This window comes from Solea senegalensis, linkage group LG3, assembly GCF_019176455.1.
Source record: "Solea senegalensis isolate Sse05_10M linkage group LG3, IFAPA_SoseM_1, whole genome shotgun sequence".
Taxonomy (NCBI): Eukaryota; Metazoa; Chordata; class Actinopteri; order Pleuronectiformes; family Soleidae; genus Solea; species Solea senegalensis.
In genome coordinates, this window is record NC_058023.1 from 21329109 (window position 1) to 21451141 (window position 122033).

General features: G+C 41.5%; 7 protein-coding genes and 4 long non-coding RNA genes across 12 annotated transcripts in view; all 11 read left to right on the forward strand.

Annotated features, from left to right (window-relative positions):
- LOC122767055 (extracellular calcium-sensing receptor-like) overlaps positions 1-5113 on the forward strand; it is a 9141-nt gene extending 4028 nt beyond the window's left edge. The window contains exons 8-9 of the mRNA XM_044022397.1: positions 3905-4028; positions 4107-5113. Coding sequence (XP_043878332.1) covers positions 3905-4028; positions 4107-5017 — 1035 coding nt within the window. The 3' untranslated portion in view covers positions 5018-5113. The remainder of the gene's footprint in view (positions 1-3904; positions 4029-4106) is intronic.
- Positions 5114-16568: 11455 nt separating this feature from the next.
- Positions 16569-24223, forward strand: LOC122767049 (extracellular calcium-sensing receptor-like). Its single transcript, XM_044022390.1, has 9 exons — positions 16569-17985; positions 18085-18379; positions 18528-18614; positions 18772-19041; positions 19267-19461; positions 19536-19811; positions 20355-20582; positions 23015-23138; positions 23217-24223. The coding sequence occupies exons 1-9, from the start codon at positions 17735-17737 to the stop codon at positions 24125-24127; spliced, it is 2637 nt and encodes an 878-aa protein (XP_043878325.1). The 5' UTR covers positions 16569-17734; the 3' UTR covers positions 24128-24223.
- Positions 24224-44986: 20763 nt separating this feature from the next.
- Positions 44987-51843, forward strand: LOC122767063 (extracellular calcium-sensing receptor-like). The gene is made up of 9 exons (XM_044022407.1): positions 44987-45597; positions 45689-45983; positions 46143-46229; positions 46426-46695; positions 46847-47053; positions 47129-47404; positions 49698-49910; positions 50345-50468; positions 50544-51843. The coding sequence occupies exons 1-9, from the start codon at positions 45365-45367 to the stop codon at positions 51452-51454; spliced, it is 2616 nt and encodes an 871-aa protein (XP_043878342.1). The 5' UTR covers positions 44987-45364; the 3' UTR covers positions 51455-51843.
- Positions 51844-51925: 82 nt separating this feature from the next.
- On the forward strand, positions 51926-57183 carry LOC122767058 (extracellular calcium-sensing receptor-like). The gene is made up of 9 exons (XM_044022401.1): positions 51926-52507; positions 52761-53055; positions 53219-53305; positions 53476-53745; positions 53985-54188; positions 54258-54533; positions 55414-55641; positions 55979-56102; positions 56181-57183. The coding sequence occupies exons 1-9, from the start codon at positions 52275-52277 to the stop codon at positions 57089-57091; spliced, it is 2628 nt and encodes an 875-aa protein (XP_043878336.1). The 5' UTR covers positions 51926-52274; the 3' UTR covers positions 57092-57183.
- A 1496-nt stretch (positions 57184-58679) lies between these two features.
- On the forward strand, positions 58680-61373 carry LOC122767089. Of its 2 annotated transcripts, none has more exons than XR_006360161.1 (5): positions 58680-58958; positions 59541-59643; positions 59927-60008; positions 60396-60462; positions 60925-61373. It is a non-coding gene; the product is annotated as an uncharacterized LOC122767089 (long non-coding RNA). The 2 variants fall into 2 exon arrangements; XR_006360162.1 differs by lacking the exon at positions 58680-58958 and adding an exon at positions 59155-59205.
- Positions 61374-63021: 1648 nt separating this feature from the next.
- LOC122767065 (extracellular calcium-sensing receptor-like) lies at positions 63022-70458 on the forward strand. Its single transcript, XM_044022409.1, is given in 11 exon segments — positions 63022-63348; positions 63435-63729; positions 63893-63979; positions 64133-64402; positions 64531-64737; positions 64818-65093; positions 66918-67145; positions 67256-67379; positions 67449-67909; positions 67911-68380; positions 68527-70458. Coding segments are annotated over 10 exon segments (2649 nt in total). The 5' UTR covers positions 63022-63097; the 3' UTR covers positions 68361-68380; positions 68527-70458.
- A 1576-nt stretch (positions 70459-72034) lies between these two features.
- Positions 72035-89674, forward strand: LOC122767044 (extracellular calcium-sensing receptor-like). The gene is made up of 12 exons (XM_044022385.1): positions 72035-72283; positions 72534-72808; positions 73981-74201; positions 82856-82992; positions 83184-83478; positions 83693-83779; positions 84200-84469; positions 86551-86757; positions 86830-87105; positions 87873-88100; positions 88180-88303; positions 88378-89674. Exons 1-12 carry the CDS (start codon positions 72057-72059, stop codon positions 89286-89288), a joined length of 3258 nt encoding a protein of 1085 aa, XP_043878320.1. The 5' UTR covers positions 72035-72056; the 3' UTR covers positions 89289-89674.
- Positions 89675-90473: 799 nt separating this feature from the next.
- Positions 90474-98607, forward strand: LOC122767048 (extracellular calcium-sensing receptor-like). The gene is made up of 9 exons (XM_044022389.1): positions 90474-92075; positions 92272-92566; positions 92735-92821; positions 93373-93642; positions 94223-94429; positions 94512-94787; positions 96710-96937; positions 97023-97146; positions 97225-98607. Exons 1-9 carry the CDS (start codon positions 91828-91830, stop codon positions 98133-98135), a joined length of 2646 nt encoding a protein of 881 aa, XP_043878324.1. The 5' UTR covers positions 90474-91827; the 3' UTR covers positions 98136-98607.
- Positions 98608-100357: 1750 nt separating this feature from the next.
- On the forward strand, positions 100358-100962 carry LOC122767093. The gene is made up of 3 exons (XR_006360166.1): positions 100358-100387; positions 100511-100597; positions 100945-100962. It is a non-coding gene; the product is annotated as an uncharacterized LOC122767093 (long non-coding RNA).
- A 9405-nt stretch (positions 100963-110367) lies between these two features.
- LOC122767086 lies at positions 110368-110965 on the forward strand. The gene is made up of 3 exons (XR_006360158.1): positions 110368-110398; positions 110523-110609; positions 110950-110965. It is a non-coding gene; the product is annotated as an uncharacterized LOC122767086 (long non-coding RNA).
- An 8835-nt stretch (positions 110966-119800) lies between these two features.
- LOC122767088 lies at positions 119801-120399 on the forward strand. Its single transcript, XR_006360160.1, has 3 exons — positions 119801-119831; positions 119956-120042; positions 120384-120399. It is a non-coding gene; the product is annotated as an uncharacterized LOC122767088 (long non-coding RNA).
- Positions 120400-122033: the final 1634 nt, after the last annotated feature.

Below are 122033 nucleotides of genomic sequence, written 5' to 3' on the forward strand. Positions count from 1 at the left end.
TGGAAAAGGGCCTTTTTACATTTTATCCCTGTGGGTTTTCTCACATGTCATTTCCTCCCATTATCCAAAAACATGCAGATTTGGGCAAATGAACACTCTCAAAAATTTATCGTAGATGTGAGAGGCATAAATGTGCAATGACAATAGTAAGGAAAGATTAAAAAGTAGTTGTAAAAGTAGTTTTGTTTTGGAGTTGTTCAGCTGAAGAGGGTTTTGCACTATCCAGCAGTTGATACAGCAGCTAGGCTTCTAGGGTCAACAGGTCTCAGCAGAAGGCATATCATTGTGTCATCTGACTTGGCTCAGAGGGAGCATATAAATACAAAATAAGATTGGACCCCAGATAGAACCCTGCACTACACCCCAGTTGATACGAGTTGTGGAGGATTTGTAATTATCTATGGTGACCATGTGGGTTCTGCCTGACGGTATGAATAAAACCAAGTACAGTGTCCCTAATGCCACCTATAGGTTTTAAGATGAGCAATTAAAATGTGCCCAGCCATGGAAAAAACAAGTACATGTAGGCTAAGGGGCATTTCAAGTTTTCTCAAGTTCTGTCTTTACAAGTACAGCCAAAGTTTTGCGCTGCGTTTTTCCGTGTCTATCGTCTTTGGTCTCGTGGCTGGTCACAAATGGTGTGGTGTACCTTACCTTGAGGATGGAGGACAGATTTTGTGCAGTGAAAAGCTGTAAAACCTGACTTACTACAATCTCTCCTTCTTGGATAGAATCATTCATCCTGGGCTTTTTTTCTTGCCTTTGTAGGCAGCAACAGAATCAAGAATAGTCTGACAGATGGTTAAAACAGGACACCAGATTCTCTGTAGTAAAATTCAACTCTAGGATAGAAGCTGTTTTGCATTGTATATGTTTTGGTTCTGAAACGCCTTCATTACATTACATTACATTACATGTCATTTAGCAGATGCTTTTATCCAAAGCGACTTACAATAAGTGCATTTAAACATTTGGGTACAAATAAGAGCTTCAAGTAAACCAAACTATGAAGTGCTAGTCATAAGTGCGATGTATACGTTTTTTTTTGTTTGTTTGTTTTTTGTCGTTGTCTTAGTCGAGGTAGCGTCGGAAGAAATGTGTTTTTAGTCAGCGGCGGAAGATGTGGAGGCTTTCCGCTGTCCGGATGTCGATGGGGAGCTTGTTCCACCATTTGGGAGCGAGGACAGTGAACAGTCTCGAGTTCTGCGAATGCCTCTGCGATCCTCTCAGTGAGGGGGCAGCGAGCCGTTTTGCCGATGCAGAGCGAAGTGGGCGGGCTGGGGTGTAGGTTTTGATCATGTCCTGGATGTAGGCTGGACCGGATCCGTTTGTAGCATGGAACGCAAGCACTAGAGTCTTGAAGCGGATGCGAGCAGCTACAGGAAGCCAGTGAAGGGAGCGGAGGAGCGGTGTAGTGTGGGAGAATCTTGGTAGGTTGAAGACCAGTCCAACTGCTGCTGCATTCTGGATGAGTTGCAGAGGTCGTATGGCACACGCAGGGAGACCAGCCAGGAGGGAGTTGCAGTAATCCAAGCGTGAGATGACAAGAGCCTGGACCAGAACCTGTGCCGCCTTCTGGGTTAGCAGAGGCCGTATCCTTCTGATGTTGTGCAACATGTATCTGCAAGATCGAGCTGTTGCAGCAATGTTGGCAGTGAGGGAGAGACGGTTGTCAAGTGTCACACCCAGGTTCCTTGCGGTATGAGAAGGAGTTACCACAGAGATTTTGATAGTGATGGTGAGGTCTGTGATGGAAGAGCCCTTTCCTGGGAGAAAAAGAAACTCAGTCTTGTCGAGATTGAGTTTCAGGTGATGGTCAGACATCCACTGAGAGATGTCGGTCAGACAAGCGGAGATCCGTTCTGCTACATGTGTGTCGGAGCTGGGAATAGAGAGAATGAGTTGGGTGTCATCTGTGTAGCTGTGATAGGAAAAACCATGAGAGAGAATAACAGAACCAAGAGAGTTGGTGTATAGAGAGAAGAGGAGAGGGCCCAAGACAGAACCCTGAGGGACCCCAGTAGCTAGAGGACAGCGTTCCGACACAGATCCTCTCCAGGTTACTCTGTATGTTCGGTTTTGAAGATAGTTCTGTTCCTGAGGGCAACAGTTCAAATGGGCGATGACCGGGGTGAGATGAGGATGCTGTGGGTTCTCTTGAGGCAGCATGATCTGTAGATGTCCTTGACCTTCTGAAGTGCCTGTCTGTCTGCTGGCAGACCAAGCTCTTTTGTCAGGTTGTCCTCAGGAAGTGCAGCCTCTGTTGTGCCTTCTTGAAAAGTGCTATGGTGTTTCTTGTCCAGTTTAGGTGGTAGGCTTGCTGGACATTTGGACAACTGATTTGGACCGGTGAAGACACCAGCCAGCTGGTCTAAGGTCCCTCAGCACCCACCCAGTCACATTGTCTGATCCAGCAGCTTTCCTTGGTTTCCCTACAGAATGTGCCTCACCTCCTGTGACTGCACTGTGAGGGGCTGGTGAATGGGGAACCTTGAAACGGGTGAAGAAGTGGTTCAGATTCTCAGCCAGTGAGGTGTCACCTTTGGCTATAGTTAACATTGGCTGCCAGCGTGTAACTGCCAAGTGTATTACAGCAATTCGACGGATTTTCCAAGACCCACAAAACAGTATGTTCTATGACCGAAACTACCTAAAGAAAGAATAGACTCTCTTTTTTTGTCAGACGTCATTGGCAGTTAACGGCTGTATTTGAATTTCTGTCAATAGACGTCATTGGCAGCCAATGAGTTGCTAGAGCTGCAGTTGTCAACCTGCCTGATGTATCTCATTAGGTTGGCAATGGGTAGCTGGGCCTTGTAACCATTTTGGACATTGAAGTAGGCTTTGTCCAGAGTGTTTGCTCCTCTGGTACCACATATTGTGTCCTGATGGAACTTAAGCAGCACTACCTTCAAATCAGCATGGTTAAAGTCACCTGTTAAAATGTGTACTGCTTCTGGATAGGTGTTCTGTTGAAGACTGACGGCATTGTTTAAGTGGCTACATCGGCTACATTTGAACACAGACCGGGTCTTTTTAAGGGCTACATTAGCATTAGCATCCGGTGGTATATATACTTTAGTCACCATGACAACAGCAAACTCCCAAGATATGTGGCTCTGAATTTAATAGTCAAAAACTCCAGGTCTACAGAGCAGTGGCTGTCGATGGTTGTGGTGTGAGTACCCTTCTTTTCTCTTATCAGAGTTACTGTTCCTTTAATGATGGTAGGCTGAGTGGCCTGCTAACCCAGGAGCCCAAGTGTCTGGGATGGATGAGTGGAGCCAGGTCTCTGTAATCAGCAGAATGCAACGGTCCTGTACGTGCATTCAGTCCTAGTTTCAGCTTATTATTTTATTTGCAATGGAGCTAGCATTTGGAGGGTGGAGCTCAGAGCCGCTGTGCCTGTGCACACTGCCATGTTTATTACCTATTTTCTCCTGTCTGTGGGGATATAGGCAAATCCTGTGAAAACAATTTTCCCCAAGCAGACAATAAACTAACTTACTAACTAACTAAACCCCATGTCAAGACCTCCATTTTATGATTGTCGACCATACTCAAATGCTTAAACTCCATGAAACACATCACATTCCAGGCCATAAGGTGAAACTTTCAACGACAACAACCCTGAATTGCTTGTTTGAGTTTATGTGAGGTTTGTGGGTATCACCATATGTGCAACGCGTCACTCAAATAATGCTCTGACATACAAATGGGAGGAAACATCTGGTGAGAAATTGCCACTATTGGAAATGGGACGTCACAGGCCCTCATTTTATTATGAGTGGAACTGCAGTCATGTACATGTGGGTGGACATGATTAGTGACTCTCTGCAGACATGGAAGATGGAAAGTATTAAGAGTATCTAGGAGTAGAATAACAGATATTTTCTCCACACAGCCTCCTCGATCAATGTGTAGTGAGAGCTGTCCTCCAGGTACCCGCATGGCCAGAAAGAAGGGGGAACCTGAGTGTTGTTTTGACTGTGTCTCTTGTTCTGAGGGAAAAATCAGCAATACAACTGGTGAGTGTAAACTTTAAACATCACGGTTCAGATATGTTGTATGAACATGAATCTCATGATTTTCCCTCTTTTTCACAGACTCCATGGAGTGCACCAGTTGTCCAGAAGATTTCTGGTCCAGCCCCCAGCGTGACCACTGTGTTCCTAAGAAAACAGAGTTCCTCTCCTACCATGAGCCTCTGGGTATCTGCTTGACAACCACCTCACTGTTGGGCACATTTATCTGTGTTGTTGTTCTGGGCATCTTCATACATCATCACAGCACACCTATAGTTCGTGCCAACAATTCAGAACTCAGTTTTCTTCTCTTGGTGTCACTCAAATTGTGTTTCTTGTGTTCATTGCTCTTCATTGGACGACCCATATTATGGACTTGCCAACTAAGACATGCAGCATTTGGCATCAGCTTTGTGCTTTGTGTCTCATGTATCCTGGTGAAAACCATGGTGGTTCTGGCTGTGTTCAGGGCCTCCAAACCAGGAGGTGAGTCCAGTCTCAAGTGGTTTGGTGCTGTGCAGCAAAGAGGGACAGTTCTGGTTCTGACTTCTGTTCAAGCAGCAATCTGCACTGTCTGGCTTGTCTCTGCTTCACCAGTGCCTCATAAAAACACCCAGTATCACAGTGACAAGATAGTTTATGAGTGTATAGTCGGGTCCACCATTGGTTTTGCAGTTTTACTTGGTTATATTGGTTTACTGGCTGTCCTCAGTTGTTTGTTAGCTTTTCTCGCAAAAAATCTTCCAGACAATTTCAATGAGGCCAAACTCATCACTTTCAGCATGCTGATTTTCTGTGCAGTGTGGGTGGCCTTTGTCCCTGCTTACATCAGCTCACCAGGCAAATATGCAGATGCAGTGGAGGTATTTGCCATCCTGGCCTCCAGTTTTGGCCTGTTGGTGGCGCTGTTTGGACCCAAATGTTATATTATCCTTTTGAGACCAGAGAGAAACACAAAGAAAGCCATCATGGGTCGTGGTAACACAAGGTAACATTGTGAGCACAGCAGTCTCTTAATCTGATCCTATCTATTTTTAAGTTGTAATTACCAGGTAACAATACAAGCAATAAAGATTTTGTGAAAAATATTTAAATGATTCTATGTAATCTTTCTTTAACCACGTATTATGCCACGGTTGAAAAGCATTCCAACTTTGCATGTTTACTTCTGGTAAAAACAAGGATAACATTTGGGTGGAGTGGCTCAGTGGTAAGACCGGTACCCTGTGTGCGAAAGACATCATGGTCGCAATGGTCACAAGTTTGACTCCACCCCTGGCTGATTGTACTCAATTCCATTGTAAGTCGCTTTGGATAAAAGCGTCTGCTAAATGACTTGTAATGTAAAATTATTTCATCTTTATGTAGCCAGGCAATCTCAGTGAGATCAACAAAAAAGAACTGCAAAATGTGGGTCCACAAATGGTTTTGGCCTCAAATATTGGTACAACATATTGTCACACATTTTCGCAACACCATGCTATCAGTCGCTCCACCTCCTCCCTCTAGGCGGACTCATCCTCCCAAGAGATGAGCCCCACTACTGTTGTGTCATCAGCGAACTTGATGATGGTATTACTGTGGTGGGTCGGGGTGCAGTCGTGGGTGTAGAGTGCGTAAAGGAGGGGGCTCAGCACACAGCCCTGTGGTGAGCCAGTGCCGAGGCTGATGGCTGTGGAGAGGTTGGGGCCTACTCTGACCCTCTGTATTTGCTCTGTCAGAAAGTCCTAAATCCAGAAGCAGGTGAAGTGTGGTGGACCAATGTCTGACAGCTTGGTCACCAGTCTGTGGGGGAGGATGGTGTTAAAGACAGAGCTAAAGTCTATACAGAGCATCCGTGCATAGCTCCCCTGATGTTCTCGGTGGGACAGGGCAGCATGGAGATCAGTGATCACAGTGTCCTCTGGAGACCTGTCAGCTCTGTAGGCAAACTGGTGTGTGTCGAACAAGGGGGGGTTGAAAGTCATGATGTGGTTCCTGATGAGCTTCTCAAAGCACTTCATAATGCTACTGGCCTGTAGTCATTGAGGCTGTCAATAGTCTGTTTTCATAGGGACTATGATGGATGATTTAAGACAGAACGGGACGGTGGACTGGCACAAGGACTGGTTAAAAATCCTGGTGAGGACCCCAGCCAGCTGATCAGCACTTCAGTACACGCCCTGAGATGCCATGGGTCTGACTGCTTTCCGTGGGTTGACGGACCGCAGTGTTCGCCTCACCTCATGCTCCTCCACTACAGGACCCAGGTTGGTCCTGTAGTTAGTGATGTAGTTAGTGATGTGCTGGACGCCCAACCGCACCTGCCTGCTGTGTTGCTCTGCAGGTCGTCCTCAATCTTCCTCTTATAGTCCAACTTGGCCTCTCGGATGCCCCTCTTCAGGTTGGTGCGGGCTGAGCTGTAGAGAGCCACATTGCCAGACCTAAAGGCTGTATTTTTCTCCTTCAGCAGCTTCTGGACCTCACTGGTCATCCAGGGTTTCCGGTTGGGATCTCAACTGTAACAGTGTCTGTGCAGTGTTTAATATAGCTCAGCACACTGTCACTGAACAACTCCCGGTCCGGTTCAAAAATACCCCAGTCGGTCCTCTTGCTCCTGTCCTGTAGCTGCTGGGTGGCTCCCTCTGGCCAGGTTTTTACTGTCTTTGTAGTGGTGGGAGCAGTTTTCCTGAGTGGGGTGTATGCCGGGATCAGGAAGAGTGATACATCGTCAGACTGGCCCAGGTGCGGTAATGGCTTAGCTCTGTAGCCGTGCTTAATGTTCGTGAAGACTTTATCCAGTGTGTTGGCTCCTCTGGTGGCACACTTCACGTGCTGGTGGACTTTGGGGAGCACTTGTATTAAATCTACAAGATTAAAGTCGCCCGTGACGATGTGCACGGCGTCCGGGTGTCTGACAATATTATTGACAATATTGTTGGTCGCCACCTGTAGCCTCAGTTCGTCGATTTTGTTGGAATAGGGATCTGGCGTTGGTGAGGAAAGCACTAGGAAGTGGTGGTTTAACAGGCTGCCTCCGTAGCCTCGCTTGCGTGCCGGCCCTGCAGCCTCGCTGCCGCTTCCGTCGCCTGCCTGTGGGGGTGATGATCCATGGGGAGCCGGGACTCCTCGCTAAGTCTGCCAGAATGTCGTGAAAACGGAGAAACTCTGTTGTAACGCTTCTCTCGTTGCTGTAACCGATCCTAGGAAGTTCAGGCCGGTTGTAGATGTTGTTCGACCAGCTAAATGTAGATGTCACGGTATACAAAACTAACACACACTTTCATACAAAGCAATGAAATGAGGAGCACCGAGCCGCTGTGTCCATGCGTGCCGCCAACTTCCTACTTGATTTATATTGAGGAGACAATAGCAGGTCTCTGCCGTCTATGTTTTTGAATGTTTTTGAATATTCTCAAACTAATGTAGTGATTAGCTGTAACTTGTAAAACTATTAAATTAATGGATCAATATGGCTCATTGAGAAATTCAGATATATTGCATGAGCATACGTGTGCACATACACACACAAGCATTCACAAAAAATATATTTGTCCCTGCCCATAAAACTTCCTACTCCGTCCCGATAGGTGGTGAGCAAGAATAAACAATACAGCAAGTCAATAAAATGGGTGATGTATGATGGAACTGAACTCAGAAAATAAATGAACCAGAGCAAAGTCATGAGGGGATTTTTAGACACTGGCCTTCTCTTGCTAATGTTGTTCTCTTACATTTCCTCTGCTGTGTCCTCTTCTCATTATTCCCCCTCTTGTCAGTCACATGAACAGTTTCACCTCAATGGAATGCACAAGAATGGAGATGTGATTTTAGGTGGACTTTTTAAAATACACTTTTTTTCCACTGATCCTGATCTGTCCTTTACCTCACAGCCACAACTGCCTACCTGCTATGGGTGAGTCTGTGAGAGATCCAGATGTTATTGCACAAGTATTTGCAGTATCTGAAGTTTAGCTTTATTTTTGAATCAATAAGACTTACATGCTTGTGTTAGTTTTAATATTATAGGATTCAGAGAGGCTCAGACCATGGCCTTCGCTATTGATGAGATCAACAGAAACTCCAACCTGCTGCCTAATGTGACTCTGGGATACAGTCTGTATGATAACTGTCTTGAACTAGGGATTGCATTCCGTGCAGCACTGACCTTAGTCAGTGGTCAAGAAGAGCAAGTTACATTAGAGGAGAACTGTGTAGGAACTCCTCCAGTCCTAGGGATTGTGGGTGATTCTTCCTCTACACGTTCTATTGCCATATCCACAGTCATAGGATTGTACAGAGTGCCTCTGGTAAGTTTCTCTGCCTTCTCTGTGAATCATTGTTGGATGTAATTTCAATGCAAATTTTAAGTTATAAACATGAAAAAGTCAGCAATCAATGACTCTTTCCAGCATACGTGATCTGTTTATTTTTGCAGGTGAGTTATTATGCATCATGTTCCTGCCTGAGTGATCAACAAAAGTTCCCATCTTTCTTTAGAACGATTCCAAGTGATGCTTTTCAGGTGAAAAATAGTCAAATTATGTGTTTTGTTTAGAGAGTTGTGTGATGTCAGATATACAACTTAAAGACAGTGATTAAACATGAATCTGTGTAGCAGCATTTCTAGTGAAAGATGATTCCAGACTGTACACTAATCCCTCTGCTCTGTGTCCACACAGGTGAATGCTATGATTCAGATACTAAAACGCTTTGGTTGGACTTGGACAGGTCTGCTCATCAGTGATGATGATTATGGAGTCCACGCTGCCCGATCCTTTCACTCTGATCTGGGTCCAGCTGGTGGAGGTTGTCTGGCTTACACAGAGATCTTGCCCTGGGGTGACGACCCTGCTGAACTAAGGAGAATAGTGGATGTGATGAGGAAATCTACAGCTCGAGTGGTGATTGCGTTTTCAAATAAGGCTCGCATGATCAACCTCATGAAAGAGGTAAGTCTGACAAGAACCTTTAGCCTGTATACAATAGACTTTAATGTTGCACCTGTTTTTTATGTTGCCTGTAACTGTGGGTTTAAAACTTATATACTAATATTTATATATATATATATACATATATATGTATACACTTATATACATACTGTATATATACATATATATATATATACATATATGTATATGTGTGTATATATATATACATATATATATATATATATACATATACACATATTCTTGTTACAATGCAATGAACAGGTGGTGAGGCAGAATGTGACAGGCCTGCAGTGGATTGCCAGTGAAGCCTGGACATCAGCTGATGTCCTCCAGACTCCTCACCTCATGCCATACTTGGGTGGAACACTGGGCATCGCTGTCCGTCGAGGAGAAATACCAGGACTCAGAGACTTCCTGTTACAAATACGTCCTGACAACACAGGTGGAAATAGCATGGTGAGTTTCCCTCTGAATTGGTATCAGTGACAATAATTTCCTGGCATTAATTAAGAAATATATTGTCTTTCAGGTGAATCAATTTTGGGAACACACATTTCAGTGTAGATTTGCACCACCTCCAGCAAGTTGGGTGGAAGCTGGAGGAGGATTATGCACTGGACAGGAAGTTATACAGAATGTGGAGAATGAATTGGTAGATGTTTCAGACCTCAGAGCAGAGTATAATGTGTATAAGGCTGTGTATGCTGTGGTATATGCTCTTGATGACATGCTGCAGTGTGAGCCAGGGAGAGGACCTTTCAGCAACAACACCTGTGCTCATTTACAAAGACTGGAGCCATGGCAGGTGAGATATCAGTTTACACTCAGTCTTAATTTAACTGAATCCTTTGTATTTCTTGAAGACTTAAATTAAATAGATTAATAAATGAAAGCATCTCACTTTCCCTACACAGTGAGGTAATAGTGTTATATCAGGTGAAAGTAAGTGCATTTTAGCAATGGGATGTTACCTAAAAGGAAATGATTTGGTGAAAATTATAGTAAGGTAACATGTTTATTCCTGCATCTGTCATCTGATGTAAGTCATCTGTCCTCTTTCATTCTATTGTCATGCCTCAACATAACTGCTGAGGCCGGAGGCATTGCTTTGAAGATGTCCATATGCACATCGGTCTTCCCCATTTTTGTAAACGTCATATCTTAGTAAAATCCTGACACATTTGCCCCAAATTCTTATTCTGGCACACACTCGACTCAATTCCTTTTAAGTAAACATTTACATGATATTGGAGAAAATTGTGAATCTGTAGGTTAGCTGAGGCAAACTTGGCAGTGATTGAAGTTTTTTTTCTTTTTCCTTCTATATCTGTCTCTAATCCCCACAAAGCTTGTGTATTACTTGGCAAAAGTCAACTTCACCACAGCATTTGGCGATGAAGTGTCATTTGATGAGAATGGTGATACCTTGCCAATATATGACATCATGAACTGGGTGTGGCTCCCTGATGGAAGAACTATAGTTCAGAGTGTGGGAGAGGTCAAGAGGTCAGCCTTCAAAGGAGACAAATTTACACTGGATGAAGACAAAATCTTCTGGAACTTTGAACCCAAACAGGTGGCTTTTTATTTTTTTCAAGCTATATTTCTACTTTAACCAATTCTGTGAGCCGAGGTTCACTATTATCCATCAGACTTACATGTTGTCATCTAGAATCTATCTCTATCCAGCAGTTGATACATCAGCTAGGCTTCTAGGGTCAACAGGTCTCAGCAGAAGGCATATCATTGTGTCATCTGACTTGGCTCAGAGGGAGCATATAAATACAAAATAAGATTGGACCCCTGATAGAACCCTGCACTACACCCCAGTTGATACGAGTTGTGGAGGATTTGTAATTATCTATGGTGACCATGTGGGTTCTGCCTGACGATATAAGTAAACTAAGTACAGTGTCCCTAATGCCACCTATAGGTTTTAAGATGAGCAATTAAAATGTGCCCAGCCATGGAAAAGACAAGTACATGTAGGCTAAGGGGCATTTCAAGTTTTCTCAAGTTCTGTCTTTGTTAAGAAGTACAGCCAAAGTTTTGCGCTGCGTTTTTCCTTGTCTATCTTCTTTGGACTTGTGGCTGGTCACAAATGGTGTGGTCTACCTTACCTTGAGGATGGAGGACAGATTTTGTGCAGTGGAAAGCTGTAAAACCTGACTTACTACAATCTCTCCTTCCTGGATAGAATCATTCATCCTGGGCTTTTTTTCTTGCCTTTGTAGACAGCAACAGAATCAAGAATAGTCTGACAGATGGTTAAAACAGGACACCAGATTCTCTGTAGTAAAATTCAACTCTAGGATAGAAGCTGTTTTGCATTGTATATGTTTTGGTTCTGAAAAGCCTTCCTGAGGGCAACAGTTCAAATGGGCGATGACCAGGGTGAAATGAGTCTCTGAGGATGCTGTGGGTTCTCTTGAGGCAGCATGATCTGTAGATGTCCTTGACCTTCTGAAGTGCCTGTCTGTCTGCTGGCAGACCAAGCTCTTTTGTCAGGTTGTCCTCAGGAAGTGCAGCCTCTGTTGTGCCTTCTTGAAAAGTGCCATGGTGTTTCTTGTCCAGTTTAGGTGGTAGGCTTGCTGGACATTTGGACAACTTCAGGCAGGGTGGGATTGAGGATTGGGATAGGGATCCGTGAAGACACCAGCCAGCTGGTCTGCAGTCCCTCAGCACCCACCCAGTCACATTGTCTGATCCAGCAGCTTTCCTTGGTTTCCCTGCAGAATGTGCCTCACCTCGTGTGACTGCACTGTGAGGGGCTGGTGAATGGGGAACCTTGAAGCATGTGAAGAAATGGTTCAGATCCTCAGCCAATGAGTTGCTCGAGCTGCAGTTGTCAACCTGTCTGATGTATCTCATTAGGTTGGCAATGGGTAGCTGTGCCTTTCAACCATTTTTGACATTGAAGTAGGCTTTGTCCAGAATGTTTGCTCCTCTGGTACCACATATTGTGTCCTGATGGAACTTAAGCAGCACTACCTTCAAATCAGCATGGTTAAAGTCACCTGTTAAAATGTGTACTGCCTCTGGATAGGTGTTCTGTTGAAGACTGATGGCATTGTTCAAGTGGCTACATTGGCTACGTTTGAACACAGACCAGGTCTTTTTAAGGTCTACATTAGCATTAGCATCCGGTGGTATATACTGTAGTCACCTTGACAACAGCAAACTCCCAAGATATGTGGCTCTGAATTTAATAGTCAAAAACTCCAGGTCTACAGAGCAGCGGCTGTTGATGGTTGTGGTGTGAGTACCCTTCTTTTCTCTTATCAGAGTTACTGTTCCTTTAATGACGGTAGGCTGAGTGGCCTGCTAACCCAAGAGCCCAAGTGTCTGGGATGGATGAATGGAGCCAGGTCTCTGTAATCAGCAGAATGCAACGGTCCTGTACGTGAATTCAGTCCTAGTTTCAGCTTATTATTTTATTTGCAATGGATCTGGCATTTGGAGGGTGGAGCTCAGAGCCGTCATGCCTGTGCACACTGCCATCTTTATTACCTATCTTCTCCTGTCTGTGGGGATATAGGCAAACCCTGTGAAAACAAATTTCCCCAAGCAGACAATAAACTAACTAACTATCTAAACCCCATGTCCAGACCTCCATTTTATGATTGTCGACCATACTCAAATGCTTAAGCTCCATGAAACACATCACATTCCAGGCCATAAGGTAAAACTTTCAACGACAACAACCCTGAATTGCTTGTTTGAGTTTATGTGAGGTTTGTAGGTATCACCATCTGTGCAACACGTCACTCAAAGAATGCTCTGACATACAAATGGGAGGAAACATCTGGTGAGAAATTGCCACTATGAGAAATGGGATGTCACAGGCCCTCCTTTTATTATGAGTGGAACTGCAGTCATGTACATGTGGGTGGACATGAGTAGTGACTCTCTGCAGACATGGAAGATGGAAAGTATTAAGAGTATCTAGGAGTAGAATAACAGATATTTTCTCCACACAGCCTCCTCGGTCAATGTGCAGTGAGAGCTGTCCTCCAGGTACCCGCATGGCCAGAAAGAAGGGGGAACCTGAGTGTTGTTTTGACTGTGTCTCTTGTTCTGAGGGAAAAATCAGCAATACAACTGGTGAGTGTAAACTTTAAACATCACGGTTCAGATATGTTGTATGAACATGAATCTCATGATTTTCCCTCTTTTTCACAGACTCCATGGAGTGCACCAGTTGTCCAGAAGATTTCTGGTCCAGCCCCCAGCGTGACCACTGTATTCCTAAGAAAACAGAATTCCTCTCCTACCATGAGCCTCTGGGTATCTGCTTGACAACCACCTCACTGTTGGGCACATTTATCTGTGTTGTTGTTCTGGGCATCTTCATCCATCATCACAGCACACCTATAGTTCGTGCCAACAATTCAGAACTCAGTTTTCTTCTCTTGGTGTCACTCAAATTGTGTTTCTTGTGTTCATTGCTCTTCATTGGACGACCCATATTATGGACTTGCCAACTAAGACATGCAGCATTTGGCATCAGCTTTGTGCTTTGTGTCTCATGTATCCTGGTGAAAACCATGGTGGTTCTGGCTGTGTTCAGGGCCTCCAAACCAGGAGGTGAGTCCAGTCTCAAGTGGTTTGGTGCTGTGCAGCAAAGAGGGACAGTTCTGGTTCTGACTTCTGTTCAAGCAGCAATCTGCACTGTCTGGCTTGTCTCTGCTTCACCAGTGCCTCATAAAAACACCCAGTATCACAGTGACAAGATAGTTTATGAGTGTATAGTCGGGTCCACCATTGGTTTTGCAGTTTTACTTGGTTATATTGGTTTACTGGCTGTCCTCAGTTGTTTGTTAGCTTTTCTCGCAAAAAATCTTCCAGACAGTTTCAATGAGGCCAAACTCATCACTTTCAGCATGCTGATCTTCTGTGCAGTGTGGGTGGCCTTTGTCCCTGCTTACATCAGCTCACCAGGCAAATATGCAGATGCAGTGGAGGTATTTGCCATCCTGGCCTCCAGTTTTGGCCTGTTGGTGGCGCTGTTTGGACCCAAATGTTATATTATCCTTTTGAGACCAGAGAGAAACACAAAGAAAGCCATCATGGGTCGTGGTAACACAAAGTAACATTGTGAACACAGCAGTCTCTTAATCTGATCCTATCTATTTTTAAGTTGTAATTACCAGGTTACAATACAAGCAATAAAGATTTTGTGAAAAATATTTAAATTATTCTATGTAATCTTTCTTTAACCACCTATTATGCCACGGTTGAAAAGCATTCCAACTTTGCATGTTTACTTCTGGTAAAAACAAGGATAACATTTGGGTGGAGTGGCTCAGTGGTAAGACCGGTACCCTGTGTGCGAAAGACATCATGGTCGCAATGGTCACAAGTTTGACTCCACCCCTGGCTGATTGTACTCAATTCCATTGTAAGTCGCTTTGGATAAAAGCGTCTGCTAAATGACATGTAATGTAAAACTATTTCATCTTTATGTAGCCAGGCAATCTCAGTGAGATCAACAAAAAAGAACTGCAAAATGTGGGTCCACAAATGGTTTTGGCCTCAAATATTGGTACAACTTATTGTCACACCACGCTATCAGTCGCTCCACCTCCTCCCTCTAGGCGGACTCATCCTCCCCAGAGATGAGCCCCACTACTGTTGTGTCATCAGCGAACTTGATGATGGTATTACTGTGGTGGGTCGGGGTGCAGTCGTGGGTGTCGAGTGTGTAAAGGAGGGGGCTCAGCACACAGCCCTGTGGTGAGCCAGTCCTGAGGCTGATGGCTGTGGAGAGGTGGGGGCCCTCTCTCACCCTATCAGAAAGTCCTAAATCCAGAGGCAGGTGAAGTGTGGTGGTCCAATGTCTGACAGCTTGGTCACCAGTCTGTGGGGGAGGATGGTGTTAAAGGCAGAGCTAAAGTCTATAAAGAGCATCCGTGCATAGCTCCCCTGATGTTCTCGGTGGGACAGGGCAGCATGGAGAGCAGTGATCACAGCGTCCTCTGCAGACCTGTTAGCTCTGTAGGCAAACTGGTGTGTGTCGAACGAGAGGGGGTTGAAAGTCAAGATGTGGTTCCTGATGATGATACAGCTAATTATTTCTTTTATTATCTTGTTTTTAAAATGTAGCACTTTGAGATTTGTTGTTCAAATGTAAAGTGCAATACAAATAAAATCTATTATTATTATTATTATTATTATTATTATTATTATGAGCTTCTCGAAGCACTTCATTACCACGGGAGTCAATGCTACTGGCCTGTAGTCATTGAGGCTGTCAATCGTCTGTTTTCATAGGGACTATGATGGATGATTTAAGACAGGACGGGACGGTGGACTGGCACAAGGACTGGTTAAAAATCCTGGTGAGGACCCCGGCCAGCTGATCAGCACAGTCCTTCAGTACACGCCCTGAGATGCCATCGGGTCTGACTGCTTTCTATGGGTTGACGGAGCGCATTGTTCGCCTCACCTCATGCTCCTCCACCCTTAAGGTGGAGTTGACGTTTCCACCTCGAACTAGGGGGAAGTCGTAGTTAAGCTCCTCTGTCCCCAGGTTGGTCCTGTAGTTAGTGATGTGCTGGACGCCCAACCACACCTGCCTGCTGTGTTGCTCTGCAGGTGGTCCTCAATCTTCCTTTTATAGTCCAACTTGGCCTCTCGGATGTCCCTCTTCAGGTTGGTGCGGGCTGAGCTGTAGAGAGCCACATCACCAGACCTAAAGGCTGTATTTTTCTCCTTCAGCAGCTTCTGGACCTCACTGGTCATCCAGGGTTTCCGGTTGGGATAGACCTGGATGCGTTTCTCAACTGTAACAGTGTCTGTGCAGTGTTTAATACAGCTCAGCACACTGAACAACTCCAGGTCTGGGTGTTCAAAAATACCCCAGTCGGTCCTCTTGAAACATTCCTGGAGCTGCTGGGTGGCTCCCTCTGGCCAGGTTTTAACTGTCTTTGTAGTGGTGGGAGCAGTTTTCCTGAGTGGGGTGTATGCCGGGATCAGGAAGAGTGATACATCATCAGACTGGCCCAGGTGCGGTAATGGCTTAAAGGCGACATCGAATGCTTGTATCACACATATATGTTAGTTATGGAGGTCTACTTACATATATTAACTTGTTTTCATGGTTATAAACCTACTCGTCACTGCAAACGAGCCGATCAAAGTATCTCCTCACTGACACTCTTGTCAGCCGTGCTGTTTCAGACCAAAATCACACCCCCAGAACATGGACTGTGTTGTGATTGGCCAGCCAACGAGAGCTTTCTCACTTTCCTGTGATTGGAAGTGACGTAATAAATAGGCCAGTTCTCAGATACACAGCTCCCCCTCTGGCACGGGGGATGCTCTGCATCTCAGCAGCTACAACGAGAGTAGTTCTTCTTCTTCCACAGTTGAATGTACGCAACCGGAAGTGCCCGGACTAGTACCACACCAGGAGGCGCTACGGTGGTGAGAGGAGTGGTGAGGATTTCTGATGACGACATCAAATTAAGGAAGTGCCGATCCGCTTCGCAGAGCCCAGGAAAACAATAAAACCCTATTTTCTCAGCAGTGGCTGAACTGTTGTTCTGAAATTTTAGGGTTTCATAAACGAGGTAATGACGCAGATACACACACACAAACGCAGTGTTAATTGGAGCTTCCGGTCTATGTTGCCTTTAATGTTCGTGAAGACTTTATCCAGTGTGTTGTCTCCTCTGGTAGCACACTTCACGTGCTGGTGGAATTTGGGGAGCACTGGTTTTAAATCCACATGATTAATGTCCCCCGTGACGATCTGCACGGCGTCCGGGTGTCTGGTCTGCTGGATGCTAATGACGCGGTAAAGCAATCTGGTGGCTGTGCTGGCGTTAGCATCTGGTGCTTTGTAACAACAATGATCAAGATCGCTATAAACTCTCTAGGGAAATATATGGGTCTGCATTTTACAGTCACATACTCTAAGTCCGGGGAGCAGTGACTGTCTACAGTCGCTGTGTTTGTACACCAGTTGTTCACATACAAACACAGTCCCCCACCTCTGCTTTTCGCGGAGTCGCTGGTCATGTCGTGGCGCTTTACCGTGTAGCCTTTTAGCTCGATAGTGGAATCCGGAATCGACGAGTGGAGCCAGGATTCTGTGATAAGAACAGCAGCTATTCTTGACGATGTTGTTGGTCGCCACCTGAAGCAGTGGTTTAACAGGCTGCCTCCGTAGCCTCGTTTGCGTGCCAGCCCTGCAGCCTCGCTGCCGCTTCCGTCGCCTGCCCGTGGGGGTGATGATCCATAGGGAGCCGGGACTCCTTGCTATGTCTGCCGGAATGTCGTGGAAATGGAGAAACTCTGTTGTAACGCTTCTCTCGTTGCTGTAACCAATCCTAGGAAGTTCAGGCCGGTTGTAGATATTGTTCGACCAGCTAAATGTAGATGTATGACAAAACTAACACACACTTCCATACAAAGCACTGAAATGAGGAGCACCGAGCCACTGTGTCCAAAAATAGCAGACAATAGCAGGTCTCTGCCGTCTATGTTTTTGAATGTTTTTGAATATTTTACACTTCCTGAGAAGAAACTAATGTAGTGATTAGCTGTAACTTGTAAAACTATTCAATGAATGGATCAATATGGCTTATTGAGAAATTCAGATATATTGCATGAGCATGCGTGTGCACACACACACACAAGCATTCACAAATAATATTTTTGTCCCTGCCCATAAAACTTCCTACTCCATCCCGATAGGTGGTGAGCAAGAATAAACAATACAGCAAGTCAATAAAATGGGTGATGTATGATGGAACTGAACTCAGAAAATAAATGAACCAGAGCAAAGTCATGAGGGGATTTTTAGACACTGGCCTTCTCTTGCTAATGTTGTTCTCTTACATTTCCTCTGCTGTGTCCTCTTCTCATTATTCCCCCTCTTGTCAGTCACATGAACAGTTTCACCTCAATGGAATGCACAAGAATGGAGATGTGATTTTAGGTGGACTTTTTAAAGTACACTTTTTTTCCACTGATCCTGATCTGTCCTTTACCTCAGAGCGACAACTGCCTACCTGCTATGGGTGAGTCTGTGAGAGATCCAGATGTTATTGCACAAGTATTTGCAGTATCTGAAATTTAGCTATATTTTTGAATCAATAAGACTTACATGTTTGTGTTAGTTTTAATATTATAGGATTCAGAGAGGCTCAGACCATGGCCTTCGCTATTGATGAGATCAACAGAAACTCCAACCTGCTGCTTAATGTGACTCTGGGATACAGTCTGTATGATAACTGTCTTGAACTAGGGATTGCATTCCGTGCAGCACTGACCTTAGTCAGTGGTCAAGAGGAGCAAGTTACATTAGAGGACAACTGTGTAGGAACTCCTCCAGTCCTAGGTATTGTGGGTGATCCTTCGTCTACACTTTCTATTGCCATATCCACAGTCATAGGATTGTACAGAGTGCCTCTGGTAAGTTTATCTGCCTCTCAAGTGAATCATTATTGGGTATCATTTCAATGCAAATTTTAAGTTATAAACATGAAATAGTCTACAGTTAAACATAGAAATCAGGAATCAATGACTGTTTCCAGCATACATGATCTGTTTATTTTTGCAGGTGAGTTATTATGCATCATGTTCCTGCCTGAGTGATCAACAAAAGTTCCCATCTTTCTTTAGAACGATCCCAAGTGATGCTTTTCAGGTGAAAAATAGTCATGTTCTGTGTTTCGTTTACAGAGTTGTGTGGTGTCAGATATACAACTTAAAGACAGTGATTAAACATGAATCTGTGTAGCAGCATTTCTAGTGAAAGATGATTCCAGACTGTACACTAATCCCTCTGCTCTGTGTCCACACAGGTGAATGCTATGATTCAGATACTAAAACGCTTTGGTTGGACTTGGACAGGTCTGCTCATCAGTGATGATGATTATGGAGTCCACGCTGCCCGATCCTTTCACTCTGATCTGGGTCCAGCTGGTGGAGGTTGTCTGGCTTACACAGAGATCTTGCCCTGGGGTGACGACCCTGCTGAACTAAGGAGAATAGTGGATGTGATGAGGAAATCTACAGCTCGAGTGGTGATTGCGTTTTCAAATAAGGCTCGCATGATCAACCTCATGAAAGAGGTAAGTCTGACAAGAACCTTTAGCCTGTATACAATAAACTTTAATGTAGCACCAGTTTTTTATGTTGCCTGTAACTGCGGGTTTAAAACTTGTATACTAACATACTAATATATTTATATATATATGTACAGTATATATATATATATACATAAATATAAATACTCACATATATACATATATATTTGTATGTGTATATATATATACTTGTTACAATGCAATGTACAGGTGGTGAGGCAGAATGTGACAGGCCTGCAGTGGATTGCCAGTGAAGCCTGGACATCAGCTGATGTCCTCCAGACTCCTCACCTCATGCCATACCTGGGTGGAACACTGGGCATCGCTGTCCGTCGAGGAGAAATACCAGGACTCAGAGACTTCCTGTTACAAATACGTCCTGACAACACAGATGGAAATAGCATGGTGAGTTTCCCTCTGAATTTGGTATCCGTGACAATAATTTCCTGGCATTAATTAAGAAATATATTGTCTTTCAGGTGAATCAATTTTGGGAACACACATTTCAGTGTAGATTTGCACCACCTCCAGCAAGTTGGGTGGAAGCTGGAGGAGGATTATGCACTGGACAGGAAGTTATACAGATTGTGGAGAATGAATTGTTAGATGTTTCAGACCTCAGAGCAGAGTATAATGTGTATAAGGCTGTGTACGCTCTGGCATATGCTCTTGATGACATGCTGCAGTGTGAGCCAGGGAGAGGACCTTTCAGCAACAACACCTGTGCTGATTTACAAAGACTGGAGCCATGGCAGGTGAGATATCAGTTTACACTAAGTCTTAATTCAACTGAATCCTTTGTATTTCTTGAAGACTTAAATTAAATAGATTAATAAATGAAAGCATCTCACTTTCCCTACACAGTGAGGTAATAGTGTTATATCAGGTGAAAGTAAGTGCATTTTAGCAATGATGTTACCTAAAAGGAAATGATTTGGTGAAAATTATAATAAGGTAACATGTTTATTCCTGCATCTGTCATCTGATGTAAGTCATCTGTCCTCTTTCATTTTATTGTCATGCCTCAGCAGAACTGCTGAGGCCAGAGGCATTGCTTTGAAGATATCCATATGCACATCGGTCTTCCCCCCATTTTTGTAAACGTCATATTTTAGTAAAATCCTGACACATTTGCCCCAAATTCTTATTCTGGCACACACTTGACTCAATTTCTTTTAAGTAAACATTTACATGATATTGGAGAAAATTGTGAATCTGTAGGTTAGCTGAGGCAAACTTGGCAGTGATTGAAGTTTTTTTTCTTTTTCCTTCTATATCTGTCTCTAATCCCCACAAAGCTTGTGTATTACTTGGCAAAAGTCAACTTCACCACAGCATTTGGCGATGCAGTGTCATTTGATGAGAATGGTGATACCTTGCCAATATATGACATCATGAACTGGGTGTGGCTCCCTGATGGAAGAACTATAGTTCAGAGTGTGGGAGAGGTCAAGAGGTCAGCCTTCAAAGGAGACAAATTTACACTGAATGAAGACAAAATCTTCTGGAACTTTGAACCCAAACAGGTGGCTTTTTTTTTTTTTCAAACTATATTTCTACTTTAACCAATTCTGTGAGCCGAGGTTCACTATTATCCATCAGACTTACATGTTGTCATCTAGAATATATCTCTATCCAGCAGTTGATACAGCAGCTAGGCTTCTAGGGTCAACAGGTCTCAGCAGAAGGCATATCATTGTGTCATCTGACTTGGCTCAGAGGGAGCATATAAATACAAAATAAGATTGGACCCCTGATAGAACCCTGCACTACACCCCAGTTGATACGAGTTGTGGAGGATTTGTAATTATCTATGGTGACCATGTGGGTTCTGCCTGACGGTATGAATAAAACCAAGTACAGTGTCCCTAATGCCACCTATAGGTTTTAAGATGAGCAATTAGAATGTGCCCAGCCATGGAAAAAACAAGTACATGTAGGCTAAGGGGCATTTCAAGTTTTCTCAAGTTCTGTCTTTGTTAAGAAGTACAGCCAAAGTTTTGCGCTGTGTTTTTCCTTGTCTATCTTCTTTGGACTTATGGCTGGTCACAAATGGTGTGGTCTACCTTACCTTGAGGATGGAGGACAGATTTTGTGCAGTGGAAAGCTGTAAAACCTGACTTACTACAACCTCTCCTTCCTGGATAGAATCATTCATCCTGGGCTTTTTTTCTTGCCTTTGTAGGCAGCAACAGAATCAAGAATAGTCTGACAGATGGTTAAAACAGGACACCAGATTCTCTGTAGTAAAATTCAACTCTAGGATAGAAGCTGTTTTGCATTGTATATGTTTTGGTTCTGAAAAGCCTTCCTGAGGGCAACAGTTCAAATGGGCGATGACCAGGGTGAGATGAGTCTCTGAGGATGCTGTGGGTTCTCTTGAGGCAGCATGATCTGTAGATGTCCTTGACCTTCTGAAGTGCCTGTCTGTCTGCTGGCAGACCAAGCTCTTTTGTCAGGTTGTCCTCAGGAAGTGTAGCCTCTGTTGTGCCTTCTTGAAAAGTGCCATGGTGTTTCTTGTCCAGTTTAGGTGGTAGGCTTGCTGGACATTTGGACAACTTCAGGCAGGGTGGGATTGAGGATTGGGATAGGGACCGGTGAAGACACCAGCCAGCTGGTCTGCAGTCCCTCAGCTCCCACCCAGTCACATTGTCTGATCCAGCAGCTTTCCTTGGTTTCCCTGCAGAATGTGCCTCACCTCGTGTGACTGCACTGTGAGGGGCTGGTGAATGGGGAACCTTGAAGCGGGTGAAGAAGTGGTTCAGATCCTCAGCCAGTGAGGTATCACCTTTGGCTATAGTTAACATTGGCTGCCAGCCATTTTCAGCGTGTAACTGCCAAGCGTTTTACAGCATTTCGACGGATTTTCCAAGACCCACAAAACAGTATGTTCTATGACTATGTAAACACCAAAACTACCAAAAGAAAGAATAGACTCTCTTCTTTTGTCAGACGTCATTGGCAGTTAACGGCTGTATTTGAATTTCTGTCAATAGACGTCATTGGCAGCCAATGAGTTGCAAGAGCTGCAGTCAACCTGCCTGATGTATCTCATTAGGTTGGCAATGGGTAGCTGTGCCTTGTAACCATTTTGGACATTGAAGTAGGCTTGTCCAGAGTGTTTGCTCCTACAACATATTGTGTCCTGATGGAACTTAAGCGGCACTACCTTCAAATCAGCATGGTTAAAGTCACCTGTTAAAATGTGTACTGCCTCTGGATAGGTGTTCTGTTGAAGACTGATGGCATTGTTCAAGTGGCTACATTGGCTACGTTTGAACACAGACCAGGTCTTTTTAAGGTCTACATTAGCATTAGCATCCGGTGGTATGTATACTGTAGTCACCATGACAACATCAAACTCCCAAGATATGTGGTCCTGTACGTGCATTCAGTCCTAGTTTCAGTTTATTATTTTATTTGCAATGGATCTGGCATTTGGAGGGTGGAGCTCAGAGCCGTTGTGCCTGTGCACACTGCCATCTTTATTACCTATCTTCTCCTGTCTGTGGGGATATAGGCAAACCCTGTGAAAACAAATTTCCCCAAGCAGACAATAAACTAACTAACTAACTAAACCCCATGTCCAGACCTCCATTTTATGATTGTCGACCATACTCAAATGCTTAAGATCCATGAAACACATCACATTCCAGGCCATAAGGTGAAACTATCAACAACTACAACCCTTGCTTGTTTGAGTTTATATGAGGTTTGTGGGTATCACCATATGTGCAACACGTCACTCAAAGAATGCTCTGACATACAAATGGGAGGAAACATCTGGTGAGAAATTGCCACTATGGGAAATGGGATGTCACAGGCCCTCATTTTATTATGAGTGGAACTGCAGTCATGTACATGTGGGTGGACATGAGTAGTGACTCTCTGCAAACATGGAAGATGGAAAGTATTAAGAGTATCTAGGAGTAGAATAACAGATATTTTCTCCACACAGCCTCCTCGATCAATGTGTAGTGAGAGCTGTCCTCCAGGTACCCGCATGGCCAGAAAGAAGGGGGAACCTGAGTGTTGTTTTGACTGTGTCTCTTGTTCTGAGGGAAAAATCAGCAATACAACTGGTGAGTGTAAACTTTAAACATCACGGTTCAGATATGTTGTATGAACATGAATCTCATGATTTTCCCTCTTTTTCACAGACTCCATGGAGTGCACCAGTTGTCCAGAAGATTTCTGGTCCAGCCCCCAGCGTGACCACTGTGTTCCTAAGAAAACAGAGTTCCTCTCCTACCATGAGCCTCTGGGTATCTGCTTGACAACCACCTCACTGTTGGGCACATTTATCTGTGTTGTTGTTCTGGGCATCTTCATACATCATCACAGCACACCTATAGTTCGTGCCAACAATTCAGAACTCAGTTTTCTTCTCTTGGTGTCACTCAAATTGTGTTTCTTGTGTTCATTGCTCTTCATTGGACGACCCATATTATGGACTTGCCAACTAAGACATGCAGCATTTGGCATCAGCTTTGTGCTTTGTGTCTCATGTATCCTGGTGAAAACCATGGTGGTTCTGGCTGTGTTCAGGGCCTCCAAACCAGGAGGTGAGTCCAGTCTCAAGTGGTTTGGTGCTGTGCAGCAAAGAGGGACAGTTCTGGTTCTGACTTCTGTTCAAGCAGCAATCTGCACTGTCTGGCTTGTCTCTGCTTCACCAGTGCCTCATAAAAACACCCAGTATCACAGTGACAAGATAGTTTATGAGTGTATAGTCGGGTCCACCATTGGTTTTGCAGTTTTACTTGGTTATATTGGTTTACTGGCTGTCCTCAGTTGTTTGTTAGCTTTTCTCGCAAAAAATCTTCCAGACAATTTCAATGAGGCCAAACTCATCACTTTCAGCATGCTGATTTTCTGTGCAGTGTGGGTGGCCTTTGTCCCTGCTTACATCAGCTCACCAGGCAAATATGCAGATGCAGTGGAGGTATTTGCCATCCTGGCCTCCAGTTTTGGCCTGTTGGTGGCGCTGTTTGGACCCAAATGTTATATTATCCTTTTGAGACCAGAGAGAAACACAAAGAAAGCCATCATGGGTCGTGGTAACACAAGGTAACATTGTGAGCACAGCAGTCTCTTAATCTGATCCTATCTATTTTTAAGTTGTAATTACCAGGTAACAATACAAGCAATAAAGATTTTGTGAAAAATATTTAAATGATTCTATGTAATCTTTCTTTAACCACGTATTATGCCACGGTTGAAAAGCATTCCAACTTTGCATGTTTACTTCTGGTAAAAACAAGGATAACATTTGGGTGGAGTGGCTCAGTGGTAAGACCGGTACCCTGTGTGCGAAAGACATCATGGTCGCAATGGTCACAAGTTTGACTCCACCCCTGGCTGATTGTACTCAATTCCATTGTAAGTCACTTTGGATAAAAGCGTCTGCTAAATGACTTGTAATGTAAAATTATTTCATCTTTATGTAGCCAGGCAATCTCAGTGAGATCAACAAAAAAGAACTGCAAAATGTGGGTCCACAAATGGTTTTGGCCTCAAATATTGGTACAACATATTGTCACACATTTTCGCAACACCATGCTATCAGTCGCTCCACCTCCTCCCTCTAGGCGGACTCATCCTCCCAAGAGATGAGCCCCACTACTGTTGTGTCATCAGCGAACTTGATGATGGTATTACTGTGGTGGGTCGGGGTGCAGTCGTGGGTGTAGAGTGCGTAAAGGAGGGGGCTCAGCACACAGCCCTGTGGTGAGCCAGTGCCGAGGCTGATGGCTGTGGAGAGGTTGGGGCCTACTCTGACCCTCTGTATTTGCTCTGTCAGAAAGTCCTAAATCCAGAGGCAGGTGAAGTGTGGTGGACCAATGTCTGACAGCTTGGTCACCAGTCTGTGGGGGAGGATGGTGTTAAAGACAGAGCTAAAGTCTATACAGAGCATCCGTGCATAGCTCCCCTGATGTTCTCGGTGGGACAGGGCAGCATGGAGATCAGTGATCACAGTGTCCTCTGGAGACCTGTCAGCTCTGTAGGCAAACTGGTGTGTGTCGAACAAGGGGGGGTTGAAAGTCATGATGTGGTTCCTGATGAGCTTCTCAAAGCACTTCATAATGCTACTGGCCTGTAGTCATTGAGGCTGTCAATAGTCTGTTTTCATAGGGACTATGATGGATGATTTAAGACAGAACGGGACGGTGGACTGGCACAAGGACTGGTTAAAAATCCTGGTGAGGACCCCGGCCAGCTGATCAGCACTTCAGTACACGCCCTGAGATGCCATGGGTCTGACTGCTTTCCGTGGGTTGACGGACCGCAGTGTTCGCCTCACCTCATGCTCCTCCACTACAGGACCCAGGTTGGTCCTGTAGTTAGTGATGTAGTTAGTGATGTGCTGGACGCCCAACCGCACCTGCCTGCTGTGTTGCTCTGCAGGTCGTCCTCAATCTTCCTCTTATAGTCCAACTTGGCCTCTCGGATGCCCCTCTTCAGGTTGGTGCGGGCTGAGCTGTAGAGAGCCACATTGCCAGACCTAAAGGCTGTATTTTTCTCCTTCAGCAGCTTCTGGACCTCACTGGTCATCCAGGGTTTCCGATTGGGATCTCAACTGTAACAGTGTCTGTGCAGTGTTTAATATAGCTCAGCACACTGTCACTGAACAACTCCCGGTCCGGTTCAAAAATACCCCAGTCGGTCCTCTTGCTCCTGTCCTGTAGCTGCTGGGTGGCTCCCTCTGGCCAGGTTTTTACTGTCTTTGTAGTGGTGGGAGCAGTTTTCCTGAGTGGGGTGTATGCCGGGATCAGGAAGAGTGATACATCGTCAGACTGGCCCAGGTGCGGTAATGGCTTAGCTCTGTAGCCGTGCTTAATGTTCGTGAAGACTTTATCCAGTGTGTTGGCTCCTCTGGTGGCACACTTCACGTGCTGGTGGACTTTGGGGAGCACTTGTATTAAATCTACAAGATTAAAGTCGCCCGTGACGATGTGCACGGCGTCCGGGTGTCTGACAATATTATTGACAATATTGTTGGTCGCCACCTGTAGCCTCAGTTCGTCGATTTTGTTGGAATAGGGATCTGGCATTGGTGAGGAAAGCACTAGGAAGTGGTGGTTTAACAGGCTGCCTCCGTAGCCTCGCTTGCGTGCCGGCCCTGCAGCCTTGCTGCCGCTTCCGTCGCCTGCCTGTGGGGGTGATGATCCATGGGGAGCCGGGACTCCTCGCTAAGTCTGCCAGAATGTCGTGAAAACGGAGAAACTCTGTTGTAACGCTTCTCTCGTTGCTGTAACCGATCCTAGGAAGTTCAGGCCGGTTGTAGATGTTGTTCGACCAGCTAAATGTAGATGTCACGGTATACAAAACTAACACACACTTTCATACAAAGCAATGAAATGAGGAGCACCGAGCCGCTGTGTCCATGCGTGCCGCCAACTTCCTACTTGATTTATATTGAGGAGACAATAGCAGGTCTCTGCCGTCTATGTTTTTGAATGTTTTTGAATATTCTCAAACTAATGTAGTGATTAGCTGTAACTTGTAAAACTATTAAATGAATGGATCAATATGGCTCATTGAGAAATTCAGATATATTGCATGAGCATACGTGTGCACATACACACACAAGCATTCACAAAAAATATATTTGTCCCTGCCCATAAAACATCCTACTCCGTCCCGATAGGTGGTGAGCAAGAATAAACAATACAGCAAGTCAATAAAATGGGTGATGTATGATGGAACTGAACTCAGAAAATAAATGAACCAGAGCAAAGTCATGAGGGGATTTTTAGACACCGGCCTTCTCTTGCTAATGTTGTTCTCTTACATTTCCTCTGCTGTGTCCTCTTCTCATTATTCCTACTCTTGTCAGTCACATGAACAGTTTCACCTCAATGGAATGCACAAGAATGGAGATGTGATTTTAGGTGGACTTTTTAAAATACACTTTTTTTCCACTGATCCTGATCTGTCCTTTACCTCACAGCCACAACTGCCTACCTGCTATGGGTGAGTCTGTGATAGATCCAGATGTTATTATTTGAAGTATCTGAACTTTAGCTTTGCTGGTGTTTAATGCATTACAAATATTGAAAAATGTTTTGCTTGCGTTTCTGTAAGTGTTGATATTATAGGATTCAGAATGGCTCAGACCATGGCCTTTGCTATTGATGAGATCAACAGAAACTCCAACCTGCTGCTTAATGTGACTCTGGGATACAGTCTGTATGATAACTGTCTTGACCTAGGGATTGCATATCGTGCAGCACTGACTTTAGTTAGTGGTCAAGAGGAGCAAGTTACATTAAAGGAGAACTGTGTAGGAACTCCTCCAGTCCTAGGGATTGTGGGTGAATCTTCCTCTGGACGTTCTATTGCCATATCAACAGTCTTAGGATTGTACAGAGTGCCTCTGGTAAGTTTATCTGCCTTCTCTGTGAATCATTGTTGGATATAATTTCAATGCAAATGTTAAGTTATAAAGATGAAATAGTCTACATTAAAATAATAAAAAAAAGAAGTCAGCAATCAATGACCGGCATACGTGATCTCTTTTTTTGCAGGTGAGTTATTTTGCCACATGTTCCTGCCTGAGTGATCCACAAAAGTTCCCATCTTTCTTTAGAACGATCCCAAGTGATGCTTTTCAGGTGAAAAATAGTCATGTTCTGTGTTTCGTTTACAGAGTTGTGTGGTGTCAGATATACAACTTAAAAACAGTGATTAAACATGAACCTGTTTAGCAGCATTTCTAGTGAAAGATGATTCCAGCCTGTGCACTAATCCCTCTGCTGTGTCCACATAGGTGAATGCTATAATTCAGATTCTAAAACGCTTTGGTTGGACTTGGGTAGGTCTGCTCATCAGTGATGAGGATTATGGAGTCCACGCTGCCCGATCCTTTCACTCTGATCTGGGTCCAGCTGGTGGAGGTTGTCTGGCTTACACAGAGATCTTGCCCTGGGGTGACGACCCTGCTGAACTCAGGAGAATAGTGGATGTGATGAGGAAATCTACAGCTCGAGTGGTGATTGTATTTTCAAATAAGAGTCACATGATTAAACTCATGAAAGAGGTCAGTCTGACAAAAAACCTTTAGCCTGTATACAATAGACTTTAATGTTGCACCTGTTTTTAATGTTTTAATGTCTGTATTTGCGGGTTAAAAACGTATATAATATATAAGTATAAATATAATATTATATAAATGTACTAATATTTAAACGTATATACATACACATATGTATATGTGTATACATATATGTATGCATATATATATATGTATATACATACAAATATTTATATATATATATACTTGTGATAATACAATGAACAGGTGGTGAGGCAGAATGTGACAGGCCTGCAGTGGATTGCCAGTGAATCCTGGACAACAGCTGATGTGCTCCAGACTCCTCACCTCATGCCGTACCTGGGTGGAACACTGGGCATTGCCATTCGTCGCGGAGAAATACCAGGACTCAGAGACTTCCTGTTACAAATACATCCTGTCCTACATCACAACAACACATTTGGAAACAGCATGGTGAGTTTCCCACTGAATTGGTACATGTGATAACTACTTGGATTAATTTAAAAATAAATTATATTTCATTAAAAAATTATTAACAAATTAATTATCTTCCAGGTGAATCAGTTCTGGGAACACATATTTCAGTGTAGATTTGCACCACCTCCAGCAGGTTGGGTGGAAGCTGGAGGAGAATTATGCACTGGACAGGAAGTTATAGAGAATGTGGAGACTGAGTTCTTGGATGATTCAAACCTCAGGCCAGAGTATAATGTGTATAAGGCTGTGTACGCTCTGGCGTATGCTCTTGATGACATGCTGCAGTGTGAGCCAGGGAGAGGACCTTTCAGCAACAACACCTGCGCTCATTTACAAAGACTGGAGCCATGGCAGGTGAGATATCAGTTTACACTCAACTCTTAATTTAACTTAATCCTTTGTATTTCTTAAAGACTTAAATTAAATAGATGAATAAATGAAAGCATCTCACTTTCCCTACACAGTGAGATGATACTGGATTGTTATATCAGTTCAAAGTAGGTGTATTTTAGCAATGCGATGTTACCTAAAAGGAAATGACTTGGTGAAAATTATAATGCAGTAACATGTTTATTCCTGCAATAATAAGTTTGATGTTTCATTTTGGTGCCGCTGTCCCTACAAATATACAGTGATTAGTAATAGTTTCATTTCATTTTCATGCCTCAGCATTGGTTACAGCTGAGGCCAGAGGCATTGCTTTGAAAATGTCCATATGCACATCAGTCTTCCCCATTTTTGTAAACATCATATCTCTGGAAAATCCTGTCAACTTTGCCCCATATTCTTACTTTGTCACACACTTGACTCAAAATTTTGAATCTGTCGGTTAGCTGAGGCAAACTTGGCAGTGATTGAAGTTTTGTTTCTTTTTCCTTCTACATTTGTTTCTAATCCCCACACAGCTTTTGTATTATTTGGCAAAAGTCAACTTCACCACAACATTTGGTGATGAAGTGTCATTTGATGAGAATGGTGATACCTTGCCAATATATGACATCATGAACTGGGTGTGGCTCCCTGATGGAAGAACTATGGTTCAGAGAGTGGGAGAGGTTAAGAGGTCAGCCTTCAAAGGAGACAAACTTACACTGGATGAAGATCAAATCTTCTGGAACTTTGAACCCAAACAGGTTGCTTTTTAATTTGTTCAGACTATATTTCTACTTTAACCAACTCTGTGAGCCGAGGTTCACAATTATCCATCAGACTTTCATGTTGTCATCTAGAATCAGAATCTCTTTACTGTCATTGCACAAGTACGTTAAAATTTAGATAGCAACTCTCAGTCTCAGTGCAATCTCATGCATAACATTTAAAAAACATGTATGTTTTCCTCGTGGGTTTTCTCCATTGTCCCCAGTTTACATGTCATTTCCACCCATTGTCCAAAAACATGCAGATTTATGCAAATTGAACACTCTCAAAAATGTATCGTAGATGTGAGAGTGGATGGTTGTTTGTCTCTATGTGGCACTGTGATGGATTGGTGACTTGTCCATGGTGTACCTCGCCATTCATCCCCTAACTAACTAAACCCCCTGTCCAGACCTCCATTTTATGACTGTTGACCATACTCAAATGCTTAAGCTCCATGAAACGCATCACATTTCAGGCCATAAGATAAATCTTTCAACGACAACATCCCTGAATTGCCTGTTTGAGGTTATGTGAGGTTTGTGGGTATCACCACCTGGGCAACACATCACTCAAAGAATGCTCTGACATTCAAATGGGAGGAAACATCTTGTGAGAAATTGCCACTATGGGAAATGTCACAGGCCCTCATTTTATTATGAGTGGAACTGCAGCCATGTACATGTGGGTGGACATGATTAGTGACTCTCTGCAGAGATGGAAGATGGAAAGTATTAATAGGTCCTCGGAGTAGAATAACAGATATTTTCTCCACACAGCCTCCTCGGTCAATGTGCAGTGAGAGCTGTCCTCCAGGTACCCGCATGGCCAGAAAGAAGGGGGAACCTGAGTGTTGTTTTGACTGTCTCCCTTGTTCTGAGGGAAAGATCAGCAATACAACTGGTGGGTGTTAAAGGAATACTTTACTGTCTTCATCCTGTTTTTTTTGTTACGCGCTCCCACCACTGACACTTGGTCCGAGGCTTGAAACTGCAACGCTAATTCTGCACCTTTTAGACCCACTCGTAGAAGGACAGGACCTCATTCCTAGAATGTGAGCAGTGTCCACCATCTTTGCTAACAGTTACCTGAACAGGACCAAGTCCTGGAAAATAAGCACTAGAAAAACAATACACTATTAAATGGCGGTGCCTGCTGGAGCTATTAAAAAAAACAGTAGGCCTGGCCAACGACAGTGGACGGAGTCGAGGACGGCCGAATAATTACTCCTACGGAGTTGTCAGGAGTGGCATCACGGCTGTACAAAGCCGCGTCATCCACAGGTGGCTTCACCTCCACTCGAAGTGACACAATCTTAATCAAAACAGTCTAACCAAAAACAGCAGTTCTGTTCCGGACGTGGCGGCCAATGACCGGCAAAACCCTGGGCACAGAAGTGGCGAACAGAGGTGCAGCCTCTAAGACAGCGGGAAACATGATCGCAAAGCCCACCGCTTTTCTCACAGAGAGTACACACCGTCACACAGGCAACCCCTGACGTGAAGTGCTCCGCTCTCCCAGCCCGCAGCCAGTTACGCTGATATTAACGGAGACAGGACACAGGACAACAATTCCCCACACCAACATGAACCGGATGTCACTCAGCGGAAGCATAAGGGGGCACACGATCTCATCCTAGCCGTATTTGTACGCCACTCTGCATGTCAATCACTGCCAGTGAGGCGGAGGAACCTATTCGGCCACACCTCCCCCCTACTTTTGCATTGGTGCCCCAACAATGGGCCAAAAAAATAATAACCAACAACACGAAAAACTAGTGCCATGGTCTAAAAAGGGCAGACTGCGCATTGGACACCGGGCCTGGCAACTCATTCGCAGCATTGTCCATGTTACTAGCAGGCCGCGGCAGACGATGAACGTTTGAGTGCTGGCCCGCTGTGGGGGGTTCTGTCCGACGCAGAGTTTGCGGACTAGTAATGGGTTGGTACGTTGATTGCAACAGAGGTGCAGGTCGTACTGCACCTTTCAGAGCCACAGTTGGAGCTAGGTGGGGCCCAACTTCCACTGGAGGCTCAACAGAAGGGCCTGTGGGGCCAAATGAGCTATGAGATACTGGGATAGATGGTACAGACACCTCGGGAAGTAGCACCCACAGATCACCATCAGTTGATAGGTTCCCATCAGTCACCACAGCAGGTGGGGCTGGCACCCTAGAAGGGGAAACAGGCGTAGTTCGGACTACAGCCTTCAGCGTGTCACGATGCACAGTCCGCACCCTGACCAGGTCATTCACAGGGGCTATGGTATAAACTACTCCTTCACCAGGAGGAGCCTTGGTTCCTGATAGACCACCGGCGGCCCCTAACACTGTGGTCCCGCAGGTACACAAACTGGCCTACCAGCAAAGGCGATTCCCAGATTTGCTGATCATGCCGTTCGTTCCCGCAACCAGCAGCAGCCAGCAACCGTAAGCGCCACAGCTGACCTGGAAATCTGCCACCTTTCTGCTGGGGAAGGCCGAATTCCTCTCCTCCAAAACACCAGGACATCCTTCAGGAGGGGATCAGTCTCCTGCAAGGATCCAATGTCCAAAGCAGAACGCCCCGGAAGGATGGAGACCACAGACTGGGTTGCAGAGGTCACAGGATCACAAACTGGAACCCGACATATGCTTACGGGATAGCGCATCAGCATTCCTGACCGGTATTTGATGTTGAAATCAAAGGCAGCAAGCTGGGCGGCCCATCTCTGCTCTGTTGCCCCCAGTTTGGCAGAGTGAAGGTAACTCAATGGGTTGTTGTCGGTGAAAATCACACACTTTTGTCCCAGCAGATACTCTCGAAATTTTTCAGTCATGGCCCACTTGAGCGCTAAAAATTCTAATTTCATGGAGCTGTAATTATCCATGTTACGCTCTGTGGGTCGGAGGCCTCGGCTGGCATATGCCACTGGTCTAACACCACCGTCAGTTTCTTGAGAGAGAACAGCACCAAGGCCGCTATGGCTGGCATCAATCTCTAAAATGAATGGGCATGAGAAGTCTGCATAAGTCAGCACTGGGGAGGAGACCAGCCTGGACTTCAAGGCTTCAAAACTTTCCTCACACTGCGGTGTCCATGCTGCACCAATAACTTGTCCCGATCCTTTCTTGGACTTTGTACCTGCAAGATCTGCCACCAACTTGTGTAGAGGGCTAGCCAGTTTGTCAAACTCCTCCACAAAGGGTCGGACACCTGATGGGGACACTACCACTTCGCCACAGTTGCAATTTTTGCAGGGTCTGTGGAGACACCAGTGCTGGAGATAACATGGCCCAAGTAATTCACTCTCTCTCGGAAAAAGGCACATTTCTCCAACTTGGCTTTCAAGCCTTGATCTTGGAGCCGACCGAGGACTAATTCCAGCCGCTGCAGGTGCTGTACGACGGAGGACGAGAACACGATAAAGCAACAATTACTGGCCTTGCTGATGCATCAACCGCTGGAACGTGCTTGGGGCGTTACACAACCCAAAAGGCATTCAGTTGAATTCAAAAAGCCCAAACGGTGTGCAGAAGGCAGTTTTAGGTTTATCTGCTTCGGAGGCCGGTACCTGGTTGTACCAGCTGGCCAAGTCTATAACCAGCGGGCCCCAGAGCGTGCATCTAGACTCTCCGTGATCTGAGGTAAGGGGAAAGAATCATTTCTAGTTTTACTATTTAGCAGTGGGTAGTCCACACACAACCGCAGACTGCCGTCCTTTTTCCGGACCAAGACAATGGGTGAGGCATATGGACTACTGCTCTCCCTAATAATTCTGGCCTCAAGAAGCTGGTTGATGTGAGTTTTACTTCCTCATACTTTGAAGGAGGGATGCGCCGGTATCTCTGCTGGACTGGAGCATCATCAAGAAAGGCTATATCATGCGAGATGAGGTCAGTACAGCCCAAGTCACCATCATGGACTGAAAAGATGGACCTGTATTTGCGCAGTAAAGACCTCACTTCCACTGCTGCTGCTCAGCCAATGCTGACAGGTCTATCGACTCAACCTTATCAGGTGCAGAACTGCCAGCCCCTTGGGAGGAAACGCTAGCTGCGATGGACCTAACCTCTGTAACCCCTGTGGGTAAACTAACCACCTGGGCACCACTCAATGCACCAAGGCAAGTCCGCGGATGAAGAAGAATTTCGGTCGTACCAACATTGTCGTACCAACATCCCCAAGATCCCAGGAACAGATGACAGCGCCCCTGGGGGATCTTTAACTACCAGCACCCCACAATGGGGCATGACCTTACCGTATAAGGCCACATCCAGCTCCAGGTAGCCTTTGTAAGGAATAGTGAGGCCATTAGCGGCCCGCAGCTCTAGCCAATTACAAGACAGGAGGCAATCATGACCCCAGTGTGCAAACTGTTCAAGGAAAAAGCTTTCCGTAATGGTGGACACCATGGACCCAGTGTCCACTAAGCAAGAAACAGTGACTCCACTGAAGGAAACATTGATATACGGGCAAGACGACATTAACCCTGCAATCCCGCCATCCTTTGAGCCTGTAAGCTCCCCATCTGAGCGGTGGCTCGGAAGCTCAGTAGGTATCAGTTTTCCGACGGAGGAAAGGAATGGACAGCATGAGCAGTGGAACCAGTGACAGAGTTTGCACTAGCCCAAGGGGAAGCCCACTTTGCCCCACACATTACATTACATGTCATTTAGCAGACGCTTTTTATCCAAAGCGACTTACAATGGAATCAAGTACAATTAGCCAGGGGTGGAATCGAACTTGCGACCATGATGTCTTTGGTACACAAGGTAGGGTCTTAACCACTGAGCCACTCCACTACCACTCCACTCCACTACCACACTCACAAGCAAAATGGCCTGGCTTCTGACATCTTTGGCAAATCACTGGGCCATTGCGAAAGGCGTTTCTGGATGGTTGAGGAGCTGGCAAAGAGGCTACAGTTCGAGTGAGCTGGTCAACCTGCTCCTGTTGACACTTCAAGAGTTGCATTAATTCACCCAAATCTGGCTGTGTTGGAGTTACACAAGGAGCTGGCAGCGAACTGCCCAGGACTCCATACTGGAGACCATAAGCTGTGGGGAGAGTATGACTTTGTCCCCTAGAACCCCCAGGAAGCCCCCCTCCCACCTGATGGCCTCACAACGCACATCCAGCAGAGTAGCAGTAGGCTGGTGTCGGACCAGTTGCTTAAGCTCCCGGCGGAGGGCACTGTCAAGGACATGCTCTATAAACTGGTCACGAAGCAGGACACCTGTATTGGGAAGATGGTCAGGGGCACACTGCTGTACCTGTTCCATTAAAGCCATCAGGGCTAAGGAAAACTCCTGCAGAGTCTCGTCCTCAAGCTGCTTCCTGGAAAAGAAGGCTTGTTGCAGAGTGACATACGACTGAGAACAATCATATATCTCCCTTAGAATAACCAAAATCTGAGCTGGGTTCCCTCGCTCTGTGCTAGGACATAACTATGAAAAAATACTTTGACCAAAACAGTTGAAACTGCAACGCTAATTCTGCACCTTTTAGACCCACTCGTAGAGGGACAGGACCTCATTCCTAGAATGTGAACAGTGTCTGCCATCTTTGCTAAGAGTTATGTGAACAGGACCAAGTGTCACTGGTGGACATGTAACTAAGAAAAAAATTAAGATATTTCTCAACTTGGAAGCACAGGTTGGGAAGCACAATTTTTCAAAAATACTACCCTTATTCGAGGAATACAAAGCTAAATGCAAATCAGTGAAGTGTTCCATTAAGTATTAAACACCACAGTTCAGAGATGTTGTATAAACATGTATCTCATCACTTCTCCTCTTTTCTCAGACTCCATGGAGTGCACCAGCTGTCCAGAAGATTTCTGGTCCAGCCCCCAGCATGACCACTGTGTTCCTAAGAAAACAGAGTTCCTCTCCTACCATGAGCCTCTGGGTATTTGCTTGACATCTATCTCACTGTTGGGCACATTTATCTGTGTTGTTGTTCTTGGTATCTTCATCCATCATCACAACACACCTATAGTTCGTGCCAACAATTCAGAACTCAGTTTTCTTCTCTTGGTGTCACTCAAACTGTGTTTCTTGTGTTCATTGCTCTTCATTGGACGACCCAGATCATGGACTTGCCAACTAAGACATGCAGCATTTGGCATCAGCTTTGTGCTTTGTGTCTCATGTATCCTGGTGAAAACCATGGTGGTTCTGGCTGTGTTCAGGGCCTCCAAACCAGGAGGTGAATCCAGTCTGAAGTGGTTTGGTGCTGTGCAGCAGAGAGGGACAGTTCTGGTTCTGACTTCTATTCAAGCAGCAATCTGCACTGTCTGGCTTGTCTCTGCTTCACCAGTGCCTCATAAAAACACCCAGTATCACAGTGACAAGATAGTTTATGAGTGTATAGTCGGGTCCACGGTTGGTTTTGCAGTTTTACTTGGTTATATTGGTTTACTGGCTGTCCTCAGTTGTTTGTTAGCTTTTCTCGCAAAAAATCTTCCAGACAGTTTCAATGAGGCCAAACTCATCACTTTCAGCATGCTGATCTTCTGTGCAGTGTGGGTGGCCTTTGTCCCTGCTTACATCAGCTCACCAGGCAAATATGCAGATGCAGTGGAGGTATTTGCCATCCTGGCCTCCAGTTTTGGCCTGTTGGTGGCGCTGTTTGGACCCAAATGTTATATTATCCTTTTGAGACCAGAGAGAAACACAAAGAAAGCCATCATGGGTCGTGGTAACACAAAGTAACATTGTTAACACTGCAGTCTCTTAATCTATCTATTTTTAAGTAATAATTACCAGGTCACAATACAAGCAATAAAGATTTTGTGAAAAATATATTATTCTATGTAATCTTTCTTTAACCACCTATTATGCCACAGTTGAAAAGCATTGCAATTTTATATCTTTACTTCTCGTAATAACAAGAATAACATTTGTATTATTTCATCTTTATGTAGCCATGCAATCTCAGTGAGATCAACAAAAAAAAATGTGGGTCCACAAATTGATATAGGAGTGTAGCTATGGTTCATAGGGTCTGGTTCACTACTGGTGTGTAACAAGGATGGGCTAGATGCAGAGCTGAAATTCACTATCACTAATTTGTATGTACAAAATAACACATTTTAATTCTTCTAATTCAATTAGAATTACTAAAATGGTCTCCTGCAGGCATCACTAGACTTTACAGGGTGACAGCAAAGTGAATAAAAAAAAAAAAACAGTTGTTTCAATTAACACAACAGAGTATTTGTCACTGTCAATTTCAAGGCCTGTTGAGGCTGAATAATGTACAACAAGACACAGGAACCCAATGAAACTCGGACTTAAAATGGTCCAGCACAAACATCCTCACTGACCGACTTCCATAAAGCACATATTAACACCCTATTCTACATAACCTTATTCTACCTCTATCACAACATGAATTAAGGTTTTTCCTGATTAAGGTGTTAATATGTGCTTAATAATTACTAATAAAGGTCTGGTATGCTACTTACACGCATGTTAGTAAGCACCTAGTTAATGGTGAATATGTGTTCCCTAATCTAAAGTGTTACCAAGTACCGTTACTTTAATATAATAATTACTCAAGTAGAAGTAAAAGTACTCGTGAAAATAATTACTTGAGTAAGAGTAAAAAAGTATGCAGTGAAAAGACTGCTCAAATACTCAAGATTACAAGTACTGAATTTCTCCGGATATATTTTTGAAATATTCAGAGCAACACAAATGGTACAAAATAGACACAACGTAATATAAAACAGCAAAGTTCAAATTATGATATGTTAAATAATAATATTTTAAATAAAACAGTCTTTATGATAAAATAAATAACCCTTGAACTACTGCAATAATACATTAATTCTTTGGGAAATGAAATACATCACCCTTTAACTAAAAGTACAGTAGATTAGGATTATCCAATTCAGACACATCGGCAGCTGAGAGCTGAAACAACTGACAGTTGAAACCTGGCATCCAGAGTGTACAACAGAAACCCAAAGACACAGTAAATAACGCGCCACTGGTGTGTTTTAAGTCCACTTGAAGCCAAAATCTGCGGCTAACAGCTGGTGCCGTGGCACGGCGTCACATCACAAGTGTTGTCATGTGACTCCGTGCCAATCAAATGCAACTGGCTGCATTTGATTGGCACGATTTTGTCATCAATAGCCAACAGAGAGATAAATAGATTGTGCATCTAATAAAAAAAAAGAGTAACGACTGTTACTTAGCCAAATGGAACGACATAAAAGTATGTTGCAATAAAACTACTCCTAAAATTACAATTTATCCAAAAAGTTACTCAAGTATTTGTAATGGAGTAAATGTGGCACATTACTACCCACCTCTGCACAGGGTATTAATGATTCTTGAGCTGTGTTCAGGAGGAATGACAAACTACACTGGAGATACTTTCAGAGTTTATGGTAAATAATGTGATGTCTTATAGTTTACATTACATAGATGACTAGTGACTGGGACTAATATACTAGTAAATGTTTAAACAAAGGAGCCACTGATGACTGTGACTCATCACAAAAACACCTATGAAAAGTGAAACAGGAAGTGTAAAAGCTCAATTTCGTGTCTGCAGGTGGACCGTTGAACTTTTATTGTAGCAGTGCTCTTTTTTTCCTCTCTCCCTTTTCTCTCTGTTGAACTGTGTTGTGCTATTTTTCTTCCAGTAGGTTCACACAAACACTAAGATGTGCAATGCCGCCCTCCACAGTTCACAATCACATTTTCACCCCCATCCTGGTCTCAACTCATCAATTGCCCAATCTTATTTCTGGAGATGAGATCAATATCTGTGACATATTGAGGAGACAATGGCAGGTCTCTGCTGTCTATGTTTTTGAATATTTTACACTTACTGAGAACAAATGAATTAGGAGTGATTAGCTGTAACTATTCAATTAATGCATCAATAAGAGACATTTGGATATATTGCATGAGCATGCGTGTACACACATACACACAGGCGTTCACAAATAATATTTTTGTCCCTGCCCATAAAACTTCCCACTGTGCCCTGATAGGTGGTGAGCAAGAATAAACAACACAGCAAGTCAATAAAATGGGTGATATATGATGGAACTGAACTCAGAAAGTAAATGTACCAGAGCAAAGTCATGAGGGGATTTTTAGACACTGGTCTCTTGCTAATGTTGTTCTCTTACATTTCCTCTGCTGTGTCCTCCTCTTGTCAGTCACATGAACAGTTTCACCTCAATGGGATGCACAAAAATGGAGATGTGATTTTAGGTGGACTTTTTAAAATACACTTTTTTTCCACTGATCCTGATCTGTCCTTTACCTCACAGCCACAACTGCCTACCTGCTATGGGTGAGTCTGTGAGAGATCCAGATGTTATCATTTGCAGTATCTGAACTTTAGCTTTGCTGGTGTTTAATGCATTACAAATATTGAAAAATGTTTTGTTCGCGTTTCTGTTAGTGTTGATATTATAGGATTCAGACAGGCTCAGACCATGGCCTTTGCTATTGATGAGATCAACAGAAACTCCAACCTGCTGCTTAATGTGACTCTGGGATACAGTCTGTATGATAACTGTCTTGACCTAGGGATTGCATTCCGTGCAGCACTGACTTTAGTCAGTGGTCAAGAGGAGCAAGTTACATTAGAGGAGAACTGTGTAGGAACTCCTCCAGTCCTAGGGATTGTGGGTGATTCTTCCTCTACACGTTCTATTGCCATATCCACAGTCATAGGATTGTACAGAGTGCCTCTGGTAAGTTTATCTGCTTTCTCTGTGAATCATTGTTGGATGCAAATGTTAACTTATAAAAATGAAATTGTCTACTTTAAAATGTAAAAAAAAGAAGTCAGCAATCAATGACCAGCATACGTGATCTGTTTCTTTTTTTTGCAGGTGAGTTATTTTGCCACATGTTCCTGCCTGAGTGATCCACAAAAGTTCCCATCTTTCTTTAGAACGATCCCAAGTGATGCTTTTCAGGTGAAAAATAGTCATGTTCTGTGTTTCGTTTACAGAGTTGTGTGGTGTCAGATATACAACTTAAAGACAGTGATTAAACATGAACCTGTTAAACAGGATTGCTTGTGAAAGATGACTCCAGTCTGTGAGCTAATCCCTGTGCTCTGTGTCCACATAGGTGAATGCTATGATTCAGATACTAAAACGCTTTGGTTGGACTTGGGCAGGTCTGCTCATCAGTGATGATGATTATGGAGTCCACGCTGCCCGATCCTTTCACACAGATCTGGGTCCAGCTGGTGGAGGTTGTCTGGCTTACACAGAGATCTTGCCCTGGGGTGACGACCCTGCTGAACTAAGGAGAATAGTGGATGTGATGAGGAAATCTACAGCTCGAGTGGTGATTGTGTTTTCAAATAAGAGTCGCATGATTAAACTCATGAAAGAGGTCAGTCTGACAAAAACCTTTAGCCTGTCTACAATAGTCTTTAATGTTGCACCTGTTATTTATGTTGTCTGTAATTGCGGGTTAAAAACGTGTATGTATATATATATGTGTTTACATATATATGTATGCATATATATATATACATATATACATACATATACACATATATGTATATGTATGTATATATATATACATACATATACACATATATATATATATATATGTGACAATACAATGAACAGGTGGTGAGGCAGAATGTGACAGGCCTGCAGTGGATTGCCAGTGAATCCTGGACAACAGCTGATGTGCTCCAGACTCCTCACCTCATGCCGTACCTGGGTGGAACACTGGGCATTGCCATTCGTCGCGGAGAAATACCAGGACTCAGAGACTTCCTGTTACAAATTCATCCTGCCCTTCATCACAACAACACATTTGGAAACAGCATGGTGAGTTTCCCACTGAATTGGTACATGTGATAACTACTGGGATTAATTAAAAAATAAATTATATTTGATTAACAAATGATTAACAAATTTATTATCTTCCAGGTGAATCAGTTCTGGGAACACACATTTCAGTGTAGATTTGCACCACCTCCAGCAGGTTGGGTGGAAGCTGGAGGAGAATTATGCACTGGACAGGAAGTTATAGAGAATGTGGAGACTGAGTTCTTGGATGTTTCAAATATCAGAGCAGAGTATAATGTGTATAAGGCTGTGTACGCTCTGGCATATGCTCTTGATGACATGCTGCAGTGTGAGCCAGGGAGAGGACCTTTCAGCAACAACACGTGTGCTCATTTACAAAGAATGGAGCCATGGCAGGTGAGATATCAGTTTACACTCAACTCTTAATTTAACTTAATCCTTTGTATTTCTTGAAGACCTAAATTAAATAGATGAATAAATGAAAGCATCTCACTTTCCCTACACAGTGAGATGATACTGGATTGTTATATCAGTTCAAAGTAGGTGCTTTTTAGCAATGCGATGTTACCTACAAGGAAATGATTTGGTGAAAATTATAATTCGGTAACATGTTTATTCCTGCAATAATTAGATAGATTTTTTATCTTAGGTACCGCTGTCTCAACAAATATACAGTGATTAGTAATAGTTTCATTTTATTTTCATGCCTCAGCGTTGGTAACAGCAGAGGGCAGAGGCATTGCTTTGAAGATGTCCATATGCACATCGGTCTTCCCCATTTTTGTAAACGTCATATCTCTGGAAAATCCTGTCAACTTTGCCTCATATTCTTACTTTGTCACACACGACTCAAAATTTTGAATCTGTCGGTTAGCTGAGGCAAACTTGGCAGTGATTGAAGTTTTGTTTCTTTTTCTTTCTACATATGTTTCTAATCCCCACAAAGCTTGTTTATTACTTGGCAAAAGTCAACTTCACCACAACATTTGGTGATGAAGTGTCATTTGATGAGAATGGTGATACCTTACCGATATATGACATCATGAACTGGGTGTGGCTCCCTGATGGAAGAACTATAGTTCAGAGAGTGGGAGAGGTCAAGAGGTCAGCCTTCAAAGGAGACAAACTTACACTGGATGAAGATAAAATCTTCTGGAACTTTGAACCCAAACAGGTGGCTTTTTAATTTTTTCAGACTATATTTCTACTTTAACCAACTCTGTGAGCCGAGGTTCACAATTATCCATCAGACTTACATGTTGTCATCTCGAATCAGAATCTCTTTACTGTCATTGCACAAGTACATTAAAATTTAGATAGCAGCTCTCAGTCTCAGTACAATCTCATGTATAACATTTAAAAACTCTATATTAGCAAGAAAACCGGGTTTTAGGACCTGGTAGGAACAAGGGCCTTTCTGCACAAAGTTTGCATGTTATCCCCGTGGGTTTTCTCCATTGTCCCCAGTTTACATGTCATTTCCACCCGTCCAAAAACATGCAGATTTAGGCAAATTGAACACTCTCAAAAATGTATCGTAGATGTAAGAGTGGATGGTTGTTTGTCTCTATGTGGCACTGTGATGAATAGGTGACTTGTCCATGGTGTACCTCGCCATTCATCCCCTAACTAACTAAACCCCATGTCCAGACCTCCATTTTATGACTGTTGACCATACTCAAATGCTTAAGCTCCATGAAACACATCACATTTCAGGCCATAAGATAAATCTTTCAACTACAACAACCCTGAATTGCCTGTTTGAGGTTATGTGAGGTTTGTGGGTATCACCACCTGTGCAACACGTCACTCAAAGAATGCTCTGACATTCAAATGGGAGGAAACATCTTGTGAGAAATTGCCACTATGGGAAATGTCACAGGCCCTCATTTTATTATGAGTGGAACTGCAGCCATGTTCATATGGGTGGACATGATTAGTGACTCTCTGCAGACATGGAAGATGGTAAGTATTAAGAGGTCCTCAAGGAGTAGAATAACATGTATTTTCTCCACACAGCCTCCTCGGTCAGTGTGCAGTGAGAGCTGTCCTCCAGGTACCCGCATGGTCAGAAAGAAGGGGGAACCTGAGTGTTGTTTTGACTGTGTCCCTTGTTCTGAGGGAAAGATCAGCAATACAACTGGTGAGTGTTAAAGGAATACTTTAATGTCTTCATCCTTTTTTCTTTGTTACGCACCCACCAGTGACTCTTGGTCTGAGGCTTGAAACTGCAACGCTAATTCTGCACCTTTTAGACCCACTCGTAGAGGGACAGGACCTCATTCCTAGAATGTGAACAGTGTCCGCCATCTTTGCTAACAGTTACGTGAACAGGACCAAGTGTCACTGGTGGACATGTAACTAAGAAAAAAATGAAGATATTTCTCAACTTGGAAGCACAGGTTGGGAAGCACAATTTTATTATTCTAGGAATACAAAGCTAAATGCAAATCAGTGAAGAATTCCTATAAGTATTAAACACCACAGTTCAGAGATGATGTATAAACATGAATCTCATCACTTTCTCTCTTTTCTCAGACTCCATGGAGTGCACCAGTTGTCCAGAAGATTTCTGGTCCAGCCCCCAGCGTGACCATTGTGTTCCTAAGAAAACGGAGTTCCTCTCCTACCATGAGCCTCTGGGTATCTGCTTGACAACCACCTCACTGTTGGGCACATGTATCTGTGTTGTTGTTCTGGGCATCTTCATCCATCATCACAGCACACCTATAGTTCGTGCCAACAATTCAGAACTCAGTTTTCTTCTCTTGGTGTCACTCAAACTGTGTTTCTTGTGTTCGTTGCTCTTCATTGGACGACCCAGATTATGGACTTGCCAACTAAGACATGCAGCATTTGGCATCAGCTTTGTGCTTTGTGTCTCATGTATCCTGGTGAAAACCATGGTGGTTCTGGCTGTGTTCAGGGCCTCCAAACCAGGAGGTGAGTCTAGTCTCAAGTGGTTTGGTGCTGTACAGCAGAGAGGGACAGTTCTGATTCTGACTTCTGTTCCAGCAGCAATCTGCACTGCCTGGCTTGTCTCTGCTTCACCAATGCCTCATAAAAACACCCAGTATCACAATGACAAGATAGTTTATGAGTGTATAGTTGGGTCCACAGTTGGTTTTGCAGTTTTACTTGGTTATATTGGTTTACTGGCTGTCCTCAGTTGTTTGTTAGCTTTTCTAGCAAGGAATCTTCCAGACAGTTTCAATGAGGCCAAACTCATCACTTTCAGCATGCTGATCTTCTGTGCAGTGTGGGTGGCCTTTGTCCCTGCTTACGTCAGCTCACCAGGCAAATATGCAAATGCAGTGGAGGTATTTGCCATCCTGGCCTCCAGTTTTGGCCTCTTGGTGGCACTGTTTGGACCCAAATGTTACATAATCCTTTTGAGACCAGATAGAAACACAAAGAAAGCCATCATGGGGAGAGGCACCATAAAGTAACACTATTAACTCTGCTGTCTTTCTGTCTGATCCACTCTGTATTTTGAATTTAGTGGTGATTACCAGGTTACAAAAGAGGCATTAAATATGTGTTGATTAAAAAGACTTTAATGTTGTTATTTTTCCATAGCCACCTCTTTATCCAGTAATAGGAGTTGATAAAATTGTGCTTGGTCATTTAGTTACATGGGGAACTTGTTTGTTCCATCTTTATAGTGACCCAAGAACAATGACCAATCATTACACACAAACAACAATGCAGAAGTAACAATTATAATAAGTAAAATTGACTACTGTAAAAATCACTTGACTTCACTGTGTAACAAAAAGTGAACAAATGAATCCACATCTAATCTCTTGATATAATAACCCACAAAATGCACAGTTTGCAGAACAGATGCGCTGCACAACTAGTGTACTTTGACACATTGATATATATATATGTATGTATATATATATATATATATATATATATATATATATATATATACATACATATATACATATATATGTATACATATGTTTTTGCTCGTAAGTAAGTACATTTTCAGTCACTATCATAACCTAATTACGACTCATAGTAGTAATTACTACTTATTACTACTACAACAGGAAATACCTTTTAGAGGATACAGGGAAGACATGGTTCTGAAATCATAGCAGATGTAAACAACTTCCACTCCTGCAGTTAAGCAGAGGTGAGGGGGAGGGATACCACAGGCTGAGCGACATTTGAAAACAGGTGAGACTGTACATATCTTTTCCATCACAGTATTAACATTAATGTTATATTCAAATTCCCACTAGTCCAGGGTGTTTAATGATTCAATATAACATAATTGTTCATAGCATCACACCATATTTGCTCCTGCGAGCTTGCTTAACTGACAACTGACTGATGTCCTCTCTACATTTCAAAACCCATTTTTAAGCATAACATAAACACAAGATAATAACAAGATAATAAAACCCTTGACGGTTCGCCACACAAAACAAACTGTTCCAAACCACCAGAAAGTGATCATTATTGTTTTTCAAGAAACAATTGTAATTTCTGAGGTGCTCCTGGTCTCTTTCTTCAGTCTCTACCTTGCATCCCTCTTTCCTTTTCTCTCCAACTTTTCAGTCCCCCACTTCTGTTCTGTCAAGAGATTTCTTCTCCTGACACCTAGTGTTTGCTGTTTGTATTTATTTATTCAGTCATTGACAAAACATCATTTTGTGACAAATAACAAGAACTGGAAATGACATGTGACGTTGCTGAGGACCTGCCCCTCCGGCTTATTATTCAGTCCTGATAGGTTATGTGCAAGAATAAACATTGTCATAAGTCTATAAAATAAGTCATGTAGTGATAAGACTGAACTGAAAAGGGTTGAACAAGATTCAAGTCATGAGGGTATTTTTAGGCAACAGGTGGCTCTTTGAAATGTTGTATTTCTGCTTCTCCTCTACTGTGTCCTCCTCTCTTTATTCCTCCTCTTGTCAGTTACAGGAACAGTTTATTCTTAATGGGATGCACAAAACGGGAGATGTGATTCTTGGTGGACTTTTTGCAATCAACTTCTTTTCTACTGATCCTGACCTGACTTTTATCTCAGAGCCGCAGCTTCCTACCTGCTATGGGTGAGTCTGAAAGGTTGTGAAACATGTGTAACTTCGCAAAGTTACAATATAAAGTATTTTTGAATAGATAACACTTACATGTTTGTGTTAGTTTTAATATTATAGGATTCAGACAGGCTCAGACCATGGCCTTTGCTGTTGATGAGATCAACAAAAACTCCAACCTGCTGCCTAATGTGACTCTGGGATACAGTCTGTATGATAACTGCAACCGACTAGGAATTGGATTTCGTGCAGCACTGGCCTTAGTCAGTGGTCAAGAAGAGCAAGTTACATCAGAGGAGAACTGTGTAGGAACTCCTCCAGTCCTAGGGATTGTGGGTGATTCTTCCTCTAGACGTTCAATTGCCATATCCACAGTCTTGGGGTTGTACAGAGTCCCTATGGTAAGTTTATCTGTTTCTGAAAACAATCATATTTTTAAGTAATTTAACTTAACTAAAGTGCTCATTTAAATGAAGTTGTAAACATGAAGGGTTCAATATTATTAGTTGGAAGAGTCAGTGGAGTATGACTTTTTTGGATACATGGTCTGTGTTTTGCAGGTGAGTTATTTTGCCACATGTTCCTGCCTGAGTGACAGACACAAGTTTCCATCTTTCTTTAGGACGATCCCGAGTGATGCTTTTCAGGTGAAATTCCATATTTAAATAAAAGGTGTCTCACTAGTCATGTTATGTATTTCATTTACAAAGTTGTGTGGTGTCAGCTATACAACACTGAAAGACAGGGATTAAACATGAGTCTTTGATGAACCTGTTTAGCAGGATTTCTAGTGAAAGATGATTCCAGCCTGTGCACTAATCCCTCTGCTCTGTGTCCACACAGGTGAATGCTATGATTCAGATTCTAAAACACTTTGGTTGGACATGGGCAGGTCTGCTCATCAGTGATGATGATTATGGAGTCCACGCTGCCCGATCCTTTCACTCTGATCTGGGTCCAGCTGGTGGAGGTTGTCTGGCTTACACAGAGATTTTGCCCTGGGGTGACGACCCTGCTGAACTCAGGAGAATAGTGGATGTGATGAGGAAATCTACAGCTCGAGTGGTGATTGTGTTTGCATATGAGAGTCACATGATTAACCTCATGAAAGAGGTCAGTCCTTATTAGGTTGGGTTATGTTGGAAAAAGATTTAAACCTGTGAAAAAGAGATTATATTTATGTTGTATGCTGTCTGTGATGGTAAATGTAATTTGTTAAAACTTAGAGTGGTTTGTGAATGACATGAAGGCATGCAATGCACAGGTAGTGAGACAGAATGTGACAGGCCTGCAGTGGATTGCTAGTGAAGCCTGGTCATCAGTTGATGTGCTCCAGACACCTCACCTCATGCCGTATTTGGGTGGAACACTGGGAATCGCCATCCGTCGCGGAGAAATACCAGGACTCAGAGACTTCCTGTTACAAACACGTCCTGACCTACATCACAACAACAAAGAAGGAAACAGCATGGTGAGAGTTTCCCTCTGACTTGGTATTTGTAAGAATAACATACTGGCATTAATTCTAAAATAAACGTCATTACAGGTGAATCAGTTTTGGGAACACACATTTCAGTGTAGATTTGCACCACCTCCAGCAGGTTGGGTGGAATCTGGAAGAGAATTTTGCACTGGACAGGAAGTTATAGAGAATGTGGAGACTGAGTTCTTGGATGTTTCAAACCTCAGGCCAGAGTATAATGTGTATAAGGCTGTGTACGCTCTGGCATATGCTCTTGATGACATGCTGCAGTGTGAGCCAGGGAGAGGACCTTTCATCAACAACACCTGTGCTCAATTACAAAGACTGGAGCCATGGCAGGTGAGATATCAGTTTACACTCAACTCTTAATGTCACATCCCTTGCATTTCTTTAAAACTTCAAATGAAGTGTATAGAATTAATGCATCAAAAAATGTTAGTATTTCACTTTGCCTACACAGATGGATTGTAATATCAGGTCAAAGATTGATAAAACAATGGCAATGTGATGTGACCTAAAATAAATGTGCAATTGATGTTTATTCCTGCAATAATCTTTACCTCAAAACTAAATTCCTTTGAAGAAAATGAGAAAATTGTGAATCTGTTGGTCAGCTGACGCAAACAGCTGCTGGAAAGTCATTTATGTTCTATTTCATCCTTATATCCTTCCCACGGGGTATTCCGTCTCGCTCATGCGTAGGTTGAGTACCTCATACCAACAAACGTCAAGGTGGAACGGTAAGAAGGCTAATCTTCTGGTGTCACGTGAGGATCAGTTTGTTTTCGTCTTCTCGCAGAGTAGGTGTAATGCTTGGAGAGCATTTTTTTCATTAAACTTTGTTACCCTTGTCAAGAGAAGCCTCTTTGTCAATTGGTCAGAGCTGTGGACTCTCGGCCTCCGAGAGGCTGTGACAGGATTAACCCTTCCTGTCTCACTAGGTAACACGGCAGGCCACCACTCAGGGCTGGACTGGGACGAAAAAACGCCATGATTATTTATACAATATGTGGAGGCACATGACATACCAGAGGATATATGTGAACATTGTGTTGTTTCAAAAATTAAAATCAAGCACAGTAGCCTACATGGAAGAGAGCAACCATGTTAAAAAAAATTGGTACGCTCTTTCAGTACTCACAGAGACTTTCATCTTGGGAGAGATGGCCACAGTGACAACCACTTTCACTGCAAGATGGAAATTGTGGCAAATTGTTAGAGATGTCTTTTTAGTGTTTAAGGAAATATAGACTAGTAGTAAACTAGCTGCCATTGCTGCAGTGGCGTCTCCGTCCAGTATAAGCGCGATTGAATTGGAGCTGTCTTAAGAAGTGTACATTTCTACTATTACCTGTACTTTTTATGCAGCATTAGACAACGATATCTAGGAAGTCGGGAAGAACCTGTGCAATTCTCAGTGGCTCCAACAGCAGTGGGAAACTTTTGATTAAAATTTTGATAAAAACTGAATCAATTCCCTGGGCATGCAGATTAATTGTTAAGAAACCCTCTAAAACTGATGAATCGATTATCAAAATAGTTGACGATTAATTTAGTTATTGATTATCAATCGAGCCCACTGCTGAGGTGCAACTTGTGGCGACAAAGAAATCTCTAATTTTGGAGCATTTTGCTGCGTTCACTTGTAGACCTTTGACCCTTTTTACTCTAAATTTTGCTGCACCCCCTTGCACTTTTTTATCCAATTCCATCAGACACTCACTTCTCTCCAACTCCGGTCAAACTCAAATGGCGAAATTTGATAACCTGGGGAGGGGAGGGGCAGGCCGAGGAGGGAGGGGAGGACTGAGATCTTTCATTGGACTATTTTTGTGAGTTATTGCATGAGGATTGATAATCATGCTCGCTACTCATTATAGTGCAACCTCTTCAGCCAGAAGAGGGTCATGGTCTCTGTCCCTCTTGCCTTGGTCTCGAGCATCTTAAAGAGTGCCTTTCACACCCCTGCATGAACTGCAGCTTCATGCCTTGGGCATTACGAGCTGCTAGACTGGCAGAGGTAGAACAGTCAGCTAATGCAGACAACCCCTCCACAGTGGATCTGTTGCCCCCAGCTCAGCACGCCCACTCACAGCATAGGCAGTCTGGGACAGCTGCTGCCCCCGTAGATCTGGTATCGTAACACCCATTGCCTTAAACTGTACGTGCGACCCCTAAAGTTGCAAATAGTTGCCTGGATGCAGTCAGGAATGCTATTTTAAATGCCAGGGCACCCTCCACAAGGTTACAGTATGACAACTGATGGAAGCTCTTTTCTCATTAGTGTCTCAGCCAAGGTGAAGACCCAGTACACCTCACCATTGCCACCATTTTAAACTTCCTGCAATTTCTCTTGGATGAGGGCAGGTCTCCCTCTACATTAGGGGTTTACATAGTTGCACCTGGTCACGAGAAGATTCTGAAGGAACTGATCCCTTCTCACCAGTCCACCGTGGTCACATGTGACGTTTGTTGGTATAAGGTACTTGACCGACTACATGTGCAAGATGAAATATCCAGTGCTTAAATCACCACCTATGGCGGAGAGTATGGATTCATTGAACCGTCATTACATGCATGACATATGTTTTATTTGTGGTTGTCCTTTTACATCTGATTCTATTATCCAAAGCTTGTGCATTACTTGGAAAAGGTCAACTTCACCACAACATTTGGTGATCTAGTGTCATTTGATGAGAATGGTGATACATTACCAATATATGACATCATGAACTGGGTGTGGCTCCCTGATGGAAGAACTAAAGTTCAGCGAGTGGGTGAGGTTAAGAGGTCAGAACTCACACTGGATGAAGACAAAATCTTCTGGAACTTTGAATCCAAACAGGTTATTTCTTACATTTTAGTTACCATCTATTTTCCATTTTATTTGGCCTGGAGTTATACTTTTCCTCCATGAATCTGCAGAAGTTTCCTATAGTATGCTGACATCTACACATGTATGGTTTGTCTGTACTACCACAGACATGTATATTAATGTACGAATGGAACCCCACGTCTCATGATGACAGACCGTTTACTTCACATGCTCCATGTAACACATCACTTTCTATTGCAATTGGTAGAACCAATTTATTTTAGTTAAAGAAGAGACACCATGGAAGACAATAACCATGAGGCTTTTCACTATCAACACCTGTCCTACCCATCATTCAACGAATACATGGACGTACAAATGGGGCTCTGCAGACATGGAATGCAGAAAGTATAAATACACCCTCATAGAATAGAATAACATATACATGTTTTTTCTCCACACAGCCTCCTCGGTCAGTGTGCAGTGAGAGCTGTCCTCCAGGTACCCGCATGGCCAGAAAGAAGGGGGAACCTGAGTGTTGTTTTGACTGTGTCCCTTGTTCTGAGGGAAAGATCAGCAATACGACTGGTGAGTGTAATGTTTTGATCATCACAGTTCAGAGATGTATAAACATGTGTCTCATCACTTTCCCTCTTTTCTCAGACTCCATGGAGTGTACCAGTTGTCCAGAAGATTTCTGGTCCAGCCCCCAGCGTGACCACTGTGTTCCTAAGAAAACAGAGTTCCTCTCCTACCATGAGCCTCTGGGTATCTGCTTGACAACCACCTCACTGTTGGGCACATTTATCTGTGTTGTTGTTCTGGGCCTCTTCATCCATCATCACAGCACACCTATAGTTCGTGCCAACAATTCAGAACTCAGTTTTCTTCTCTTGGTGTCACTCAAACTGTGCTTCCTGTGTTCATTGCTCTTCATTGGACGACCCAGATTATGGACTTGCCAACTAAGACATGCAGCATTTGGCATCAGCTTTGTGCTTTGTGTCTCATGTATCCTGGTGAAAACCATGGTGGTTCTGGCTGTGTTCAGGGCCTCCAAACCAGGAGGTGAGTCCAGTCTGAAGTGGTTTGGTGCTTTGCAGCAGAGAGGGACAGTTCTGGTTCTGACTTCTGTTCAAGCAGCAATCTGCACTGCCTGGCTTGTCTCTGCTTCACCAGTGCCTCATAAAAACACCCAGTATCACAATGACAAGATAGTTTATGAGTGTATAGTCGGGTCCGTCATTGGTTTTGCAGTTTTACTTGGTTATATTGGTTTACTGGCCGTCCTCAGTTTCTTGTTAGCTTTTTTAGCAAGGAATCTTCCAGACAGTTTCAATGAGGCCAAACTCATCACTTTCAGCATGTTGATCTTCTGTGCAGTGTGGGTGGCCTTTGTCCCTGCTTACATCAGCTCACCAGGCAAATATGCAGATGCAGTGGAGGTATTTGCCATCCTGGCCTCCAGTTTTGGCCTGTTGGTGGCGCTGTTTGGACCCAAATGTTATATAATCCTGTTGAGACCAGAGAGAAACACAAAGAAAGCCATTATGGGTCGAGGCACCACAAAGTAGCACTATCAAGACAGCTGTCTTTCTGTCTATCCTCTGTATTTTTGAATTGAGTCATAATTCCTGGGTCACAATACAGGCAATAAAGATGTGTTGATAGAAAAACAACGACATGTTAATCTATGTATTTATCCTCTAACCACTTTTTTTGACACACAAGCTATATATAACATAAACACCAGTGTGTGTGTATGGGTGAGTGCGTGTGTGCGCGTGTGAGTGTGACAGGTAAGAAAGTTGAGTGACACGGTTGGTCGAGCTAAGCCACTCCCACTTCTGACTCTAATGTGGTGGAGGCATGCGCAGTAGCAGTGACTGTAGGCGCATGCTTCCACCTAAGATTAATCTGAGGTCGCAGATCTTGGGCCGAACACGCATGAAGAGAGGGGTTCAAATAGTGTTCATATGGTTATGATAGTGACTGAAAATGAACTAAAATGATGTTTTAACATAGAAAAAGTAGTTCTAATACATTTTAAATTATAATGATAACACAATTACATTGTGATTTATGTACTAAAAATGACAGCTTTAAAAATGGCCAGGCCTGCAGAAAAGGTGTGGAATAGTAAGTCTGAAATTGTTTTTGTGGCAATGACAATAGATTATCTTATATTAAGAGGAGCCACTGACTACTGTCTTGTCAACAAAAAACGTGACACAGGAAGGGATAAACAAAACCAGGTATTTTAGGCCCTGCCCATACAAACTCCCATTCTGCCCTGATAGGTGGTGGGCAGGAATAAATAATATAACAAGTCAATAAAATGGGTGATGTAGTGATGGAACTGAACTCAGAAAAGGGACGAACCAGAGCAAAGTCATGAGGGTATTTTTGGACACTAGTCTCCTCTTACTATGGCTGTTCTCCTGGTTTTCATCTGATGTGTCCTCCTCTCTTTATTCAACCTCTTGTCAGTTACAGGGACAGTTTAATCTCAGTGGGATGCACCAGAATGGTGATGTGATTTTAGGTGGACTTTTTGAAATACACTTCTTTTCTGCTGACCCTGACCTGTCTTTTACCTCAGAGCCACAACAGCCTACCTGCTATGGGTCAGTCCGAGAGAAAAACAGAAAAACAAAGACGCTGTTAGAAATTCAGCAAATTGAAAATGTATATGATTTATATGATGTGTGAATATGATTTATTTCCCCTTTATCTTGTTATTCATGTGAAGCAATAGCTTTAAGTTTTATTGTGGGTGTAAATGCAGATTTCATTATTTGCAGTATCTGTAGTTGTCAAATATGAAGATTTGCTGGTGTGTAATGCGTTTCAAATATTGAACACTATTGCTTCTGTCAGATTTGATGTTATAGGATTCAGACAGGCTCAGACCATGGCCTTTGCTATTGATGAAATCAACAGAAAATCCAACCTGCTGCCTAATGTGACTCTGGGATACAGTCTGTATGATAACTGTCTTCAAGTAGGAATTGGATTTCGTGCAGCACTGACCTTAGTTAGTGGTCAAGAAGAGGAAGTTACATTAGAGGAGAACTGTGTAGGAACTCCTCCAGTCCTAGGGATTGTGGGTGATTCTTCTTCTACACGTTCTATTGCCATATCCACAGTCTTAGGTTTGTACAGAGTGCCAATGGTAAGTTTGTCTGCTTCTCAAGTCAATCATTGTTGAATATAATTTCCATTCAGTGTTGATGCAAGTATAAATTATGTTGTAAACATGAAGTACTCAACATTGGAAGGTTTAAAGAGTCAGCATATGACAAATGTTTTCACAATTTTTAATCTGATTTTTGCAGGTCAGTTATTTTGCCACATGTTCCTGCCTGAGTGACCGACAAAAGTTTCCATCTTTCTTTAGGACAATCCCGAGTGATGCTTTTCAGGTGAAAAGCACTGATGTTATGTGTTTCATTTACTGAGTTGTGTTGTGTCAGATATAGAGCCCTTAAAGGCAGTGATTAAAAATGGGTCTTTGATGAACCTGTTTAGCAGGATTTCTAGTGAAAGATGATTCCAGCCTGTGCAATAATCCCTCTGCTCTGTGTCCACATAGGTGAATGCAATGATTCAGATTCTTAAACACTTTGGTTGGACTTGGGCAGGTCTGCTCATCAGTGATGATGATTATGGAGTCCACGCTGCCCGATCCTTTCACTCTAATCTGGGTCCAGCTGGTGCAGGTTGTCTGGCTTACACAGAGATTTTGCCCTGGGGTGACGACCCTGCTGAACTAAGGAGAATAGTGGATGTGATGAGGAAATCTACAGCTCGAGTGGTGATTGTGTTTTCAAATAAGAGTCGCATGATTAATCTCATGAAAGAGGTGAGTGCTTTAAGATATATGTGACAAAAACATTGTAGCCTGTAAAAAAAGATTAAATTCATAATATTGCTTTTAATTTGGTCAAGCTTACAGTAATACTGCTTACTACGACAAATTGTATTTTTCTTGTGAGACTCTGTAAACAAAGGTTTGTGTATGACATCAACTGTGGAAACTAAGTTATAATTTATTGGTAAAAAAAAAAAAAATCTATATACTTGTTATAATTCAATGTACAGGTGGTGAGGCAGAATGTGACAGGCCTGCAGTGGATTGCCAGTGAATCCTGGACAACAGCTGATGTACTCCAGACTCCTCACCTCATGCCTTACCTGGGTGGAACACTGGGCATCTCTGTCCGTCGAGGAGAAATACCAGGACTCAGAGAATTCCTTTCACAAATGCATCCTGATCTGCACACAGACGGAAACATCATGGTGAGCGTTTCCCTCTGATTTGTTGTTTGTACGAATAATACACTGGTATTCATTCAAACATTAACTGGCTTTCAGGTGAACCAGTTTTGGGAACACACGTTTCAGTGTAGATTTGCACCACCTCCAGCAGGTTGGGTGGAAGCTGGAGGAGAATTATGCACTGGACAGGAAGTTATAGAGAATGTGGAGACTGAGTTCTTGGATGTTTCAAACCTCAGGCCAGAGTATAATGTGTATAAGGCTGTGTACGCTCTGGCATATGCTCTTGATGACATGTTGCAGTGTGAGCCAGGGAGAGGACCTTTCAGCAACAACACCTGTGCTCATTTACAAAGACTGGAGCTATGGCAGGTGTGATATAACTATAAAAGTAAATCATTAAAAATATGCCGGAGGTACAAGTTGAAGCTCCTTCTAACAGGGGACTTCCAGATGCTCCCAGCAGGCCCCCACAATATGTTTGGGCCTGCCAGGACTGACTGGCAGGAGCCTCCGCAGTGGTCCCAGCCTGCAGTCAGAGCAGAGAGGAGAACCTCACCACTCTGTGTCCAGGCTACCAATGAATCGTGCATATATGGCCAGTAATAGTCAGCAGGCATTTTGTCAGCAGGTCAACAGCATTTTGAATCGAAACTTTAAAAAAACATACTGTATGCCGTGACAAGTGTGTAGAAAAAGTGGCCCCTCTCCCAGCTGCATTTCAGCAGCAGACAGTCATAATCCGGTAGTCTGAGTAATCCAAAATTATCTTTGAGATTTGAAATGTTGAATATCAGTTCAGTGAAGCATTTTAAGCACAAGCACCTTTATTTTTTGAAATGTTTTATTTTGCGTAATGTTTTAGTTTGAAATGTTCTATTTCAGCTCAGTGAAGCACTTTAAACACTTTATTTTTCTTTTTATATATAATTGTGCCTCAAATAAAGACAAGCATTTCTCTACACCTTATTCTTGTTTAAAAATCATTCGCATTATATGAAAGTTATGGAGAGAGATAACAAGGGGGTGCACCTAAAAAAAAAGTTAGGCACACCAGTCCAACCAATGCAAAAAGTTAGTCTGGAGCCCTGTGTATTATTGGGCAATAAACTCACTGACTGAAAGAAAAGTTAACATGCACGTGTTATATGAGAAAAGTATGAATCTGTTGGTCATCTGAGGGACACAAACTGGGCAGTAATTGAAGTTTGTGTTCTTATTTTCCTTCTATATCTAATTCTATTATCCACAGCTTGTACATTACTTGGAAAAGGTCAACTTCACCACGACATTTGGTGATCAAGTATCATTTGATGAGAATGGTGATACCATACCATTATATGACATCATGAACTGGGTGTGGCTCCCTAGTGGAAGAACTAATGTTCAGAGAGTGGGTGAGGTTAAGAGGTCAGCCTTTAAAGGTGAAGAAGTCACACTGGATGAGGACAACATTTTCTGGAACTTTGAATCCAAACAGGTTTCTCTTATATTTTTTTAAAACTACTATCTCTTTTCCCCACTAATTGGGCCAAATTCCTACTTTTTATTAGTGAACATATATTGAACACAAGACTAACACAGACTTTTTTACTATGACTATGACATTTTACTACGAATGGACCTGTAGCCATGTATATGTGAGCAGCATGAATAGTGACTCTCTGTAGACATGGAAAATGAAATGTGTGAATTGGCTCTCATAGGATATAATAACAGGTATTAATTTTTATATAAATTAATACCTGTTATATAAACCAAACAGGTTTATATAAGAGAAACCTGTTTGGATTCGTAATTTTTTTTTCTCCACACAGCCTCCTCAGTCAGTGTGCAGTGAGAGCTGTCCACCAGGTACCCGCATGGCCAGAAAGAAGGGGGAACCTGAGTGTTGTTTTGACTGTGTCTCTTGTCCGGAAGGAAAGATCAGCAATACAACTGGTGAGTGTAAACTTTTAAACACCACAGTTCAGAGATGTTGTATAAACATGTAACTATTTACTTTCCCTCTTTTCTCAGACACCATGGAGTGCACCAGTTGTCCAGAAGATTTCTGGTCTAGCCCCCAGCGTGACCACTGTGTTCCTAAGAAAACAGAGTTCCTCTCCTACCATGAGCCTCTGGGTATCTGCTTGACAACCACCTCACTGTTGGGCACATGTATCTGTGTTGTTGTTCTGGGCATCTTCATCCATCATCACAACACACCTATAGTTCGTGCCAACAATTCAGAACTCAGTTTTCTTCTCTTGGTGTCACTCAAATTGTGTTTCTTGTGTTCGTTGCTCTTCATTGGACGACCCAGATCATGGACTTGCCAACTAAGACATGCAGCATTTGGCATCAGCTTTGTGCTTTGTGTCTCATGTATCCTGGTGAAAACCATGGTGGTTCTGGCTGTGTTCAGGGCCTCCAAACCAGGAGGGGAGTCCAGTCTGAAGTGGTTTGGTGCTGTGCAGCAGAGAGGGACAGTTCTGGTTCTGACTTCTGTTCAAGCAGCAATCTGCACTGCCTGGCTTGTCTCTGCTTCACCAGTGCCTCATAAAAACACCCAGTATCACAGTGACAAGATAGTTTATGAGTGTGTAGTTGGGTCCACAGTTGGTTTTGCAGTTTTACTTGGTTATATTGGTTTACTGGCTGTCCTTAGTTTTTTGTTAGCATTTCTAGCAAGGAATCTTCCAGACAGTTTCAATGAGGCCAAACTCATCACTTTCAGCATGCTGATCTTCTGTGCAGTGTGGGTGGCCTTTGTCCCGTCTTACATTAGCTCACCAGGCAAATATGCAGATGCGGTGGAGGTATTTGCCATCCTGGCCTCCAGTTTTGGCCTCTTGGTGGCACTGTTTGGACCCAAATGTTACATAATCCTGTTGAGACCAGAGAGAAACACAAAGAAAGCCATCATGGGTCGAGGCACCACAAAGTAACACTATTAACTATGATCCGCTCCATATTTTAGAATTGAGTTGTAATTAACAGGTCACAATAGAGGCAATAAAGATGTGTTAACACACCTTAATTGTTTTTTTATTTTTTTCTATAACCACTTATTATTCTAGTGTTGGAAGTTAATGTAATTATAATTATAATTGTACATTTATGCTAGTAAAAAGGGTAACTAGTCATGTCATCTCATTGAGATCAATGTATGGACCCGAGAACAAAGACCAATTATTACAAACCATATAGAGTTGAGCCATGCCATGCCGTGCTATGCCGAGGCGAGCCTTGCCAGGACTATGTAGTGGAAAAGCACCAAAAAAAGGCCAAGGCAGCCTATAAGAGGAGGATAGAGGGCAATTTCAACAACTCAGACCCTCTACAGGCTTGTCAAGGGATATGCCACATCATAAACTAAAACAAAAACTTAAATCAACCCACCAATAACACTGCTGCTCTGGCTAAAGAGCTCAACTAGTTATTCAGATGCCACAGAGAGATCAGTGCCATCCTGGTTATCAGACAAGTACAAATAAGGAAAGCTGTGCCCATAATGGGTGTTCAGAGACTGTATGAACGAACTGGCCGATGTCTTCACCAACATTTATAATATCTGTCCCCACCTGAAATAGTGACACTACCAAAAGAGACTATAGTAATGGGCCTAAACGACTACAGACCAGTGGCCCTAACACCAGTAGTGATGAAGTGCCTGGAGTGACTGCTGCTGAAACACATTAAGGCGGCTCTTCCCAAACACACTGCACCCCCATCAATTTGCCTACAGACCAGACAGATGATGTTGTTACCACCACCCCACACAGTATACTCCTCCACCTAGAAAAAGCAGGAACATATGCAAGGATGTTATTTGTAGATAAGAGTTCCAAATTCAAGACTCATTCAAAAGATTACATACAAATTCACGTAAATTTACAATGATTAACTATAATTAAATATGTAGCCTGGTATTTTAAAGTTTATGTCCATACTAATACTATTACATACTATTTTAAGGTAAATCTTATTATTTTTATATTTGCATGTAATTATACATTCAACCTGTAATTAAATATGTAGCTTGTTATGCAGCTTTAAATCCATACTAACTATCTAATGTTTTTCTCTGTCATTTAAAGGTAAATCTTATTAGATTTAGATTAATGTGTACTTTTACATTCAAACTCTGTAATTAAATATGTAGCTTTTTATATAAAGGTGAATAAATGTCCATACCAGCAAGCTACTGTTTTTTTTTTATTTACAGTATAAAGTCAAAAACTGGGCAGTTGCACGTTCACGTACAATCAGTAAATCTTAAATTCGGATTAAGTAAAAAAGATTATTGCAAAATAAAAAAGTTATGAGTGGATTAGCATTTGTAAATTCCAAGGTAAATTAAAATAATGTCTATCTATTGTATTAAATTAAATTGGAATAGGCCTTCATCTGCTATTCAGCAAATTGAAAATGACAGTATCATGAAAACCTAAATGATGACCAGATTCTGGAATGCAAGTAAAAATATTGATGCTTTTGATATTTTGCTTAATTCAAGTGAAGTCCCTCACCTTTGTTTATATAGTGTTTTACACATAATACACTAGATTGTGTGTGACAAGAGGATACAATTGCTATTGGCTATCTCGCCATGTTGCTTTGAACGTGATTGGTTGATGTCATCAAGAAAACTGGCCAATGACAATGTGCCTTCTTTTTTTGAAACTGTGTCAGTTTGAATGGGTATGGTGCAAGGCATCAGTGGGCTATCTGACACTAATGGATTACCTGGATTATTGCCTGGATAATTTTACTGTGGATTTCAGGGTAATAACTGTTCTCCTGTTATATCAGGTAAGAAAATATTTCTCAGTTATTTTCTGTAAATTCATAACCTAACGCAATGTTTGTGTTCAGTCCCTAATTTACAGTGATGGTGTTTTCTGACAGAGAGAAGGTGTAACGGAGTTAGTATAGTTAATCATCTCACTTGCCATTTCTACCTGTCTCTATTATTTTGTATCATGCCAATGAGATTTACTACGGTATTTGAACGCCACACTCAGACGGGTCCTTGCAGACTTCACATGTGCACACTGTGGTATGTTGTGTTGTACAGATCTCTGCCAAAATACTATTAATTTTACGGTCAAAAGTGCGTTTTATTAGCTGTACATGTAGCGATAAGTTTCCCGACGACAACAACTCGTGTTTGTGGTGACGTTAGATCATTGAAATGTATGAAGAGCAAGTTGTTCACTCTGTTAGCTTGATGTTGTCATTAACTTTGTTAGCTTAAAGGCTAATCCTTGTGGTGTAACTTTTGTTTGAGCAGCAAGATTAATTAATTTCATGTCGTTATATTTTTGTGTTGCTGTATTGAACTGTGCTGAGAGATGGCTGTGGAGAACTATATTTGTCTGTGTTTCTCGTCAGCATTAAATGTGGGTGGAGCTGGACAGTGGCTGTATGCGCGCCATTATTTCAACTACACAAGGCAACATAAGAGTACTAACCCCCTACAAAGGCAAGGTGAAAGGTAGGTAATTTATTTATTTATATATATATATATACACACACAGTCTATACTACAGGTCATTCTAAGACAATAAAAGACGTGAATGTTCAAAAGTTATTTACACAAATCATACTATTTGCCCCATTAAAAAATCCTGATCAGTCCAAGATCACACATGACTGTGCCTGCTTAGCATAAATACCACCCTCAACTCTCATTTGGTGTTGTTCAAGTAGTTGGGAAATTAGTAGAAGAAAGACAAACGTGACCTATCCTGTCTCTGTCCTCTCTTTCTTTGCAAAAGAGAAAATGCAGCATGAGCTCCAGAAGTTCCCGGGGAGTTGTGATGTACTGTGGGGTTGCTAGTTTCAACAACTTCACTGCAGGTAATACTCTTCTTACACACATTCAAACACATATTGACACACGATATGATGCACTTACTCAATGGTGTGAAATATTTTCGATTCTTAAACTAAGTGCCCGTATTATACACAAATAGGGCTGCACAATATGGTTAAAAAAAATCGTATAGAAACCTTTTTGGACAGATATTATGATCGTGGGAATGATAATTTTTGAAGATTCTTACATCAGCTCCCCCGTAATTACACAGAGATACAGTATATGATAAGGCATATGCTTGTCTTGGAGTGATGTTACAGAGATGTTGTATTTGGCCTTATGTGTGTACATAACTGCCTGTTTATTTATTCTCTTTTCCAACACTGATAACTGCTAATGATGAGAAATTTGCTTTTATTTTGTTGTAGATCAAGCAACAAGGGAACAAGGTTTACGGCTTAAACAGGCACTCAATGAGAGACAAGTCTACCATTAGTAAGTATCAACTGCAATATATAAGACAATATATTGGTCAATGTTATCCACTGTCCCTTACATTAAGATGGAGATCTGCAAGTGTTGGCAGAAATGACTTTTGACACACTTCTGCTGCGGTAGATTCTGCTGTGTGGTGATTTGTGTGATCCTTTTTCACATTTAGAATCTGATTACACACACGGATTGAGATACAGACACAACTCTCCTCACATATTTGTAAATAATTTTACTACAATAATAGAGAGCCAAAGTCACGCTACTTCCAGTTTGCCCCATGGGACCTTATTTCAGAAAAGGTTTGTCAATGGTGAGACAAAATATTTCTTGAGCCTGTTTGAATTGAGCCACACCCCAAAATAGCAAACAGCAAACTCCTCATGGTTGAGGAGTTCCTACTTCTCATAGTAAAGACTTTTCAGTGGATCTTACTTTGTCCTTTTTCCCTCCCCCCACCCCCAGATGCACCAGAAATCCAGCTGATTACTGGCAATTTGGAGGAGGATTCTTCTTTATCTGCTATGTTTCATTGTCACTTCTGGTACAGATTCATTGGCCTTTTGTGGTATGTTTTGATTTTACTTAATAGTACACTGTAATATTCAGGGTTCTAAATCAATAATGTGATACTTGTCCACAAATACTACACATATTATCAGAACTACAGTACACAGACCCCCATAGGGTCAGGAGAATATTGTGGAAAACAAAACTGAATTGGAATATACAAGCTAAAAAAAGCTCTCCACCTGTTTCAAAATCATGACATCATCATGATAGTACTGTTAACAGACAAGATACACATATGGGGAAATGGAATTTTTAGTTTTTTCAGTTCCTCCTGGGGTGCTCTGAAGAAATGTTTGTGAATAATTGGTTGTTATTGTAAATTTACAACTCAATACATTAAATAAAGGGGTTTTAGAATCAATGTTGGTGTGTATTTTTTTTCTAATTAAGTTCCCCACCCAACTTTATTTGAAAGAGTGAAAGTATTTATTTAGAGTTTTTGTTTGGCAATCAAAGCAGAACTTTTAACATTGTAACTTTATTAAAGGTGTGTGATTGTGAAAAATAATTAGGAAAAATCTGTAGAACAGCAGTATTTTTCTGTAAATAACTTTATTTAAAGTGTTTCATTGTAATAATTTGGGATAAATCTATAAAATAATGGTATTTCTCTGCAGAACTCTTAGCATTGTCACTTAAAAGTGTTTTGATTGTAATCTTCTTCTTTTCCTTTTGGCTGCTCCCTTCAGGAGTCACTACAGCAAATCAACCTCCTCCAACTAACCCTGTTCTCTGTATCCCCCTCTCTCACACCAACTAACTTCATGTCCTCTTTCACTACATCCATAAACCTTCTCTTTAGTCTTCCTCTAGACCTCCTGCCTGGCAGTTCCAACCCCAGCATCCTTCTACCAATAAACTCACTATTCCTCCTCTGTACATGACCAAACCATCTCATTCTGGCCTCTCTGACCTTAATCTCCAAAACAAATCTAACGTGCTGTTCCTCTGATTGAGTCATTCCTGATCCTTCGTCACTCCCAAAGAGAACCTCAACATCTTCATCTCTGCTACCTCCAGCTCTGCTTCCTGTCTTTTCCTCAGTGCCACTGTCTCTAGACCATACATCATCGCTGGTCTCACCACTGTCTTGTATATCTTTCCTTTCATTCTGGCTGATACTCTTTTATCACACACGTGAAAGAAAAAGACTGATCACCAATTCATGGACATAAATGGGGAAAGGGAGAGTGTGTCATTGTACACATTTCTGAGCGTACACATTTCTCAGGACCTCACATGGAAACAACAACAACAATGACCTGGTCAGGAGGACAGAAAGACTACAGAATCCCAGGAAGGTCAATCTGCCCTAACACCAGCTGCAGATGTGTCCTGACCAATGGCATTCTAGTGCCATTTTGAACACCAAAATACATACAGTGAGACTGTCAGTATAACTGCTACAGTATATATCTGTGCAGTATTGGTCATAATACACATCACATTTAATTTTAAATGTTGTCATTCAAGTGCACTAGATAACAAATCAAATATTTCTATTTAATATTTAAATGTGGAGATGCCCCCTACTGTGCGAACCTAATTCCGGTGTTTTCACCTACGATGACAAATAAAGAAATCTGAATCCGAATTCCAGTGGGTAAGGAAAATGTTAACCAGTTTAATGCAGTTCCTTTGATCCCAATAACATGTCCCAGCCTCAGTAATAAATTGTAATAATATGGCCTCCAGTTATTCAGATCTAAATCCGACCAAATGTCTGTGGGATGTACTGGAAGAAGAAGTAAGATCCATGGAGGCCCCACCTCGCAACTGTCATTGCAAAACATCACTAAAACTCATGTGAGAACTGATAGAGGGAGTGATCCACAAAACCAGGTTTAACTTATAGCTCAGTTTCATGTCAACAGGTTGACTGTAGAACTTCTCTTGTTGCAGTGCTGTCTGATCTGTCAGGTCATTATCAAAGGTATACACACATGCACACACATGCACACACACATAGTTTAGACCTGCCCCCCACAGCTTCTTATTCTGCCCCGATAGTACAATACAATAAAATGGGTGATGTAGAGGTGGAACTGAAGAACTTAGTAAAGGGATGACCCAGAGCAAAGTCATGAGAGTATTTTTAGACACCAGCCTTCTCTTGCTAATGTTGGACTGCTGCTTTTCCTCTGCTGTGTCCTCCTCTCTTTATTCCTCCTCTTGTCAGTTACAGAGACAGTTTCATCTAAATGGGATGCACAAAACTGGAGATGTGATTCTAGGTGGACTGTTTGAAATACACTTCTTTTCTGCTGATCCTGACCTGACTTTTACTTCTGAGCCACAGCAGCCTCACTGCTATGGGTGAGTCTGTAGTTGTGAAATGTGTAGCTCTGCACTGTTACTGTATAATGGATTTGAAATATTAAAACACTTTGTGTTTCTGTTAGTTTTGATATTATAGGATTCAGACAGGCTCAGACCATGGCCTTTGCTATTGATGAGATCAACAGAAACTCCAACCTGCTGCCTAACGTGACTCTGGGATACAGTCTGTATGATAACTGCATCCAGCTAGGAATTGGATTTCGTGCAGCACTGAACTTAGTGAGTGGTCAAGAAGAGCAAGTCACATTAGAGGAGAACTGTGTCGGAACTCCTCCAGTCCTAGGGATTGTGGGTGATTCTTCGTCCACACGTTCTATTGCCATATCCACAGTGATAGGTTTGTACAGAGTCCCTCTGGTAAGTTTACTTGCCTCTCAAGTCAATCATTGCCTCTATTGTTTTCATTTAATATTAATGCTAATTTAAAGTATGTTGTAAACATGAAATACTCCACATTAAAAAGTTTAGAGTCAGCAGATGATGACTGTTTCTAGAATATGTGATCTGATTTTTTCTGCAGGTGAGTTATTTTGCCACATGTTCCTGCCTGAGTGACAGACAAAAGTTCCCATCTTTCTTTAGGACGATCCCAAGTGATGCTTTTCAGGTGAAATGTTATGTTTTTTGTTTCATTTACAGAGTTGTGGGGTGTCAGATATACTTAAAGATAGTGATTAAACATGAGTAGCTGTTTAGCAGGAATTCTAGTAAACGATGATTCCAACCTGTGCACTAATCCCTCTGCTCTGTGTCCACATAGGTGAATGCTATGATTCAGATTCTAAAACACTTTGGTTGGACTTGGGCAGGTCTGCTTATCAGTGATGATGATTATGGAGTCCACGCTGCCCGATCCTTTCACTCTGATCTGGGTCCAGCTGGTGGAGGTTGTCTGGCTTACACAGAGATTTTGCCCTGGGGTGACGACCCTGCTGAACTCAGGAGAATAGTGGATGTGATGAGGAAATCTACAGCTCGAGTGGTGATTGTGTTTGCTCATGAGAGTCACATGATTAACCTCATGAAAGAGGTAAGTCCTGAAAGAGATATATGACCAAAACATGTTAGTTTTTTTAAAGGTGCTACTCAGGATTTAGAGTACAGACAAATTATATTAGCCTGTAATAATGTATAAAACACATTAAATTGCATGTACAGGTGGTGAGGCAGAATGTGACAGGCCTGCAGTGGATGGCCAGTGAAGCCTGGTCAGCAGCTGCTGTGCTCCAGACTCCTCACCTCATGCTGTACCTGGGTGGAACACTGGGCATATCCATCCGTCGAGGAGAAATACCAGGACTCAGGGACTTCCTGTTACAAATACGTCCTGACCTACGTCACAACAACACAGACGGAAACAACATGGTGAGAAGTAAACATTTTTATCAGATTTGATATTCGCAAGAATAATACCAACAAATTATCAAATCGTTGATATCTTCCAGGTGAATCAGTTTTGGGAACACACATTTCATTGTAGATTTGCACCACCTCCAGCAGGTTGGGTGGAAGCTGGAGAAAGATTATGCACTGGACAGGAAGTTATTCAGAATGTGGAGAATGAGTTCTTTGATGTTTCAGACCTCAGGCCAGAATATAATGTGTATAAGGCTGTGTACGCTCTGGCATATGCTCTTGATGAAATGCTGCAGTGTGAGCCAGGGAGAGGACCTTTCAGCAACAACACCTGTGCTCATTTACAAAGACTGGAGCCATGGCAGGTGAGATATCAGTTTATGCCCAACTCTTAATTTTACATATACTTTGTATTTGTTTTAAGTGTTTAATAGTGTATGGATTTAAGGTCATCATAAAATAATAAATAAAAGCATCTAATTTTCCGAATATAGTTGGGTGAAAGTGGATTCTAATGTCAGGTCAAAGAGTAAGTTGATAAGTTAATGTGATGTGACTTGCTACATTGTAAATTCTGAGGAATTACCAAAAGTAAATACTTTCACTGTTGTTCTATTCAGCCAAAAACAAGATAGAATGCGGAATAACAAAACAAACTAAAACAACAAATCAAAATGCATATCAGCAGTCACAGCCATTTTGGTTCATATCACGTCTTTCAAAAATAGTCACTCTGCCATTTTTCAGCCCCCTTTCTCAAAATCCATCACCATTCCTCCTTCTGACTAGTGACCAGTCTTTTATGAACCCATCTCCTCAGTAAATTTAATAATCCATCCAGTGGCAAAATGGCCATGAGCTTTTCATGCCATGGCAAGTTATGTGGTTGTCCTGACATTTTTGCGATACTGTAACTCTTGCTGCACACAGAGCTTAAGACCACTCCTTGCCTGTGGTCATTGTTAGAATACAAACCTAGTACAAGGTTATTGGGCTTTAAATGAAATTCTGTCTTGAATATAAAGTTCACTTAAGTGACTCACTGCCAAAAATATTTTAGTTATGATACATATAAGATGATGATATACTGTATATATTGAAGCTGCTTCTCCTCTCTTATACGTAGAGCTGAAACGAATAATGGATGAATTGATTATTAATCGTTTACTAAATTAATCGACAACTATTTTGATAATCGATTGATCGGTTTGAAGCTTTTTTCATGATTAAAACAAGATTTCCGATTGTTTAAGCTTCTTAAATGTGAATATTTTCTTAATTTATTTGCTCTGGATAACAAAAATCATTAAAAGTGAATCATTTTGGTTTGTGGACAAAACAAGACTTTTGAGGAAAATCATCATTTCCAGGTTTGACGAACAGCGATCAACATTTTTTAAGGTTTTCTGGTATTTAGTGGACCAAAAAATTCATCGAGAAAATAATCGACAGATTATTCGATTATGAAAATAATCGTTAGTTGTAGCTCTACTTATATGTACATTTCAAACCTAATGAATGGCTGTGGGTACATGTAGCCTTTAAATAATCTTGTGCTGGGTTTCATGAAAATGTTTTAAAGCATTGGATTTTCTTTGCATTTAAAACACAACATAAACTCTCACTAATTGATACAATTATGATTATACATTATTTTGAGAAAACCTCAAGATGATCTTTTAAAATTCTGCACTAACTCACACCGACTAACTGCCCAGATTTTGGTGTCTAAGTTGTCTCAGAAAAGATATTTTTCATCTGTTTGAATGTCCACATGGCCATGTTATTAGAGAAAACTGTGAATCTAGATGAATGGATAGATAAATATTTATCGTCATTGTAAGAATGAACAACAAAATTCAGGTGCACTGTCAGGTGGCAGACTCATAAATTGATAAGTAATAAATATATCCATTAACACGATCCAACATACATTAATTTAACCCCAAAATCATTCAGTCACTACTGACGTGTGCATTGGACGAAGGTAATTAAGTTAAAATACAAAATATCGATTTCACTTTAAAATAACAACATATTGCACAATAACACTGTAGTATAAAAGACAAATAAACATGGAGGTGTTGTATTGAGTCATGTTGGGAGGTTTTTGAATCTGTCAGCTGAGGCAAACAACAGCTGGGCAGTAATTCAATTAAATGTTTTCTGTCTAATTTTAATATCCAAAGCTTGTGCATTACTTGGAGAAAATCATCTTCACCACAACATTTGGTGATCAAGTGTCATTTGATGTGAATGGTGATGCCATACCAATATATGACACCATGAACTGGGTGTGGCTCCCTGATGGAGGAACTAAAGTTCAGAGAGTGGGTGAGGTTAAGAGGTCAGCCTTAAAAGGTGAAGAACTCACACTGGATGAAGACAAAATCTTCTGGAACTTTGAATCCAAACAGGTAACTTCTGATTTCTAGACTACTATTACTTTGCCTGTGAACAAGTCATTATAGAATAGTGGAACACATTTCTCCGCTGTCTCTTTAATGGGAAACACTATTCCACACAGCCTCCTCGGTCAGTGTGCAGTGAGAGTTGTCCTCCAGGTACCCGCATGGCCAAAAAGAAGGGGGAACCTGAGTGTTGTTTTGACTGTGTCCCTTGTTCTGACGGAAAGATCAGCAATACGACTGGTGAGTGTAATCTTTTAAACACCACAGAGATGTTAAACATGTATCTCATCACTTTCCCTCGTTTCACAGACTCCATGGAGTGCACCAGTTGTCCAGAAGATTTCTGGTCCAGCCCCCAGCGTGACCACTGTGTTCCTAAGAAAACAGAGTTCCTCTCCTACCATGAGCCTCTGGGTATCTGCTTGACAACCACCTCACTGTTGGGCACATTTATCTGTGTTGTTGTTCTGGGCATCTTCATCCATTACCACAGCACACCTATAGTTCGTGCCAACAATTCAGAACTCAGTTTTCTTCTCTTGGTGTCACTCAAATTGTGTTTCTTGTGTTCATTGCTCTTCATTGGACGACCCAGATTATGGACTTGCCAACTAAGACATGCAGCATTTGGCATCAGCTTTGTGCTTTGTGTCTCATGTATCCTGGTGAAAACCATGGTGGTTCTGGCTGTGTTCAGGGCCTCCAAACCAGGAGGTGAGTCCAGTCTGAAGTGGTTTGGTGCTGTACAGCAGAGAGGGACAGTTCTGGTTTCTGACTTCTGTTCAAGCAGCAATCTGCACTGCCTGGCTTGTCTCTGCTTCACCAGTGCCTCATAAAAACACCCAGTATCACAGTGACAAGATAGTTTATGAGTGTGTAGTTGGGTCCACAGTTGGTTTTGCAGTTTTACTTGGTTATATTGGTTTACTGGCTGTCCTCAGTTTTCTGTTAGCTTTTCTAGCAAGGAATCTTCCAGACAGTTTCAATGAGGCCAAACTCATCACTTTCAGCATGCTGATCTTCTGTGCAGTGTGGGTGGCCTTTGTCCCTGCTTACATCAGCTCACCAGGCAAATATGCAGATGCAGTGGAGGTATTTGCCATACTAGCCTCCAGTTTTGGCCTCTTGGTGGCGCTGTTTGGACCTAAATGTTATATAATCCTGTTGAGACCAGAGAGAAACACAAAGAAAGCCATCATGGGTCGAGGCACTGAGTTATGAAAACAGAATGGCAACAACATTTTGGAGTGGCTCAGTGGTTAAGACCCTACCTTGTGTACCAAAGACATCATGGTCGCAAGTTCGATTCCACCCCTGGCTAATTGTACTTGATTCCATTGTAAGTCGCTTTGGATAAAAGCGTCTGCTAAATGACATGTAATGTAATTTTATTTATATTATTTCCACAGTTTCCCACAGGATTTTAGACTGGTGGCAGGGTCTCTGACCCTTGGGGGTCGGGGTGTGTGTACAGTTTCAAGCCTGATGTATCTCTTTGGTGCATTTTGAGACCACTGAATGTAATGTAAATTGCTGTACACAAACATAACAGCTTGGTAACATCCATAACAACTTTTAAAGGCATATCAGGAATATTTAAAATTTAATCTTGAAAAAAAAACAATGACAATTAATTAATTCATTCATTCATTCACTTGTTCATTCATTTTGAGCATATAAAACTTAACATCGATGATGTGAACAATCTTTAAACTGACTACTGACACACTCGTGTCAGTGGACACTAATTTTACTAGGCTTGGTGGAAAATCTTGAATAATCATTCTGACATTTGTGACAAAAGAGCATCACATTTTGGGGAAAAACTAACCTGAAAAACATGCACAAATCTAAAAAAAATTACTTTAATGCCACAAAGCCATCACTTTATCATTTATCATCATTTTAACATTGGTTCAACTAACCAGTTACAAATTCAAAAACGTCTTCACTCAGCTGGTTTTCCTGACTGTTAGCTCTTTTATAAACCAATATAAGTCATTGATAAATACTAATAAAATAAGCTTCACATCAAGAGCAAAAAAAAGGTGTAACCAAAAGGTCCAAAAAGTCAGGTTAAACAATTTGTAAAACAATAAAATAAAGTATATAGTATTTTTTCATATTTAGTTTGAAAGTCAGACACAATTGAAAAGTAAGTTAGCATAAATCTAGGAATAAATAACAATTAATTTAAAAACTGCCTGGGTGCAGCAGCCACAGTGGGTGCTTTTGCACATACTGGTGGTATACAGTGATATGTCGTTTTGTTTTTCAGCTCGTATACACATTTGTTTTCACTCTGGTCCAAATGCTGCAGCCCTGGCAGAGCTTCTTGTTTCTATGACGACTGACTGGGAAGTTTACATGACTCCCAGTTGTTAAAATGAGTCTCTAAAGTAACACTAAACTTTAAAAACAGAGGCACACATACGCAGTACACAGGTACACTGATTATTTGTAGCGCTGCTCTTTTCAATTAATAAACGGACCCCTCCAGTTCGACTGTAGGCACACTAATGCAGCTAACAGCGCTAACTGGTAAACGGTGCCTGGTCTCCAGTACTCACTGATTTGGTATCGAATTGGAACAACAATGGTTTGGGTTTCCCTTTGCCAGCTCTACCTATAAATTTTATCAAAAACTACATTTTTAAGTCTAACTTTAAATACAGAGAGAGTGTCCTCCTCCTGAACTGTCACTGGGAGCTGGTTCCACTGGAGAGGAGCCTAATGCTTGCATTTTGGGACTGAAGTGATGGTATTAGGATGATAAGGTAAAACAATTTTTTTAAAGTGTGATGGGGCCTGATCATTAAGTACTTTGTAGGTGAGGAGAAGGATTTTTAAATTGAATTCTTAACTGTACAGGGAGCCATTGTAGAGAGGCTAACACTGGAGTGATACGGTCTCTCTTTCTAGTTCCTGGCAGAATTTGTGCTGCAACATTTTGAATTAACTAGAGGGTTTTGACACATACTCACTCAAAAATGACTCCATCTCAAATGACAATGTAGTCAGAGACGTATTTCTCTAAGGTGTTTAAGGCCAAATATAATGACCTCAGTTTTGTCTGAGTTTAAAAGTAGAAAGTTACAGGTCATCCATGACTTAATGTCAATGAGACATTCCTGCAGTTTAACAACCTGATTTGTTTCATCTGGCCTCTTTGATAAATATAGCTGTGTCATCTGCATAACAATGGAAGTGTATGTTGTGCTTTCAAATAATGTTGCCTACAGTAAACATGTATAAGGTAAAGAAGTATCGGCCCAAGCACTGAGCTCTGTGGAACTCCACAATTATTTTTTTTGTGCAATGAGGCATTAAATTAACATGAACAAACTGGAATCTATCAGAGAAGGATGATTTGAACCAGCAGAGGGCAGTACCACCAATCCCAAGAATTGTCTCCAGTCTCTGTAATAGAATGTTAAAACAAACAGGCTGTTACTGTGCAGATATTCACACAACTGGTTTGCATCTGACTTTTCTAGGATATGTGATGTGGTATGTGATTAAGGAGGAAGTTTGATCAGTAAAATGTACTTCCAAAATCCAAAAGAGCATGCACAATACAGACAGATGGAGCAAGGGTGACTATTGTCTTTGGTTTGAGTCCTGAGGACTGATTAAGGTTTAAGGTCTTAATAAAGTTATTTATATCATCTATTTATTTTCTTTCTGTCTTTTCCAGTGGGGATATGGAGTAAGTTGAACCTGAAACAGACAACAAATTTGTTCATATGATGTCTGCAAATGTACTCGGGCATCTATGAGGTGCTGTTTGTAAAGTGTTTTAGGCTGAAAATAACATCAACATTTTGCCACATTATCCTCCAAACAATGTTTAAAAAGGTGTTTTCTAATGATTACCTTTTCCACATTTACACCAATATTTGTTAACTTATGAATATAATAAATAGTTAAATACAAATATTAAATGTGGAATATAAATGTTAAATTTAAATCTAAGTCCATCCATCCTTTTTCTACTGCTTTATCTTTCACAGAAGGGTTGCAGAGGGTTGCTGTGCCAATCTCAGCTGACCATAGCATAGGGTGATAGACGGGGTACACCCTGGATCAGTGGTCACCAACATGATGCCAGCGAGCAGTCAATAAGGTGCTATAATGGCTGATGAAAATTTGACCTGACAGGCACAGTATGTGTGTGTTTGGATGTGAAAGACTGACAGAGAGATACAGTTTAATAAAACAGAAAATGTGCATGTTTTGTTTTCATAGGATAATTACATGTTGTATGAAATCACTAAAATATCTTTGAAAAACTGATAATCATTAGGAGTAAGCACTGGAATTAACGTATATGCAATTGAATGCATAATATTCATCATTTAAATGGTAAATTGCATAAAATGTTAATATGGTAGCCCTCCATATTATTCTCTGCTCTTCAGGTAGCTCTCGGTCTCAAAAAGGTTTGTGACCCCTGCCATGGACAGGTCGCCAGTCTATCGCAGAGCCACATATAGAGACCAACAACCGTTCAACCATTCACTCTCACACCTAGGGTCAATTTAGAGTGTCCAATTTACCTAATCCCCATATTGCATGTTTTTGTGAGAGGAAGACGGAGAACCTGGAGAAAACCCACGCGTGTTTTGTGGAGAAGCTGTTCCCAATTTTCACAATTCCATTCTACTTCATGGCATCAAACTAGGTGTTTTGTTTTGTTTTGATTCAGCGACCCCTTTTGGCAGAAATAACATGCCGTGTGTTCAAATAAAGTTTCCATAAATATCTAACAAATCACAGATGAGATATGTTTAAGGCCATGCCCCTACAGCTACCTCCTCTGCACTGATGGGTGGTGTGCAAAAATAAATAACACTGAAAATACATAAAATGCTGTGACATTGGAATGAGCCTGCACTTGGATGAACCAGAGCAGTCATGAGATTACTTGTAGTCACCAGCCTCCTCTTGCTTATGTTCTCCTGTTTTTCCTCTGCTGTGTCCTCCTCTCTGTATTCCTCTTGTCAGTTACGGGGACAGTTTGATCTAAATGGGATGCACAAACCTGGCGATGTGGTCCTAGGTGGAATTTTCAGAATTCACTTCTTTCCAGCTTATCCTGACCTGTCTTTTACCTCAGAGCCACAACAGCCTGACTGCTATGGGTGAGTTGTGATGAAAACAGCACAAAGCTAATGAAGATAAATCACATTGATAGAATGTACTTTTGATTTTGTATAGTTGTACATTTATTACATTATATGTTAAATTTTTTTTCCTTTCCCGTTTAATTCAGGTTGCTTATATTTACATGACTTCATTGTTTTTGCTGAATCTGTTGTCGTGTTTAATGATGTATTTTAAATACTAAAATAGTAAACACAGACATTTCACTTCTACAATGTTTTGTATTAGTTTTGATGTTATAGGATTCAGGCTGGCTCAGTCCATGGCCTTTGCTATTGATGAGATCAACAGAAACTCCAACCTGCTGCCTAATGTGACTCTGGGATACAGTCTGTATGATAACTGCGTTCAACTAGGAACTGGATTTCGTGCGGCACTGACTTTAGTCAGCGGTCAAGAAGAGCAAGTTACAATGGAGGAGAGATGTTTAGGAACTCCTCCAGTCCTGGGGATTGTGGGTGATTCTGCCTCTTCAAATTCTATAGCAATTTCTACAGTTTTAGGTTTGTACAGAGTACCTATGGTAAGTCTTTCAAATCAATCATTGTGACAGAATTTTACATTTTATTCAAATTAAGTTAAATTAAATTATTAGTATTTCTTTTACCTGCATTTAATGTAGGTCTGACAGTTGAATATTCAACCTTAAAATATTGGAAAAACATTGTTTGCAGGTGAGTTATTTTTCCACATGTTCCTGCCTGAGTGACAGACAAAAGTTCCCATCTTTCTTTAGGACGATCCCGAGTGATGCTTTTCAGGTAAGAATCAATTTGCAAAATCAAAGTGGATAAAATAAATCACATGTTGAAAATGTCCATATATACGACAGTGAAAAATACACGATAGTGTATGTTTAGTGTGTTTATGTATTTGGGGCAGTTATGTAGTAGGGGAAAGGTGGATAAAAACTTTAAAGTTCACAAGGGGCAATTTGATTTGCAGTAAGTTACATAAATTATGGAAGTGAAAGCAAAACAGAATGTCAAATGCTCACTGCTTATTAGGTGCATCAACAGCAGAGGGAACAAAAAATCCCATTGGTGCCACATTTGTGGAGGCTTTACCTTTGCTCCGATGGGAACTGAGCATAAAGTGGAAGAGTAGTCACAGCATTTGATATTAGGCTTTTTTTTAAGGTTCAAGGTTGAGAAGGCAAACACCAGTAACATTGCAACACAGCTTGAGCAGTTTTGTTTTGTTTCTGACAGTGAGATGTCCAAACTAGCAAATAATATTAGAACTTCATCTATGTTTTATTTTTTGGTATTGTTGTTTATCTGTCTACCTGATTTGCAGACTGCTAAGATACCATTTGTCATATATGATCGATTCTTGATTAATGTCTTACTTGAGGTGTGTAAATACTGTATGTGTATATGTGATTGTATGGAGTGGGGGGGTGTTTATGTAAAGGGTAAAAACCACATTGTTCCTCTTGCCCTGTGCTGCTCTATAGCCCTATGTCTCATTTACAGAGTTGTGTAGTTGTGTGGTGTCAGGTATACAACACTTAAAGACGGTGATTAAACATGAGTCCTTGATGAATCTGTTTAGCAGGATTTTTAGTGAAAGATGATTCTAGCCTGTGCACTAATCCCTCTGCTTTGTGTCCACATACTGTAGGTGAATGCTATGATTCAGATTCTAAAACACTTTGGTTGGACTTGGGCAGGTCTGATTGTCAGTGGTGATGAATATGGAGTCCACGTTGCTCGATCCTTTCGCTCTGATCTGGGTCCAGCTGATGGAGTTTGTCTAGCTTACACAGAGAGTTTGCCCTGGGGTGACGACCCTGCTCAACTAAGGAGAATAGTGAATGTTGTGAAGAAATCTACAGCTCGAGTGGTGATTGTGTTTGCACATGAGAGTCGTTTGGTCACCCTCATGAAAGAGGTAGGTGCTGATACAGTACTTTTAATAGATAACTTGGCATACAACTAAAGTAAAACTGAAATGTATTTTTATGTAACTATTAGTTGGCATGAAATAGATGTAAATGATGATGTTACACCTCTGACTTGAACTGAAGGTTCTGCCAGTAGTATTTTAGGGCAAGACAAGAACTCCCCACTCGACCACTTGGGCAGTCTCGATTTCCCTTCCCTGAGACCTGGGAGCCTGAGCTTTCTGCACAGTATCGTAGTTGTTCCTCGGACTGCAATTCTCTGGACAGAGATCTTGGATATTGTTCCTGGAATCTGTTGGAGCCACTCTCACAATGTGAGGGTTATAGTTCCTAGTGTTCCTATCAACACTGGGACCACAGTTGCCTTTACTCTCCACATCTTCTCAAGCTCCTCACTCAGCCTTTGATATTTCTCAGACTTCTCATGTTCCTTCTTCCTGATTTTGCTGTTGCTTGCCACATCTATCACCACTGCCCTTTTCTTCTGGTTAGTCTGTCTGGATATGGAAGCCCGTAGGATCTTAGCCCTGTCTTTGAAAAACACATTCGCAGGTGTCTTCCATCTTGATCCTCTGACCTCCAGTCCATACACAGAGCAGACGTTCGTATGCCTTCCCAGCCAGCATATAACACCCTGATGTGATGTGTTGCACTGTCTCAGGAGCATCTCTACACCTTAGGAGCCTGTCTGGTGAGATAGATCCCAGACTCTATTGATCTAGTGGTTAGGTCCTGCTCCTATGCAGCCATGATCAGTGCCTCTGTGCTGTCTTTCAATACAGCTTTCTCCAGCCATTGGTATGTTTTTCTGACATCAGCCACTTCAAATTGACGGTGGAACATACCGTGTAGGGACTTGTCCTTCCATGTTTGACCCTCTGGCTCCTCCTCTCTGCTGGGTTTCAAGTGACTTAGTGTAGCGGCGTTGTACTCTATCATTGCGTTGTGTAGTTTAACAGACAAAGTAGGCTGGCAGTCTTGCCGTTTATTTCGGATAATATGCGCACCTGACAGAGGGATTAATAATACAGTCAGACACACACACACGTACATGCCAGGGAGACATCGAGGTTCGACTGTTCAACTAGTTTCAAAATGAACATAAAATAACATACAAAGCGTACCTGACAGAGGAATTAATAATACGGGTCCCAGTTGTCTGGCCTTACAGCATCAAGCAACTAGTGCCTCAAATGAAGGGGTGGTGTCTCCAAAAAAAGGGGAATCTCCTCTTAAAGTTCCTTCAGATAGCTTTTCAGTCTTTTTACTAATTTCTGCACTTTTCCAAGGCAAAGTTTTGTCAATACCTGGATAAAAAGTATACATTTATGTACATAACCTATTAGTATTATTATGCAAAGTACAGGTGTTGAGGCAGAATGTGACAGGCCTGCAGTGGATGGCCAGTGAAGCCTGGACATCAGGCACTTCACTCCAGACTCCCCACCTCATGCCGTACCTGGGTGGAACACTGGGTATCGCCATTCGTCGAGGAGAAATGCCAGGGCTCAGGGACTTCCTGTTACAAATACGCCCTGTCCTAAACTACACCACCAGTGGAAATAGCATAGTGAGAATTAAATGTTTCGATGTGACATTGTACATTGTACATATAAAAATGATACAGTGACATTATTTCAAAACCTCAAATCCTAAATATTTTTCAGGTGAATCGTTTTTGGGAACACGCATTTCAGTGTAGTTTTGCATCACCTCCAGTGGGTTGGGTGGAAGCTGGAGGAGAATTATGCACTGGACAGGAAGTTATAGAGAATGTGGAGACAGAGTTCCTGGATGTCTCAGACCTCAGGCCAGAATATAATGTGTATAAGGCTGTGTACGCTCTGGCATATGCTCTTGATGCCATACTGCAGTGTGAGCCAGGGAGAGGACCTTTTAGCAACAACATCTGTGCTCATTTAGAAAGACTGGAGCCGTGGCAGGTGAGATATCAGTTTATACTCCATGTCTTAATTTCACAGTCGGAGTCATTTGTTTTTCTTTTAGAGATAATGAAATGCGTGCACTTGATTGAATTGAATGCTAAAAACAATTTAGCTAAATCCTATTTATGAGGCTTGTAGAGAATAGATAATTTACTGTACTGACTTAGTGCCAACATTGTAATATACATAGTTATATAATATAATGTATTATATTTGCACATACCCCAGTCAGTTATAGTACATTTTATTTCTCAATGTAACCCATCCTCATTGCTCACTAATAGTGAACACACAAACCAGGTACAGGAGGAGAGGGCAGCACACATCTGCATCTGGGTAGGCATTGGGGTTGAGTATCTTGCTCAGGGACACCTCAATCCTTGAACCCTCCAGTTACAAGATCTATACCTTTCCATTTTGCTCTGAGCTGCCCAGAATGTATGTCAGAGAAAGTTTCAGGTTGTTGGTTTCACCTGCGTCAAGGTATGAAAGAGGGTCGTTAGAGAGTCTGCTTTTTATATCCAATGTCTAATAGCCCTTTCACACCGGCAGGGCTCTCTTTACTTCTGCCTAAGTAACGCAGAGTAACCTCCTCCCACTTGGGTTCCTCTTTAACTATTGTGAATGTGGGTTGGTTCACCAGAAAGCACCATGGTTCTGAGACCCCAGAACGGAACCAGAACCATGTATGTCTAAAAGCACTATAAGAGAAACAATGCTACGTCTATTGTAGCGAGACAAATCATGAAACTCATCCATCAAAAGACCCCAAAGGTGGGGGCTTTGGTGATGTTGGTGGCTCTCTTGAGGCAGTGGGACGGGTACAGGTCCTTGATCGATGGTTGGGCTGATCTGGTGATCTTCTCTGCTGTCCTCATCACCCTTTGTAGGGCCTTCTGGTCAGCTGCAGACTGAGTGGCCGCTGGTGAGGATGCTCACAATAGCACCCTTGTAAAAGGTGGCGAGTGCAGAAAGGGGGAGGTCAGCTCTCCTCATCTTGCGAAGGAAGTGGAGGCTTGCTGTGCCTTCTTGACTAGGGAGGTGGTGTTAGTGTACCATGTCAGATCATCTGTGATATGCACCCCCAGGAACATGGTGCTTTTCACAGACTCCACAGCACTGTCACTGATGGTGAGTGGGGTTTGTTTTGCCGACTCTTACTGTCTGTGGTCTGTCGGTAAGGAAGTCTAGTAACCAGTTGCATAGTCGGGTGCTGATGCCTATTGCACTGAGATTACTGAGTTTATTTGCCAGGTGTTGACTGTGTTGAAGGCGGAGCTGAAGTCAATGAACAGCATCCGTGCATAACTATTTTTGTTTTCCAGTTGAGCCAGGCATAGGTGGAGGGAAGTTGCTATGGCCTTGACCAACCTTACAGCCTTGCATTACTCCCAGATGCCTCTAATTTAGTATCTGTAGGAGGTTAGGTCTTTAGAGCCCTGTGCATTATTATGTGGATGTTTTGGTGCATGTTCAGGTATGAAATAGGAGATCTCTGCTTGTATCAGCTTTAGGAAGGGTCAGGAATACCCTGACTATGATAACATTCAATGACCAAGATATGTGGACAGTATCTCGAGTGTAGGTGAACCTTGGTTCTGTAATAAATAAACCATTGCTTACATTGTTCCTGAACCAGCTACCAAAAAAACAACATATGTTTTTCAAAAAGGGCATTTCTGGGCATGCCTCTGTACATCCCAAGACATGGTTTTAATGCCATATGTGACGTCTTCCAAATTATGTTAACCCCACCTTTTCATGTCTGGATGTAAAAAATTCAGTAAATAGTCAAGAGAATCACTATTTACACAGGTGTGACTGGAAACACAGTACACCCGTGAAAAAAGATCTCTGCTTTTAAAACACACCCTGAGCTGACCCACCTCCCCCTTTGCCAAACATGGATGTTCACTATGGTCTTACACAATCATAACATTTACCACTATAAATATACAAATATTGACTCACATCTTCATACAGCAATCCATTCCGGCCTCCAAAGAGCAAACACTAAACACATCATCGGTGCACAAGAATTGCCACCATTGCCGTCCCAGGGAAATTACGCTTTTGAAATTGTAGTTTTTTTATTTGTTTTTTTATTATGATTAATAGGATACAATAAGAAATACTGCTGGCATGGGTCCAGCATAATGTTTGAATTTCTGTGGTGTTTATGGCTTGTTTAGAGTAAATTAATTACTGCTTGTACATGAATTATTTTGTAAATACTTTTTCGTAAATAATTGTTGGGATTTGGGTTTCTGTATTTGGAGCTAGATAAGCACAGTAAACACCGTCTTCGCATTAGACTTCGCCATTGTGTTTTTGGATGGGCTGGATTAAGAACCCCACAGCAAACTATCAAAACAGATGATACCCAGCTGTCAATGTTGACCTCCAGTGAGGTTAGGCTTAGGAGTTGCTCCTCAATAAATGCGTATTTACTGCGGATCATGGGGAAGCACAAAAACATAATACTGTTCACAACACCAATAATGTTGAGTTCTCCAACCTGTAGGAGTACACCCAGTTTTTTAGAGAAAATTCTTCAATAATGTTGATTTCTTTGTTGTGTGTTTGGAAATGTTAATGACCATTTCATGGTTTTCTTTCTGTGCGTAATCCTGATATCCAAAGCTTATGTATTATTTGGAAAAGGTCAACTTCACAACAACATTTGGTGATCAAGTGTCATTTGATGACAATGGTGATGTCTTACCAATATATGACATCATGAACTGGGTGTGGCTCCCTGATGGAACAACTAAAGTTCAAAGAGTGGGTGAGGTTAAGAGGTCAGCCTTCAAAGGTGAAGAACTCACACTGGATGAAGAAAAAATCTTCTGGAACTTTGAATCTAAACAGGTTAGTTTTGATATACATTCATGTTGCCTGTGGACAAGTCATTTTAGATTATTCAGAAAAGTATTGATATCTCTCCACACAGCCTCCTCGGTCAGTATGCAGTGAGAGCTGTCCTCCAGGTACCCGCATGGCCAGAAAGAAAGGGGAACCTGTGTGTTGTTTTGACTGTGTCCCTTGTTCTGAGGGAAAGATCAGCAATTCAACTGGTGAGTGTGAAGTTTTAAACTCCACAGTCCAGATATGTTGTACAAACAATCATCATTTCCCTCTTCTCAGACTCCATGGAGTGCACCAGTTGTCCAGAAGATTTCTGGTCCAGCCCCCAGCGTGACCAGTGTGTTCCTAAGAGAACAGAGTTTCTCTCTTACCATGAGCCTCTGGGTATCTGCTTAACAACCACCTCACTGTTGGGCACATTTATCTGTGTTGTTGTTCTGGGCATCTTCATCCATCATCGCAGCACACCTATAGTTCGTGCCAACAATTCAGAACTCAGTTTTCTTCTCTTGGTGTCACTCAAACTGTGTTTCTTGTGTTCATTGCTCTTCATTGGACGACCCAGACCGTGGACTTGCCAACTAAGACATGCAGCATTTGGCATCAGCTTTGTGCTTTGTGTCTCATGTATCCTGGTGAAAACCATGGTGGTTCTGGCTGTGTTCAGAGCCTCCAAACCAGGAGGTGAGTCCAGTCTCAAGTGGTTTGGTGCTGTGCAGCAGAGAGGAACAGTTCTGGTTTTGACTTCTGTTCAAGCAGCAATCTGCACTGTCTGGCTTGTCTCTGCTTCACCAATGCCTCATAAAAACACCCAATATCACAATGACAAGATAGTTTATGAGTGTGCAGTTGGGTCCATCATTGGTTTTGCAGTTTTACTTGGTTATATTGGTTTACTGGCTGTCCTCAGTTGTTTGTTAGCTTTTCTAGCAAGGAATCTTCCAGACAGTTTCAATGAGGCCAAACTCATCACTTTCAGCATGTTGATCTTCTGTGCAGTGTGGGTGGCCTTTGTCCCTGCTTACATCAGCTCTCCAGGCAAGTATGCAGATGCAGTGGAGGTATTTGCCATCCTGGCCTCCAGTTTTGGCCTCTTGGTGGCGTTGTTTGGACCCAAATGTTATATAATCCTGTTGAGACCAGAGAGAAACACAAAGAAAGCCATAATGGGTCGTGGTATTGACACATGAAAACCACAAGCTATTATTAAATTCTCTTTTTATAGTTCAATAATCCAAGTACAGAGGAATATGTTTTTTGATTGAGTGAGAAGGTTGATGGTGAATAGGCTACATCACAATTATATATAGTTATATATATATTTAGTTATATATGCATTGATTAAGAAATGTCATATTTTGTCCTCACAACAAGAGTGAGACATAGTGTGCATTGCAACAAAGTAATCCTCACACTACATTTATTGTAATTTATTAAAATTGGACCATAATTTCAAATCTTTTTGTGAATTCCATTTTCCCTCTGTGCGTGTTTGTGTGTGATTCAAACAGATGGAGTTAGGTGGACTATTGTCTTTGGTTTGAGTTCTGAGTCCTTAATTATGCAGACCCATCCCGTTTCTGAGAGAATCATGGCTCAACAAGTCAAATCAACTTTATTTCTAAAGCACATTTAAGGGCTGACTGTAGTGCTTTACAAAGTAATAGGTACAACACCACAGAGCAAAGAATACAAAATAAAACCTGAAACATGATTCTCAATAGTGGGGGCAGATCTAAATGAGTAAACCATTCCATAGTATCAGTGTCTCAGATATGAGTTGTGTTCATTTAGATTTCATTGAAAAAGTAGCAGATTTACTTCCATAGGGTTTTTCACCTGAAGTTTATTATGGGTGATTTTAAAGATTTTGATGGTGATGTAAAACAAAAAAAATACATTGGAATTTTACAATTTTACAATTCACATCTAACATCTAATATAACCAGAACAAATATGATACTGAATTCCATATTTAGTCATCTATTCACATTTAAACACCACAATTATTTTACCTGCAAGCTACATCAAAAGACAGTCTGTTTTTAAACCAAAATCAGAATCAGGTTTATTGGCATGTAAAGTCTACAGAGTACTAGGAATTTGTTCTGGACATTGGTGCACATATAGGATAAGGAGACAGAAAAAAAATAATATAAGCATAATAAAATAGAGAAGATTTAGATTTAGCAATATGGGAACTGTGCTAACCACTACACCAACAGTGAGGCCCTTCCTGCAGAACAAACATCATTTAATCAACCACACTTCATTACTAGAGAACTTTTACACCCTATGGTTATTTGGAAAATAAAAACAAACCAACAAATATTAACTTTGACCGTGGAGGAAATTGATTAGGATTAAATGTGTCACAAACATTGTGTTCGGTCACAAAAATTGTGTTTGGTCACAAACATACCTTTGATATTTGGTGACCTGTTACCAGAGGATGATCTGCACTGGCACTTGTTGCTTTTGTTGCTAAACATTATAAACATCGTGTTTTCATACTCTATCACAGATGGGATGACTGTGTATTTGAGGCACCTCATTATTGAACATCACCAACTCTTCAAAGAACTGTACCCATCAAAAAACTTGATTCCAAAACATTATTTTATGGTCCACTGTCCGTGGTGCATTCGAAAAATTGGACCACTCATTCATATCTGGACCATGAGATACTAAGCCAAACACACATTTTTCGAAGACTGTGTGAATAACTTCAAGAATTTGACAGTATCACTTGCAAAGAAACACCAGTTTGCAGTAGCTTCTTCAAAAGTACATATATCTTCACATTGATTCACAAGCCACTGTCAGATTCACAAACTTTGTGTGGAGTTGAATATCCTGTTGGCCTCTTCGTTTGTTGTCTTGTCAGACATTTGTGCGATGCTTTTATACAATGTTTGCACTTTCTGCACTACAGAGAGATGTGGTACTGACTGTTTTAGCTGCTATTAAAGCAGTTTGTTTTAAATGTGAAATAGGGGACGCACAGCTAAATCACACTATGATATTTGGCTGTAACATGTTTACAGTTTGTCATTCAAAATGTCACACATGGAGTTTAAGTAAAAATGTGTGAATGTTTTCTGTAGTCATTTTCACCTAAAAAAATATTTGTGGTTTTAAATATTAACTCCGAAAAGTGTTAAATAAAACAAATTTTTAAGTGTTAACTGTTAACACCATGAAAGAGTTCACATGAAAATTAACTCCAGGTGAGAGTTATATTCCCACAAGTGTTCAGTTTTAGCTCCAGAAAATAGTTAAAAATAGATAAAAATGATGGTCTCACATGTACACTCAAATATAGTTGATATAAACTCCCAAAGAGTTTATTCCAAAGGCCAGAATTTGCTGTGTAGTTTTTGTCACTAATGGATCACAACTACTCACTACTATTTTCTGTATGTTCTGCTGCTGAAACTGTTGCTGGACAACACATCCAAAAATGCCATGCTGCTTCTCAACCTCAAACTGAGTCTTATGATATTGCTCTGATTGAACAACACCGATTGATAGAAACTGTTGTTTGTTCAAATTTAAAGTTGAAATTAATTAATCAATACATTTTTAGAGATATGATTTAGGCCTTGCCCTTACATCTTCTTCCTCTGCCCTGATGGATGGTGTGCAAAACAAACAACACTGCAAGTACATAAAATGTAGTGACATTTTAATGGGCCTGCATTTAGACAGGGATGAACCAGAGCGAAGTCATGAGGTTATTTTTAATCACCAGTCTCCTCTTATTAATGTTGTTCTCCTGCTTTTCCTCTGCCATGTCCTCCTCTCTTTATTCCTCCTCTTGTCAGTTACAGGGACAGTTTCATCTCAATGGGATGCACAAAACTGGAGATGTGATTCTAGGTGGAATTTTCAGACTTCACTTCTTTCCAGCTTATCCTGACTTGTCTTTTACCTCAGAGCCACAACAGCCTACCTGCTATGGGTGAGTCTGTGAGGGGAAAAACTGTAATAATACTGTAAAATAACACTTTAGCTTATCTTATTAAAGTATTTCAGTTTTATTATGGGAGCTGATGTTTACATCTTTATTTGCAGTATCTGAAATTGTTTAAGTTGTAGCTCTGCACAGTTACTGTACAATGTTTTTTAAACACTTTGACACTTCTATGTCAGTTTTGATGTCATAGGATTCAGATTGTCTCAGACCATGGCCTTTGTTATCGATGAGATCAACCGAAACTCCAACCTGCTGTCTGATGTGACTCTGGGATACAGTCTGTATGATAACTGCGTCCAACTAGGAATTGGATTTCGTGCAGCACTGACTTTAGTCAGTGGTCAAGAGAAGCAAGTTACATTAGAGGAGAGCTGTTTAGGAACTCCTCCAGTCTTAGGGATTGTGGGTGATTCTTCTTCGACTCGTACTATTGCCATATCCACAGTCTTAGGTTCTTACAGAGTGCCTCTGGTAAGTTTTTCTTTTTTTTGATTCTGCCTCTTTAAATTCTATAGCAATGTCTATGGTTTTAGGTTTGTACAGAGTACCTATGGTAAGTCTTTCAAATCAATCATCATTGTGACAGAATTTCAAATTTTATTCAAATTCAATTAAATTATTGGATTTAATGAAGGTTTGACAGTTGAATATTCAACCGTAAAATATTGAAAAAATCTTTTTACAGGTGAGTTATTTTGCCACATGTTCCTGCCTGAGTGACAGACAAAAGTTCCCATCTTTCTTTCGGACGATCCCGAGTGATGCTTTTCAGGTGAAAATCAATGATCAAAATCTTTTGGCTTCTCCCAAAGAAATTAAATCAATTAAATCATATGAAAGATAATTCCATACATATTGCCATGTAGAATATACCGTATTTTGTGTAACAATGGTTTTGTAAAGCATATAAAAAGCTATTTTATTTGCAGATAGTAGTCACATAAAATACTCTAAACATACAATTTGTTTTGGTGCTTTTTAGCGCAACAAACACAGAGAGACCCAATGAAAACCTGTATCTATTGATGCCATATTTGTGAAAGTTTCACCCTCACCCTGATGAGAGCAGCTCGGACTCAGCATATGTCTTACAACACTAAAGCAGGAGTCTTTGATAAACCTGTTTAACTGGATTTCTAGTGAAAGATGATTCCAGCCTGTGCACTAATCCCTCTGTTTTGTGTCCACATAGGTGAATGCTATGATTCAGATTTTAAAACACTTTGGTTGGACTTGGGCCGGTCTGCTCATCAGTGATGATGATTATGGAGTCCACGCTGCCCGATCCTTTCACTCTGATCTGGGTCCAGCTGGTGGAGGTTGTCTGGCTTACACAGAGATTTTGCCCCGGGCTTATAACCCTGCTGAACTAAGGAGAATAGTGGATGTGATGAGGAAATCTACAGCTCGAGTGGTGATTGTGTTTGCACATGAGAGTCGGATGTTCAATCTTATGAAAGAGGTAGCTGTTGATCTATTTTCAATATAACTTGGCTTGGTTTATCTTTTTTATTTTTCCAAAACCATATTTGTTTGTGTCAAACATTCTAACATCCCAGGTGTAATATCAAAACTTCAATTTATATATATATCACTTTGCTTGTGTTAGTATGTACCAAAAAAGCACAAAGCTGTGCTTTTTGTCCACCCAAATGAAGAGTTGCAACTTTTGGCTCTTTTTTCTAGATTGTTTATAGGAAGGTGGGTAGTTCTGGAAAACTGATCCATTTATTGTCATTCAACATGTTAAAAACATGGTGAATGAAAATTATTAACCATGTCCAGCAGAAATAACTAAATAACTAAACCAATAGTAATGCTCAATAATAGCATAATAAATAAAACTGGGTTTAACATAATTAAAACTAATCAGCATGTTTAAAATATGGCAGAAGTCTCTGTGCTAGAAGTTTTTCTTCATGACCTAAGCTTGTTAGCAATAGTCATTCAGGAATTTGCAGTATTCAGCGTAGTGTTAAAGGGGACATATTATGCAAAATCAACTTTTTAACCATTTCAATACTTATATTTGGAACTCTGGAGGCCCTACCAGTCGCCAAAGTGTGGAAAAAGAATACTCAGTCATGTTTTTGTGGTCCCCCTTAGTGTAAGTATAGGTGATAAAACACTCGATGTTGAATTCCCTGTGCTTATGACGGCAGCATGTGCATTTCACCGCGAATGTTACCGTCCCACCAGTAAGTTTACTAACACACACTGGCGATCAGCGGTGCTGCACTCTCTGTGAAAATCAGTTAAAAAGACATAGGGACAGCAAATGAGCACGAGCTGCCTAAACTGGCACTGTATGTGACTGATCGCCAGCTCCGGAGCATACAGTCACTGGTCTGATACAGTCACATACAGCTCACATACTCCCCACAGAACTTCCTTCAGTCCTTCAGTTCGGTGGGGAGTGCTCCAGGATTATGGGGTATGGGACCCCTTGAGGCCATTTGGTCCCTGTAGGACCAGTGTCAGTGCATGGTCCGCATTGCTAGCAGTAAGTCAGATCCGTTTCCGGTGAGGGTTTGACTCCACCAGGACTGCTCTTTGTCACCGATTCTGTGATTATGGACAGAAAACAATATGAACTGTATCAATCCTCATAGGGCTATACAGCCAGTTGGTAACACAGACAAACATTGTGTATCCTGTGGAGCAGAATACTAATACCAAACTAATACCAATACTAACGCTGCAAAATACAGTTGTGTGTTTTTATGGTGTATTTTTAAACATTGCAAACCTTTTAAATTGAACCAATAAGTGATCAGTTTTAATAGATTTAGATTTCTTTATTTGTATACATGAGATGACATTTGAACAACGTCCCCTTAAAGAGCACATTTATTATAATCAAACAAGAAGCTACAAAGTAGAGAAAAAATGGGGTCTTGGCAGTAGTTGAGTTAAAAGTTATTGCACACAAGAGTTATTGCACATGTTCAATTTTACTGTACTGTGTGAATGATAGTGCATGCTTTGAATTCATAAGATTTAACAATGCAGAGTTGGACTCGAGCTTAAAAAGACCCGAGACATGGCTTGGACTTGCAAAAATCTCTACTGTCCATTTCAGTTCAATTGTAATTGTATAGTGCCGATTCATAATGTGCATTATCTCAAATAACTAAGTTCTCGTGAACAGGGGCTGAATGTCTGTCCATTTTCCTTGACGTCTCAGATAAGTTTCTTAGTCTTGGTTGTCTTTAGGACGAAGTTCTTCTCTGTACTCCAAACAAAATCTGCTTCACCTCATCCCGATATGAGGCAGGTGACTTCATAATGTTGTTGCTGGAGTAGGCAGTTATATGGATCTGCAGCTTATTGGTTGGAATAGACCTGGATACGTTTGTCCACAGTGGCAGTGTCCTTGCTGAGCTTGAGGTATCCAAGGACAGGTGTTGTGTACCTGATGTTCCCAGTTATTGTCTGTAGCCAGGTACCTTTTTTGTTTGTGTATGACATCAACTGTTGAAACTAGAGTATAATTTATTGGCATGAAAATATGTATTTATACTGATAAAATGCAATGTACAGGTGGTGAGGCAGAATGTGACAGGCCTGCAGTGGATGGCTAGTGAAGCCTGGACATCAGGTACTTCACTCCAGACACCCCAACTCATGCCGTACTTGGGTGGAACACTGGGCATTGCCATCAGACGAGGGAAAATACCTGGGCTTAGGGACTTCCTGTTACAAATAAGTCCGGACAAAGACCACAACAACACTGAAGGAAATAGCATGGTGAGAATCCAATGTTTCAAACAAGTATGAATTCAATAGTGTCGTTAATTGAAAAAAGTCAATATTTTTCAGGTGAATCAGTTTTGGGAACACACATTTCAGTGTAGATTTGCACCACCTCCAGCAGGTTGGGTGGAAGCTGGAGGAGAATTATGCACTGGACAGGAAGTTATAGAAAATGTGGAGAATGAGTTCTTGGATGTTTCAGACCTAAGGCCAGAGTATAACGTGTATAAGGCTGTGTACGCTCTGGCATATGCTCTTGATGACATGCTGCAGTGTGAGCCAGGGAGAGGACCTTTCAGCAACAACACCTGTGCTCATTTACAAAGACTGGAGCCATGGCAGGTGAGATATCAGTTTACACTAAATTTCTTAATTCTACTTAATCACCTGTATTGCTTTAATAGTTCAATAAGGTCACACTTGCTTAAATGTGAGATAATCTATGAAGATTGAGAAAAACGTTAGTTAGTTAAAAATGCTAATTACTAAATGCTAACAATAAAAAGCCTGCATATTTCCAATTATAATGGTCATTCTGTGAGCCAGCTGGTCAAACTCCAACTGCCAATTTTTTTTTTTTTACTAACAACATTTGGAAGCATTTTGAGAAAAGGTGTGTAATGTTTTTCATTCAAAAAACATCCTCACAACACAAACACATTTCATGTCATTAATATGCCTGAACTTGGCGTTGTTAGGTTTTGGGGGCCTCATTAATAATACCGTGTGTAGAATTCACCCGAAAAGTTGGCATACGTACAAAACATAAAGTGTTGATGCCCATAAATATTCAGATTTAGAAAGCCATGCACACACATATCCCACAACAGTTTCCCATTATGAATCACAGTCAACTCATAATTTGGCACAGTTTTTAGTTTTTTTTAGTTCAAGTCACACCCATATTAAAGTAAAATGCCTGTACCTTGATAATCAGAAAACTTAAATCATGAAGTTATTTAATTTATTTCAATTGTATTTGTAGTGCCAATTGAACACATATTATCTCAATCAGAATATATACTGTAAACATACATCAGCGTATCTTTAAACTTCTTTTAAATAACTTTTTAATGTGTTTTTCTTCTGTCTAATTCCGATAACAAAAGTTAATGTATTATTTGGAAAAAGTAAACTTCACAACAACATTTGGTGATCAAGTGTCATTTGATGAAAATGGTGATGCCTTACCAATATATGACATCATGAACTGGGTGTGGCTCCCTGATGGAACATCTAATGTTCAGAGAGTGGGTGAGGTTAAGAGGTCAACCTTCAAAGGTGAAGAACTCACACTGGATGAAAATAAAATCTTCTGGAACTATGAATCAAAACAGGTAACTGATTTCTGAGCACTTTGCCTATGGAAAAGTCCTTACATATGAGTATAACACATAGTAATTTTTCTCCACACAGCCTCCTTGGTCAGTTTGCAGTGAGAGCTGTCCTCCAGGTACCCGCGTGGCCAGAAAGAAAGGAGAACCTGAGTGTTGTTTTGACTGTGTCCCTTGTTCAGAGGGAAAGATCAGCAATACAACTGGTGAGTGTAAAGTTTTAAACATCACAGTTCAGATATGTTGTATAAACATGTTTCTCATTACTTTCTTTTCTCAGACTCCATGGAATGCACCAGTTGTCCAGAAGATTTCTGGTCCAGCCCCCAGCGTGACCACTGTGTTCCTAAGAAAACAGAGTTCCTCTCTTACCATGAGCCTCTGGGTATCTGCTTGACAACCACCTCACTGTTGGGCACATGTATCTGTGGTGCTGTTCTGGGCATCTTCATCCATCATCACAGCACACCTATAGTTCGTGCCAACAATTCAGAACTCAGTTTTCTTCTCTTGGTGTCACTCAAATTGTGTTTCTTGTGTTCATTGCTCTTCATTGGACGACCCAGATTATGGACTTGCCAACTAAGACATGCAGCATTTGGCATCAGCTTTGTGCTTTGTGTCTCATGTATCCTGGTGAAAACCATGGTGGTTCTGGCTGTGTTCAGGGCCTCCAAACCAGGAGGTGAGTCCAGTCTCAAGTGGTTTGGTGCTGTGCAGCAGAGAGGGACAGTTCTGGTTCTGACTTCTATTCAAGCAGCAATCTGCACTGCCTGGCTTGTCTCTGCTTCACCAATGCCTCATAAAAACACACAGTATCACAATGACAAGATAGTTTATGAGTGTGTAGTTGGGTCCACAGTTGGTTTTGCAGTTTTACTTGGTTATATTGGTTTACTGGCTGTCCTCAGTTGTTTGTTAGCTTTTCTAGCAAGGAATCTTCCAGACAGTTTCAATGAGGCCAAACTCATTACTTTCAGCATGTTGATCTTCTGTGCAGTGTGGGTGGCCTTTGTCCCTGCATATATCAGCTCACCAGGCAAATATGCAGATGCAGTGGAGGTATTTGCCATCCTGACCTCCAGTTTTGGCCTCTTGGTGGCACTGTTTGGACCTAAATGTTACATAATCCTGTTGAGACCAGAGAGAAACACAAAGAAAGCCATCATGGGTCGAGGCACTGGGACTTAAAAACAGCAAAAATACAGAAATAATCAATTCATTCCTTAATACAATAATTCAGGTACAGAATATGTTAATAATGATGTTAATGTTATGTGAGAAAGTATGCTCAGAAACACATAGTCATTTATAGTAATGTACAGTATGTATTGAACAGAGAGACATACTTTTCATTGGAACACACAAAATCCAAAAGAGAATCCACAATTTGTAATCTTAATGTGAATTTCACATCATCTCCATTATGCTCCAGTCCATTTTTGCTCTATGTGATGAGTTGGTATAGGTTTTGATATCCCAGTTCTCTGTGAGTAGTACATGTAGTGCAGTGACACCAGGCTTTGTGTAGTCAAATTCATATTTTGTTAAATAAAAGTGCAAGAGTGGAAATCCTTCCTCCCGTCTGTCTGTGCTCTGCTAACGGCTACTTCGGCTAAGCCTCACCACCTGTATCGTGTATTAACTACACGATACAAATGGCACCTTAACATTATTCCCTGGACGTTGCCTAGGAACCAGAATGAAGAGCTTTGACCGTGTCGGACTGCTTTTCTCCACCGTGGGAGTCCAGGTGAGTGTTTCGTGTTGGATCTAAATTGAGTGGGAGCTAACGTGTCTACAGTCAGGTGCTAGTTTGGTTATATTATTATCATAGCACAATAATAATGGTGATGATATGTATGATATGAAAACATGTGTCTACAGCTATGCTGCTGTGTGTTTCGGCTCAAGATCGACAGCTTCATGTAAATATGTTTTTGGTGCCATCTTGTGTGGAGGCGTGGGTCTACAGTCACTGCTACTGTGGTTCCGGGAGTGGGAGTGGCTTCACTCGGTTACCAACCACGTCACTTCCTTTCCTTTCTGTACTTCCTGTTTCCCACTATTGAACATGCCCACATACACAGGCATACATGCACTGGTGTTTATGTTGTATACAGCTTGTGTGAGTTTTAGCTGTAGTAAGAACAATTTATTGATTCAAATTACTAAAGTTCCATTATGCTTTGATGTTCATTGACTTAGACCACTCAATTAACTTTGTGTTGCTTAGCTTCAGTGAATCATATTGTTTAATTGATTTTGTTATTTGAGTTAATAAATTGGTACTTTTTATTCACTTAAAGGAATATTCTGTCTTTTGAACATGAATACAAGACAAATGGGTTGAGAGAGTATACCTTCAATATTGTTAACTGGGATATCTTTTGATATTATAGTCAATTCCAGTGATTATTTAGACTGATTTTAAAGGCTTGGATTTAGATAGTTGGTACAGAAGAAAATAAATAATTATTGGCATCTGCATATCTTGAAAACTCTTTCACATCACATTTATCTTAGACTCTTTTAACACAATCTAATAACTCACTAGTCTTTCAGTTCACTTGTGTGCCAGGATTCAATTTGCAAAAAACTGCTCCAATTGTCCCCAGTGCTATCTTGGAATCTTCTGCAGCATAATGGCAAAGTAAATTCTCTTGGATAATTTGGTTACTTATGGCATTAATTCAACAACCACCAACTAACTGCAACTGATTTAAATGACATGGGCTCTCACTTATCTAACGTGTGTAATAAATAATGATAAATAATACATTCAAATTGTTAAAACTAGGTGAGGGTTGTTCTATATACAGAAGACCAATTTAGAGGTGGTGGAAACCATTCGGCTCACCGGTGATCCTCTGTTCACTAATGAGCCCAGGCTTATGGCACCAAAGGACAGGAAGCCAAGAAATGTTTAGGGAGGCTGCAGTAAATACAAAGGCTGAACTCCTAAGGAAAAATTCCAAAAAACAAAACATTTAGTTCACCTCATGGACATTCAGATCTCTTAAATGGGAGGGACCTGATCACAACAAGATCGTGGAGACTTCCTCTTCCCAACTTTCAAGAAACCATCAGCAACACATGAAACAAACCATTTTAAAGGTTCGGCAGAAGAACCAACTGTAGTGGATGGCCAGTGAAGCCTGGACATCAGGCACTTCACGTGAGATGGTCCCAACTCATGCCTTACCTGGGTGGAACATTGGGCATCGCTATTCTTTGAGGAGAATGGAGGAGAAATGCCAGGGCTCAGGGGCTTCCTGTTAAAAATATGTGACCAGCCACGAGCAAACCAGCAACAAGTCAGCCCAGCACAAAAAACCCAAGAAGTGTGTAAACTACTGAATATGACAGCTATAACCTCCAGGTTAAAGCCCCTGTGAAACATGAGAGTGAGAAAGGAAATATCCGCACTACTAGCCAATGTGTTATTTTTTGTTTTTAATAGTATTGTGTGATTTGTTTTTGTTTCTAATGGATCATAACTACTTGTGGCTATTTGCTGTGAGTTCTGCTGGTAATTTGATAACATCAAACTAGGTCCTTTGGTATTGTTGTGAGTGAGAGACTCCTACTGGCAGAAACCACATACTTTGAGATGTGTTTTAGGCCCTGCCTCCAATTCCTCTGAACTGATGGGTGGTGTGCAAAAGTAAACGATACTGCAAATGCATAAAATATGGTAACATTGGCATAACCCTGCACTTAGACAGGGATGAACCCAAGCAAAGTCATGAGGAAGTTTTTAAACAACAATTTGCTCTTGTTAATTTTGTTCTCCTGCTTTTCCTCTGCTATGTTCTCTCTTTATTCCTCCTCTTGTAAATTACAGGGACAGTTTCATCTAAATGGGATGCACAAACCTGGAGATGTGATTCTAGGTGGAATTTTCAGATTCCACTTCTTTCCTGCTGATCCTGACCTGTCTTTTACCTCAGAGCCACAACAGCCTGACTGCTACGGGTGAGTCTGTGAGCGATATGGAAAATTAAAAATGCTGGAAATTAGTCCAAATGGTATGATTTTTTTGTATTATTTTTATTTTGTTACTAGTGACCTTATTGAAGAATTTAAGTCACAATGTGGGTGTTGATGTTTACATCATTATTTACAGTATCTGAAGTATTTTAATTTGTAAACACTTGCATATGTGTGTTAGTTTTGATATTATAGGATTCAGGCAGGCTCAGACCATGGCCTTTGCTATTGATGAGATCAACAGAAACTCCAACCTGCTGCCTAATGTAACTCTGGGATACAGTCTGTATGATAACTGCATCCAACTAGGAATTGGATTTCGTGCAGCACTGACCTTGGTCGGTGGTCAAGAAAAGCAAGTTACATTAGAGGAGAACTGTTTAGGAACTCCTCCAGTCCTAGGGATTGTGGGTGATTCTTCTTCTACACGTACTATTGCCATATCCACAGTCTTAGGTTTGTACAGAGTGCCTCTGGTAAGTTTTTAAGTCTTTCATTTCCATCTTTATTGTGTTTTAATTTCAAATTTAATTTAATTAATTTACTTAAATTTACTTAAATGAAGGTGTGACTATTGAGATATCAACCAAGATGTGTTCTGTTTTTTTCTGTTTTTCTGTTTTCTGTTCTGTTCTGATTTGCAGGTGAGTTATTTTGCCACATGTTCATGCCTGAGTGATCGACAAAAATTCCCGTCTTTCTTTAGGACAATCCCGAGTGATGCTTTTCAGGTGAAAATCAATTTGCTAAATGAAAATGCATCAAATAAATGATGTACTGTATAGGATCACTACATACTGCAGTGAAAAACAAACAATGTCTTGTTTAACAATGGCCATTCTCTGTAGGTAGCTCAGGGGGATTAAAACTCTCATGTCCCATTAGGGCAATTTGATTTGCACATTGTCGTCACCTAAAATACAGCAAATATATTCAGAATATACTCAATAGATAAACCACTCAACACAGTGTCCAATGTTACTTGCTGCTAAATATGCCACTGAATATAAAGCAGAAAAAAATATCATAGCTTAAGTGCTTATAAAGAGCAACAGAAGCAGAGAGAACACATGAAAACCTGTATCTATTGGTGCCACATGTGTGGATATTTTACCTTTGCCCTGATGAGAGCAGCTGAATCCCAGCATATACTGGATGAAGAAACTCATGCATATATAAACAACAAAGACAGGTCTTTGATTAACTTGTTTAACAGGATTTCAAGTAAAGATAAAGATGATTCCAATCCGTGCACTAGTCCCTCTGCTCTGTGTCCACATAGGTGAATGCTATGATTCAGATTTTAAAACACTTTAATTGGACCTGGGCGGGTCTGATTGTCAGCGATTCTGATTATGGATTCCACGCCGCCCGGTCCTTTCACTCTGATCTGGGTCCAGCTGGTGGAGGTTGTCTGGCTTACACAGAGATTTTGCCCCGTGTTTACGACCCTGTTGAACTAAGGAGAATAGTGGATGTGATGAGGAAATCTACAGCTCGGGTGGTGATTGTGTTTGCACATAAGAGAATCATGTTCAACCTTATGAAAGAGGTAGGTGTTAAAATTATACATCCTTTGTAAAACTGATTTTTACAAAACCAAGTTAGATTGTGTCAAATGTATGTAAGTGACCTCTGACTTGTTAAAGGTTTTACCAGGTGTATTTTAAGTCATTCAATTCAATTCAAGTGCTATACAAGTGCTATACACAAAACGATTATGTAGAAAGAAGCATCATTTTAGGAACCAATATTTGGATAACATATTTACCATATTTCTCTGGGTTAAATCTTTGTTTCATGTTGGTTTTTTTGTTGGAGTACCCAACAAGACAAAATATGGCAGACCCCTGCACCTTTGTGTTCAAATTTACTCTTCATGACTCAACCTTGCATAAGTCATTTGCTACTTTTGTGCATTCAGAGTAAATTAATGGTTTGATGTTTTATTCACAGACCAACAGACAGAGGTCAGCCATTTTGTCTACAGTGAGGTCCTTCTGTTTTTGGTGTTATATAAACTATACAGCCATCCATCCCTCCATCCTCTACCACTTTATCCTCCACATGAGAGAAAAATCATGGTAAATGCTGGTGCCAATCGCAGCTGACTTTTTTTATGCAATGTACAGGTGGTGAGGCAGAATGTGACAGGCCTACAGTGGATGGCCAGTGAAGCCTGGACAACAGGCTCTTCACTCCAGACGCCCCACCTCATGCCGTACCTGGGTGGAACAATGGGCATTGCAATTCGTCGTGGAGGAATGCCAGGGCTCAGGGACTTCCTGTTACAAATACGTCCTGACTTACATTACAACACCACCATCGGAAATAGCGTGGTGAGAATTAAGTATTTCAATCTGATATGGGACTGGCAAAATGAAATAATGTCATTATTAAAAAAATAAATTTTCTTTTCAGGTAAATCAATTTTGGGAACACACATTTCAGTGTAGATTTGCACCACCTTCCGCAAGTTGGGTGGAAGCTGGAGGACAATTATGCACTGGACAGGAAGTTATAGAGAATGTGGAGAACGATTTCTTGGATATTTCAAACCTCAGGCCAGAGTATAATGTGTATAAGGCTGTGTACGCTCTGGCGTATGCTCTTGATGACATGCTGCAGTGTGAGCCAGGGAGAGGACCTTTCATCAACAACACCTGTGCTCATTTACAAAGACTGGAGCCATGGCAGGTGAGATATCAGTTTACACTCAACTCTTAATTTGACCTATTCCTTTTTATTTCTTTTAGAGTTCAATGAAAGTGTTTTGAATAGATGATTTAGTGGCTTGAATTAGAACAAAGCTTCAATATCAATGGTTGTAATATAGATAAAAGGATATTTTACAGTTGAGTCATTTGTGAAAGAACTCACAAGACTGACTCGCTTACATTATTTTCAAGTGTCATAATTGAAAGCCTAACTGTGCCCAGCCATGGAAAAAGGCCTTTTGAAACTGTGATTTCTAAGCTTTCCAACAATGAAACACACATGAAAATCAGAAAATTTTAGCCTCAAAGATTTACACCTTCTGGGAGCCAAGTGACAGTGTCATTACATAGCCCAACCCCCTCCTGGTCTAGCTGTAGCATTATTCAAGCACATCAGGTTGGTTTGTTATTCATATTAACAGCAGATGCTCACATGCTCCCGTTACAGCTAATATTAGCATCGTCTGATCGTGCGTAACATTTGCATTTTAAAATTACAAAACTGAGCTAGCTAATAACAATGTTAGCCACACAAATACCCATTGGATTATTAAAATACATTTTTTTAATCCCTGTAAGTGACTTTAAATGAATATTAATGCAACATATATGAACAACGTGAATGAAACCTCACCCCAGAAGACGATTGGAGGTTAATAAGAGGTTTGGGGTGCTTTCTTTTCCTTGTGGCGTCATGTCGTCATGTCACCTCAAGGTGTCCAATTATTCTCATGTCCTGCCACTCGCTTTCTGCCGCTAAAGAATCCTTCCGTTTGTTGTACATAAGCTCTGCCGAAAGTTTGTGCCTACACGTTCTGGCATCTTCTTCCGTAGCATTTCTGTAGCATAGCAGAAGTGAGATCGGTGGATGGAAAAGGAAAAACAATTTTGTTTTTTCCGAAATTTCAACTTGCATATTCTTTAAAAAACAAATGTGACTGGACACAAATCTTAAATCTTATTTTGACATGATAAGTTTGTGTGCCTTAATGGTCATTTACTATGTGTGAGCAGGCAACAGTGCAGCTTACATTAATTGTGTGTCAGTTAATAGAATATGACACTGTCTATTTGTCCACAATAAAAGGGGAATAGAACGATAGTGCAACTCAGCTATATAGACCTACTTCAAGATCTCACCCCACTCTCAAACACCTACATACAATCAACAACTTAAAGACTAACTAACTAAGATAAGTGGGTAAAACAAATCAACAAATTATCTTTTTTGAAAAAAAACTTTTTTACATGCAATCAAAAACTATATATATAAATATTTAGACATAGACAACTAAAGCAAATCCATTTGCCGCTATCCAAAAACAATTTACAATTGGAAAATACACTTTTTTACCTTCAGTAAGTTGAATACATCAATTATGTACAGAATATAATCGCCAGCATACATTGCTAATTTTTAATCCTTGTTTCAGTAGTAATACATTTATTGTATGGTGTTTTTGATAATCTATCTGCAAATGGCTTATTGTAAAAAGGGAGACTTTCTCTATTGTTCCACAACACCTGAAAGGATTGAACCACTGACTAATATTCTTGCTCTTGATTTATGTGTTTCACCCAGCTGATGAATTTGTTCTTGAATTTGACAGTGATCAGTATTGTATAAAAAGTACTCTGCAGTACAATTTTTGAATATTGTCAGTTGACATGGTTGTTTGGCATCTGAGGTTCTTGTCAACAAATGCGTCTTTACTGCTATTAATGGGGAGGGTCAAAAACGTATAGTGTTGATGACACTAACAATGTTAACTTAAAACCTTTCACCTATAGTGGGAAACTGAGTTCTCCTGAGAGCAGTGTTTACATTGTGTTGCTTCTAAAGGAAATGCTGTCATGGACGTTTTTCCCATTTCTTCTTCTATGTCTAATTAATATCCAAAGCTTCTCCATTACATGGAAAAAGTCAACTTCACAACAACATTTGGTGATCAAGTGTCGTTTGATGAAAATGGTGATGCCTTACCAATATATGACATCATGAACTGGGTGTGGCTCCCGGATGGAAGAACCAAAGTTCAGAGAGTGGGTGAGGTTAAGAGGTCAGCCTTCAAAGGTGAAGAACTCACACTGGATGAAGACAAAATCTTCTGGAACTTTGAATCCAAACAGGTAACTTCTTCCTTTCCTAGACAACTATGGCTTTGCCATATTCATTATAGATTAGTCTTACAAATACTGATATTTCTCCACACAGCCTCCTCGGTCAGTGTGCAGTGAGAGCTGTCCTCCAGGTACCCGCATGGCCAGAAAGAAGGGGGAACCTGAGTGTTGTTTTGACTGTGTCCCTTGTTCTGAGGGAAAGATCAGCAATACAACTGGTGGGTGCAAAGTTTTAAACACCACAGTTCAGAGATGTTGTGTGAACATGTATATCATCTCTTTCCCTATTTTCTCAGACTCCATGGAGTGCACCAGTTGTCCGGAAGACTTCTGGTCCAGCCCCCAGCGTGACCACTGTGTTCTTAAGAAAACAGAGTTCCTCTCCTACCATGAGCCTCTGGGTATCTGCTTAACAACCACCTCACTGTTGGGCACATGTATCTGTGTTGTTGTTCTGGGCATCTTCATCCATCATCACAGCACACCTATAGTTCGTGCCAACAATTCAGAACTCAGTTTCCTTCTTTTGGTGTCGCTCAAATTGTGTTTCTTGTGTTCATTGCTCTTCATCGGACGACCCAGAACGTGGACTTGTCAACTAAGACATGCAGCATTTGGCATCAGCTTTGTGCTTTGTGTCTCATGTATCCTAATGAAAACCATGGTGGTTCTGGCTGTGTTCAGGGCCTCCAAACCAGGAGGGGAGTCCAGTCTGAAGTGGTTTGGTACGGTGCAGCAGAGAGGGACAGTTCTGGTTCTGACTTCTGTTCAAGCAGCAATCTGCACTGTCTGGCTTGTCTCTGCTTCACCAATGCCTCATAAAAACACCCAGTATCACAGTGACAAGATAGTTTATGAGTGTGTAGTTGGGTCCACAGTTGGTTTTGCAGTTTTACTTGGTTATATTGGTTTACTGGCTGTCCTCAGTTGTTTGTTAGCTTTTCTAGCAAGGAATCTTCCAGACAGTTTCAATGAGGCCAAACTCATCACTTTCAGCATGCTGATCTTCTGTGCAGTGTGGGTGGCCTTTGTCCCTGCTTACATCAGCTCACCAGGCAAATATGCAGATGCAGTAGAGGTATTTGCCATCCTTGCCTCCAGTTTTGGCCTCTTGGTGGCGTTGTTTGGACCCAAATGTTATATAATCCTGTTGAGACCAGAGAGAAACACAAAGAAAGCCATCATGAGTAGAAATTCTGAATCATGAAAACAGCACAGGATGATACTATTCAGTTATCTTTCAATAATCCAATAATCCAATAATCCAGGTACATGATAGTATGTTCGTAATGATATCAATGTTGTGTGATTAAGGAAAAACTTTGATGGTTAGTATGTTGATGATGATATCAATGTTGTGTGATTAAGGAAGAACTTTGATGGTTAAGACATAACATATAGTAATGTGTGAATGTATGTCCTGGTGACCTTGGAGAGACAGTCATCACATGCCTTTAGTCCAGGTTAATACAATTTGACTGGTAGATATTTCAGGCCAGACTTTTTAATCAGGTTTATGAAATCCCAAACAGATTCTACAATTTTTAAACTTTTTCCTCTTTGTGTGTGATGGTGATACAGGCAGATATGGTGAAGGGAAGTATCGTCTTTCCTTTTAATCTTGAGGTCTGATACAGGTTTTTGTATCAATCCCTTAATAAAGTCATTTTCATCATTAATTTCCTGTTGGTCTTTTGCAATGGAGATATATGGAGAAAGTTTAAGCTAAGGTAGACTACATAGAGTTAGTCATTTTTGCACACACCAATTAGTGATAGGAATTTAACATCTGCATTGACTGGTTACGTTCATGTCTACTGTAAAGCATGTGCAATCACATTTGATATTTTTCATTACATTGAATATACTGTATGCAACAGCTAAACCAATTAAAAACAATAGTTAAAACATATGAATGAGAAAGGAAATTGTTTTTGTCATTAACAGATTGTGGCTGCTCACTCTGAACTGCGTATCATCGTCCTTGATCTGAGTGTAGCCTTTGACACAATCTCCCACACCATTTTGCCTCCATTGGTAGATCAGACACACCCTGGACTGGTTTATCTCCTATATCTCCGGCAGCACTCAGTTTATTCAATTAAAAACATTCACATTTTACTTGTTCAGCATACTTCTGTTCTAGAACTACTGCTGTTCTGGTTCACAATGTGGTCACATTTTGCCTGGACTATTGCAACTCCCCTCTGTTTGGTTTATCTGATGAGTCCATCAATGAACTGCAACCGGTCCAAAACTCTGCCATCCGCATCAGATTCAAAAAACTTTATTAGTCCAATAGCTTCACACACACAATCATAATGTGCAGTCATATGTGTGAGATTGGAAAGAAATATTTGACACTAGTAGTTACCCAGTGGTGTTTTGTTTTGTTTATTCCATTTTATTGTGTGCTTTTTATTTTATTTTTTTATTTTTGGTACTAATGGATCATAACTGCTCATTGCTATTTGCTGTGCATTGCGCTGCCAAGGCTGTTCCCAAACAACAATTACCACAATTGCAAGATGCTTAATTAAATTAAATTCAGTCTTCTGTTATTGTTTTGATTGAGAGACCCCTGTTGGCAGACACTACATATTAGGTGTTTAAATAAATAGTAAATGCTTCGATAGATTGACAGAATCCAGGCCCGGCCCTACAGCTTCATGTCCTCTGCCCAGATGGGCGGTATGCAAAAATAAACAACACTGGAAATACATAAAATCTGGTGATATTGTGATGAGCCTGAACTTAAGAAAGGGATGGACCAGAGCAAAATCATGAGGACATTTTTAAACAGCAGTCTCCTCTTCTTACTGTTGTTCTCCTGCTTTTCCTCTGCTGTGTCCTCCTCTCTTTATTCCTCCTCTTGTCAGTTACAGGGACAGTTTCATCTAAATGGGATGCACAAACCCGGAGATGTGATTCTAGGTGGGGTTTTCAGACTTCACTTCTTTCCAGCTTATCCTGATCTGTCTTTTACCTCAGAGCCACAACAGCCTACCTGCTTTGGGTGAGTCTGCCAGGGAAACATTAACAAGCTGGAAAGTAAGGCAATTAGTACGTTATGAAAGATGTAGCTTTGCACAGTGACTGTATGATGTATTTAAATGGTAAATCTTTTAGGATTTGATAAAAACTTCAAATATTTTTTGTGTCAGTTTTGATGTTATGGGATTCAAGCTGGCTCAGACCATGGCCTTTGCTATCGATGAGATCAACAGAAACTCCAACCTGCTGCCTAATGTAACTCTGGGATACAGTCTGTATGATAACTGCATCCAACTAGGCATTGCATTTCGTGCAGCATTGACCTTAGTCAGTGGTCAAGAAGAGCAAGTTACATTAGAGGAGAAATGTGAAGGAACTCCTCCAGTCCTAGGGATTGTGGGTGATTCTTCATCGACTCGTACTATTGCCATATCCACAGTCTTAGGTTCGTATAGAGTGCCTCTGGTAAGTTTTTTTTTTTTTCTGTATTTCAGCTCACTCATCATTATAATGTATTTTATAATGTAATTTAAGTAGTTAATGGGAATTACACTTTTCTTTTTGAATACATGCTTTGTTGTTTTGCAGGTGAGTTATTTTGCCACATGTTCATGCCTGAGTGATCGGCAAAGATTTCCGTCTTTCTTTAGGACGATTCCAAGTGATGCTTTTCAGGTGAAAGTCAATTTTCTAATTCAAAATGCATAAAACATATCATGTGCAACAACATTCCATATATACTGCACTGAAAAATAATCCCTTTGTGACTTGACAAATGTTGATAGTAGTCAAATAAAATACAATCCACAGGAATGTCAAGTTTTTAGTGTGACATACTCTTATACTTGAACAATATCATCACCCTGACTCTCTTAAACCTGGAGTGAACCCTAGTCAACGTTACTGGTATAAACCTGTCCTACTATTTCATGTCCACAAATATCTGCTGCTTGTTTAGCAGGATTTCTAGTGAAAGATGATTCCAGCCTGTGCACTAATCCCTCTGCTCTGTGTCCACATAGGTGAATGCTATGATTCAGATTCTAAAACACTTTGGTTGGACTTGGGCAGGTTTGATCATCAGTGATGATGATTATGGATTCCACGCTGCCCGATCCTTTCACTCTGATCTGGGTCCAGCTGGTGGAGGTTGTCTGGCTTACACAGAGATTTTGCCCCGCGTTTACGACCCTGCTGAAGTAAGGAGAATAGTGGATGTGATGAGGAAATCTACAGCTTTAGTAGTGATTGTGTTTGCAAGTCAGAATCACATGCTTAACCTTATGAAAGAGGTAGGTGTTGATATATATTCCTATTGAATAGCTTGGTATACGACTGTTTTATCTGTAAATCTGACTGTTATTTTTATGTTTCATTTTTACACATTTAAACAATTTCCTTCGAGATAATAAAATTATTCTGATTATGATTATGATTATGACTTGTTAAAGGTTCTATCAGGAGTATTTTAGAGTAAGAATGTTTAAAGCATCACTCTGCTTGTGTTACTGTGTAACACACATACAAACATACAAAATGTTGTGCTTTCTTGTTCCATCCAAATGCAGATTTGCAGCTTTTGGTTAATTTATCTGGATTGTTCATAGGATTACGGGTAGTTTTGGTGAACTTGTCCTGGCCCAGGGATTGAGAAGTCATCATCAAGACTGGTAAAAGATATAGGACTTTTCAGTATTGATGACCACTCACAACTGCTTGTGTGTAACACAAATCCAGTAAAATAAATTATTCAGGTTGTACATTCACAAAACAAAATGGTTATGTTGAATAAAGCATCACTTCAGGAACTAACATTTGGAAAAGTATTTAACACATTTTATCTATGTTACGGAAAAGAGTAGTGGAAACGAGACTGAGAGCAGAAGTCAGTATTTGTGAGCAACAGTATGGTTTCATGCCTAGAAGAGTACTACAGATGCAGTATTTGCTTCAAGAATGCTGTGAGAAATACAGAGAAGGTCAGCGGGAGATGCATTGTGCCTTTGTAGATCTGGAAAAAGCCTATGACAGGGTGCCGAGAGAGGAACTATGGTACTGTATGAGGAAGTCTGGAGGTGTGACAGAGAAGTTCAAGGTGGAGGTGGGGACTACATCAGGGTTCGGCTCTGAGTCCCTTCTTGTTTGCGGTGGTGATGGACAGACTGACAGATGAGGTTAGACAGGAATCTCCATGGACTATGATGGTTGCAGATGACATTGTGATCTGTGGTGAGAGCAGAGACCAGATGGAGGAACAACTCGAGAGGTGGAGATATGCTCTAGAAAGGAGAGGAATGAAGGTTTGTCGCAGCAAGACAGAATGTATGTGTGTGAATGAGAGGAACCCAAGTGGAACCATGAGGCTACAGGGAGTGGAGATAAAGAAGGTGGAGGATTTTAAGTATTTAGGGTCAACAGTCCAGAGCAGTGGAGATTGTGGAAAAGAGGTGAAGAAATGTGTTCAAGCTGGTTGGAATGGGTGGATAAAAGTGTCAGGGGTAATGTGTGATAAACGAGTATCAGCCAGAATGAAAGGAAAGATATACAAGACAGTGGTGAGACCAGCGATGCTGTATGGTCTAGAGACAGTGGCACTGAGGAAAAGACAGGAAGCAGAGCTGGAGGTAGCAGAGATGAAGATGTTGAGGTTCTCTTTGGGAGTGACGAAGATGGATAGGATCAGGAATGCGTCAATCAGAGGAACAGCAAATGTCATATGTTTTGGAGATAAGGTCAGAGAGGCCAGAATGAGATGGTTTGGTCATGTACAGAGAAAGGATAGTGAGTATATTGGTAGAAGGATACTGCGGTCAAGAGGGAGACCAAAGAGAAGGTTTATGGATGTAGTGAAAGAGGACATGAAGTTAGTTGGTGTGAGAGAGGGGGATACAGCGAACAGGGTTAGATGGAGGAGGTTGATTCGCTGTGGCGAACCTTGAAGGGAGCAGCCGAAAGGAAAAGAAGAAGATTTAACACATTTTATCTGATTAGATATCAGTGTTTAAAGTTCGATTTAAATTCTTGATTTTGAAAAATGCCAATAAGTGGTCTCAGAGCTGAGGAGGGAAGTAGATACGGACAGTGGGGAGCAGTCCATGTGGTGTGGCCCTGAATGAATTCTTACACCAAGTTGCAGCTGTGTGAGGAGCCTCTTAAACACTCACACTTAGCTTCCACAGGTGGAAAGAGTAAGGCGACAAACTGACAGCTTTGCTCCTTTTGCAAAAGGGGGAGGAGTCTGGGACAATGAGTGAAGCAATGGTTGGACAAGATCGTCAAAGGAGTGCCAGTGGCAAAAGCGTGGACTAAGAAAGCCATTAACAGTAGCTGGAGTTTGAGAAGAGAGAAGCAGTTGATTAGAAATGTTGTATCTACTGCTTCTCTCATCAAATAACATCTGGATCAGCAAATAGCATCACTAGATACACATACATTGATTTACATTGGAAAACATGATTTGGGTTTAGTTACATACTTGTTATTATTCAATGTACAGGTGGTGAGGCAGAATGTGACAGGCCTGCAGTGGATGGCCAGTGAAGCCTGGGTCTCAGTGTTTTCACTCCAGATGCCCCATCTCATGCCGTACCTGAGTGGAACACTGGGCATTGCCATCCGTCGAGGAGAAATACCAGGACTCAGGGAGTTTCTCTTACAAATACGCCCTGACCTACATCACAAAAACACCCATGGGAATAGCATGGTGATAATTAAATATTTCAATCTGATATTGAAATAAACCACCAAAAATTGATAAACCACCAAATATTAAATAGTGTCATTATTTCAAGAAAACCTTTTTTTTCTATTTTCTTTTTTTCCAGGTGAATCAGTTTTGGGAACACAGATTTCAGTGTAGATTTGCACCACCTCCAGCAGGTTGGGTGGAAACTGGAGGAGAATTATGCACTGGACAGGAAGCTGAAGAGAATGCAGAGACTGAGTTCTTGGATGTTTCAAACCTCAGGCTAGAGTATAATGTGTATAAGGCTGTGTACGCTCTGGCATATGCTCTTGATGACATGCTGCAGTGTGAGCCAGGGAGAGGACCTTTCAGCAACAACACCTGTGCTCATTTACAAACACTGGAGCCATGGCAGGTGAGATATCAGTTAATACTTAACTCCTAATGTCATTTAATCCTTTGCATACTTTTAGCTCCGGGTCTGGGCTGACTAGGGTATGGGTGGTGGTATCGGGATTTATTCAGGGACCTGCCCATCTCCTGTCCCTCGAGGGCTCCCTGGGCTGAGTTCTTCAGACATTTAGGATGTTTCAGCCTGTTACTGAAAGAGCTGCCCATTGTTCTGATGGTGTCCTGCAGGGTGTTGGACAGATTATTCAACATGAAGGTGTCCAACACAGATTGGCTGACTTGTGGAGAAGCTGGCAAATACTGCCGATCCCAACGACATGCAGCTTAAGCAGTTGCTGAGGCAAAGTATTAGAAGTGGAAAGAGTTGAGTGAGGCCATGGAGCAAGACTTAGGTGATCTCTGATCCAAACCAACTGATGACTCAGTGGAGAAAGTGGCTTCCTGTCCATATTGTGTAAAGTGGAGCTTGAAAGTTGTTGAACTTGACTGGGGAAATCATTGGGCAGTAAGGGAAATACTGAGAGGATAACCTCAGTCAAACCAACATATGTTATCTCGTGGATTAAAGTCAAACAAGTTCAACACTGCAGTGGCAGACCCCCAGGCGAGGATGAGATACAATATGACTTCTTCCTCGATGTTCTAATGCTGTCCTGGTTTACACACCTTTGCTACATTATGTAGACATTGGGGTAGTACATTGACTGAGGTGGTGGTCACATTTCTTAAAAATGGGAGAAAGGGATATCACCTACTGGGGATCATACTCAGCCTCTCTGTGAAGATCTTTGTCAAGGCGCTGGAGAGGAGACTTAGACTGATAGTTGAACCTCGGATGCCATAAGAGCAATGTGGTTTTGGTGGTCCTGGTAGTGGAAATAGTACCAGCTCTATTGCAAAAATACTTAATGGGAAAGTCTGTTAAAACAACAGAGAACTAGACAGTGTGTATTTATGTTCTCACTTCGTTAAGTGGAAACATCTTGCACCGACTACATTAGCTGTTAACACGGGGGACACATGGAGCTTCCCTCACTGAGTGACTGACTGACTTACTGATTCATTTAATGTGTCTGTGTCTGCAGTGAACATATTGTCTGTTTCTAATTCTGATCATTCTATACATTTGATTTGAATATCCTAAACTTATGCATTACTTGGAAAATGTCAACTTCACCACATCATTTGGTGATCAGGTGTCACTTGATGAAAATGGTGACGCCAGTCAGTGGGAAGAGCCACAATCATGCCTGCAAGTGGGTGTGTCAGTGGCGTTACCTTGGTTGTGTGAAGTCACCTGCTGTGGCTCTATAGGAGCCCCAAGTGCATCTGAGAACAGTTGTTATATTATGTAGCATCATCAGGAAAAATTTTATTGGATCTTTTAATGGCCTTTACTGGTTTATGTTTATGTGATCAGTCTATCATTCTATACATCTGATTCTATTATCCAAAGCTTTTGCATTACTTGGAAAAAGTCAACTTCACCACATCATTTGGTGATCAAGTGTCATTTGATGAAAATGGTGACGCCTTACCAATATACGACATCATGAACTGGGTGTGGCTCCCTGATGGACAAACTAAAGTTCAGAGAGTGGGTGAGGTTAAGAGGTCAGCCTTCAAAGGTGAAGAACTCACATTGGATGAAGACAAAATCTTCTGGAACTTTGAATCCAAACAGGTCACTTCTTACTTTCTTAGACAAACATGGATTTGTCTTAGTCATTATAGATTAATCGAACAAATACTGATTTTTCTCCCCACAGCCTCCACAGTCGGTGTGCAGTGAGAGCTGTCCTCCAGGTACCCGCATGGCCAGAAAGAAGGGGGAACCTGAGTGTTGTTTTGACTGTGTCCCTTGTTCTGAGGGAAAGATCAGCAATACAACTGGTGAGTGTAAAGTTTTAAACACCACAGTTAAGAGATGTTGTTTGAACATGTTTCTTATCACTTTCCCTCTTTTCTCAGACTCCATGGAGTGCACCAGTTGTCCAGAAGATTTCTGGTCCAGCCCCCAGAGTGACCACTGTGTTCCTAAGAAAACAGAGTTCCTCTCCTACCATGAGCCTCTGGGTATCTGCTTGACAACCACCTCACTGTTGGGCACATTTGTCTGTATTGTTGTTCTGGGCATCTTCATCCATCATCACAGCACACCTATAGTTCGTGCCAACAATTCAGAACTCAGTTTTCTTCTCTTGGTGTCCCTTAAATTGTGTTTCTTGTGTTCATTGCTCTTCATTGGACGACCCAGATTATGGACTTGCCAAATAAGACATGCAGCATTTGGCATCAGCTTTGTGCTTTGTGTCTCATGTATCCTGGTGAAAACCATTGTGGTTCTGGCTGTGTTCAGAGCCTCCAAACCAGGAGGTGAATCCAGTCTCAAGTGGTTTGGTGCTGTGCAGCAGAGAGGTACAGTTATGGTTCTGACTTCTGTTCAAGCAGCAATCTGCACTGTTTGGCTTGTCTCTGCTTCACCAATGCCTCATAAAAACACCCAGTATCACAATGACAAGATAGTTTATGAGTGTGTAGTTGGGTCCACAGTTGGTTTTGCAGTTTTACTTGGTTATATTGGTTTACTGGCTGTCCTTAGTTGTTTGTTTGCTTTTCTAGCAAGGAATCTTCCAGACAGTTTCAATGAGGCCAAACTCATAACTTTCAGCATGCTGATCTTCTGTGCAGTGTGGGTGGCCTTTGTCCCTGCTTACATCAGCTCACCAGGCAAATATGCAGATGCAGTAGAGGTATTTGCCATCCTGGCCTCCAGTTTTGGCCTCTTGGTGGCACTGTTTGGACCTAAATGTTACATAATCCTGTTGAGACCAGAGAGAAACACAAAGAAAGCCATCATGGGTCGAGGCACTGAGACTTAAAAACAGCAAAATTACAAAAATAATCAATTGTTTCCTTAATACAATAATTCAGGTACAGAATATGTTAACAATGATATTAATGTTATGTGAGAAAGAGTATGCTCAAAAACACACAGTCATTTATAGTAATGTACTGTATGTATTGAACACAGAGACATACTTTTCATTGGAACACACAAAATCCAAAAACTTAATGTGAATTTTACATCTCCTCCAATATGCTCCAGTCCATTTTTGCTCTGTGTAATGAGTTGGTTTAGGTTTTGATTTCCCAGTTCTCTGTTTATGTGTGAGTAGTACATGTAGTGACCTGGCTTTGCGTAGTCAAATTCATATTTTGTTAAATAAAAGTGCAGAGTGGAAATCCTTCCTTCCGTCTGTCTGTGTTCTGCTAACGGCTACTTCAGCTAAGCCTTACCACCTGCATTAACTACACGATACAAATGGCGCCTTAACATTATTCTGTGGACGTTGCCTAGGAGCAAGAATGAGGAGCTTTGACCGTGTCGGTCTGCTTTTCTCCACCATGGGAGTCCAGGTGAGTATTTCGTGTTGGATCTAAATTGAGTGGGAGCTAACGTGTCTACAGTCAGGTGCTAGTTTAGTGTCCGTGGCGTGGGATGTAAGCACTTGGCTTTGCCTCTCTGCTGGCTGGATATGACTGATCGCTCCCCAATGACTGCTTTCTATGTACGGTTTGGATTTCTGTTTTGCTGCACTTAACACATAGTGCTGTGTGTATTATAAAGGAGCTTATTTTATTGAACTGTAGCATGGATAGTTAGCATGTTTTAGCTCCTATACAACATTATATAGGTGTGCTGACGCTTACTCTGACATGGACCTTACTTGTCTGACTGGATATGTTATTCCTCACAGACTTCTCAAGGCCAAGGAGAAGAGGTTCAGGACCTACAGGCAGAGGTTGTAAGACTGTGAGAGTGACTGTAGGACTCACCGGAGCTACAGCACAGCATACTCAAACGCCAGGAACAGTCTGATAAAAAACACTCAGACAGTCCTGTATCCCAACAACCAAACCTAGCCTCCATGGCCACTTCGACCCTGTGTACACCACTGTGACCAAAAAAAGACCCCACACTGCTGGGCGAGTGTAACAAATAAAAGAGCCCACCCCCTGCCCAGGAGCAGATTGAACTGAATGGAAAAACACAGAGTTGCACTGTATGGCGCCCTTATCTCATCAGTGATGGACTTGTTGCTGCAAGCTCATTCCCAATCTGTATCAGACAGTCAGGAAACTTTTGGGGGTGAGGCAGTCCTTCCTGCAGACACTAACTGAGCCTTGTCCCACTTGCCACACCCCCACAAGAGCAACATGTCCTATGTCATGTCTCAGGCCCCATGGAACACGCCATTGAGAACCAAAGCTAACTTTAACAAGGCACTCCTGACAGTATGACTTGGCTCTCTTTTGGTTTCATGGGGAAACACTTGTACCAGCGTTTCACTATTATTCCTAACCTATCCTCCCCTTCCATCCTAGGGATGGATTTCATGATTAGAGCCATCCTGATCATCTATGGATCCTGTCTTCATGGATGACGTTCCTTGTACTGTGGTGGACGTGGATGAGGACTGCACAGTTGAACCATTCATTGCAGGGGAGGCCATTATGTCATTAGATACCCTACAATCCAGTCTCATGTCAAAAGTAGATAAGGCTAGTCTTGAGGATGGGCAGAAAGCATCATCTTGGACACACTTCAATGATGGAACACATAATAGATGATGGTGCAGGTGCAGCAGAGCCTATAAACCTCCCTCCTTATTGCACCTCTCTAACTAAAAAGCATATCATAGAGGAGCAGGTTGAACAGATGATGCAGGATGAATCACTGAGCCTTCCACTGGCCCATGGGATCCAGTGAAGCTGGACTCCAGTCTACTTTCACTCTATGTGACGAGTTGGTCTAGGTTTTGATTTCCCAGTGATCTGTTGTTTTTGTGTGAGCAGCGTGGAAATCCCTCCATTTTGTCAAGATCTGGCACTTAAGGGAAGGTAGACAGTGCTTAAATACACTGGGAAGGGGAAGACAATGAGAAATAGTTGCAGCACAAGGCAGGGCAGGTAATCACAAGCGGAAAGCTTGATGATTACTTGATGATGGGATACTTGAAATCTTGTGGTTGATGGGCTAGTGATGAACATGGCCAGAGTTAGGGCCTGCTGGAACTAAGGGTGTCAGGTCTCTACTTTAAATAGAAAAAAAATGGAAATTGGATACTTAATTTGTATTATTATTATTATTATTATTATTATTATTATAATAATAACTAATATTATTGTTATTGTTATTGGTATTATTATAATGATATGTATTGAAGCATCTGGTTCAATGATATATGCTTATACATGATCTCACCCACCAAGCTTCTTGAAAAGGTACATTGTCTGGATGTCAGTCCAGCCCAAACTCAGTCTGTTATTGTTTTGATTGTTTTGATTATTTTGGTTGTTTTGATTGAGAGACCCCTATTGGCAGAAATGACATACTGTGTGTTTCAATAAATACATCAATAAATTAGTTAGAAACATGATTCAGGCCCAACCCTACAGCTTCATGTCCTCTGCCCAGATGGGCGGTATGCAAAAATAAACAACACTGCAAATACATAAAATCTGGTGATATTGTGATGAGCCTGAACTTAAGACAGGGATGAACCAGAGCAAAATCATGAGGACATTTTTAGACAGCAGTCTCCTCTTGTTACTGTTCTCCTGCTTTTCCTCTGCTGTGTCCTCCTCTCTTTATTCCTCCTCTTGTCAGTTACAGGGACAATTTGATCTAAATGGGATGCACAAACCCGGAGATGTGATTCTCGGTGGGGTTTTCTTTCTTCACTTCTTTCCAGCTTATCTTGATCTGTCTTTTACCTCAGAGCCACAACAGCCTACCTGCTTTGGGTGAGTCTGACAGGGAAACAGACACATTAAGAAGCTGCAGGAAAGTAAGGCAATTAGTATGAAACCTTCCTGATTATTTTGTTGTTCATGTCAAATAACAATTAATAATATGACCTTTTTGAAGCCTCTAAGTTTTATTATTGGTTGTAGCTTAAGTCACTATTTCCAGTATCTGACGTTATGAAAGATGTAGCTTTGCACAGTGACTGTATGATGTATTTAAATGGTAAATCTTTTAGGATTTGATAAAAACTTCAAATATTTTTTGTGTCAGTTTTGATGTTATGGGATTCAAACTGGCTCAGACCATGGCCTTTGCTATCGATGAGATCAACAGAAACTCCAACCTGCTGCCTAATGTGACTCTGGGATACAGTCTGTATGATAACTGTCTCCAACTAGGCATTGCATTTCATGCAGCACTGACCCTAGTCAGTGGTCAAGAAGAGCAAGTTACATTAGAGGAGAAATGTGAAGGAACTCCTCCAGTCCTAGGGATTGTGGGTGATTCTTCGTCGACTCGTACTATTGCCATATCCACAGTCTTAGGTTTGTACAGAGTGCCTCTGGTAAGTTTTTTTTTTTTTTTTGTATTTCAACTCACTCATCATTGTGATGTTTTTTATAATGTAATTTAAGTAGTTAATGGGAATTACACTTTTCTTTTTGAATACATGCTTTGTTGTTTTGCAGGTGAGTTATTTTGCCACATGTTCATGCCTGAGTGATCGACAAAAATTTCCATCTTTCTTTAGGACTATCCCGAGTGATGCTTTTCAGGTGAAAGTCAATTTGCTAATTAAAATTTATAAAACAAATCATGTGCAACAACATTCCATATATACTGCATTGAAAAATATCACTTTGTGATTTGAGAAATGTTGATAGTAGTCAAATAAAATACAATCCACAGGAAAGTCTTTAGTGTGACATACTCTTATACTTGAACAATATCATGACCCTGACTCTCTTAAACCTGGTGTGAACCCTCGTTAATGTTACTGGTATAAACCTGTTCTACTATTTCATGTCCACAAATATCTGCTGCTTGTTTAGCAGGATTTCTAGTGAAAGATGATTCCAGCCTGTGCACTAATCCCACTGCTCTGTGTCCACACAGGTGAATGCTATGATTCAGATTCTAAAACACTTTGGTTGGACTTGGGCAGGTCTGATCATCAGTGATAATGATTATGGAGTCCACGCTGCCCGATCCTTTCACTCTGATCTGGGTCCAGCTGGTGGAGGTTGTCTGGCTTACACAGAAATTTTGCCCTCGGGTGACGACCCTGCTGAACTAAGGAGAATAGTGGATGTGATGAGGAAATCTACAGCTTTAGTAGTGATTGTGTTTGCAAGTCAGAATCACATGCTTAACCTTATGAAAGAGGTAGGTGTTGATATATATTCCTATTGAATAGCTTGGTATACGACTGTTTTGTCTGTAAATCTGACTGTTATTTTTATGTTTCATTTTTACACATTTAAACAATTTCCTTTGGGATAATAAAAGTATTCTGATTCTGATTATGACTTGTTAAAGGTTCTATCAGTAGTATTTTAGAGTAAGAATGTTTAAAGCATCACTTCAGGAACTAACATTTGGAAAAGTATTTAACACATTTTATCTATGTTACGGAAAAGTGTAGTGGAAACTAGACTGAGAGCAGAAGTCAGTATTTGTGAGCAACATGGTTTCATGCCTAGAAGAGTACTACAGATGCAGCATTTGCTTTAAGAATGCTGGTAGAGAAATACAGAGAAGGTCAGAGGGAGCTGCATTGTGCTTTTGTAGATCAGGAAAAAGCCTATGACAGGGTGCCGAGAGAGGAACTATGGTACTGTATGAGGAAGTCTGGAGGTGTGACAGAGAAGTTCAAGGTGGAGGTGGGGACTACATCAGGGTTCGGCTCCGAGTCACTTCTTGTTTGCGGTGGTGATGGACAGACTGACAGATGAGGTTAGACAGGAATCTCCATGGACTATGATGGTTGCAGATGACATTGTGATCTGTGGTGAGAACAGAGACCAGGTGGAGGAAAAGCTCGAGAGGTGGAGATATGCTCTAGAAAGGAGAGGAATGAAGGTTAGTCGCAGCAAGACAGAATGCATGTGTGTGAATGACAGGAACCCAAGTGGAACCATGAGGCTACAGGGAGTGATGTTGAGGTTCTCTTTGGGAGTGACGAAGATGGATAGGATCAGGAATGCGTCAATCAGAGGAACAGCAAATGTCATATGTTTTGGAGATAAGGTCAGAGAGGCCAGAATGAGATGGTTTGGTCATGTACAGAGAAAGGATAGTGAGTATATTGGTAGAAGGATACTGCAGTCTAGAGGGAGACCAAAGAGAAGGTTTATGGATGTAGTGAAAGAGGACATGAAGTTAGTTGGTGTGAGAGAGGGGGATACAGAAAACAGGGTTAGATGGAGGAGGTTGATTCGCTGTGGCGAACCTTGAGGGGAGCAGCCGAAAGGAAAGGAAGACGATTTAACACATTTTATCTGATTAGATATCAGTGTTTAAAGTTTGATTTAAATGCTTGATTTTGAAAAATGCCAATAAGTGGTCTCAGAGCAGAGGAGGGAAGTAGATACGGACAGTGGGGAGCAGTCCATGGGGTTTGGCCCTGAATTAATTCTTACACCAAGTTGCAGCTGTGTGAGGAGCCTCTTAAACAATCAGACTTAGCTTCAACAGGGGGAAAGAGTAAGGCGACAAACTGACAGCTTTGCTCCTTTTGCAAAAGGGGGAGGAGTCTGGGACAATGAGTGAAGCAATGGTTGGACAAGATCGTCAAAGGAGTGCCAGTGGCAAAAGCGTGGACTAAGAAAGCCATTAACAGTAGCTGGAGTTTGAGAAGAGAGAAGCAGTTGATTAGAAATGTTGTATCTACTGCTTCTCTCTTGAAATAACATCTGGATCAGCAAATAGCATCACTAGATACACATACATTGATTTACATTGCAAAACATGATTTGGGTTTAGTTACATACTTGTTATTATTCAATGTACAGGTGGTGAGGCAGAATGTGACAGGCCTGCAGTGGATGGCCAGTGAAGCCTGGGTCTCAGTGTTTTCACTCCAGATGCCCCATCTCATGCCGTACCTGAGTGGAACACTGGGCATTGCCATCCGTCGAGGAGAAATACCAGGACTCAGGGAGTTTCTCTTACAAATACGCCCTGACCTACATCACAAAAACACCCATGGGAATAGCATGGTGATAATTAAATATTTCAATCTGATATTGAAATAAACCACCAAAAATTGATAAACCACCAAAAATTAAATAGTGTCATTATTTCAAGAAAACCTTTTTTTTTCTTTTTTCATTTTTCATTTTTTCCAGGTGAATCAGTTTTGGGAACACAGATTTCAGTGTAGATTTGCACCACCTCCAGCAGGTTGGGTGGAAACTGGAGGAGAATTATGCACTGGACAGGAAGCTGAAGAGAATGCAGAGACTGAGTTCTTGGATGTTTCAAACCTCAGGCTAGAGTATAATGTGTATAAGGCTGTGTACGCTCTGGCATATGCTCTTGATGACATGCTGCAGTGTGAGCCAGGGAGAGGACCTTTCAGCAACAACACCTGTGCTCATTTACAAACACTGGAGCCATGGCAGGTGAGATATCAGTTAATACTTAACTCCTAATATCATTTAATCCTTTGCATACTTTTAGCTCCGTGTCTGGGCTGACTAGGGTATGGGTGGTGGTATCGGGATTTATTCAGGGACCTGCCCATCTCCTGTCCCTCGAGGGCTCCCTGGGCTGAGTTCTTCAGACATTTAGGATGTTTCAGCCTGTTACTGAAAGAGCTGCCCATTGTTCTGATGGTGTCCTGCAGGGTGTTGGACAGATTATTCAACATGAAGGTGTCCAACACAGATTGGCTGACTTGTGGAGAAGCTGGCAAATACTGCCGATCCCAACGACATGCAGCTTAAGCAGTTGCTGAGGCAAAGTATTAGAAGTGGAAAGAGTTGAGTGAGGCCATGGAGCAAGACTTTAGGTGATCTCTGATCCAAACCAACTGATGACTCAGTGGAGAAAGTGGCTTCCTGTCCATATTGTGTAAAGTGGAGCTTGAAAGTTGTTGAACTTGACTGGGGAAATCATTGGGCAGTAAGGGAAATACTGAGAGGATAACCTCAGTCAAACCAACATATGTTATCTCGTGGATTAAAGTCAAACAAGTTCAACACCGCAGTGGCAGACCCCCAGGCGAGGATGAGATACAATATGACTTCTTCCTTGATGTTCTAATGCTGTCCTGGTTTACACACCTTTGCTACATTATGTAGACATTGGGGTAAAGTACATTGACTGAGGTGGTGGTCACATTTCTTAAAAATGGGAGAAAGGGATATCACCTACTGGGGATCATACTCAGCCTCTCTGTGAAGATCTTTGTCAAGGTGCTGGAGAGGAGACTTAGACTGATAGTTGAACCTCGGATGCCATAAGAGCAATGTGGTTTTTGTCTTGGTAGTGGAAATAGTACCAGCTCTATTGCAAAAATACTTATGGGAAAGTCTGTTAAAACAACAGAGAACTAGACAGTGTGTCTTTATGTTCTCACTTCGTTAAGTGGAAACATCTTGCACCGACTACATTAGCTGTTAACACGGGGGACACATGGAGCTTCCCTCACTGAGTGACTGACTGACTTACTGATTCATTTAATGTGTCTGTGTCTGCAGTGAACATATTGTCTGTTTCTAATTCTGATCATTCTATACATTTGATTTGAATATCCTAAACTTATGCATTACTTGGAAAATGTCAACTTCACCACATCATTTGGTGATCAGGTGTCACTTGATGAAAATGGTGACGCCAGTCAGTGGGAAGAGCCACAATCATGCCTGCAAGTGGATGTGTCAGTGGCGTTACCTTGGTTGTGTGAAGTCACCTGCTGTGGCTCTATAGGAGCCCCAAGTGCATCTGAGAACAGTTCTTATATTATGTAGCATCATCAGGAAAAATTTTATTGGATCTTTTAATGGCCTTTACTGGTTTATGTTTATGTGATCAGTCTATCATTCTATACATCTGATTCTATTATCCAAAGCTTTTGCATTACTTGGAAAAAGTCAACTTCACCACATCATTTGGTGATCAAGTGTCATTTGATGAAAATGGTGATGCCTTACCAATATACGACATCATGAACTGGGTGTGGCTCCCTGATGGACAAACTAAGGTTCAGAGAGTGGGTGAGGTTAAGAGGTCAGCCTTCAAAGGTGAAGAACTCACATTGGATGAAGACAAAATCTTCTGGAACTTTGAATCCAAACAGGTCACTTCTTACTTTCTTAGACAAACATGGATTTGTCTTAGTCATTATAGATTAATCGAACAGATACTGATTTTTCTCCCCACAGCCTCCACAGTCGGTGTGCAGTGAGATCTGTCCTCCAGGTACCCGCATGGCCAGAAAGAAGGGGGAACCTGAGTGTTGTTTTGACTGTGTCCCTTGTTCTGAGGGAAAGATCAGCAATACAACTGGTGAGTGTAAAGTTTTAAACACCACAGTTAAGAGATGTTGTTTGAACATGTTTCTTATCACTTTCCCTCTTTTCTCAGACTCCATGGAGTGCACCAGTTGTCCAGAAGATTTCTGGTCCAGCCCCCAGAGTGACCACTGTGTTCCTAAGAAAACAGAGTTCCTCTCCTACCATGAGCCTCTGGGTATCTGCTTGACAACCACCTCACTGTTGGGCACATTTGTCTGTATTGTTGTTTTGGGCATCTTCATCCATCATCACAGCACACCTATAGTTCGTGCCAACAATTCAGAACTCAGTTTTCTTCTCTTGGTGTCCCTTAAATTGTGTTTCTTGTGTTCATTGCTCTTCATTGGACGACCCAGATTATGGACTTGCCAACTAAGACATGCAGCATTTGGCATCAGCTTTGTGCTTTGTGTCTCATGTATCCTGGTGAAAACCATGGTGGTTCTGGCTGTGTTCAGAGCCTCCAAACCAGGAGGTGAATCCAGTCTCAAGTGGTTTGGTGGTGTGCAGCAGAGAGGTACAGTTCTGGTTCTGACTTCTGTTCAAGCAGCAATCTGCTCTGTTTGGCTTGTCTCTGCTTCACCAATGCCACATAAAAACACCCAGTATCACAATGACAAGATAGTTTATGAGTGTGTAGTTGGGTCCACAGTTGGTTTTGCAGTTTTACTTGGTTATATTGGTTTACTGGCTGTCCTTAGTTGTTTGTTTGCTTTTCTAGCAAGGAATCTTCCAGACAGTTTCAATGAGGCCAAACTCATAACTTTCAGCATGCTGATCTTCTGTGCGGTGTGGGTGGCCTTTGTCCCTGCTTACATCAGCTCACCAGGCAAATATGCAGATGCAGTAGAGGTATTTGCCATCCTGGCCTCCAGTTTTGGCCTCTTGGTGGCACTGTTTGGACCTAAATGTTACATAATCCTGTTGAGACCAGAGAGAAACACAAAGAAAGCCATCATGGGTCGAGGCACTGAGACTTAAAAACAGCAAAATTACAAAAATAATCAATTGTTTCCTTAATACAATAATTCAGGTACAGAATATGTTAACAATGATATTAATGTTATGTGAGAAAGAGTATGCTCAAAAACACACAGTCATTTATAGTAATGTACTGTATGTATTGAACACAGAGACATACTTTTCATTGGAACACACAAAATCCAAAAACTTAATGTGAATTTTACATCTCCTCCAATATGCTCCAGTCCATTTTTGCTCTGTGTAATGAGTTGGTTTAGGTTTTGATTTCCCAGTTCTCTGTTTATGTGTGAGTAGTACATGTAGTGACCTGGCTTTGTGTAGTCAAATTCATATTTTGTTAAATAAAAGTGCAGAGTGGAAATCCTTCCTTCCGTCTGTCTGTGCTCTGCTAACGGCTACTTCAGCTAAGCCTTACCACCTGCATTAACTACACGATACAAATGGCGCCTTAACATTATTCTGTGGACGTTGCCTAGGAGCAAGTATGAGGAGCTTTGACCGTGTCGGTCTGCTTTTCTCCACCATGGGAGTCCAGGTGAGTGTTCAGTGTTGGATCTAAATTGAGTTGGAGCTAACGTGTCTACAGTCAGGTGCTAGTTTAGTGTCCGTGGCGTGGGATGTAAGCACTTGGCTTTGCCTCTCTGCTGGCTGGATATGACTGATCGCTCCCCAATGACTGCTTTCTATGTACGGTTTGGATTTCTGTTTTGCTGCACTTAACACATAGTGCTGTGTGTATTATAAAGGAGCTTATTTTATTGAACTGTAGCATGGATAGTTAGCATGTTTTAGCTCCTATACAACATTATATAGGTGTGCTGACGCTTACTCTGACATGGACCTTACTTGTCTGACTGGATATGTTATTCCTCACAGACTTCTCAAGGCCAAGGAGAAGAGGTTCAGGACCTACAGGCAGAGGTTGTAAGACTGTGAGAGTGACTGTAGGACTCACCGGAGCTACAGCACAGCATACTCAAACGCCAGGAACAGTCTGATAAAAAACACTCAGACAGTCCTGTATCCCAACAACCAAACCTAGCCTCCATGGCCACTTCGACCCTGTGTACACCACTGTGACCAAAAAAAGACCCCACACTGCTGGGCGAGTGTAACGAATAAAAGAGCCCACCCCCTGCCCAGGAGCAGATTGAACTGAATGGAAAAACACAGAGTTGCACTGTATGGCGCCCTTATCTCATCAGTGATGGACTTGTTGCTGCAAGCTCATTCCCAATCTGTATCAGACAGTCAGGAAACTTTTGGGGGTGAGGCAGTCCTTCCTGCAGACACTAACTGAGCCTTGTCCCACTTGCCACACCCCCACAAGAGCAACATGTCCTATGTCATGTCTCAGGCCCCATGGAACACGCCATTGAGAACCAAAGCTAACTTTAACAAGGCACTCCTGACAGTATGACTTGGCTCTCTTTTGGTTTCATGGTGAAACACTTGTACCAGGGTTTCACTATTATTCCTAACCTATCCTCCCCTTCCATCCTAGGGATGGATTTCATGATTAGAGCCATCCTGATCATCTATGGATCCTGTCTTCATGGATGACGTTCCTTCCTTGGTGGACGTGGATGAGGACTGCACAGTTGAACCATTCATTGCAGGGGAGGCCATTATGTCATTAGATACCCTACAATCCAGTCTCATGTCAAAAGTAGATAAGGCTAGTCTTGAGGATGGGCAGAAAGCATCATCTTGGACACACTTCAATGATGGAACACATAATAGATGATGGTGCAGGTGCAGCAGAGCCTATAAACCTCCCTCCTTATTGCACCTCTCTAACTAAAAAGCATATCATAGAGGAGCAGGTTGAACAGATGATGCAGGATGAATCACTGAGCCTTCCACTGGCCCATGGGATCCAGTGAAGCTGGACTCCAGTCTACTTTCACTCTATGTGACGAGTTGGTCTAGGTTTTGATTTCCCAGTGATCTGTTGTTTTTGTGTGAGCAGCGTGGAAATCCCTCCATTTTGTCAAGATCTGGCACTTAAGGGAAGGTAGACAGTGCTTAAATACACTGGGAAGGGGAAGACAATGAGAAATAGTTGCAGCACAAGGCAGGGCAGGTAATCACAAGCGGAAAGCTTGATGATTACTTGATGATGGGATACTTGAAATCTTGTGGTTGATGGGCTAGTGATGAACATGGCCAGAGTTAGGGCCTGCTGGAACTAAGGGTGTCAGGTCTCTACTTTAAATAGAAAAAAAATGGAAATTGGATACTTAATTTGTATTATTATTATTATTATTATTATTATTATTATAATAATAACTAATATTATTGTTATTGTTATTGGTATTATTATAATGATATGTATTGAAGCATCTGGTTCAATGATATATGCTTATACATGATCTCACCCACCAAGCTTCTTGAAAAGGTACATTGTCTGGATGTCAGTCCAGCCCAAACTCAGTCTGTTATTGTTTTGATTGTTTTGATTATTTTGGTTGTTTTGATTGAGAGACCCCTATTGGCAGAAATGACATACTGTGTGTTTCAATAAATACATCAATAAATTAGTTAGAAACATGATTCAGGCCCAACCCTACAGCTTCATGTCCTCTGCCCAGATGGGCGGTATGCAAAAATAAACAACACTGCAAATACATAAAATCTGGTGATATTGTGATGAGCCTGAACTTAAGACAGGGATGAACCAGAGCAAAATCATGAGGACATTTTTAGACAGCAGTCTCCTCTTGTTACTGTTCTCCTGCTTTTCCTCTGCTGTGTCCTCCTCTCTTTATTCCTCCTCTTGTCAGTTACAGGGACAATTTGATCTAAATGGGATGCACAAACCCGGAGATGTGATTCTCGGTGGGGTTTTCAGACTTCACTTCTTTCCAGCTTATCTTGATCTGTCTTTTACCTCAGAGCCACAACAGCCTACCTGCTTTGGGTGAGTCTGACAGGGAAACAGACACATTAAGAAGCTGCAGGAAAGTAAGGCAATTAGTATGAAACCTTCCTGATTATTTTGTTGTTCATGTCAAATAACAATTAATAATATGACCTTTTTGAAGCCTCTAAGTTTTATTATTGGTTGTAGCTTAAGTCACTATTTCCAGTATCTGACGTTATGAAAGATGTAGCTTTGCACAGTGACTGTATGATGTATTTAAATGGTAAATCTTTTAGGATTTGATAAAAACTTCAAATATTTTTTGTGTCAGTTTTGATGTTATGGGATTCAAACTGGCTCAGACCATGGCCTTTGCTATCGATGAGATCAACAGAAACTCCAACCTGCTGCCTAATGTGACTCTGGGATACAGTCTGTATGATAACTGTCTCCAACTAGGCATTGCATTTCGTGCAGCACTGACCCTAGTCAGTGGTCAAGAAGAGCAAGTTACATTAGAGGAGAAATGTGAAGGAACTCCTCCAGTCCTAGGGATTGTGGGTGATTCTTCGTCGACTCGTACTATTGCCATATCCACAGTCTTAGGTTTGTACAGAGTGCCTCTGGTAAGTTTTTTGTTTTTTTTTGTATTTCAACTCACTCATCATTGTGATGTTTTTTATAATGTAATTTAAGTAGTTAATGGGAATTACACTTTTCTTTTTGAATACATGCTTTGTTGTTTTGCAGGTGAGTTATTTTGCCACATGTTCATGCCTGAGTGATCGACAAAAATTTCCATCTTTCTTTAGGACTATCCCGAGTGATGCTTTTCAGGTGAAAGTCAATTTGCTAATTCAAAATTTATAAAACAAATCATGTGCAACAACATTCCATATATACTGCATTGAAAAATATCACTTTGTGATTTGAGAAATGTTGATAGTAGTCAAATAAAATACAATCCACAGGAAAGTCTTTAGTGTGACATACTCTTATACTTGAACAATATCATGACCCTGACTCTCTTAAACCTGGAGTGAACCCTCGTTAATGTTACTGGTATAAACCTGTTCTACTATTTCATGTCCACAAATATCTGCTGCTTGTTTAGCAGGATTTCTAGTGAAAGATGATTCCAGCCTGTGCACTAATCCCACTGCTCTGTGTCCACACAGGTGAATGCTATGATTCAGATTCTAAAACACTTTGGTTGGACTTGGGCAGGTCTGATCATCAGTGATAATGATTATGGAGTCCACGCTGCCCGATCCTTTCACTCTGATCTGGGTCCAGCTGGTGGAGGTTGTCTGGCTTACACTGAGATTTTGCCCCGCGTTTACAACCCTGCTGAACTAAGGAGAATAGTGGATGTGATGAGGAAATCTACAGCTTTAGTAGTGATTGTGTTTGCAAGTCAGAATCACATGCTCAACCTTATGAAAGAGGTAGGTGTTGATATATATTCCTATTGAATAGCTTGGTATACGACTGTTTTGTCTGTAAATCTGACTGTTATTTTTATGTTTCATTTTTACACATTTAAACAATTTCCTTTGGGATAATAAAAGTATTCTGATTCTGATTATGACTTGTTAAAGGTTCTATCAGTAGTATTTTAGAGTAAGAATGTTTAAAGCATCACTTCAGGAACTAACATTTGGAAAAGTATTTAACACATTTTATCTATGTTACGGAAAAGTGTAGTGGAAACTAGACTGAGAGCAGAAGTCAGTATTTGTGAGCAACAGTATGGTTTCATGCCTAGAAGAGTACTAAAGATGCAGCATTTGCTTTAAGAATGCTGGTAGAGAAATACAGAGAAGGTCAGAGGGAGATGCATTGTGCTTTTGTAGATCAGGAAAAAGCCTATGACAGGGTGCCGAGAGAGGAACTATGGTACTGTATGAGGAAGTCTGGAGGTGTGACAGAGAAGTTCAAGGTGGAGGTGGGGACTACATCAGGGTTCGGCTCCGAGTCACTTCTTGTTTGCGGTGGTGATGGACAGACTGACAGATGAGGTTAGACAGGAATCTCCATGGACTATGATGGTTGCAGATGACATTGTGATCTGTGGTGAGAACAGAGACCAGGTGGAGGAAAAGCTCGAGAGGTGGAGATATGCTCTAGAAAGGAGAGGAATGAAGGTTAGTCGCAGCAAGACAGAATGTATGTGTGTGAATGAGAGGAACCCAAGTGGAACCATGAGGCTACAGGGAGTGGAGATAAAGAAGGTGGAGGATTTTAAGTATTTAGGGTCAACAGTCCAGAGCAGTGGAGATTGTGGAAAAGAGGTGAAGAAATGTGTTCAAGCTGGTTGGAATGGGTGGATAAAAGTGTCAGGGGTAATGTGTGATAAACGAGTATCAGCCAGAATGAAAGGAAAGATATACAAGACAGTGGTGAGACCAGCGATGCTGTATGGTCTAGAGACAGTGGCACTGAGGAAAAGACAGGAAGCAGAGCTGGAGGTAGCAGAGATGAAGATGTTGAGGTTCTCTTTGGGAGTGACGAAGATGGATAGGATCAGGAATGCATCAATCAGAGGAACAGCAAATGTCATATGTTTTGGAGATAAGGTCAGAGAGGCCAGAATGAGATGGTTTGGTCATGTACAGAGAAAGGATAGTGAGTATATTGGTAGAAGGATACTGCAGTCTAGAGGGAGACCAAAGAGAAGGTTTATGGATGTAGTGAAAGAGGACATGAAGTTAGTTGGTGTGAGAGAGGGGGATACAGAAAACAGGGTTAGATGGAGGAGGTTGATTCGCTGTGGCGAACCTTGAGGGGAGCAGCCGAAAGGAAAGGAAGACGATTTAACACATTTT

Coding starts and splice junctions, on each gene's coding strand:
- LOC122767063 (XM_044022407.1), top strand. CDS start 45,365: ATGAGGGTATTTTTAGGCAACAGGTGGCTCTTTGAAATGTTGTATTTC. Junction 45,984..46,142: donor GGTTGTACAGAGTCCCTATG/GTAAGTTTATCT, acceptor TGTGTTTTGCAG/GTGAGTTATTTTGCCACATG. Junction 46,230..46,425: donor TCCCGAGTGATGCTTTTCAG/GTGAAATTCCAT, acceptor GTGTCCACACAG/GTGAATGCTATGATTCAGAT.
- LOC122767048 (XM_044022389.1), top strand. CDS start 91,828: ATGAACCCAAGCAAAGTCATGAGGAAGTTTTTAAACAACAATTTGCTC. Junction 92,567..92,734: donor GTTTGTACAGAGTGCCTCTG/GTAAGTTTTTAA, acceptor TCTGATTTGCAG/GTGAGTTATTTTGCCACATG. Junction 92,822..93,372: donor TCCCGAGTGATGCTTTTCAG/GTGAAAATCAAT, acceptor GTGTCCACATAG/GTGAATGCTATGATTCAGAT.
- LOC122767049 (XM_044022390.1), top strand. CDS start 17,735: ATGAACCAGAGCAAAGTCATGAGGGGATTTTTAGACACTGGCCTTCTC. Junction 19,462..19,535: donor ACACAGATGGAAATAGCATG/GTGAGTTTCCCT, acceptor ATTGTCTTTCAG/GTGAATCAATTTTGGGAACA. Junction 20,583..23,014: donor GGAACTTTGAACCCAAACAG/GTGGCTTTTTTT, acceptor TTCTCCACACAG/CCTCCTCGATCAATGTGTAG.
- LOC122767044 (XM_044022385.1), top strand. CDS start 72,057: ATGAGATTACTTGTAGTCACCAGCCTCCTCTTGCTTATGTTCTCCTGT. Junction 72,284..72,533: donor CAACAGCCTGACTGCTATGG/GTGAGTTGTGAT, acceptor GTTTTGTATTAG/TTTTGATGTTATAGGATTCA. Junction 87,106..87,872: donor AAAGACTGGAGCCATGGCAG/GTGAGATATCAG, acceptor CGATAACAAAAG/TTAATGTATTATTTGGAAAA.
- LOC122767058 (XM_044022401.1), top strand. CDS start 52,275: ATGAGGGTATTTTTGGACACTAGTCTCCTCTTACTATGGCTGTTCTCC. Junction 52,508..52,760: donor CAACAGCCTACCTGCTATGG/GTCAGTCCGAGA, acceptor TGCTTCTGTCAG/ATTTGATGTTATAGGATTCA. Junction 54,189..54,257: donor ACGGAAACATCATGGTGAGC/GTTTCCCTCTGA, acceptor ACTGGCTTTCAG/GTGAACCAGTTTTGGGAACA.